Here is a 120383-nt window from a genome sequence, read left to right as displayed (position 1 = left end):
GTAGCTTTTTTAAAGCTTTAAGCATAGTTTAACTCTGTTTTAAGCTAATTTTAAAATTGGTATTTCAATCGTGTCATTTTAATCACGAGTTAATGCCACAAAGTACTATCATACCCCTCGAAGCGTTCCGAACTGACCGCAGCCACAATCAATTTTGCACTCTTTCTGCTTCTTCTTTCACTTGCGGTTTCTAATTAAGTGTTGCAGATACTCGGAAAATGCAATTTACACACACTCTCGCCCTCACAGAGGCATCCTCACCGCCAGATGGCGCTAATGAACTTCCGCTGTCAAATGAAACGCTTACCATGCAAATCGCGCCATTTTCAATAATTGAAGACGCCTGCCACCGCATTGTTATTATCATTTTCATTTTGTGCTTCCGCCACTCGACTGTTTTACTTTTCCTTGGCTCGTTCGTATATTTTTTTGTCAGTTTATTTTTTTTTTTCTGCCATGGAGTTCCGCACATGATTCACATCCGTTTAACGCCATTTTCTTCTCGATGTCCCCGGAAAGTAGGCAACAGTTTTTTTTCACTTGCGTTGACGTTCATTTGCTTCTGCTTTCAGCTGGCGCCGGCAAATTGCTCGCATTTAAATGCAAAAATTGTCGGCACGTCTAGGTGTTCATGATGTCCCACCTGCCCCAACACCTTAACCCCCCGATTTCACCTTCCCAACGCTCCCCGTTTTCGTGCCACTGAAAATTTACTGCTGCGCGTGCGTTTTCATTTGCTTTTACTGTCTTCGCTCTATCTTTCATTTTGCTCTGGCGCTTTTTTTTTGGATTTTATTTATTTGCCCAAGATTTATGTCACATGCAGGAAGACAGGCCTGTCGTAATATTTTCGCACGAACACACACGCACACACCTGTGGGTCACACACACACACACACAGTTACAGTTTGAGTGTGTGTGCGTGTCTGCGTGCGCGTTATGAATATGTATGCGTTCATTATGTGGGTAGGGGGACGGAATTTTTTACAACGGCGGAAATGTTCCCCAACTTTGGACTGGCATATGAATTATATTTTAATCATCCAGCCAGCTTCTGTCGGCATTTCCGCGTTTGCATTGTAAAGGACTAAACGAGGGACCGGAGATCTAAGTTTTCAGTTTATTGAACCCCGAGGTTAATGACACAATTTGTTTGGAGTTAGTCAAATGTTCAAGTCTAATATTTTTAATTTAGATAAACTTTATTTGTTAAAGTCTTAGTTTAAGAATATAAAAATTACAAAAAAACTTAAGCTTGTAATTGGTAACCTGGCGGGTTTTAATGAAATTGTTTTTAATATTAATATTAATATTTTCGGAAAAGAAGATTTCATAAATTGATTTATTTAAAATTTTGTTCTCTTTAAGTTGATGGGCTTAAAAAAAAATCTAACCATTTTGCACTGTTAAATATTTTCAACAAATATGCAAAGTGGCTACTTACTAAAATATTTTCAAACAAAAGGCCAAATATGAACAGCTATTTTAATTCAATGACAATTAAAAATCTTTGTAGCAATTAAAATATGGCTGATATTAAAGTATGTTAATGAATTGCAGGTAAGTAGATGCCGCGACGGGAACAATGGCAAAGTGTTATGCCATAAAATTTGGCAAATGAAATGTTAAAATTGGAAAATTTACGCCAAAATGCGCTGGCAAATTGTGAATTGCCAGCGGTCAGGGCTCAATTGGCTCGCACAGAGTGAAGTGCCATGGCCCGGGTTCATTTGGCAGTGGGCCTTGTCACATATCCAGCGCATTTCCCCTTGGTCCTGTTGTGTTCTGCGTTACAGCCGATTTAATCTGCCATCGGAGCCCTAACAACATGGCCAACAATTAAGCCGTGCGTGCAAATTCAGTGCAAATTTCCTATTTATCGGTACTACTATTGTTCGCTGACAAAAAGGCTCGTTGCTTTGGGCTCTAGTCGAACCGCAGGCTCCAATTTCAGTGCCGAAAGCGACTCCTGGGTGCTCCCTGACAACCAAGAGTACTGAATCGATACCACTCCACTCGGTTCAGTGATTAACTGCGTTGCCCTTCGATTGGCGTTGCTTTTAATTCAAAATACCAGTGTGCTAATTTGTTTCCGAAACTTTGGTGCGATGGTGTCTAATTAGGAAGTCCGACAAAGTGGCACAAAATTTGTATCTACGAGAATGTGGGTCATTGGCCCCAGACTCATCCTTAATCTCTTCCATTTCCTGATTGAAATCAAATGGCAAACGGGGGCGAACTTAATGAAATGTCAGCAGTAAACTAACAGCAAACTCGAAAAGAGCAACATGTGAGCAGGAAAAGCGCATTTAGCCAGTGAAGCAGAAGAAAAGCTACGCAAGGAAAAGCGGCAAGAAGTGCTGAATGAACCCAAGTGCAAAGCGTATTTTGTCTAAGGGCCTTTGTGCTTATGAATAGCTCAGCTTTTGTATAAATTTCCTAGCACATAGGTGGAAGGATCTTAATGATATGAACTAGTTTATTCTACCTAAGCATGCAAGGTTCAAAGTAGTAGAAAGATATATCAGTAGAATAAGCTGGGAAACCTTCAATCAAAAACAGTGAATTCAAGCCTAGATCAAATCACTATTAATCTACAAGCATAATATAAACTTTAGTTCAAGAAATTTCGCAACCGGATCTTGATAACTATCAATATTTTGGCACTTGTCATAACGGAAATTATTACCACCGAAATTTTCTTCAGCAATATATCAATTAGTTTTATTAGAGTATTGTATTTGACAGGATGAGCTGCATAAATCATTTTACTAACTACATAAAACAAATTATAAATGACTTATTGGGCTATTATGATTGATATAGAATGTAGAGCGGATACTGAAAATATTTTTATAATTGCTTTTACTATTTTACTCATCGCTAATTAACCTTTAGCTGCTCTCCAATTACCAAATAAACAAAATGTAATTAGCAAATCATTGCCATAAAAACCTGTCTTTCATTACATACACGAAAATATAACTTTGTCTAAAAAGTTTCCAAATAATTTGCATTCTCTACTTTGGGATTACAAAACAAAAACTAAACAAGGATATTTGGGGCATACTTTTTTCCACAACTCGGTGTAGTTTTCAGTTTCATATTTATTCTAATTGTAATTAGGTAATGAACCAAATGTGAGGCCATAAAATATAATTCAACAAATATGTAATGTACACATAAAAACTTTTCCTTGTGCAATTTCGTTTTGCTGGTATTACCTTTAAAGCATTGCCAATCATTTATATACTTCAGTTGAACCCTAACTAACTTCTCAACATGCTGACCTATCTGGCATCGCAAATTGCAGCTCATCGTCGTTGTTGGCCATGGCTCACTGACTTTTAAACCAATATGTAAAGGAAAGTACAAATGAAAATAAAGTAACGAAGTTGTAACAAGCAGTACAAACAAGTGAACAATAAAACCACTTAAAAAGCAAGCAGCAGAAAATTTCCCTCAACCCCGAGAGCCACAGACACCCACATATAAAAACTAACACGCAGAACAGTAAAAGCAGAAGCACCCGCAGGATCCGAAGGAGTAGTTACAGCAACAAACAGGAGTAGTCGGAGTGTCAGTCTGTCCTATATAAAAAGTAAAATAATTGGCGTGTCAGACATTTTGTTACGCCCAATTTAAGTGCTTCCTCGTTTATCCGAAAAAAAGGAATGTTCGCTTTCGAAAAGTGGGAACCTTAATTCAATCTCCTCCCTTTCATTGGTTTAAAAAGAAACATTTTACTTACTTTTATTAATAAAAGGGTATGAAACATTGTTATTTACTACTTTATTTACTATTTAATAAATACTTTTGTTAGAAAAAATCTGTTTCGGTTACGCTGCCACTTGAACTTTCGCTTTTTGCATATACAGTGGTATCCGTAGGAGGATCTTCGCTGGATTCGCCAGTATCATTTTCCGTGGATTCTGTGCAGGATTCTGTTGAAGATTCTGGAACTTCTACGAGCTTTGTAGTGGAGTCCTCAGCCTCTTCACTCTGATCAGAGACCATTTCAGAGTCCGTATCGGAATTCGTAGAAGAATCCGAAGAAGAATCCGTAGAAGAATTCATAAACGATTCCGAGGACGAACCACTTAAAGAATCCTCATAGAAATCAGAGGAATCTTCCTCGATGAAATTCGTTTCTGAATTCTTTTCTGTATCTTCTTTTTCACTATCTTCAGAAGAGCTCCAAGTCAACTTACTCTCACTCTCGGGATCGTTGCTTATATCATATATCTCATAATTTACACTTTTTGCTGATCTTGGCGTTTGTATATATTCGGGGCATATATAATCGAAAATATTACGCGATGGCTGGTATATTAAATCTTTATGTCTTTTGCTAGTGATGGTATTTTCGTCAATAATGGGCACGACCTTTCTCATCCTATACATAAAGGTTTTTCTAGACTCTTGGATTGCATCCAAATACGTGAGGAACCTGTCCACAGTAAGAATACAGGCGCCGTTCTTATCGACAATCCAATCATAGGGACATTTAGGATCCCGTATCCACACGCGGGTGTCCATCGTATTTTTCTCTGACCCAGAGAACCCCATATGTGTTTCGTGTTGGGTCTGGATTGCCCTATCGAGATAGGCACAAACCATATCAGCGAGTTCTGGCTCCATGTCTTCGAGAGTGTCGGCGCAATGAAGCAGAAATGCGGGTGGCATCATATGGAACCTAACCTTCTCTAAGATACGAGCAGTATGCTTCATTTTCTTCCGAAAGTCTGTGGATAGCCAGAGCAGAGCTGAGTAATAAATCTGTAGAGCACACCGAATTTGCTGAATAAGCTAAATGTTAATGTTTATAAAGTCCTATTCTGTTAAAAACATTTTATAGTGAATAAAATACTTGAAAAACTAAATTTTATATTTATATATAAAACAGCTTTAAAAAACAACTATCAGCTATCATGAAAAAAAATTATAAAATAAATTGAAAAATCGTTTATCTTTCTTCTGGTGTTCTTCATTATTTATAATGACAAGGCTGACTTACCTCAATCTCTGACTGCACAGCCAAGGTATTGGAGCCAAGAAGATTGCATAGGAAGTTGGCATGCATCTCCTGAAACTGATAGCTGCCCACCACGACCAGGAAGCACTTGCCCACCCGTCGCAGCATCATGTGGGCAACTTGGAAAAAGCCCCTGGATATGGCAGCCACAAAGCAATCGAAGGCTGTCAACTCGAAGAAGTTGTTATAATCGTTTAGGGCCTCGAAGACGCTTTTGCACAACAGGGGACACCTGAGAATCTCTGCGGCTTTCAGCACATCCAACAACTGTTGGCCATCGTTGGGACATAATGCCTCGTCAATGCCGGTCATCCAGGCGTAGGCCACTTCAAAGGACTCATTGGTCAGCGTATCCTTGGGAAACTGGACCACTTGATTTATTTTAAGGCAATTTGCGAATAACTCACAGAAGACGCGAAGCACGAGAACATTGCACTTGTAGACTGTATCGTTAATTATCAAATGGGCATGGCGACCGACGTTTTTCTCAAGGGCAAGTTCCAATTTTTTACTTAGCGGGCACTTTGCAAACTGCTTCCAGTTGGTGAAGCCAACGTGTGGCATCAACTCTTTCCAAGCTTCGAGCTGGAAAACAGGTTCGAATGGCGTCTCATCCTCTTTACTTTCCTCATCTACGTCTAGGTTAAATGCGTCTATATAATCCATACACAAAGTAAACTTATACTTAAAATATACAAAATATTGGAAAGAAGTTTTAAATCAAGAAGATTTGAAAGTGTTTTAAAGGAATGATTGATGCTAATCGAATGTGCAAACTGCCTTTAGCAGAAGAGAATACAATAAATAAACTTGATTAAGTGGATAATTATAATGTTAATATGATGTTAATAACTTTATTATTCAAATGAAACTATGGGGTTGTAAGACAACAATGACAGCACAAATTGAAAATGAATTGATTAAGTGGTTACCCATATTCGCATATATTTAACCATAAATATTTTAATAATGCTATTTTCAAGCCATTAATATTGATGGAACTAAAGAATTCTTACAAATTAATCAAGTGTATTCAGTTGGCATATTGACAATGTCCCCGCATTTATTCGCCCTCGCTAAATGCTGCCGTGCGGTTGCTGGTCGGTCTGAATTCATTAATTTGCCATATTAAATTTGCATTAATTAAATACAAAAACGGTCGCTTGGTGAGTTGGTGCATTTAAATGCTGATGGTCATTCAATGGGTAGTAATAATTGCAAGTCATTCGAACAACAAAACCTTAATGTAAATCAGCATTCTTGCATGCTTAATTTAATCATCGATTCAAAGGCAATCAATCTTAAATTGAAATAAAAATCTCGCACACAATGCAGAAAATACGAGTATTTATTTTTATTACCTGAGTACACAGGATTCCATTCTTGCAACCTGAACGATGTTTATTAAATGTTGAGAAACTGAAAGAGTTTCAAATATTTTCGTAAACCTTATTTAACCTCGTTCAGAAAACAAACTAGCAGCTGGCTAAGAGCCGCTTTGCATGTCTCCGCAACATTTAGCAAGCCCCGGCATATAATTAAACACACACATACGCCAACACACACGAAAACACAATATGTCGCTGCAACTCTGCGCACTTCCGCTTAAAACCTTTTACTTCCGGCTGGCAGGACTCAAAAAAAGTACACAACTAGCCCGAAATAGCCAAACTTTATCCGCACATTGCATGTGCCACGCAAATGCAAATTTTATATACCCACTAGCATTCCTTTTTGTGAGGCTCTTCACGATTTAAATTTTATAATATTAAATGCCCTGAAAGTGTGCCACACAGATACTAAAGCCGACTTTCTCGGTCGGGGATCGTGGTATTGGGGTATTATCGCCATGTAAGTTATGGCGTCAAAAAGCAATCAATTTTTAATTTTGCGTTTAATTAAAAATGCAGCCGAGGCGCAATTAAAATTATCCCCTGCATTTAACATACGGCGTTTGTCGAGAGCAAGGATAAATGTTTTATTTTTTGGCCCGGCCAACTCGAAAGTTAGTCGGCGCTTAAATGACAGTAACCAAAATCTGGTTTTGTTGCAATCAATCATGGCCGGGTCGGTGGGTTTCTGGGTTGGTGGGCTGATGAGTCCGCGGGTCGATGTGTCGTTGCTGCTCGCTCAGCATCATCGGTAATTGGAAATAGGTGGCATCGTCATCGTGATTGCGTGGTCATTCTGCCGCAGCAACATAGACACGACCTGACACTCACTTCTGATACAGCACTATTTACGATTAGGTCAAAATAGATGCACATTCAATAATAACTATTATCAGATAAAAACAATTCTTATTGTTTAATTTAAGTGATTCAGAGTTGGGTAAATTTTAAATTTCGGTTAATGTTTAACAACAATATAATAAATGTCAAGTGTAATACGTTTTATTCATTTTTTTTATAAGAATGAATGTAAACCTAATTTTTAAGGTCAAAAGATTTAAAATGAATTTTTTTTTTAATTTTAAATTAACATAAATTATATAAATTTAATTAGGTTTAATTTAATATTGATCAACTTATAGTAAGTAGCTCTATTATTACGACGAAAGCTGTGTACATCAACATTTATCACTCGTACACATGCAAACGTTGCAACTGCGTTGCGGTTGCAACCCTAAAAGTTCGCTGCGGACGTCGAACGTTCGTTTCAATGGGTTTATTAGCATGCCTCTGTGGCGTATGAGTGATATTTCAATAATGAGCATTCAATAAATTGGCAATAATTATCGCCGGACATCATATGACCAATTTGTGTCGCTTCCGAACAAACGACGATTGCCGCAGCATGGCATACTCGATAAAACAGTAAACATTGCACACGTATATATAAAAGCGTTTAAGCCAGGATAATTATGAAGATGCGAATAAAGCCGTAAATATATTCGCAATAAAGGGAATAATATACTTAAGAAGTATTCTTAAGTGGCTTATCTTTTATCATATATTACACATACGTTTCAAAATTTTTTAACAAGATGCACTTAACCAATATATACCGTATGTGTCGTGAAAGTGATGTGTTTTCGAACCTGATTACCCTGTCAAGATAAATTGAAAAGCATTATTCAATTGCTAAATAAAGCCCACCGATGACAGGCCGTCGTATTGGCGTTTAGCCAGCAGATCAAAGGTGTCGACCTAGCCTTTCTCCAAATCACTTTCCATTAATTTAGTCGGCAGGCAGTGAACAATTTGATTACCAAAAGCTGAGGGCACGTCTGCTGGCTAGAAATTACATGGACATGAAATTTAATCATTCTAATTTGTGGAATTTATAAAGTTTATTGCTTAGGCTTAATAGACACAAATGCTAACAGATTTTTTTAGGGGCAAATGGTGGCGTTCGTTTCAAGTTGGACGCGCCTGAAAGGAAACCATCCCATTATCTCAAATTTTATGACTTAATACAGAATTCGTGATACACTTTAATAAATAATATTTTAAATTAGCAATCTTTAAAAAAAATAATTATTCAGTTGTTGTTAAATACAATTTAATGAAATATTATAGAATTTTAAATCAAATCCATAAACATTAAAGAAAGGGAGTCTTATGTTTGTACGTTATATTTTTTTCCAATTTTGTCGACCAACATTATTTTCCCTCAGTCGGATTTTCTTTGGCGTTTTCCGGAGTGGCGGTTTTTTCTCTTTGCGTGGCACAAGCTTTTGTTTTCCAGCCTGTCGTTATAGAGCACATGGAGCTTAGCCTTGGTTGGCTACGTGCGGAAATGTGTCTAAATTGTGTGTAAAAATTTCGCCATCTCCTTGTTATTACATTTTTTGCGCCCTCTTCGCCGCAAGTTGGGGTGACACCATATGGCCTCAGCAGATAAGGCTAAGTAATTGATGGACAACGGACTAGCTTTTGAAAGTGGTTCACTTTAGAGGGGTAATATCATATTGAAAACGAATTTATGGTGCATGGTTTTAGGAACTGAAAGTTAAAGATTAAAATAACAACCAAAATTCAAGAACCTTTGTAAACTCCTCAGTAAAGTTTTCCCATTTGAAACCAAAACGTTTATTGCCCCCCAGTTTAAAATTCAACGAAGCATTTCCCGAAAATAGCCTCAACACAAGATTGCTGCAATCTAGTCTATAAGTTTTAAACGCTTCCTAACCAAAGCCAATTATGTCCTACCGTATCTGTGGACCACAATATCGCTGCCCCCACCAATCTTACATAAGATTTTCAATTAGCATTTAGGGGAACTTGGCCAAGACCAGGTTCCCTTTTTTCCCTACCCTCGAAACGAGGCACCCAGTTTAACTAGGAAATTGAGACATGTTGTTTGAGTACATTTTGTGGTTTTGACTCTGGCAGCCGGGCTGTGGGAATTTTCGTGTTTTGTGTATGCAATTTTAAATGCACATCGCAGCTCAGCTTAGTTTGGCCCGGTTCGGTTTGTTTTGGTTTCACCCAAACCAATTCCCAAGACCCATGTTGCTGTAACGAGCCGCCTTTGTTTGCTAAAAACTTATCAAGGCTATGGTCAGCACTTGGACTGGGGGAAACGAGTCCTGGGTAAACAAGGAGCAAATGCCTGCAATGATGATCCTGCAGCTGGAGCCATCCTCCTTTCGGCCTGGCCAATTTTTATTCAGACTGTCGATTCTGTGTGGGTGGTTGGTTGGTCGATTCCTCTATTCCTTTGGCCATTGTACTAGGGATGTGTGTACTTTAAAGGTCTCGGTAGTCACTTCCACATGATTGGGCAATTCACAATCTTTTTCATATGGCCACCCCGGCTGTTGTCTAAGCTGATGACTCAATTAACTGCCAAACGTGCTTTTGTGAGCTGTCAGCTGGAAAGGCTTAGCTCAGCTACGATGTCCGCTTGCAATTAGCCCATTTAATCATTGACACGAGAATTAGGGCCAATGTTCTTAGTTTAAAATTGAAGGTTACGAATAGATGCTTAAGATGCTTACCCTTTCCTATAAAAATTAAGGTAAAGAATCACTTTTCTGCTGTATTTTAAATTCTTTTCAGATACTAAGCTTTGTTTTGCTCCCCATTTTAAATATTAAATCTTTAAAAGAGGCAAGAAGCGGCATTAAATGGAACGTGCAAAATCCATGGTCAGCAAAAAGCTGTCATCGAAAGCAGAACAATAAATATGCGCTGCTCATGATTAATGATTTGCACGCACAAACGAACTAACCGAGGAAAAAAACAGCAACAGCAGTGTTCTTGGCCAACTTGAGAGCCAAAAAACAGGCAGCAGTGAAACAACGCCTGGGCGGGCATTCAGTTTGTTTGGCTTTGGTGGCAGCGTAGCGTGTATTAAGGGAATTAAAATGTTATTATATAAAACAAGGACAAGGGTCCCGGGCAAGATGTTGATGATGGGGAGGTGTGTCGAGAGGACACGGTGGCAATGCTGCTGCCACTGATCCAGGATAACGACGTGATAATCACACCCATCACAGACACCCAAACACCCAGACACCCAGCATATGACGGACGATGGACGAAGGGACTTGCCAGGTGACTTGTACATAATTCCGCCAATTTCTGCAAAGAACTTAATTTTACGCTCCTGCATCTCCGAAATGAAAAGTTGAAAGCTCCCCGCAACCGGGGCGCCCCAACAACCTTTGTCTGGCTTTAATAAGTTAGCTTAGTTCCAGCCAGAAAAGCACTCAAGCAGGCACTCAGTTGGCTTCCTTTCAAATATTCCTCCATTTCGTATACGAGTACCCCGAAGTTTTTGTCTTTCATGGGGTCTTAAATTGCGTTCTTCAGGGTCTTCCTTTGTTTTGCATTGTTGTGCCAAAAAAAAAATGACTGGGTCAACTCTTTGGGGTTTCTCAGATATTTAAGGAATTTTTAATTTGCCTTAGGCGCAAAATACATTTTTCCAGTTTAATATTGTATTTAGTATGCATTGCGGGTTAAAGCACCAAAAAAAAGTTGTGTTTTTTTTTTTTTTTTTGAAATGGAATTTCAAAGAAAAAAATTTTAAATATTAGTTTTTAATAACTCATATAGGTTATTTTCTACAATTAATTTTCAAATTGATTTTGCAAAGGGTAACATATGTGATAGGAAATCTATAAACTCTATTTATTGTTGATATTCTTCATAATTCTTTCCATTTTGGTCTTCTTTTTATTTTAGGGACCGCATGCAAGTAAACATTTGATATGAAAACTTCAACGTCTGTAAGGAAAGAAATTATTACAAAACTTAAAAATAAATAACAGTAAAAATTATGAAAAAACTTACATCCATATAGGTGGTTATAGATACAGATGAAAGGTTATAGGTTTTCCACATGTAAGGCTTCGAGGCTCGGATCATCAAGATGAGAATCATTTTCCTATAAGCCGGATCTCCTTCATACCAGTTGCTATAGAAAGCAGCTGGTAAAATTTTGAAACTCTGAAAAAAGAAACATAAAACGTTATATCTATTTTTTTACAGTATAGAAAACTGCAATAACAAAACGGACGACTTCCTGATATTGCACTCTTTTCTGGACCACAATTTCGTAAAAAGTAATTTCGCGAAAATTAGGCAGGTTATTTGCCAATAATGCCCCAGGAACATGCAACTGCCGTAATTGAATAGTCATGGTAGTTATAAATGTATGTTACCTCGCAAGCGGAGAAGGTTATTTTTAAATGTTAGTTTAAGTCGCATTTATGAAAATATTAACCATATAATTATTTGGAACTTTGAAAGCATTGTTGAAAACAATTTCTATTGTATAATGGTTTTAAGATTCTTTCAATGTAAAAACTATTAAAAGATGCCTGGCTGATTGACCAATAAAGTCCTTCAGCTGCATCTGGTCATCATTTATTATTGAATTCCGTAATTGGCTGGATAATCCACGATGAGAACCAGCAACTGGTTCAGTTGGGCTATAAGCTATTTTTTTAAGTCTTGTAATTTTTAATGCATGATGGGGAACAATTTTTCAAGGCTAATTCGGTCGAGTTTGTTTTTAAAAAAAAAAAAAAAATTTTAATCTTAAAATATGCGAGAATATAATTTTTTTTGGGTCGTATCTTGGGTCTTTGCTCTGTCAAAGCCTAACTTAAACATCTTTATTTAACTTACCTCAATAGTGATTTGAGTGCCAAGGTAAGAGATATAGAAATTGTAAAAAATGAAGGCTATTATACCATTGATGTACTTCATAGCAGATGCCAAATCCAGAAGCAGCACAGCCAAACTTGACATACAAAGTGCGATAGTGGAGAAAACTACGCTGCTCAGAAATATGGGATTCAAGATCTGGTTGAACTGCTCCCCAAGTCTGAGGATGCGACAATGATAGGCAATTAAATTCCTTAATTTCTGTTTGGACCCAGGACTCCGGCAGTCTAGTGAGAGAAGCTGAGTGGTCAAGGCGTCGAAATGAAATCTCAGTTGGCAAGTGAATATGCAGAGTGCATTTAGAACAATCAAGGTGTAGCAAACGCCCAGAAAGGATCCCAGTGCTTCACTTAGGTAGGCTATCCCGAATCCGATTCCAGAACCTTGAACCCTCCAAGGAAACCAAGTATTAGCTTGCATGCTGTAGCTTATGTCCTTCTTTATCGAATACTGCCACAGGAGCAATAGAAGCGGTTCCCCGTTATAGTAAAAATAAAAGACTGCGTAGAACCTAAACATCCACTTCATTGTAATCATCGCTGTATCGTAGTAATGCTGTCTCCGGTATTGATTATCTTCTGACCTCGGACTCATCGCCTGAATCTCGGCAAAAGCTTCCTCAACTCGAAGTCTGTTCCGAGTCATTGTCCATATGTTGGTTATTGCAATTAGTGTTAGCATAAGTGAACCGCATGTTTCCGCTAATTCTGCAACAAATTTTATGGCATCCTTTTCGGTTAGGCCAAACATGTACCAATACGTAATTATTCCGAAGTTCTGATAGAGCATACTTCCGGCTGCAAGAAAGAAGCTGATTCTTCTGGCCAAACTTTGCGGATCTCCTTCCATTCGTCCACCAATCCACTGAAAGCGGGCAGTGAAACCCAACCAACAGGAAATGTCCATATACTTTAAATAGTCTTGCAACTGCATTCTGCACTAAACTGTAACTGTGGTATGGAAACGCAGTACCAGGACTTTTATACCCTATCCTGCAGTCCTAATTGAGTCATTTTTAAGCAGCTCAATTAGCGCTTCTGAGAACAGACAGTTGTTCGGCTTAGTACTATGTAATGTCACAATCCAAAAATGACTTAAGGTAATAAATAAATGATCCCGAAATTCCCATACTTACTGCAGTGGTGACCTCAGTGCCCATATAGCACATAATGAAGTTGTAGAGCAGAAATGCAACCAGACCGCTGATGTACTTCAAGGCAGATGCGAAATCGAGTAGCAGAACAGCCACGCTCGTCATGCAAATGGCAATTGTGGAACCAACTAGGCTACTACCAAATATGAAGTTCAAGATATAGTTTACATGGTCTCCGATCTGTAGAATACGATAATGGTAGGCGATCAGCTGCTTCAACTGTTGAACAGCTCCAGGTTGACTGGAATCCAGATGCAGTAGTTTATTGGCCATGCCATCGTAGTGCATTTTCAGTTGGCAAGTAAATATGCAAACCAAGTCGTGGGTGGCTAAACTAAAGCCTACGCCAACAAACGAGGCCATGGCAATGCTAATTACAGCCACGCCAAAACCAATCGCTGAGCCATGAACTTTCCAGGGAAACCAGGTGTTAGTCTGCGTCCTGAAGCTCAGTTCCTCTTCATCCTGCAGGTTTTCCCAAAGGAGCAACAAAATCGGTGCACTATTATAGTACACGTAGAATACCATGTACAATATGAACTCAATTTTCATTATTCGCATGGCCTTGTCGTAATAATACTGATTGCGATAGTGCTTGTCGTTTTCCCTGGGATACAGTTCCTGCAAGTCCTCGAATATCCTTTCGATTCGACGGCGGTGCTTCGTGAGTGCATAGATATTCGAAGATCCCACCAAGGTTAGCATAAGTGAACCGCACATTTCCGAAATTTCCGTAACAAAGGTAACCGTATCCGTGGCCAACCGTCCGTAGCGATACCAATACATAAATACTCCAAAAATTTGGTAAATTGAACAAATCACACCGAGTACGAACATGGTTTTTTTCTCCAAGGAGTAGGGTTTTCTTTCTGTGGGACGCCCTGACCACTGATATCGGGGAATGCATGCCATAAAGCAAGCTCGGTCTATATACTTCGTATAGCTATGGAACTGCATCCTGCTTTCGACTGCAACCGACTTGCCAACGAATTAAACTGGTAGGCTTTCAGTGGTCAGATTTAAGAACCTAATTTAGTAATATTTAATCAATGCTTGGGAAATGCAACTGCTGGTACATATTATCAGTGATGCCAATTTGGTGTTCTATTTCAGGAAACAAAGTAACTTCTATGCAATATTTTTTATTTTAATTTAAAAAAAAGTTTGAAAGCTTAAGATTTAAGCATAAGAAATGAAAATATTTCATTATTCATAATGCAAAATAAGACTTTCAAATTATTTATTTTTCTATTTTTCCTGGATTTTTTTAGGTTTTAATGATTTTGTATAAAAATCTAGAAAACCAATTGCTAAATCGAATTCAGCTCCCACATCATTTGTTTATTTATTTATTTTATATTCGTGTCAAGCTCGTAATGATGATGCCTTTGAGCTGGTTAGCAGGCTTTTATGCGCTCGTCTATTGCTGCTGATATCAGCAGACAAGTGCCGCTCGTTCTGCACTCCATTTCCGGCGGAAGTCCACCCAAGGAGACATTTTTATGTACCGAGAAAGATACAAACATATATAGTATGCTGTGCCTGCATGTTTGAGCATGTGTATTGTACTTGGCGCTTGTTTACTTCTTTGTTTATGGGCATCCTCGTACGCCCCACACTCCTTTTGCCAGTTCGTCCAATTGCCAGCTTTTATTGTTGCCTTTATTCTGCGGTCTACTTGGTTGCGCCTCATATGCTCCATGCTCCATACTCATTGCTCCTGGGGCCCCAGGATATATAACGCTCGCCCCGTCGAGGAGCGTTTTTGTTTGCTATTGATTTATGGTTTGGTGATTTCGCTCCTTGTGCGGGATTTTCTGTTTACTGTCGACGTCTCATCAGCGTTTTGTTGCGGTAATTAAACTCTGATTGGTTTTCAATTGTTTTTATTGATTGGCACTGACTCTTCCTATTTTTTTTTTTTTCAATCGAGGTTCTGTTGATTCGCAATTAGCCACCGAATTCCCTGGGATCCGCGGGCAGACTGACTTAAATTCGGTTGAAATTCGCTTCGAAAGGAAAATTTATGAAGACAAACAAAAGCGGGGAAAACTGAAAACTTGGCAGGACTCGTGCCCGGCCAATTGCCAAAGGACTCAAATCGAGCGGCAGCTGCGCGTAATGGACAATTTGAATTATCCGTCCGTCGCCGGTGGCGAAGGAGTGTGAGTAATAGTTTTGGCAGCCGGAGCCTTTTGAATCGGAATTTATGGAGATCCACGAGCCAAGGGCCACTACATCTAGTGCCCCGTTCTTGGCAAAACGCCGCTCCAATTCATCTCCGTCGTCCGTGGACGCTGACAAGTGCAAAAGTATAGCTAAGTTATGGCCCACCAACTCAGACAACTCTCAACTGTTGGACTTATCGATCCGCCCGGTCGAGCCTTTTAAACTAATTAAGCCCCGGTAAGGGGAACAACACATGCTACTAATTTGCGAAATTAACGTGTTTGTTTTTGGCCGCCCTTCAAATAAATTACACCCACAAAAAAACCAAAAAAAAAACCGAGTAGAGAAAAGAAAATAAAGTCTGGCCGAAGGTAAGGGCAATGGCCATAAATTCGCATCGAAAGCGAGTTCTAAGCTGCAACTTTTGGTTGCCTTGTTTACTCCCACAAAAAAGGTTTGCGGAGTTGCGTTCGTATCACAATTCTATGGCCAGAAATTACAGCCAACAGCTGGAAAATTTATGTGCAGCTCCATGGAAATTAAACGCTCCGGGGCCAGTTTTAGCCCAGCTGCTCGGACTTCCGGCTTCCTGAGGCGCTATCCTATTTTGACAAGGATCTATGAAAATAGTGTGAAAAATTATTGTTTTACTTCCACGCTCGGTTGGCATTCTAAACTGCTAAATTAAGATAAATGAGCGCATTTAGCCGGAGGAATTTATTTGTTTTGATAAGCGTGAAGCGAGTCTGGTCTGATTCGTATTTTGGGTTCGTATTTGTCCAGAAGCGGATGCACCATATAAATCTTTCGTTGAAAAAACATATGTTTAAAAAGTGGAAGAGCTTAAACCACAAGAATTTCATTAATTAGAAATAACGAAAAGGAAATTCTTTTTTTGCATTTGCAAAACAATTTTTTTTAGATAAACTAAAAGCCAACCGAAATTCACCAATAAAAAGCCAAGCTCTAGTATTATGATTTGGCTACTTGGCAACTTTTTTAATATTTCCGAAAGATCAACAGCGTAAAAGGACCCGGCTCCAAATGACTTTGGCTAATAAATAAAGTTTTGCAATGTTCAGGTAAACACTCGGCATGACCCACAAAAAGTTTGTGTCCAAATAAACAGAAAGCAGCAGCAGAAGCAAAATCAGAAATAAAAAAACTTCGCAATTCGAGGAAAGTAGTTCGGTCAAAAATTGTTTGCTGATGGGGCTTAGATTTTTCCTGCAATTAGTTAACCCATAAACGGCAAGTGTTGCATATGAAATATATGGCCACAAAATGCCAACAAATTGCCCGGAGGCCACAAAACGAAAATTTATGAGGAACCAGGAAAAAATGTTGCAGACAAAACAAGTACAGTAAATGTATGGAAAACAATTTTCATTAAAATCGAGGAAAATTGAATAAAACATTACATACATGATGATGCTTTGGCAAAATCAAAACATTGCATAGTTTTCAGTTACAAATTGAATGGAATACTCGTACAGGATTTTTTTTTTTCATTAAATGCCACACAATTTCCCAACGTAATGACTTGGAAAGCCACTTAGCTGAGACACCTTTTGTGGACCCGTGTTTCGTTATTTGGAAATACATTTGCTGGCTTCTGTTAGTAGGTGGCCCACTGGCCAACATGTTTTGTCTGAAATGCCTCGGCTTAATTTATCTTGTTGTCAGCCCGTGTGGCAGCAACAAATGCAGCCGCAATAGTGGAATTACTCACACACACTCGCTCCAACTAAAACTTGGCCAGGTGAACTTCTGGTGAAAGTGAAACTGGGTCGCAAGAAAGTTTGGCTACAGCCACCCACTTGTTTTCTTTTTCTGGTAGGAGGACAACAAGATAAAATGGACACACCCAATGTGTTTTTCGTTTTTACGGGGCGAGTGTGAAATAAAGTGAAGAAAATTGCTGCCTACTTTTGGGGGCCACATATAGGAAGGATGTTCGGTTTTTCCGGGAGGGGGCCAAAGATGGCCAAGCAATTTGTTAGCAGGTCGAGCAGAGAGCGTCTCAGTGCAAATGTAATTTACTGCCCGAAGATATAAGCTGGCCCAAAGAAATATTTCGACAGGAATTTATTTGCGGCCATTTAAACAGAAATAAAACCAAATGAATTTAAAGATCACCACAAGCTTTGGTAATGTTTAAGTTAAGTTATCCCTTTACTTCCTTTTGGTTTTCCAAGCTGCATTTAATATTAAAAATATAAATAAAAATAAAAGAAATAGTTATTACAATTCACAATTATTTTTCTATTTGTTTTTGAATTTTTTTAAATTTTATCAAAATTATAAATTTTTAGTTTTTTGATACACAATAAATTATACCTTCCAAATCTAGTTCCCTGTGCTTTTTCATTCCTTTGCTTGAAAAACCATTCATCGTTTTTCGATCAGTAACGAAAACATACATTTGAAAATTATTTCGTAGAAAGATATTATCTGATTGCCTGAGAATGCTGCCTCTTCGATTATTGAGCCAAGTGACTGGAACTTCCGCAAAGGCCTTCATTTTTGGATGCGGTGTCAGTAGGCGCGGTCTCAAGGTCGCGGTTGTGGGTGCGGCGGGTGGCATCGGGCAGCCACTGTCCCTCCTCCTCAAGCAAAATCCGCACATCTCGATGCTCGCATTGCACGATTTAAAGAACACGTCCGGAGTTGTGGTCGATTTGTCGCACATTAATACCCCGGCCATGGTCTGCTCATTCGAGGGAAAGGATGGTTTGAAGAAGGCAATGGACAAGGCGGATATTGTAGTGATTCCGGCGGGCTTACCCCGCAAACCGGGAATGAAACGCGAAGATTTGGTGGACGTGAATGCGAGCGTGGCTTGCGAGGTGGCATATGCAGCCAGTGCCGTTTGCCCCGCCGCCTTTCTGGCCTTCATCACGAATCCCATCAACGTGATCGTTCCGATTGTGGCCACGATACTCAAGGCCAAGGGAACCTACGATCCGAACCGACTTTTTGGCGTCACTACCCTGGATGTGGTGCGATCCAAGACCTTCATCGGGGATATCCTGAATGTCAATCCGCAGACTGTGGAAATACCTGTGATCGGTGGCCACACAGGAACGACTATTCTTCCCATCCTTTCCCAGTGCAAGCCACCTTACAAGGGAAGCGACGAGGAGCGCGATGCCCTTATCCATCGCATCCAGGAGGCCGGAACCGAGGTGGTCAATGCTAAGAATGGCCAGGGATCGGCCACCCTATCGATGGCATATGCCGCCTCAAACTTCGTCAACTCACTGATCAAGGGCATCAAAGGCTCGGATGGCGAATGCATTGTGGAGTGCGCCTATGTGGAATCGGATGTCACCGAGGCCTGCTTTTTCGCCACCCCGCTCATTCTGGGTCCCCAGGGCATCGAGGAGAATCTGGGACTGCCGGAAATGGACGACAAGGAGCAGGAGTCCCTGGAGTGTATGCTACCAATCTTAAAGGAGAACATCAAAAAGGGGATTAAAATGGGCGAAGACATGGCCTGCAAGTCATAAGATAAATTTTATGATTTTATACTAATTGATTATGATTACTATTAATAGAGAATAAATAGTAATTTTTAAGTTGTAATTTTTATAAATAACTCAGTGATAATTATAGGACCATAAATGGTTTCGATGCTTGAGTATCTCTCATTGTAATCCTGGAAGTTTTATGGCCATTAAGCTGGTAAGTTAAGGAAGTCCTTAGTTTGTAACTTTCTTTTTTGTTGGCTAAATTTCGAGTCGGAAATATATAAGCCACAATCGCAGCTGGGGCTCGGCACCAAACTGTGGCAGATTCCCCTCACCACCATCACTGAACTCAGCGGAGCCGCAAATCTTTGCGGTCTCGTCTTAATGGCAAAGAAATTGTGATTTATGCCTCGAGATTTGTACATTTACACTGTTTGACTTATGCGTATATGCACAGCGTTCACTTTAATATTTAAGTTGATGAACATGATTTACTTTCATGTCGCACCCAAGTAGTTGGGAAAGGGTTTAAGCCGAAACATCCTGCTAACTTGGCCGAAAGTTTACTTTTGAGCCCTATCTGTGGATTCCTGCGTCGGCAGCATTCATTACTTAATTTGTCGCAATCTTATTTTCCAGCCAGCCAAAGGTGGCCAAATTAGTTTCCATGTTCAACTGAATTACATTAATTGAATTTGGGTCTCGACATCTTTTGGGTGGCGCTTCTTGGGTGCTTCGGTGGGTAGGGGACATCTTGTTGAAAAGTGTCTGAGTCGGCAGTTTCACTGCTGTCGACATGAAAACTTTACGTTTTTTTGGCTTGTAAGCCCTTAAAAGGCTTGTGATGTAATTAGATTTGTCGTCGCTATTGTTTTGGCATGGCCAGTGTTATTATTTTGTCACAGTCGCCACAAAGGTCAGAGATTTACAACTTGAGATTTGAGTGTTTAATTAATGTAAGTGGTAGGGTAAGGTCTCTGAATACACAAAAAAAAGATCCCAATCGAAATTAATATTTTAGTAAAAGCTTAAAATTACAGCAAAAACATTAACACTCCAAATTGTATTTTCTTCTCTCTATTCTTCATGTTTTAAATTACGAATTTGTATTTTTTGGCTTATATAAAATATTGTATTACCTATTGGCTAACTATTGAATAGTTATTGAATTGTATTAATTTAAAACACTTGAGCTGTCTTAAAATTAAAGCTTCAATCTGCTTAAACATTTTACCAATCCCTTTTTCTGTTTCGGCCACTTTATTGTTACTAGTTTGTTGCATAGGTAGGCAATAATTTACAGAAATTATACATTACCACTTAAGTTGTCATTAACGTTAACGACCACCGAACCAGGGAGCGGCCGAAAAGTGTGTCGAGGCATTATGAAATGCTTAACAGCCTCGTCTGCAAGTATATATAAATATGTATGTACATATAAATAGTATGCAGTTTTTGTTGGCGGCCTCCTGTCGACGGCTTTTGGCTGGAGCAGAGAGCCCCGTGGCGGTGGTCCTGCTCGGGTAATCCAAAATTAATGGCCTGTCAGTCATACTCGTGCTACAATTTTAGCCCACTTTGGGCATTGGCCGTGGCTGCAGCTCTACAGCTGCGATTCCGTCTTACAGCCGGTCGTGTGCTACATCCTTTCTTTGTGTAAATTTCCGCCTTCCGTTTTCGGCAAAGTAGACCAAGAACGGGCTTAATCGAAAACGTATGAATGCAGTCGAGATCTAAAAGGCCTGCCTAGAGATGGTGCCACGTAAAAAATTCCACTCACGAATATTAAAACAATTTAATGAAAAATAATTTACACAAAAAAAAATAAATATAAATATTGTATTTTTAACTTTCAGAGTATTCAACAAGATTCAGAAAAATGTTTTACAAATAAAAATAGGATTTCAGTTATTTAATGTTTTAACTATTACTTAGAGACACCAAACTAATTCCCATTTATTGATTTAATTGTGCAGAAAAATCAAATAACCTGATGAAAATCTCTCAAACTTTTTATGAACTTAAGCTAAGGTGATTTTCACAGATTGATGGGTTTTCTTAACCCATCTCTAGACGAAAACCACAGCACTTAAGCGCCTTTCGTGTTGCGCTTTTCGGCTCTCCTTTTGGCCAGGCCCAGACTGTGGTTAGAGCAGCCAAGTTATTACAAGCGCAAAAATATTTTCACTTAAGTAGCTGCCACCATTTTGCTCAATTTATTTCCAACATCATTGCTCTCATTCCTTTTTTTAATTTTACACACAATTTTCGTGTAATGTTTGGCTTTCAGCTCGTGTTCTTTTGAGCGCGAACATTCTGCAATCTTGGATAGAAAAAAACCGCTTGGTAATATTTAATTGAATGTTTTCTGGTAAACGTTACACAGGCATTTCTCCTCAGACTGCCGGACTTGAAAATAAATCATACATTCATCGTTGGCTTTCGTTTGTGTGCCCCAAACAGATGCATATGAAATTTCAGATTCGAAAAGCTGTGCAAATTTGCTGGACACTTGACTGCCACTCGTACATGCATTTGTTTGCTGTGGGTGGTTACACCTTTTTTCTGGCCATTTCCGGGTCAACTGAGCGGAGGTTTTCTTTTTGTCAGAGTGCCACCCAAATATGAGACCCCTGGGTATAAATTGCATTCACAACATTTTTTTGACATCGTTTTGGAAAATGCAATTCTGTGCATTTGGGCATTTAACGATGTGTAAAAACGTTTGCCATTTCGGTTAATTGAATTGTTCCTTTATGCAATTTTATGGTGTCTGTGTCAGAGTGCAGTAAACTCACTGGGGAATATTTTGACATTTAGGATGCACTTTCATAGTTTTGCGTATTTGTAATATTGGATGAATATTTATTTAATCTTCATTTGACGTTTTATGTGTGCAAACAAGTTAAGAAAGTAAAACAGTAAACATTTTTTAATTCAATAACACGGCGAATCATATAAAAATTATTAGTCTAGACTATGAAAATAAAATGAAAATCCAGCAAAATATTTTTATAAGAGGGCGAACTCATTTATTAGCACAGAAATTTTTACTTTATGGGACTAGAAAAAAAGGCTTACTTTATTTTATAATATAATTTAATATATATATATTATAATATCTATATTTTTATTTATTTATTTATTTTCTTTTATTTATCTATTTTACTTTCCGTGCAAAACTATCAGTATTTAAGTTCTTAACAACTTGTTGGCGTCGTGAGCAAACTCAAACTTTCAATGCCTGAAGGAGGAAAGTAATCAAGATCGAATACCCCGCCACCCAAGTGCCGTCAAGAGAAAGTGTTTAAGAAAAGAGCCGCCATCTACGAGCTCTGATTATCTGTAAATCAAATGTAATGAGATACAGTTTGAGCTAGAATTACACTTACACGACTCACACGACGTTCCCGTTTTCCCAGGGGAAAAAAGACACAAGGAGCGGTTATTTTTACGGCCTCAGCGGAATACGAAGTGCGAGCTTTGTTGGAAATCGGCTCACAGGACAGCCCTGGGATTTAGGGTCGACGGCGAGGCGAGTGACCCATAAAATATCACGTATACGCAGGCCAAATGGCCGCAGGAGGGCGCATGATGAACTAACACGAACATATGTTCGTGTGTGGATGCGTTTTTATGATTTGTGGCAGAGAGGGCCACCAAACAGCAGCTGATTGTAAATCTATGCGGGCTTCGTCGAGAACCGCTGGCCCGAAAAACCCCCCCGACTGCGGTTACTGGGCAAAATCGTTTAAAAGTATCTTAGGAATGGGGGCCCGGATGGATGGATTATATTCGCCGGGGTCAAATCCTCTGCGGTTTTGCAAGCTGTCGCCTTCATCTTTAAACTTTAATGGCCAGCCAGCCAAAAGTTTTTCGGCCGCGTCTAAGCTTTAGTCAACAAAGACTTGGGCACGTCGTGGCCACAGCCAGATGCTTCCGTTCCACCAGAAACCTCATCTAAACACACCCCTGTCCTCTTTCCCTGGTTAATTCCCAGTACGTGTCCTGTTAGCGAAACGTTTCCCAAATATTTATTTATTATTTACTCTTGTCCACCTTGTTGTTGGCCTTCAAGAGACCAGATAGGCGAAATAAATAAAAAAAAAAAAAAAAAAACAAACCCAAAAAAAACCGAAAATAAACTAAAAATCTTGCGGGCAAAATTTGATTTAGCTGCTCTTTGACGGCGGGTCTTAGTGGCTCTATTTATCTACGTGACGTTTTCGAGGCTCTTTAGCCAGATAACAACTGAAAGCTGTCAAACACGACGTATACTTAATATTAATTACTGTGGAGAAGAGCAAAAAACCGTCCCTGATAATCTGGCCCACACTTTTTTCACTTCTTTGTAAGTGAAAAGATCTGACCATCGATACGCTTGGTTCGAATAATGGCATTTGTGCACTGCCAAACGAATTCACTCTTACTGGGATTTCCATTTGTTAGCCATAAGCAAAGTTGAGTAATTGTCTAATTAAGTCATTAACTAAATTACTTGGGCCGCTTTTTGCTGAATAATGTTCAAATCGTACTCCAAACTAAGCTAATTACTTGTAATATGGTAAGAAATTCCTAATTGTGGGCTTTTGTTGCTGAAGTTGATTGATGTTTTAGGAGTTCGTTTTTATATTTTCCCTGTAGGATTTGACTTTAAGGGCAAAAGTTTGTAGTTTAATGCTCTCGAATGTAGATGAAATTATTTTTTTCTCCTTACTATCTTCAAAGTACTTGTAGACTTTTTTCTCGCGGTGCCAACACTTTCATTACGTGTAAGTAAAGGACCAGACAGAAGTCTTTCACATGCATTGAGAGCGTAAACCATTCCCCACCACTTGCAATTAACACTTAAATTAATTCATATTAATTAAGGCTCAGGGCTAGGGACCAAATGAGAACACACTTAATGCCCGGGGCTGTTAGCTTTTATGGGACTCAAATAGAATGAGGGCGGGGCCGCGCTCCAGACGCAGTCGAACAAATACTGACCTCAACAAGGCAAATGTAATAAATAAGGGAAAGGCACAACAAATTGGTTGGACGGGCCTGGGGGAAATGGCCAAACCCTGACCAGACATAACAACATTCATTAATAAGCACAAACGAAATTGCGGCCCAGCTGGATATGGCTAGAAACCAAAGGAAAAGAACCCCGAACCCGAAACAAAAAACCAAAAAACACAACCCCATGCCGAATAAAAGCAACAAAGCATAACGAGAGCACGCATAATATTAATGGCGTTTAATAAGTTGCTAGAATTATCAAAGGGCAGGGGAAAATGGCAAGAAAAATGATTGGGTAATTATGATGAATTTTTAAATCGTATCAAATTTAAGCCAACATATTCCACGCAGACCCGTTATGAATACACTCACAATTAAGCAAAATCCCAGCCATTAAACTAATTAACGCTAATTTAAAACATTTCTTGACCATTTAACAAGCCGAATGGTAAAAGAATCCTCGGAAATTTCTTGGTTTTGTGCCAAAAACATTAACTGTATACAATTTCACACCTTTTTTGGCGTCAACTTGTTTGGGACTTTCCCTTTATTTCCGTTGTGTCCTTGCTGACAGGTGAACAGTTGTAACTGATGTCAAGATGACATTAAGTTTTTCATAAATTTTGCCAGGAAATGGTAGAGCTGGGCAATCAGGCCAACAAAAGTAAAGGCACTAAAAGTTTCTGACATTTGAGTGAAGTAAAACACAATTTTGGAAAACACAAGCTGCAACGAAACAAATGGATGGCGACAAAAACTTTCTTAAAATCGCCTAAAAGAACCATTTAATAAATACCTATCTTAAATGCTTGAAATATCCCTAAAATCGCACTTTGAATGATTATAAATTTGAATTTTTGCAGTGGCAAACCTCTTAGGTTTAATTGATAAAAGCATTCAGAGCATTTTGAATAGTTTCCGCTCGAGTGAGCAATGCCTTAATGCTGCCCCATTCAAGGAAATTTCAAACATGGCACAGATTCACGTGGGAAACTTTCGGGCGTAAATTTCAATCAAGCAAACTAATGTGGGTGGGTGATACTTTGCCCAAACAACGCCCACACACACACCGAATTTCTATAAACACATCCTCCCACCATCGGTAATATGTAGATGTGGATATTTGGTGGTAGTTTGGAGTTTGGGGCACAGGTGTTGGCAACTACACAACGCCTGATTGCCTACTGTGAGCAGACACCCTGGAATACATTAATGTTAATGCGCCTTTTGCCGGCGGGCAGAATCGAGCATCTAACCACCAAGTGACATCATTAAACTAACTGCCAAAGTAAATCATATACGTATGAAACTTCTGGCAACAATCTGGGGTATAACAATCATATAAACTCTTGGCAAATGCGAAGATGCTAGCAACAATTTGTCTGGGTTAACATTACGCATATAATTTAGATCCAGTCAATCAAATTAGGTATAATTAGGGAGTTCAATTCTCCTAAGAAGGTTGACTGGCTATTTGAAATGTCTGCGAATTCTGTGAAATATTCCTTTACCAAAGAATAGTTAAAGATATTAATAGAGCAAATCAAAATTGTAAATCCCTTTTACTGTGTACATAACGATTCTTGAGGCTATGGTTTGATATACAAATATTTGAGATAAGCGGAAAATCATTAACTTAAAAAGAAAATATAAATGCAAATCTAAAGGGACGAAAGGTAAAATTTTTGTTATTTAACTTCAATCATTTTTATTTGGTCGTTCCTCATAAATGATGGTTTTTTTTTGGTTAACATTTTCTTCCACTTCAGACTATTTCATGGCTACAGGCGTTCATTATATATACACTTTTGCTTACGATGCACCCAAGGTCGCACTTGGCCAATTCCGATGATGAATTTTGGCATAAATGCAGAGCATCGATAAAGGAGTGCCCCACGTTATGCGGCAGCAGTAGCGAAATATTTTCACGCACAAGAAAACCCAGGGCATTGCGATACAGATTTTCCAGATTCCGCTACAATTGTGCGGGCCAAGGAATGGCAGAGTCATGAATCATGAGCCAGCCGGAACTCGAAAGAGAAGTCCGTGGAAAAGCCGAAAAAAATCACACACAAGGAAAACCTTTGCAAACGGCAGCAGAAAGCTGCCCCCCGAAGAAGAAGGTAACATTGTAAAAAAAGGCAAGAAAAAATTACTTATCTGCGAGCCAAAATGATTTATTGGCCCAAATGGCAAGCAAATAGCATTAAAAGCATGCTGGGGCCACGACCGAAGGGTTTTCCTTGCATAAATTACCCCACGAGTGAGATGGGGATTCAAAAATCTCTCGCAGTTCTCTTCGATCTTGGGCGGGCAAAAGGGGCGTGGCCGGGCGTGTCTTGACCGGGCTAGTAAACTATGCAAACAAATAGCCAACTTATTTGGGGCTCGAGTAAATTGTACAGACCAGCGCAAAATTCGTGCTGCTAGGCAACAGCTGTCGGGAAACTCAAAGTGGCTTGTAAAATATCAGGGAAATTACGCAACTCCCCGAATGCAGAGTCATCTTTTCAAATAGAAAATTTCAAAGCTATAATTAAGATGAAAAATATTATTTTATTATTATTCATTACCTTAAAAAACTCTTAGCTCTTTCAAAATAAATTATGCGGTGAAAAAATTTGACTCCTTTAGTCGTTTTCTTTATTTTTTCCTTTCCCTCGTTTTAACAGCATTAAAGCTCAACTCAACCAAAAGGAACAAAAACCATCCGCACTCTGGTATCATTTTTCCACCATTTTCAACTGGTTAGCTTCGTCCACCTCCATGCAAATAAAGCGTAATACAGTCTGGCTGGGGAGATCTCAATTAAATCCGCTTATCTAGTATTTACACTGGCCAATTTCTCGTTTTGATTCTTCTCTCCGTATTTTTTTGGCGTTTCCATACAAAACCGATTTATTGTCTGTTGTTTTAGGCGAAGGGCAAATATTTTGACTCGCACGCCAGCAAAGCGTACTATATGGCCCATATATGTATGATAGCCATGGTAATCCACTTACATAGTGAATAAAATAGTTATTTTTCCCAGGCAACATGTTGCTCATTCGTTCGGCACGGGTTTCCCGCTTTGTTGATGTTCAATCAACTGTATTCGTTAGTTCGTTAAAAAACAATAGTTTTCAGTTCAGCAAAGGCCAGGACCGAGTATCGTAAATATTAAAACAAGACAAACAAGGGGCCCTTATCGAACATTTTTTGGGTATATTGAAACTCAATGAAATGAAATACCTTTTGTAGAAAATAAATTAAAATGCGTGCAAGGCCAGGCATGAAAAATTTGTGATATTAGTTTGATCACGATAAAAAAAGTAAACAATGAAGAAATAAATATGATATGACTTCTTGCAAAATGTTAAAAATATTTTCAAACATTTTTGTTTAGCATTTTTGGAAGCCATAGAAAATAAACTTTAACGAAAATAAAAATATGGCTTTAACCTTATTTACTTACAGCTTACAAATACTTGATGCATTTTTAAAATTTAACAAAGCATTTATCCACTTTGAAATTTTATAAGACCACTACAATTACATAATTTAATGGAATGATTTGCCCCAATTTTTAGTTCAATAGAATGCAAGGGCTCCATTTGGATTTTACAAAATTCCTCCGTTGTCAGAACATTGCAATTAATTAAATGTACGTTATTTGTTTAACACAACAAAAAAAGGTAATAATATATGGCAACATGAAAATATGCAAAAATCACAGTGAAAATGGGTGTAACCAGTGAAAATGGGAAAAAGTCGCGGATAATAAATAAAATGTTGAGTTTAAATGTATTTCTGCAATTTTAATAAAATGAAATGCATGTGGGCTCATCGGGGGAAAATGTGAATGGACCGCCAGACATGCACACTACCTTCAGCTTTTGTTTGCCTGAGGGTGTGTGTATGTACTGCTCCTTTTACTTGTCAACGCGTGTGTGTGTGTGTGTGTAGGAGTCTGAGTTGAGTGTGTTTAAATGCAAATTACATTTCATTTCATTACAGAGCGCGGCATTTTCACGCTGGGCTTGGAAATACAAGAATGCGCAAAGCAACGCAGCAGGAAAAAAAACACCGAGCTCTGCATGCGAAACGAGTTAAAAATAGCAAACGTTAACGTCGGCACTCTGTGAATTAAGCCTTGAGGTGTATGCATTAGAGCCCGGCTGCCAGTTGAACCCTCTAAAGTCCTCCCCCACAGCCCCACCATCCGAAGCTATTCCTCACAGACATCGGGGGCCAGACAACGGCTATGAACATTTACGCTAATGCGTTGTGAATGCTGCTGGCAATTTTGATGCCCATCAAAGGGAATGGGTATATAGGAACTACACCCAGAATTGAACTTATACTTATACTCTTTTACTTAAATTCAATAGATAAGATTTTATTTAGCATTAAAAAATCATTACAAAACAACACAGTTTTTTCTTAGTTTTATATAATTTAATTTAAGAAGTAAGAGCCACATTTAATTTCTATTAATATATTTTTATATTATATCTTTTTATAAATATATATCTTTTTTTATTATACAGGTATAACTAAAATTTGTTTAGCTATACATTTGCTTTACATTTTTCTATGAACGTAAGAAGACTATAATCTGAACAAATTTTTTTTTATTTGTTCCAGAAGATGTTCTAGTCTATCGACATTCTAGATTGCTTTTTCATTTTATATGTAAATTCCTGCTAGCAAGTGTTGCACTCCTGCTGATGCAACCGTCGTTGTTGTTGTTGTTGCTGGTAATATGCAGCCCCGTCTGGGTTTAGTCTCCATCGTTTTTAACCCCCTTCTTTGCTTTTAACCCCTCTGTGTCACAATCTGGGACTTCATGGCTGCCACACAGGTGCATTGCCCGTTTTTCCGTTCTTTTTCATCCTTGCAGTCTCTGCATTGTATTGGAAATTAAATTAAGTTTAAGATTTAAGCAGCAGTTGGCTCTAATTACTATTAGTCGTTCTGCGCAGCAAAATATAATGAATTGTTATCAAATTGCTGCTGACAATTAACTACTCAAGTTTGTTAAAGGAACTGACTGAAATGTTACTTAAGGTAAGGAAGTAAAAGTGATTTAAGTTTAAAACTAAGAAGGTACAGTAAATAATTAAACCTAGAAGCGTTCAAATTATCCCATTTTTAATGACAATCAAAAAACCACTTATAGATGAACTTAAGCATCATAGAAATTCCCATCAAATACCATTTCAAAAAGAACTACATTATGTTTTAATTTGTAAAAGCCAAAGTATTGATTGTATAGATTTGACCCACTTGCAATTCACACCAAAAACTGTTAAAGTAGTGAAGACTCCGAAATGCACAAGGCTTTCAGTAAAATTACGTATACGCACAGTATTGCAAATGGAATCTGCTCTCGCCCCGGCTAATTTACAAGCATTCACACACATATACACTTTGATATACCCCGCCCCCTCCCCCCTAAAATATGGCATATAAAAACTTTTAGTGCTGCTAACCCAACAAGGCACGAAGTGCATATTTCGTTAGAAAATCCTTGTAAGCCACAAAGACTTGAAAAATTTGTGCAGAACCACAAATTTCATGGGAATAAAAATGCAACGCAATAAACAGAGGAGAAACGAGCGAAAACAGAGACAGAAGGGGGGTTGTTGGTTTTGGAGGTTGGTTGGTGGACCAGTAAGGAAAAAACATCAAAAGAGCACCAAAAAAATTTTCGAAGTAAAAAGCTCTTAAAAATCAACGCCAACATCCAAAATCGACCGCCACTCAATGTGGAGGGCCGGAGAGTGTGGCAGAGAATCGATTCGCCATTGCGTACTAGTTTCCAATTAAAAGTTTACTAATTATTTCTAAACTTTTGTACAGTGTGCGATCAATGAGCGGAGAGCATGCAATGCCAGCCACCAACTTTCTATGAAAACTCAGCCACAAAAATTGGTTACGATTGCGAAAATGTGAGGTTCCCTGGGCTTGTGCGTACGTACATCCCTTACAAATTGTAGATAGCTGCCGATGCGGAGACTATTGGTGTTGTTTGTCTGCCGCAACTGCAACTGCACTTAGAAAAAATTAAAGTTAAATTTTTGTACTTCCTTTAACATATATAGTTTTATTTGTTTCCAAATTTATTAATTTGTTTTCACTTCGGAACATTTGTTCAAAAATTAATACAGATTACTCAACTTGTTTGTTTTATACAAAAAAAAAAAAATAACATCAAAGCAATAATATATATGTATCTATACAAAATTTTGGTTAACCACATAGATAAATATCTTTACTATTACTATCTTTAGTATATATTTAAAAATATATAATTTTTTTGAGTTTTTCTAAGTGGTAAACTGCCGCAGAATCGGCCAACGGAATTTTCGTTAATTCCGTCATGCGCAAGAACATGCCAGTGTTTGTGTCCTCTTACCAGGAGTTCTGACTCAATCAGACAAGCAAACTATGCCTGCAAATGATTTGGGCAGCCGGAGAATGCCCGGCATGTTTGCGAATTAACAGCCATTTGCGAGACCAAGTCCCACAGCTCTTATGTTGATTGTGTTCCTATTCCAAAGATCGTTAGCCATCCATATCAATTATTAAAATGTTGGAAAACTTAGCCGAAACTCAACCAAAGTTCCCTCTTAAGCTTTCTGTAATGGGGGAGGGTTGACTTTTTCCAACCACTCATCGAGGGTGACAATGACTTTGGGTAAATATCGAGGAAAATTGAAATTGTGCCAGCAACCAATATTTGTTATTGCATTGGTAATGTTGGTTGAGGTTCTGCACCGCCCATGCATTTGTCACTGATTTGTTGGCGTCATTATGTCGCAGCCATGGAGACATTTCCCCTAGTCCCCCGATGACGCACTTAACGTTTTCGATTTTGCAAACTCTGGTGCAACATACGTGGCGTATACGTAATGTTAGGTAAATATTGCCAGCGGGGCAGTCAAACGGGCGAGAAAGAAAACTAGGGGGAAAATTTAAATTCAAAGCAAGCCAAAATGGATCTCATTTGTTTTCCAAACTTGTTTATTTTTCGACCGCTTAATTATTTTGTTCCCCGCGTTTGAATTATAATATTTTGGCACTGCGGGGGAATGAGACAGAAAAGCAGTAAACAAGCACAAAATAATGCAAATTCATGTTAAAGGTAAAATATTCCGCAAAATGCATAATTTTAATCAACGAATTTTATGTAAATCAACCTTTCAATTGCGATTAATTAAACCACAAGTTTTCTAGGACACGACTTTTTTACCCTTCACAGAAATTACTAAATTAAGTATCTAAAATCATACAACTTTTTCGATGTTATCAACTAACTATAAATATTTAAGTGCTTACAGAATTAAGTGCAAATTAACCTCGGCTACCTCAATAGCTTTTTTATTGGTTCTTCAATCATCCTTCACATAAATATTTTAGAATTTCACTGGCGTCGTAATTGGCAAAAAGACTTGAGGGTAAATTATATTAATCTGGAAATGCAAAAAAAGTGCAACATAAAATAATTAGAGCAGGCACACAAAAAAATAAACTTTTGCATAAGTGAACGTGTTTATTTGAATGTTGATTGTTTAATTGTGCAAATTATTACCAGCATAATTCATTGGACAAATATGCGCCAGAAAGGGAAGCAAAGGGTGGTAAATGTAAATACGAAACTAATTATTCTGTCAAAATGTTGGGAAATTAACACAAAAATGTTTATTTAAAATAATCTATTGATGAGTAAAATCTTTGACAGCTCAAAATTGCATAATTTTTTATTAAAATATTTGCTGCAGGATATAAAATTCTAAATTCCTTCCAAAAAATGTTGATTTTTTCTTTAAAGGGAGACCAACCAATCGCCGATTTTCAACCAACGCCCAAGCGATAAAGAAACAACACGTACGAAATGCACAAATAAATCCATTTTTATGATTTGCATTGCAAAATGATTTTTTACCCCTGCCCTTTTCACCAGCTCGATTCGCTTTGGCCCTGTATTTTTGTATTTACGGCTTCACACATGCCCATGTCCCTGTTAACTTGTTCTTACACTTTAGCCACATTGTTGCCGCTGGATTGTAACAAAGTTGCTGTCACTGCGGCGGCTTTGTTTGTGTTTAGACATTTTTACACTCGCCGTCAGAGCGACAGTTACTGTTGCCTATATAAAACCTCACAAACTGCACAGCACGTGATCGCCGGAATAATATAGATATACACAGGAAGACACATATGTCTATACAGCTGGAAGTGCGCAACGTCCCACTCTTGTTGGTATAAAAATCATATACACACGTTTCTGGTTGTGGCATTTTATCGGCAGCGGTTTTATTTGCAACGCGTGAGACGCACAACAAAATGTTTTGTTTCCACGCTTTGTATTTTTTATTTATTATAGTATAAAATAAAAAAGAGAGAGAGAAAAATGTATTACAGAAAGCCAGGCAGTTTCATCCAGTTTTGTAGTATAAAATATAGTAAGAAATTAAGTAATGAAAAGAAGCGAAACTTCTGGCAGTTTTCTTTTTATATCAATGCAATATTCAATTATCATGGTATTTTGTTAAGTTAACCGAATAATTTATTTCTCTTCCAAATAAAAACGAACATTTAAAAGATTTAATATTGAGTCAAAACTAGTTTGCCTACGAATGGCGAATGATATTAATGGTTTTTATCCAATTAGCAGGCTTTCACAAAATGCAAAGCGTTTTAAAATGCACTCTGAAATTCTCTGCCACATCTCTTGATTCATAAATAGAGCCCGAAAGCCGGTGAATAATTTTTGCTATTCATAAACGTTTGCGGGGTTGTGGCCAACACGAATATGGTATTTCGGGAAGCTTATACGAATTTTATTTACTCATAAAACTGAGAGAATAAGTGGGTAATAAATGTGAAATGTCAATTGGTTCGCCAGCGAGAGTATCGCAGAAATTTAATAAATAAATAACGAGGAAAATGTGCGAGTCCCAGTCCCCTTCGTCACTGAACAAACTGCACATGAGTGCAGCGAGGGCGTCTCGATTTATTTCAATCGTAGTGCAAAAATTGCGCATACGCCCCGTCAGACAGGGAAATGCACCGAGGACCGGCAGATAAAATCATTAAAGTAAGAGAGCCAAGTCAACGCTAAAACACATATCGACATGCTGCTTGACAGTTCGACTATTTGACTTAAGTATGCCCGGATGCCAGCAGACAGAGCCGTTTTCCCTTCCATTCTCCCCGTTTACGATGCTCCACTGAGATCTGGAGCACGGCTTTCCCCGGAAAATGCGGGGTCCAAGGATGCTGATACAGATGCTGTTGCCGTTCCTGAATAAACTTGTAGACGATGAAAATCACAAGCATGCAGTTTTTCCCATTCCAATTCAGCCCTCCGCAGCACTTTTGCCATAGCCACAGGGCCTGGCAAAAACTTTCGCATCTCGATGTGTGTGAGCAAATAAAATTTGTTTAGTGCTGAGGCGCAAACTACAGTCGTGTTGACGTGATGCATTGTCGTTTGTTTACCCAGCCAGGGCGTTACAACAAAGGCAGAAACCGGATCAGAAAGTGTGGGGCCCAGTTAAAGCGGAAACCATAAAGTTTGCATTAAATAAAAGATGTCATCGCACAAACTTTAGCTGCAGAGAAAAATAATCTTGTCGAGGCTGACCATCGCATAATGACAAAAAAAATCATGGACTACAAAAACAAATTTTAAATATGAATGAGGTACTTTTTAAAGTTTTACGTATGCACGAAATATTTTTATACTGCTTATATGACTCAAAGCAATTGCGTATTAAATATTACAAAGATTTTTATAAATTATGAAAAATATAGTACATTTTTGTACAAACACACAAATTTGTGATAGCTTTACTTTTATGTTGACTATATTTTAATAGCACTTTTAATAGCAACAATAACAATAAATATTTTTAAATTTCTATAAAATTAGTTGTCAGTCAGCATAGTTTTCATACAAAACGTTTTCTTTCTTTTAAAGAGAAACTATCTATACCCTCTTTTTTCCCCGTATTTCCAGTTGACTGATCTTTAAGAAAGCAAACCATTCCATTGTCTTCAACTCTGACAGACTTCGGCGCTTGATTAATTACTGCTTGTTAACGCCTTGGCTGAATGCTTAAGGGTTAACCGGCATCAGCATCAGCATCCGTCCGTCAAGGATTCGCTTTAATTTCACAGTTTACTTCCCGCAATCCCGGTGCCACGATGCTACTTTCAGCCAGTCAAGGCCAACCCAGCGCTGGAATTGAAATGCATTTTTAATTAATTGAGATAAAGTAAAAACTCTGCAGTGAAATGTTTGACCTTTCGAAGGCTGTAACCAGTATTCACAACTCGTCAAGGCTAACCACGAGAAAAAAAAGTTAAGCCAATTGAGTTGTACTGGATTTATTTCAGTAAACTTACCTTTCGTCATTGAAGGTATCAAAAAGGTTAAGTGGTTAAAGTATTTATTTGATTTAAAGTTCGACCAATAAGTGCATTTAAATATGGTGAATTAAAATAGTACTTAATTTAAATATCAAAATAAAGTAAAACACAAAAACCTGCTAAGGACAACCAATACCAAGATATAGAAACACTTCCAAGTAGCTTCCAAATGAGCTGAAAAATAGCAAGCATAACAGTTCCGTTTCGTGCATTTTTGTTTCGAACTTTGAACTGGCACAAAATTGTCAAGCTTCTTGTTCAGAAGCCAAATGAAACTGAAAGCGGCAGAAGTCGAATAAAAATTGGACTCAGAAATCGTGGACACTCTGCGCTGATTTTCAGCTATAATATTCGTTGGAGGAGAAGAGAGGTGAGCTGGCAAGCAATTTGGGGGAAAAGTTTTGAACTGCGTCCAAGTACTTCAATTTAAACTTTTTAGCCAGCCCACAAGTTAATTTTTTGTTCTCCTCTTTGGCTGCTTTTATTTGGCTTCAAGGACACTGGAGATTCGGCATTAAGTGAAGAAGGAAAATCTGTAAGGTTTTTGGATTAAGGCACGTCAGAAAAGGGTTGCAGCTGAAACTAAATGAATTGCTAATTAAGTTGGACCAATCCAGGCTAAGTCGAGCTAAGCCTGGCAAATTGTTCATAATCCCGGTAGCATTTTTACTTCACCTTCAAAATGAATTTGCCTTCTTTAACTTTGCCTACTTGGTCAGCGACGCGTGTCGAACTTCAATTTGATATGGGTCCAGGTCACTGACATAGCAATTTGACCACAAAAGCTTTCAGACAAAAGGCCGAGCCCAAGTTGGCCGCAAAATTCAATTTGGCGACATGAGACGAAGATGAAAAATTCTCAAAAATATTTCACTTGCCAATAGTTTTGCGGAATGCCTGCAACTTTTATTTGTAACTGAGATCAAAAGGTGAACGTCTGGTGAGAAACTCAAAGTGCAAAGGATTCCGAATGGCTTGGAAAATGGCAATTTCAATTCATGTCCATTTCAACTGATAAAATAGCTTTCAGGCATTTGCTGATGAAAAAGTTGCCTTCAGAAATATTTTTATTGACACCCGACAAAAGAAAGGAAAGACTTTTGATTTATGCAATACAAAAATGCCGCTAAAAAGCGCCTTTGTTTTTGAAATGTTAAAGCATAATTTATTCTCAATATTTTTTTTTCCATAAGCAATACAAAGATATGTTGTCAGCAAATGTTAAATTGTATAATAAATAACGTACAGATACATTTTATTAACAATATTGTCTATCACTTTCATCAGTGTATTTTTTTCGGAGTTGTATTGAGCTTGCTAAATATTGGTCTGAACTTCTCATATTGGTCTCCCTTGGAAATATTTGTGAGATTTCAGCTTAAATTAGCATTCTGTTCAGTGAACTATGAGCACTCAAATCATCCGACTGCGATTGCAAATTATGTGAACTATTTGGAGAGTGACTGCAAGTGCCCCTGGAAATGAGAGCACTCGTCATGAGTCAGTAACCCAATCACAAGTTCACAAAATCCGGCAAAACTTCATCAGCTTTGAAGAGCTAATTGGTCGATGAGTTGGTTGTACTTTTGTCCTCAATGCGCTTTTCAAAATAGCACTCATCCGGCTGTCAGAGCAGAGGTTTTCGTTGTTTTTGCTGACACAATGATATGATATGTCAATCAATCATATTCGTCCGATCGATCTCAGTGGGCGTTAGTCGTGTAGTTTGTCAAATCGAGAAAGTTCAACTAGCTGCTATGCTTTCTCACTGGGGACACATAAAAATAGACCTTCAGCAAAAGTCCGACCTGAAGAAAATTTTAATGAGTACATTTTCTCTTCTCGTTGAGAACTTAAATCGAAATCTCATCGAAATCCGTGACCTTAATTGGAAGTGAACTGAAATATGCTCCATCACGGTGCTTCACTTCATCCTTAACGCACATTGGCCCGGATCCACTCGAGGGCAAACACATGTTGGCAATCGATGATAAATGATTACTTATAATGCCGTTAACGCATAAGGCACGAGATCCTTGGACTGGAAAAAAGGAAGCAAATCAACTGGCCATAAAACCTCGAGGAATTTATGTCTATATCGATGACGTCGTTCAAGGCATAAAAATTCCACTCAGCCTTCGTACGTTTTTTCCCATTTGCATTATATTATTTGTTATTGATTTTATGACCGAACATTCTCTATGTGCTCCTTTTATGGGGTTCCTCTTTAAATCGGAGGCAATTTAACTGTCGGCGTTGTTAATTTTTGCCCATAAACGCGCTTAATTGGCCAAATTATGTGTGCAAGCAAAGTAAAGGGGAAAAAATGCCGAGCAAAAAGTAAGCCACAAAGCAATAAAGCCAGTTGAAAAAACTGAACGGAAATACGAGTTTTTTTCCACTTAAAACATAATAAAACTTTGAACACACTTCGCCAAACGAAGATCCTTTGTGTGTTTTAATTTATATTCCATAGGGTTTGGAAAATCAAAATAAAAATTAAACAAAATTTTTAATAATATCATGCATTCAAATCTTGTTTTAATTATAATGTCAAATAAACTCTTGCTTGTCGAAACTGTGTGGTTTAAGGTATATTGCAGTCATTTTATTGCTGTTCATTATGTTTTATTAATTGGAGTACGAACACGAGTATTTTAATTTGACTGTCCTCTACCACATTTTTAAAGGACTCTTCTCAGCCAAAGTATGCAACAGAAGAGCGCCACCAAAAAAGGAGGGGCCAACAAAACTGCTGCCAATTGCAGTTGGCTTGTGGCTGGAATACGGTGGTTCTATGTTGGTTTGCTAGCGGTGACGTTTAATTTAAAACGAAATACATCATACTGGCCAATTATTTGAGCAATTTGGCAAATTAGTGGGCCAAGTCTTTTCGGCTAGCCCAGAAAGGCGGCAATTACCAGACAGTATGCAGCTGTTCCTACTGCGGCCAGGCAAATTATCGTAGCCCACTTTCCAGCAGTTGCTGGTGCTAATTACCGAACAAAAGACAATTGGATATATAGAGAGCGAAAGTCTGGGTGCAAAGTGCACAAATGTCGACTCCTCTTGGCAAGGTTAACCAGCTTGACTTTTGTCAACGCCGTCTCAAGTGCGCCCCCCTCAACAATATCGCACGCATACAGAGCACCCCGGGTGCCATGGGCCAAGTTAAAACGCATTTCTGCCAAAACAATGGAGCCAGCAAACGAAGGGTGAAATCTGAATGGGATTTAGACACAAGGAGAACGAGCAAAAAAAAAAATATGCAACAAGGGAAAATAACAGAAACAGTCAAAGCGGGCCACACAATGAAATTTTAATTAAGTCTGAGCTGAAGCTCGCTTTGTGCTGATGCAGCCGAATGAAATGCCACTGATTATGTTTGTATGCCGGCTACCTATTCATTTAATCAGTAAAGTGGGGTATGCAAGGCTATCAGAACATGGAAAAGGTCATTATTAGAATTAACATCTAAACAAGATGTAATTTGAAACCGTTTTATTCCATGTACGATAACATAAAAGCTTAAACATTATTAAAAAATTTATAAATAAAGTGATCCTAAAATTAAAAAAAAATATATACAAGTATAAATCTTAATCTATGAAAACATTATGATTGAAAAATTATTACCTGAGAGAAGCACTTTAAAAATATTAAAATCCTCAGATAAAATTATTTTTTTAATTATTTAAGGTTACGAAGTACAAACATGTCTACTTATAAGAACCATCCTGCTTGAATGGCTCTTAAACTGCTGAAATGCTGGCACACACACATATTTGTTTGCAATTTTTCTGTGTGAATAGTATGCATTTACTTTTCTACTTTTACTTTCCCCCCACCTACCGCCATTTTCCCTCCCCTCCCCACACCTCCCCTTCCTCTTCTCTCCCTTTCCTATCTCGCCATGCAGTCGTTTGTTGCTTTTGTTTTGCGTCTGAATGGCTACACAAACACAAAACGTCTGCACATTGTATCTTGTTTAGTATGAAACATAAATGCATTTGTGTAATTACACAACATACATAACTGTATCTAGAGAGCCTTGTTTTAGGATGTCTGCTGGTCTTAGCCCACTGGGAAGAATCGAGCGAGAGGGACGGAGACAGCGAGTGAAAGGGACGGAATGAGCGCGATGCAAGGCTTCTCACTAATTGAAGTAAATGTGCTAAAGGCTTGCCAAAGTTATTCGCAATGGGAGTGTTCTTTGGCTAATGATTGTTAATGGATTCATTAGGATTCTCTATTTTTAAGTTCAACTTAATGGGGTAATATAATATTAAAGGGTTCCTTGAAAGCAGTAAGCTGTAAACAGAATCTTATTAAAGTTATGTTTAAATATTCCATCTATATGTTCATATATCTAAATGCATTTCAAATTTTAAATCCACATCGCTCAGCCTTCATAGATCAGCTCTCCCACAAGCATCATTTTATCCTTTCTCTGCACTTAACAGCCCAATCAACTCGGTAACAACTAATTGCAACAATTGCCATCGAAATCGAATAGTTAATTATGCCCAGCATGCAACAGGGCAAGTCAAACGCTGTGGCCTCCGCTCTCATTTAGTTTTCATTACGAATTTTGGCTAAGCACGTGATGGGCATGGCTAAATGAAGATAAATAACTCTTTCGTTCGTATTCAACGTAGCCAAACCTTTCGATTTGTATGCATAGACTAACCACAAAAATGTAATACAATGGAAAAATTACTTGCTTGTCTCCGGATTGCTGCGTTCAACTCCCTGCTTCCTATTTAATTAAGCACTTAATTATTTAATGCGCTGATTGTGCAATATTTCAAAGGACCACACCAGTACTTAGCTTTGCTGAGCTCAGCTTAGCCAAAGTCCTTTGAGAGTATACAATAGGGTGGACCTTAATAGTCTGACTTACATAATCTTAAATAATAAAAGCAAGAAATATATTATCTTTTAAGTAACATAATTTTACTGCAACATCATGTATACTTCTTTATTTTGTATTTTGTGTATGTAGGGTCCACTCTAAATGATATGTGTGTGGAGGATGTGAGTGCGTTGAGGTGTCATAATTATCGTACTGGGTAGCTGAAATTTAATCAGACCACCGAACCATAGGTCAAGTCAAGGTGTGGCTCCGGGTTTCCATTTGATTGCGTTTCTCTAAACCGAAATTTAATGAAGCGGGTAATGAATTACACACAGCAAAACTACACTGAAATAAGTTTGGCCTTTAATTAACTCTTTAATTCTTAGGCAACTCATTACAAATGGTCGAAGCTTTATTTTCATTAAAACAACTATTATTTGACTGCAGCGGTTAAGCTTGCTTGCCCGTAGAATTTCATGTTTTTCAGCTTTTTAATTAAATCTGGTATTTAAGCAAACGACCCCTTCGCACTTGGCTCGAATATTTCTTTGACAGCACATGGAATTAAATGCCTCATATAATTTTCATAAGGTCCACCATTGACTCCGAAGCAGTTGCATTTCATTTCCATATGCTGGCTCTGTCAAGCGCCTGTCTCTCTAATTAAACTTTATGGAAAAGTCCACATTTGTTCCTTGCCAACGCCTTATTAAGCATTTTCATTATTCAGCAGTTGACCAGCTCGGTCTCTTTTAATAATGTTCACATTTTCAGTTTTCAGCTTAAACGAATGAAAATACAATAGAGCAGAAAATGGAGTATGAGTGCACATAATTAAATTACAAAATCTCGAAACGCTTTTATTTGTTTTCAGAGGGGAGCGAGTTAAATGTATTTAGAAATGCAAAACTAAAAAATCAATAAAGTGCAACTGATGTGTTTATTGTTTTTAGTCACATTGCCTATTTACATTAATCCTGGGCCTGTCCTTGCATTTATTATTCAGTCAGCAGTTTTCAATTAATGGCTAAGACAACATGCCCCGCTCACGGAATCCCAATTCCATTAAAACACGAATCAATTTCATAGAGTTCTCGGACCTGCTCCCAAACAGCCATTCTCTAGAGATAAAGCAAATATTGGCCCTCCTCGCGATGCATGTGTATAGAGGCACAACAAAACAAAAAATCAGAAGAAACAAAATCAATCGAAAATGTTTGCTGCACTCAAATTAAAAACACAAACAGAGCAATGCTAGTGTAAGAGTGAATGTAAACAAAATGGCAAATAAATTTGATTTGCACGCAACAAACGAGTGCAGAGCGAAACAAATACACTGAAAGTCGGGTCGGAAGAATTTATGCGTTTTATGCATTTAAAATTGTAAAACAAGCAGGCACACACACTCACTCACTCACATTCACGCTCCTTTTGACCATGGCACATATTTTCAGCCTTGTTGTGCGGCAGAAAATTTGCGCTATTAATATTTGCATTCAACTGGCAACAGCCCAAGCAACCAGGCAACCAAGCAGCCAAGCACCATCGCAATCCCTTGGTGCAACTCCTCCTCGCCCTCTCAACACTCCTTGAAACTATCAACACATCTGCCAGCGGCATTGTCAGTTGACAATGGTCCTTTGGGTTGACGGAGGAGGGACGCGGGACGCAGGACGCAGGACGCAGGATGCTGGGGGAACAGCGCCCGGCAATGGTGCGTATTATGGCTGCAGCTATGCGAGGGTATTCGTGCAACCGTATAGGGGCTTTCTCTATATATTTAAAAAGGCTCAAGCGGCACTTAACTTCTGCTCGAAGCACGTCCTACCAGCAAAGGGTACTGTGGAATTGTTGCAATGAAAAGTGATAGCAAAAGTGGTCATATGAAAAACATACAAATTGTTTTTCTTTTTTTTTTAACAGTCCCCTTCTTTGATAAGACTTTTGATGCAAATATATCTAAGGTCACTTATTAAATTAAATCTTTACTTAATAGTGGTCAAAAACCGCAAGTAGATGATTATAGGTTCATCATATAATATATAATATTATATATTTTAAGCATAAAATCCTTAAGAATTTGTTGTTGGTTTTTTGGAAACATTTTTAAGTATTTAATTAGGACTCAAAGATAACTAAGTCAATTAACACTTAGAAATGTGGATTCTATTGGAAACGTTTTTACCCAAAATAACAGACACTTCCTTTAAAAGCATTACAAGTAAGAGATAAATAACAAGATGTGGCCTTAAAAATAATATCACCAAAAATAATTGAAATTTTTTACGCTTCTTGGTATTGGTTTCTTAATACCTAAGTTATTATTTTTCTTCGACCTATCTTTCAAATGAAATTCCTGAGTGATATTTTTCGTGCAGCAAAATCAAATGTCGTAGACGGAGTTAGTCAGGCATGGCCATCGGCGTACCAGTCAAGTTTCTCCCGTAGACTACGGATGCCTGAACAACTCGAGCCAAGTTACTTGGATGAGCCGGAGTCACTCTCCGTTTGGCGATTAGTCTTCAAGATAATCAAGATTGGTGTGCTGCTCATGGTTTGGGGCTTTTTCACCTACGTTCTGGTTCGGATGGCGACCAAGCCCAATAGCACCGCGGTGAGGACCATGTTTCCCAACGAGACCCTGCTGCGCAAGGTGCGTCTTAACAGCGATAAAGTCGCTGTAACTCTGCGGGGACCCATCGATCTGAAAATGATGAAGGATGGTAGCGGGGACAAGAACGTTTCCTCGGTGGGTGTGCGTATGGAATGGCGGGATACCCAACTGAACAACACACTAAAGCATTCCAGCATGTGGAATGTCTACCTCCTCGAGAAGGACGATGAATTCCTAGAAGCCGAGCAAGACTTCAAGGTCTTGCCGCCGGAAAAAACCGAGGCGAAGGCGGTGATTTCGCTAAAAGCTGATGTGGAGCAGCCCGTATCCCTGCTAGTGGTGGTCGAGTTTTCTCCTCTGTCCACCGACCATGGTGTCTGGTATGCCGCCCTGCTGCTCATAGGTCTGTACATCCTAGTTGTCTTCGAGCTCACGGATCGCACGTTCGCAGCTCTTTTGATGGCCACCACTGGCGTTGCGATCCTCACGGCGCTCGGGAATCGACCCACCCTGACGGACATCATCTCCTGGGTGGACTTCGAGACACTGATGCTGCTGCTCGGCATGATGATAATGGTGGCCATAATGTCGGAGACGGGCATCTTCGATTGGATGGCCGTGCTGGCCTACAGGATCTCGATGGGTCACCCCTGGCCGCTGATCATCCTGCTGGCCACATTCACGAGCCTCTTATCCTGTGTCCTCGACAACGTGACCATGCTGCTGCTGATGGCGCCCATTGCCATCCGATTGTGCGAGGCCATCGAAGTGCAGACGCCGCTCGTCCTGATGGTGATCGTCATGTACGCCAATATCGGTGGCACCCTCACGCCGGTCGGCGATCCGCCCAATGTGATCATAGCCACCAATCCGGTTGTGACCAAGGACGGCGTTGACTTTATCATCTTCACAATGCACATGCTGCCCGGTGTCATGTTGGCGCTCCTAATTGGCTTCGCAGTTGTGTATCTGACAATGCGAAAGACTCTGTTCAAACTGTCGGATCGACAAATCGAATTGGCGGCGGAGAGGGAGGCCAACAGGAGACGCCTGAGTGCGGACATCTCGGTGCGGGCCAATCAAATGCGGGCAAACCAATCGGGACGTCAGTGCCTGAAGCCATCGGCAAACTATTTCGAGACTCTGGCCCACTTGGAGGCACATCATCGGATCCAGGATAAGACGCTGCTGATCAAGTGCCTGGTGACGCTTGTTTTCGTCGTCGCTTGCTTTCTCATGCACTCGCTGCCCTTCATGAAGGGTGCCACCTTGGGCTGGGTGGCCATCCTGGCCGCCTTCCTGCTCCTCATTCTGGCCAAGATGGACGACATCGAGGCGATACTCGACCAGGTTGAGTGGTCGGCCCTGCTCTTCTTGGCCGCATTATTTGTGCTCGCCGAGGCGGTGGATAGACTGGGTTTCATTGAATGGCTGGGTGAGAAGGCGATCACGGTGATCCGAAGTGTTGACGAGCGTTACCAGACCACCGTGGCCCTTCTTCTCATCCTTTGGTTATCGGCCATTTTGTCCGCGTTCGTGGGAAATGTCCCTGTGACCACGATGATCCTGCGGCTGAACATCCAGTTGTTCGAAAACGATGCGATTAGGGTCCCATTATCACCACTACTTTGGGCGTTGTCTTACGGCGCCTGCTTTGGTGGTAATGGCACCTTAATTGGCGCTTCGGCCAATGTCATTGCAGCGGCAGTCGCCCATCAGTATGGCTACAAGATCTCCTTCATTCAGTTCTTCATCTACTGCTTTCCCATGATGCTGGCCACCATTACCATAGCTATGGTTTACCTCCTGATCGCCCACTCAGTATTCGCTTGGCACAAGACATAGCTATAATGGATTCAGCCGCAAATGAAGACCTCTCCTTGCGATCCAGATAAACTCTAATGGACTGTCCATCAACGTGCTGGAGTCGAGATATGGATTTACAAACCTTGACCTTCAAAACTCTATAGTCTTCTCTATCTTTCTTTGTAAAGTAAAAAGTGAACCTCCTTATAAATGTCCCCTATTAAAAATATTCTTTTTATTTAATTTACTATGGTTTTTACAATAAAAACAATTAACAATTGAATTACTGATAACAAAACTAATTAATGTTACAAAAGATTAAATAAATTGCAGTTTAGTGAATTTCTAATTCTTAAGACAATTAAATTAAATACAAATTTTAAAATGTGTTCAATTAAACTATTTGTTAATAATAATTATAATATTATTAATATAGTTCATTTTTACGGGTCACTTTTGCGGTTATGCCCACTGTAATACTTTATATAGCATACATTTGTGCGCAACGACCCCAACAACTCCGCTGCAATGACAATGCGTAGCTTGGCTAAATTCTTCCGCTTAATCGCGCAATAATAGCTCAAGGGTGTTAAATATGCATAAACAGCAGCAGCGAAGGCAGCAACTGCGATTACAACAGACTAGTTCTGTGTGCAGCAACAACTTAACCACATTTGCTCCAGGGTCCTTGTGGCAAAATATAAATATAAGTACTTGAGTAATCAGGACATGAGATATTTTAAATGTTGCAAAATAATTGGTAGCAATTACATTAAAGTTAATTGAGAAAGCTAAATAAAATGCGTTTGCCAACCGAAGTCCTTGAGCCGAGAAAAGCGCCCAATTAAAGCCACTTGAATGTTAAGCATACACGTGTGCACATTGTATAAGAATTCACTCGTGGCAATCAGAGAAATTCTTGGGAAAAACGCGAAAAACAATTGCGCCGCAAGGGAAAACAACGGCAGGGCAAAAACAACAGCACATGCAATCCGCCAATAAATCAACTAATTAAATATACCAATTCGTAGCCAAAATGTTTGATTTTGGAAAATTTAACAACACAACAAGGATCCAATCGGAAGAGCAACCCCAGTACTTTTCATTTTGACTCTTATTTGATGTGGTGTCGCGACTTGATTCAACAGCAGTAAATAAAAGCAGCAACAGATATGGAAACACGCTACGCCATGAAAAACGAGTGAAATAATATCGAATGAAATAAAAAGAAATGTCTGATTGCGTTGGCGTTTCGCCTGTTTGAGGTAATGGCAAACATGAAAGCGGCTTTGCATGTGAGCGGCACACCAAACATAAAAATGAAAAAGAAAATGCAAAAGAAAAAATTAAACCAAAGCAACAATATGTGGCAACAACAGCCATCGGGCCAAAAGCAATGGCAACGTAACACTAATTACCGTAATTGTGCAGGGCGTGTAGAAACACTTGATGAAGGCGACGAGGACAAAACTTTAACTTGGCCTCTAGCCTCAAGCCTCTAGCCTCTAACCTCACTTGGCCGGAAGTCTGTAACCGGGACAGAGATGATTGCGTGATGGAAGTTTTGTTGAAAAAATAAAAAACAAGTACTTAATAAACCTGAAAAAACTTGGTTAACTTAAGCTTGCCTTAAAGCGCATACTGAATTCTCAATTTTAACTTAATTTACTTATTTTTGCTGATCTAAGCAGCCACTTTTTTGGGATTTAAATTTGTTTAAGAAGTTATTAAACTTTTATTCACAATTGTTTGCTTTAAAATATTCAAAACAAGTATTTTTGATGCTCGTTAATCGTTCATCTATATTATTTTGTTAGTTTAAAAAAGTGAAAACAAATCAGTAGGCTTATCTTTTAAAATAGTTAGCATCTAATAATTTAAAAAAAATTATAAATGCAGTTATCCTATTTTTGTTGTTGTTAAATAGGTTGATGTTAAATATTTATGAAAATAATAATTAAAAAAATATGTTTAACAATCTAAAACCTTGGTAAAAAATGAGAAAGATTTTTGAAACCAAAAAATCGTTAGAAAGGCTTTCCTGTTCTTTTTAACGCTTATAAAATTCCTTGTGATGTTCCAGAATGCATAACTTCCGAGAAGAAAAATTAAATTTTAAAACATATGATACTTTTCCATGATCACCGTGCCAACTCTGTTTGGGGAAAAATAGCTCGTTACCCGGCAACGCGAAAGCGTCACGTTGGCATCGCGTGCCATGTAACGTGTGTTGGGCAATATAACGTATACGTATACGTATGAGGCAGCCAAATGTGTAGAAATAAAACATTAAATTACATCGGATTCCCTTGGTCTTTTACCCCTTATTTCTGCTGGCCGGCTGGTGGCCCATTGTCTCTCTCAGTTGTGACTCCCCTTTTTGGGTCAGGTGTGGTTTGCACGTAGATCGCGCACGTAGCTGAAATTTTAAGCACTCCGCAGGAGAAAGAAGCATAGTCAGACAGACCGCCGGCGGTTTTGTCCTGAAGTGGGCTTTAATAGTTGGCTGTCTGCAGCTGCCGCAGTCGGAAAATCGGAAAAGTGGCAGAGCAACAGAGCAGCGGGCTGCGGCATATGAATGTGGCGTGCTGGCGAACCAGAGTGCTGTTTAATAAAAAGCGGCGAGGAAAAGAGAACAGAACCCGTGGCACTACTGCAGCACGAACCGAAAGTGCAATTATGCAGATGTTTGAGGATCAGCCACAACAATGATTTATGTATGTCTTCTGGCACCAGGCGAACACAAAATGTCGACCCTAATTACATCTGCAGCGAAAGGAACACCGAAGAACGCATAGAATTAACCTGGCTTACACATGAAAAGCCCGAGAAAATCGGCTTTCACCTGGACAATCATGAATTAAATCAGAAATCCCGGGCTTGAGGACACAAAAGTAATTAACTCGACCTCGGTTGTATGCCCAAGGCCGTCATCAATTTCCCGAGTTGTCACTCTCCGCTGGGAGTTGGTGTTAACTCTCGTCTAATTTGTAATTCACCTGTCCACCCACATGAGCAATTAAAAATCCTTTAGGCAGACACCTACATAAAAATGACATTAAATCTGGCAGTGATTATCCCTGTTTTGTGAATGTCCAAATTGATGAATGCGTGGGGAGGTGGCAAGCTTAGTTTCATGAGATTGATTGAATTAGCTATAAATAACTTAGATAAATTTATATATACATACGTGTTTTTATAAACTTTAATGGATTTTCTTATTTAAAAATTAAAAAAAAAAATTAAAAAACACAATAGTGAAAATTACTAAATACTTAAGAAATTTCTGAAAATGGGTTTGCTGAAAATTGACCAAAATTCACAATTTCTAAATCCATAACTTTTCAAATTTTAATCAGATTTTAAAGTGACATACCTGTAACATAATATTGTTTTGAAATAAAAAAATAATTGAAAATAATTTCATGAAAATCGGAAGACTTTAACATATAGCTGTCATTGGAACAATCGGTGAAAATATGGAGAAATAAATGGAAAAATCGTTATTATTATTAAGATGCAGTTTAGTTTTTATGAATTCATAAAAAAAACAATAGCAATAACAATTTTTCATAAAAAAAAAACAATAAATTCACTACAGCTTACCAACGATTCTTGTTTCCGAAACTTGAACTAATCTCTCCAATTATTATAAATATTTGTCTTGAAACTCAGCCTTTACCGCAATACCAGCACGATGCCATCTTCAGTACCGGACCCAAATATCCTTTGGGCACGCACACTAATGTCCGGACATAGTTTTCCGGACTAATACACAGGCGATGGGGGACGGGTCATGAACATATCTTAACCGAGTTGTCCTTGGTGTTATTGTTATTTTGATAGTCCCATTGCATTTTTTACATAGCTCTCCGAGGCTGGCGTACATTGTTTACTGATGGTCATAATGATTACTTATTTCGAGGATTACTTTCTCGCTCCCGCTCGCTCCACCGAGTGCTGCCTCATTTTATTGGCATTGTTAATATTTGCTTTGTTGGCATCCTTGGTTTATTTGCTCAGGATTTGCAAGAATACCAGAGTGTGCTTCGTACGCCCACTCCACATCGTAGATACACGCTCATTTAGTTTTATTGCGCATTTTGGATTGTGGCATTCGGGAATTTTAGCTGGTTGCTTTAGTATTTTAAAGATGCTTCCTGCCGACTTCCGAAAAATGCCAGCTATTTGTTTCCGCTTATTTACTTGAGGTTTGCCCACCGAAAGAGGCAATTAAAATTTTGGTGCTTTGTGCTGAGATTCCTGAGTGGTTTCTCAGAAAATATTTTATAAAATGCGTCATTAAAATTGCTCATCAAAATAAAATCGAGTGTTAAATAATAATTAAATTGCTTGCAAAATTACGAGCATGAAAATTGTGATAAAGCCACATAATAAATTGCAAAGGTAAAATATCATAAAAAAAATTGTTTCACCATAATTCAAGCACCGCAAAATTATTTTTCACTTTTGATTAATGGGGCGGAGAAAGACAAAATGAAGGCCGAATAGTCCGCCCAGGAAAGTCCGTTGGAAGAAACTTCCTTAAATGACAACGGAGGTTATTCATAAATCAAAGAGAGGTTCATTAATTCGCCGCTTGACAATTGGTCAATGTTCGCGATTTAAAATGCATTAAGAATACGGGCCACACACAAAAAAGCCGTGCAAAATTATAACACACAAAAAAAAACACGAAAAGTAGTACTCAACTGCCTGTCGCGGCGGCAGAAATGATTAATGACAAATTTTTTTTTATGAGGCCAGGAAAAATCATGGGGCAAAGGCAGATTCTGTACATCGTATTAAATGTATTTAAATTATTGTTTCACAACCGTAACGAAATGAAAAGTAAGAAGGAGGATGAGAGGCCATTTGATGTGCTGCTCAAATAAGAAAAGCAAATAAATCATGAATATTAAGTTGCCTGGCGGAGAACAAAAGTCAATTGGCCAAGGATGATTGGGTAAGAGGAGTGCGGAAAGGACTCGAAATTCCTAGGCCACTTGAGAGCTCAACGGCTTAGAAAATACCTTTTCACTCCCCCTTGAATCTCATATTGCCTTCTATTTGATTAGACGTCTGTCGTCCAGTGGCCTCAAACTCCAAACTTCCCCTAAGGCAGAAAAATGTTTATGCAATTGGATTCAATTTTTCGATCCAATACCAACATTTGAATGATGCCAGTCGAACACACTCACACTCACACACTTCCTTTCCAAGGATAAATCGATTAGTGTGTATGTGTGGGCTGGAAAACCTACTCCGAGGGCATTTTTGGTTTTTGTTTATTAAGTTCTGACCTAGCTGAAAGATTCTGCCAATGCAGCAAACGGAATTTACTGTAGCTTTCATATTTTCCTGGCGCACATTCTGAATTCCAATTTCTTTTTCCTGTATGTGTGAAATTGCCTGGGCATTTCAATTAAATAGTGGAATTTTTGCGATAGCGCTGAAATCAGTTCGTTCTTTATTTTAGCTAACTAACTTTCATGTTAATTTGGAATTAAAAGGTTTAAGGTTTACTCCAAAAACATTATTTAATTTTAAATAATTTTAAATTTAAACCGGTTTTCACAAACCCATGCCAGTTTTTAAAACCTGCGCATCTAAATTACAAAAAAATACATTTATCACAAAGCAAATTTATTTCACTAAGAGCCGGCTTATATGATTCTGAAAGTAAGACCCTCTTGATTCCACCTGTTTGTCAAGTAAATGCAACGAAAATCTTATGGTTAGCATAAAACACACAATCCCCAAGCCGCAAATGAAAGGCACAAAATCCGGGCAATACAAGGGCTCAGCCGAAAAGCGGGAAAAGTGGGGAAAAATAAGAAGCAAAGGGAAAATGTGTTGGTGTCTGGGCGGCGGGGAGGATGGGGCAAATGACGGAGAGGCGACTCAAGCAACGTAATTTCGACCAAGTGGGTGAAACAAATGTTGAGATTGCAGGCCCGAAAATTCCGCAAAGGAAAACCCGAAAGACATTCTCCCACCCATTTCTTCCACACCCCTTGACCCACTGCGACTTTTTCATATTTTCCTGCTTCAGACGAAGTCGAGTGGGGCTTCGAAAACCGAAGAAGAAAAGCGAGAAAAGAAGCAAGCAAATGACAAGCCATAAAAATTGAGTATACGCATTGGTTGCTTAAAGGATCAAAGGATGCGCAGACACACTCACATTTGTATTTGCGTTGTTGTGTATGCTTGAGTTTGATGGCATTCGATTGGCATTTTCAATGTATGTAAGTGGCTGCGTGCGGAGGGAAAAGTTATTGCATCATAATTTCCCCCACTAAGCATTTATATTGCACATAATTACATGCCCAACGATGCCGTCTATAAAAAGGATAGCGGATATAGGATATCGCACGCACACGCAAACAATGCAAATTGTGAGCAACATAAATGTAAAGAGATTTTTTCCTGCATAAATGGACGGAAATTTCTCGAGTATCTCAGATGGAATCTGTCCAAAAATGTGCAGCATGTTTAGAGCTTAAAAAAGTTATTTTTTGAAGCCAAACGATTGTTGTAAAAAAAATCTTCGGTTCTCAGAATAAAAATAATGAAAGAGTATTAAATATATTTGCTCATATACTGGAAATGAATATAGTTAAGATAACAACAAGCATATCAGTATAACCTCAAAAATATATTTAAGCTTTTCAAAATTGGTAAAAATAAAAAATTGAATGGGTAATGAAACTTTTGCTAAATTTTGATATAAAAAACGTATTAAAAATTTTTTTTTCGAAAAATAGAACTCGCCAATCGCAAACAGATTTTATCCGCTTAACAAAGTATTCTCTGCCTTATTGCGGCAATACCAAACGAAATCGAATTTTTAATGGCGGTGGTTCCCCTCAGAAGGGCATTCAAATAGCATTCTAGACGCAATTCGCGGCTGCCAGAGGTGCGGCGATAAAAATGTCTGTTAATGTTTATGCCGCCGGCAAGCGGCCAGGACAATGGTCCTGCGGGGAGCCAAGCCGAGCTTATGGCCAAAACCATTATGGACAACTGCAATGGCGACAATAACGCGTCGTTGATACTTCGCACCTGAGACCCATGCCAGATCCTTTCCCACTTTCTGCCTTACAGGTGGTTGGCGCTTCGCCCAAAAGTATGCCATTAAACAGGAAAAAATTTAACTTTCCCACAGGAGCTCCACTGTAGGTAGGGCTGCCAAAAAAAAAAAAAAAAATTATAATAACCCCAACATGTGCGACTGGCAAAGGGGTATAACAATTCGCTGACACAGCGGCCTGCAAATGTAACACAAATTTTGCGGTTTTGCGGGCATCCCATTTAAGCAGCCAGCCAACAAAAGCAATAATAGTAACTGGTAAGCTTGTTAGGTGTGAAATATGCTTTTGGCTGAGCCTACTTTTTTTATTTTGTTGTTCTGCTACATATTTTATTAATAGTATTTTCCGGAGTAGGAAAAATCGATGGTGGCAAAAGGATTGCATTGCAGATATTTGCATTTATTGTCTGAATTTAAAGTAATACAATATTTTGTAAGTCAATTTTTTAGCAAGTTTGTATACATGATTATTATTGTCTTGAAAATGTAAATTTTTTTACAGATTTTATGTACATACATGTACATTTTTAACGCACCAACAAATTTTATATCTCTCCCATCCTGTGTTTCATTTATTTTTTCATTGTACAGTAGAATCCGCTTATAGCGACTTTCAAGGGACCGACGATTTTTCGTCGTTATACCCGGAAGACGCACTAAGCAGAAGGATTTAAGTGTATAAGTCTGTCTGGGGACCAATCAAGCCATCGAATTTTCGTCGCAATACACGGACGGACACTATAAGCGGAGTCGTTATAACAGGATTCTACTGTAATTCTATTTCAGTTTAAAATAACTCTACAGAAATATTATTATTATATTTAAATATATATTTTCCTTAATTACAAGGAAGGTATCATCCAGTGGTTGGACATCCACCGCTAATTGTTAAGCTTATGACCCAAAGGCATTTCAAAAATTAAATTGAGCATAAATCAAAACAAATGCCATACTTCGATTTGGCAGCCTTGGGCCAAGTTTAATTAAAAGCGTGAAAATGTTGGAATTTTAATCGTTTAATTGAAAAACTTTGACCGTTTAACAAATTAAGGAAGAAATTGTGAAATGGATTGGCATGTCCTAAAAAATAAAGATTCAATGGAATTAGCCGACTTAATAACATCTTTCCTAAAATAAAATTAATTAAATTTTGTTATTTGTTTATTAAAAAGATTTGCATTAAACTTTGATAATGTGAAAACACATTTTGTTGAAAGAAATAAAATTCAAATCCGGATAACTGGTCTATGACGAAAAACCACAGAATAATCCAACTTTTGCACTTCCAAAAAACTTGGCGTAAAAACTCTAAAAACTTTGACGAAAAATCATCAAACGGATTTTTGAGCGACAGTTTTTATGGACCGGGTTTTGGTTGCTTTGTGGCGAATGCGAAACACGCTGAGCCATGAGAAATTGCGACAGCCGATAGTTGACAGGCATCGCTCATACGCACCGTGTGCTTGCTGCCTCTGCCGAACGTCAAAGTGAATGGTTTTTCCGGTTGCGTTTCGCTGGTCCGGGTAACATTAATTGACACGTGATAATTTAATTAACGTGGCAACCCACGAGCCTGGCAACTAGAAAGATCCAAAAGCGTGTACATCGAACGAAGATTCGGAGGAAGGATGGAGACCTGCTCGACTAATTGGGTCAGCTTCGGGCTTGGAAAGGGGAGAACTCGGGGCCAGCGTGTGTTCCTCCATTGTTTTCCCATCGGCCCGGGGCCATCGTCCCGTGAGCCCGGTATGGAGTGGAGTGTCTCTTAATTACAGCGTGCGCGTGTTGGCATAGAGGGATTTTCCTGTTAGCCGCTAACACCAAAGACCCCCAGAAACCTCGAGCACCGCCCTCATTAACCACTTTTCATTGTTCGCCGCAAAGTATGCAACAATAATTGACAGCGCGCAAAGCGGAAACAAAACGCAAACTAAACGAAAAGGGAGCTTTGAACCTGAGTCCTGGTTATTTGCCTTATTATTCAATATACAATTACTGCTTATGGCATTAATTAGGAGCTGAAAGGTGTCTCCTTATTTTTCTTTGTTTTGTAATTCAATACGATACCGATAACCATCATGTTATTAAAAGCATAATAGCATAATTAGTAATATCCAAAACTAACATTTTATTAAGGGGTTATCCTACCCCTGACCTTTTAAAAAATTCATTTTTTTTCAAAATTTTTTATATAATAGTAAAAAGTGTAAGGAATGCTGTCCGAAAATTTCAAGTCGATCGGAGAAAAACTGTAGGAATGGGGGAAATTTAAAGCGCCGTTTTTCCAGAGTGTTTCAGAGGGTTTGAAACTTTGAACGCATTTTTCTCGAAACGTCTTTTTCAAAGTCGGTAGTCAAATTTTCTCGAAAACTATTGCACCGATCGACTTCTCCTTTTGCACACTTCTTTTAGACATGTTTTTCTCGTATTTGAACGAAGGATTTTTTTTTTGGTCAAATAGAACTTATTTTATAGGACGAAATATGGTCAAAATATATGCAAAAAATGTCATTTTTTATAAAAAACGTTGTAAAAAATGCAATTTTTAATTTTAAAAAAAATCCTTCGTTCAAACACGAGTCAGACACATACACTTAAAGAAAAATTTTGGATTTTTGATTTTAGATGAAAATTGGCGGAGAAAATTTGACTACCGCCAGGGCACTATTTTTGATGGGGTCAAATTTCAGGCATTCTCACTCGCTCATTTTTTAATATTTTCTTTTCAAAATTTTACAGATTGTAGTTGAAGCATTATATATTCATATTCAATAAACAAAAATTGTAAGAATATCCCAGGAGCTTTGAAAAAAATTCACGAAAATAGGCCTTTTTTTGTGCCTCCAGGGTAGGATAACCCCTTAAGCGGATCCTCTTCTTTTTGGTTTGATACTGTATATAGATTTTATTTATTAGTCCTAATCAGAATTTTAATTGAATCAGACGAATTTTATTACAATCCGAACATAATTATATGTATAAACAGATGAAAGTATTTTATTAAAATAATTTTTTTTTACCCTTTAGTTCCATGATTTATTTATAAATACAAAACTGATTCCAAAGTTATCAGCCAGCCCAATGAATTTTGACAACGACTAAGCCCGCAATCCAATTTATTTTCAATTTCAACAGCCAAAATAAGATGATCAAATGCGATATATTTGGTACACTCAATTTACTTAGCAAGGGCATTAAAATTAAACCTGATTTGCCCTTTGAACGGCTCAATTTTGTGATGTTGCAGTTGGCTGCCTTGGCCGGGATTTAATTACAAGGGCCAAGCGGCTCCTGCAGTGCCAATGGCAATAGAAATGGCAATGGCAATGGCGACGGTGACGGCGATGGCGATGGCGATGGCGAAAGCGGATCGTTTGGCCCGCATCTAAGCGCATTAAGTATGCGCCGCGTGCGCCAATTAGGTTGAGTCAGCTGCCTGGACTTACTGCCAGTATTGTGTGCACACTTCCTTCGCCTTTCATTTTTTTCCCTTTCCCTCCAATGCGCTTACAAACCAATTAACCTTTTGCAGTGTAATCGCTTCGGGTTTCATTATTAGCCGGGGCGAAAGGTGCGGATTTGCGAAGCACTTATTTGTCTCATTTTGCGTGCTGAAAGCCCTAGTCCCGGCATCGCCTTGAGCTGGCCATTAGCAAATCGATCAGGCCCTGACAAATCTTCGGGCATCTACGTTGATTAACTTGCGGTCAAATCAAATGCGAATCAATATCCTAGCAACTCATCTGCCTTCCTTCTCAACATGCTCAAGATGCGGTAAGTACAGGGGCTCCATTTAATTTCGCTGAACACTGGGCGGTGGTTACGCGGTTAAGGACCCCCAGTTGTCGGTAGTTATTACTCACATTAATGATAATTTCATAGGCTTTTGCCAATACTTTGTCATAACGATATAATAAATGTGGGATTAAAAATTTATATTTCCAGCCACTACTTGCAATTTTAATGCCCTTCATTAAATTATGGTATTTGTTAATGGAAATCGTGATATTAATATCAAAGAACTTTTTTGAAGTATCATAATACAATAATATTAAAAATGGAAAATGTTGTAGCCCGTGTCTCTTTCAAAAAATTTTATTAAAAAATACACTTTGCACTTTTCAAAAGTAATACAATTTTAAAGTCCGCATAGCTTATGAATAAAAAAAAATACAGTACAAGAAAGATTCTTGCGCTACATTTTTCAACATTTTTAAATCGCTATTATTCACAAAATTAATTTTACGAGAGCCATCTATAGGTATTTTACAGAACCCTTAATTTTTTCAAATATTTTCTTTCATCTGTTGATTACTTTACCAATACATCGATTTGATATTGTTTGGTTTTACACGAATGTAATCGATATTCATCGTTTATAAATAAACATTGTTTTGATTCCACCTCTATTGCGTCCTTTCTTGCTCAAAAAGCTTAGGTTAGTGTATACATTAAAATAGGACTTAAATCAGCTCTTTGTTAAATAAACAAATAATTGTTTTTTTGAACTAGAAGAAACATGAGCGAGAGCGATGGAAATGACAGTTTCAGCTCAGCGGTGGAAACGATACCGGCAAACATAACCTTTCCATTGAGCAAAACCGAGATTGAAAGTTTGGAAAGAAAATTGAATCGAATAGTAGTCATTCAGCAGGCTGACTCGAACTACCACAAGGCACTGGGAGACATTAAGGATCAAGCGAGTATATCCCTTGTTGTGGAGCCAAGTTTCTATGGTCGGCATCAGCCCACGTCCATTTTGGCAGTGGCCACATCCAGCGAAAGTTATGTTTTCGACATTAAGGCTCTCGGCTCCATTTTTCCCGAAATGGCCAGGATTCTGGAGGCGGATAAGCCCCGCAAGGTGGTGCATTATAGCCACCGAATAGCCGATCATCTAATTCACAAACATGGTATCTCCTTGGGCGGGATTTGTGACTCTTTTGTGGCGCTCTGCTTGGCCCGTCAGGATAAAACCCCGTGCTCCCTACCTAAGGCAATATCCCTGGTTTTCGCACTACCAATGGAGGATATCCTATGCGGGGAGGTGATCGGAGCCAGTGAATCGCGGAGAAACTTTACCGCACGCCCACTGACCAGCTCTCAACTGAGGTACTTGGCCAGGATGGTACAACTGCAGCACACAATGCTCGATCGCTTGATTTATGGCAGCATCTGCGCTGAGGTTCAACGCATGTCGATGGAATTCAGCCAGAACTTTTTGACAAACCGGTCTTCCGATGTGGCTATGAAAATGGCTCCCGGCAGTCGCTTTGGATTCCACCTGATAGATCCCTGCTGCGAAATAGCCAATGAGGGAATATCTCTACCCACTCCCAAGGAGATAGAACGCCATGAGACGGAGCACCAAAAGGGTCGCAAGTGAATCGGTCTCAACATAGAAGAGCGCCTTATGAATGAAAGTTCCTTATGGAAATACAAGCATGCTTTCGTATGCTGGTAGACAAAAATCCTTAAACTACATTTTACATAACTTTTTATAAATAGCTTAAATTCCACTAAGTGTTTAATATGCCGTATTTAAGGATAGATTAACACGCATTTATTAAAATTTATTGAACTGTCAAGATAAGAACCGTTTTTTTACAAATACAGTAGAATCCTGTTATAACGACTCCGACTTTGGTTTTTCGTTTGAAGTTTAAATAGTACCGGTGCCTTGGTACGGCATCGATCATCGATCAATATCAGCTGCCTGGTCACCCTAAAAACTCATCTAAATCAGCTGGAAGGCAATAACAAAACCAGACAGCCGAATCGCTAAAATCATAAGCGTTAAAGAAATCACAAGATATTACAAACAGGACGCATACAAAGATGGGAAGGATACGTAGAAAAACCGTGCCCAGAAAACCAAAAATGATTAACATTAAAAGTGAATCGAACCCTGAGAAATCGACACAGGAAATTGAAAAATATATAAAGCAAGAAAGTGACCAATCTTCAAGATTAATTAAAACTGAGAATTCCTGTATAGAAACATATCCGCAGACTGAGTTTTATGAGGGTAAGCTGCTTAGTGGAGAACCGCAATTAAAATTATAATTTTTTTATTATAGTGGGTGTGCTAGGTGCGGGAAACTCGATTACAGAAGAGTATCCCTTGGAGGATGAAGATAACGTCAAGTTGGAGCATAAGGATCAAGAAGGGGAGGATGAGATTAGCTATTACTTGGCGGGTCCACCAAAAGTCTGTTCAAAATGCTTCGAGGCTTTTCCTGTCGATGATTTTCCCACCCACAATTGCAAAGACATTAATGCCGACAAATACCCCTGCAAAATATGTCCTCGGAAGTTCCGTTACAAATCCATGCTGATAATACACCTTAAGTGAGTTGAAACCGTAAGGTGTGGTATTTAATATAGAGGAAAATTCACAAGATTCACAAGATGAAATCGATAAACATAGAAAACTAATTAAATGTAATTTCTTCCATGATCAACAGAAGCCACCTCAGACTACGAAAAGGAGAAAGAATGCCGGAGTTGGAGGCAGCTAAACTGCAAAAGCCCAAGACCAAAAATATCTTCGAGAACAAGTACTCCCCCACTCCAAAGTGGAAGTTATCCCGTCGAAGAGCTGGATTGTTGCACAACAAAATGCGTGTCCAAGAAGAACGACTGTGCCACTATTGCCCCATAGCATTCTCCAATGAAGCTCATCTCGAAAAACACCTAAGGGATCACCATGCCGAGCTGATAAATAAAATTGAGTTAATCCTCCCTGATCCGGAGTACAACGTCACAGAACAGGTCCATGTCAAGTTAGAGAGTGAAGAATCAGGATAAGAAATAATTGTAAGATGAAAATGTAACATCGCCCCACCGGCAGCTGACGGTCGCCGAGCAGTATTTCTCGAAAACCTTAGCTGTTGACTTAATCAGTTAATTTAACATGGTTTTAAATATATAAATATATTTATTATTATTTGTAAAAACTATATTTATAGTTAGGAAACGTATCGGTACTCGTTGTTCCCAAAACGTTCAAAATCCGGATTGTCCTTTTCAAGTAAAGCATCAATTCTATCTTTAATGAACACTATCTTTGGAGTAAAGAGGTTTTTCAGCTCCTCAATAACTAATTCAATTAGCTGCGAGTGCGCAAGAGTCTTATACTTTTTCATTAACCGAACAACTGCCGCATCCGTTTGGAATTTCCGCTTTTCTGCCAAATCATCTTCCTTCTTATCGACCTTTCTTGATTTAGTCGGAACCGTGTTTAAATTATGTCTTCGCTTGCGACTTGAAAAATTCATGTTCACCTCCACGAATTCACCATTAGTAATCAGCAGCTTCTTTTTTGTCCATAAATCCAGTACCTAATTGCAATCAAAAAACAAAACTTTAACCACTGCTGATAATTGAATTTAGGTTAAAAGCTCACCGGTTGCACGGCCTCGATTGTTGAGCCGGTCCTGTCCACCAAGTCGTTGACCGTAAACCTATCCTGATGGTTGAACAATAGCAGAATCGCCATTTGCAAAGTGCTTACCTCAAAGATAAGGGTCGACTGACCCAAATTACAGAGTATCTCTCCTGAGGAGATTTCAAGATTGAATACAATTTTTCTGAGGCTATGACTCTTTCGAAAAAATGAACGAAACTCCTCCACAGTTCCCTGCAATTCCCATGGCAAAGTAAGCTTAAAGTTGTCAGTACGTTCTCTGTTTTCAAAAAGCTTGAGGCGAAAATCGAATCCCAGTTTTATGCCCTTACTATTCAAGTGATTTTGGAAGTCTTGGCTTACGTCCCTGGACTTATCCATTTCCTCCAAAAGTTTCCTTAGTCTCTCAGTAGCGACGAACCCAAACTTTGCGATCATCAGTGAAATCATGGTGGTTTCATTGCCGTCTGAGGCAGATGTTTCTTTGATCTGCCGAATCCTTAGCATTCTACCATAATGATAGATAAATTTATCCTTGTCGTCTAGGAAATACGCCACCTCGATGATTCGTTTGAACTCATCGTTAATTGCCTTCTCGGACAGATTATTTTTGATCATGAGTTCGTTGCAGTATATGTTAAGCAATGCGATCGGATCCCTTTGCTGGTTTGTTCCGTTTATTGCCTTAGTGCACACCTGGTCTATCACAGCCAGCAGTTTCTTGTGATTTCTTAATGCCCGCTCCAGTGGACCACGACGCATATTCATAAAAGCTTGGATGTACTCTTTGCCACTCAATGATTTTTTTATAGCTTGCTCCAACTCCATATCCAGGTTGTCCTTTAGAAAGCTAATAAACTCACCTTCTTTCTCTATTTCTGGCATAGCCAAGCACGCATACTTAAGAAAATGCTTGAAATCGCTGTAAGCTTTGGAGTAAACGATTGTTTGGAATTCCGACAGGGTCTCCGACTTGTAGAAACGCACAACATCTGCAGTGAACACGTTTTCTATTTTTTTTGGTACCGGAACGTGTTGATTGTGATCGTTGGCGTAGAGCTCCACAATGGATTGAAGGGCCTGGTACAACACGGACCTCCTAACGTTGTTCTTCAACAACAGTGTAATGGCGGTGACCAGGCCACTGTCAATAGGACTGAAGACTAGCTCCTTCCAGCGGATCATAGCCATACGGTAGACTTCGTGGATATGGGCATGGCCCTCGAACTGCTCCCGTTTCACCCAGTTGCGGTTGAGGTAGCCACATGCTCGGTCCAGTTCTTCACATGCTTTCCAAAACTCCCTCCAATAACAAACGTATACGGTGACCAACTCCTCATCGTTCGTAAATGTCTCCAATTCATTTGAAATATGCCGTAGCCGAGAGTTAATGTACACTGTGAGGCTTTCGTGTAGATGTCGCCCGGGGTCCTGCGATCGCACAGAAGGATTACCAACCAAACTAGAGCAATGGAGGTAAACGAAATGGTTAAACTTCATTAAGTCATTGACATCAAGAGAATTGCGCTTGTGAAAGATCTCCTCCAAAAATATTGACTCTTTTCTCCAGAGGTCCTCCAAAGTCTCTATGTGATCACGGCGCCTCTCGAAGTGGTTCATTTCTGGCAAAAAAAATATTAGTGTTGTCCAGACAAAGGGGGAATCACAGAAATTTCAATTAGCTTACCCGATCTGTATTAATTACAAATCCTTGCGAAATACCAACTTTAATTCCTTCTTCGTAAGATTATTTTAAGTATTTTTGGTAAATTGTAAATGATAAATTTAACCAACAAATTTAGCTAAAATTTGTTCAGCCGGTGAGTAACAAGGCATAAAAAGAATATTATATACCTACCAATTATCAGTTTAGAGATGTCAAAAGTTTCACAATTCTACATCATAAAATGTTGATATCGATTGATAGGGAAACAATACTTACATATTAAAAAAATGAAGATATTGGTGTTATTAAATATAACATAGCTCTATACATTTTTTACGAAACAATTTTGAATCCTGAAGAATCTTTTTTTAGCCGTGAGAATACTCAGTTCGGAAAGCTATCGATAAAATATGTTGGCTATCGCTATAACGAACTTTATCTACTAAACCATCAATGACTTTAAGCAACAAATATTTTTTGTAATTTATTGAAATGCTCATCTATAGCAATAGAAAAACTTAATAGATTACAAATTAACACAAATAAAATTTCTCACATCTTTAAAAAGAACAAGTTTCTTTTCTCTTTTCCTTATTCCAGTGCTGGTGTGGTTTCAAAATCGTCGACGACCTTATCGAAGTCTGATTTCTTTCCTTTGTTATGAATAATATAATGAAGTGTGATTGTCAAACAATTGGAGTCGTTAATATTTCCATTTATTCATTATATTCCGAGAGCTTTCGTAGCGTCCTTTTACATTTCCATTGCAAGTGTTACCTTATATTTAAATCTTAAGTACATCAAAGTAGTGCTACGCTTACGAACAATAAATTGTCGTTCAAAACTGTTCAAAACTTCTCCACATTAGAATTCTCCTAAACACGTCTTCTTTCTCTATTTCTGGCATAGCCAAGCAGGCATACTTAAGAAAATGCTTGAATTCGCTGTAAGCATTAAAACCCGCAATCCTTTGCAATTCCGCCCGGGTCTCCGACTTGTAGAAACGCACAACATCCGCAGTGAACACGTTTTCTAGTTTTTTTGGTACCGGAACGTCTTGATTCGGATCGTTGGCGTAAAGCTCCACAATGGATTGAAGGGCCTGGTACAACACGGATCTCCTAACGTTTTGCCTCAACAACAGTGTAATGGCGGTGACCAGGCCACTGTCAATAGGACTGAAGACCAGCTCCTTCCAGCGGATCATGGCCATACGGTAGACTTTGTGGACATGGTCATGGCCCTCGGACTGCTCCCGTTTCACCCAGTTGCGATTGAGATAGCCACATGCTCGGTCCAGTTGCTCACATCCTTTCGAAAAATCCCGCCAATAACAAACGTACTCGATGACCAACTGCTCGTCGTTCGTAAATGTCTCCAATTCATTTGAAATATCCCGAAGCCGAGAGTCAATGTATAGTGTGAGGCTTTCGTATAGATGTCGCCCGGGGTCCTGCGATCGCACAGACGGATTACCAACCAAACTAGAGCAGTGGAGGTAAGCGACATGTTCAAATTGCATCAACTCAATCTCATAGAGGGGAATGCGCTTGTCAAAGATCTTCTCCAAAAATACTGATTCTTTTCTCCAGAAGTCTTCCAAAGTCTCTATGTAATCACGGCGCCTATTAGTGCGGTTCATTTCTGGCGAAAACAATATATTAGTGTTGTTCAGACAAAGGACTTTATCTTTTCAGAGGGAATCACAGAAATTTCAATTAGCTTACCCGAGCTGTATTAATTAAAAATCGTTGCGAAATACCAACTTTAACCGAATTCCTTCTTCGTAAATTCTAAACGATAAATAAAACCAACAATGTTGGCTAAAATTTTTTCAGCCGGTGAGTAGTAAGGCATAAAAAGAATATTATATACGCATTATCAGTTTAGAGATGTCAAAAGTTTCAAAATTCTACATAATAAAATGTTAAAAAGCTATCGATAAAATAGGTTGGCTATCGTTACAACGAACTTTATACACTAACCGTCAAAAAATGTATGGCAACAAATACTTTTTGTTTAGGTCAAGCTTTAATATATAGTTTAACACTTTTGAAGTAATACCAATTCATTATTTGTAATTTTTAAATGTGGATAAAAAAGACAACAATTTGTTTTTAAAAAAACGCATACATGTCTCGTAATTTATTGAAATGCTCATCTATGGCAATAGAAAAACTTAATAGGTTACAAATTTACATAAATAAAATAATATTGTTCGACGCATACAAAATTGTTTCTAAAACTCCTCACATCTTTAAAAAGAACAAGTTTCTCTTCTTCTTTCCTTTTTCCAATGCTGGCGTGGTTTCAGACTCGTCGACGTCCTTATCGAGGTCTGATTTCTTTCCTTTGCCCAATTTACTTTCTTCTTTAAGTTTCTTTCGTTCCTTTTTGGATAATTTTTTGGACAGCTTGTCTGCGCCTTTTGCAACTGCCGGTTCCTCGCGCTCAGAATTGTAAATGTGCAGTCTGTTCTTAATGCTCATGTCTTCCCGAGCCTCACGAACTCGATCAGTCTCAAGACTATCAATTACTTCGTTCCGCATTTCAACAACCTTAACAAGGCGGTTGATTAATACTTCCTCGTGGGCCTTGTCAGAGTCGGTTTTGTTGTGCTCCGGTTGGCCCATTAATACTCGAATTTCATGTTCAATGTCAGCTTGTTCCTGCTCCAATCGGTGCTGCCGTCGCAGATACATTAACTCAGCTTGCCTCCGGAACAACTCGTTCTTTTCGTTTACCAGCTCGAATAGTTGCAATATTAAATCTTCTACTTCCTTGGAATTAGTTATCTCGGAGCCATCGGTGCTTGAAGTACCGGCTCCCTCGTTTGTATTTTCCACGGCATCGAAGGAGCGCTCGCATCGGTCCCTTATCATTTTCTCGAGAATAACTCCCTGTTTCTCGAGACCCAGCTGCTGTACTGCAATAATTTCAAACTCGTGACGTATTTCTTGCAGCGGAAGGCGTTGCAAAACTTTTCGCGGTGGTATAGGAACCGCAGGAGCTGGTCCCTTGCGCCGTTTCCACTTTCCGTGGGTAGACTTGTTGTACCCCAAGGGACTGACGGTTCGATTGAAGTCGTTGTAAACGATCGGTGTCTTTTGATCCTCCTTATCGGGCTGAGTCGGTGGCACCAAAACACGACGATATACGATGTTTCCCTCTTCCTCTGCATTTGAAGTGTTGAAGCTGTCTTCATAGTTACTGGATTCTGTTGTTCCATCAGAAAGCAGGCTCTGGTCAAGTGGGATTAACCTTCTGGTTGAGTCACTTTGATTTGGGGTCTTGTGCTGATTGTGCAACAAAGCCTTTTGCTCGTCCGATAATTTCGAAAATCCTGGTTGACTCTCAATTTCGGCTTGTTTTGGAGGCAAAGGTGCTTGACGCTTCTTCCTCGTCGGTGAAGTAATAGAACTGAGGCTTGATGCGGGACTTACGTCCTCGCTTCGTAATGGAGTCCCTGCTGAGGCACGAAGTGGCTTGCGAGGGGCATTGCCCGATGGCAAGGAGATACTTGAACCACGGTCATCTCCACCGCGATCGAAAGTTGTCGAAGTATCCAAGTGCTCCGTTGATGAGGAGGGCACATTAAAATTATTTTTCTGGTCGCGATGACTTATTAATTTTGCAGGAGTCTGCGGTTTCGATATAGATACCCTAGGTGTAGGCATCGGCATTTTTTTCCCCTGCGATAGTGTGGGGCTGGAATGTTGATCTTGCGACGGTTTAGATACGGCTAGGCCTATTTTGGGTGGAGGTGGACGGGGCGGCACGACTTTGTCTCTTTTCGGGGTAGAGTCCATGATCTTTTTATGTGGAATGGTTTTTAGAAGCTCGACTTCATCGTCGGAGCTGTCGAAAGGATTAGCACCCTTGATTTCATCATCATCTTTGAAAGGATTTAAGTCTTCTGGATAGTGAGTTTCAGCTATTTTCGCCTCAAGTGTTTTCTCCTTGGGAGTCTCGAGATCTATTTGTTTTACGTTATCATCTTCCTGCTTAGAGCAGCTTTCCGTTTTTGAGAAAATTTCATTTTCTGTATTGCTGCTTATTTTACTTTCAGTATTATTGTCTTCTTGTGTGTTGTTTTCTGGAATTACTGCTTCCTGTGTTTCTGGAATGATTGGTTCTGAAGTATTGCTTGAGCTAATAACTTCTTTTTCTTCTTCGATTAGCTCATTCGAAGGAGTGGCTTCCACAAGATGAATACCATCTTCTTCGTCTAGAGGAACAGTCGTCGTTTTATGTTCCTCCTCTAAAGCTGGCTTTATAGGATCAATAGTAAGTTCTTCGGTTTGTTCAGTATTTTTCGGCTTATCATCTTCACTTTGTTCAGTACTTATAGGTTTATCCTTTTCAGTTGGCTTATCTACGTTGGACGGAGTTTCAGCGATTTCGCTGTTCGATGGCTTTTCAGTTGTACTGATAGTGGTTTCATTATTGTCATCCTGAACTTCGTTGTGACTTTCATCATTTGAAGGATCAGGACTTTCGGCCAATAGTCTTTGACCAATAGTAATATCAATATTGTTGGTGTTCGGTTTAACAATGTCTGATTCGGTTTCACTTTCTTCATCGGGGCAAGTCTCGCAACAGTACGTATTGTTGACCTCGGTTTCATAAAAACTCCCGGGAGTGAGTAATGAGTTACAACGTGCACATTTCAGGCAAGTGCGATGATAAGCCCGTTTCCCGACTAGGACTCTTTCGGCCAGAAAAACCGGGAGCTCACATTTTTGACACTTATCCCGTCTGGGTATTCCCACAATATGCATCATCTTCTGAGGGGGCTCACTACTTTCTTCAGGAAATGTTTCTTCCGCCTTCGGGTGTTTAAGGCTTTTCCCGAGCACCTTGTAAAACTGGGACAAATAGGTTAGAATGGATAGTCGGTCAGGTACTTCATAAGAAACCATATCGGCTGCATCGAGTAATGCAGGAATTCCTAAATATTTCTCAGCTGTGGTAAAGGCCAAATCGTTGTTTTCGTAAATATCAGTAGCCTTTAGCTTATCGAAGTCTATAAGATCCGGACGAAAGTGATGTATAATGGCGCAGAAGGCCAGTCCGTTGCGCCAGGAAGTGGTCATGTTCTCCACCTTAACTCCATTATATCCTTGGGTTATAACTCTTGTCCAGTGTTCCAGAGCCTTCGTGCCACGACGTTCAGACATTTTGATGTGTTAATTATACTCTTATCAAACAAGTTACTGTAAGCGATCACAATTCAAGCAATTGTCAGACTCTTGGTAGGCAACAAAAACAAACACATCATGCCCTTTGAGTTTCAAATAAAATCAATTAAGGTCTATCTCGTTAAAATTACATTAAATGTAAACAAGGCAAAACGGTGACTCAAATAATCTCAAGACAAACGCAGCTTCGGTAATGGGAGTGCACATCGATACATCGATAACTCTTATGCTAACGTTTATTTACCTTATATATCGCATTTAAATAAATATAAAAAAGTTTGTTATAAGGACAACTGGTTTTTAAATAAATTTTAGGGTTAAGTGAGCTTACAGCTCATATTTCCAAAACAACTTGTTAGACTTATAGGAGCATTGAAATATGAAAATTTAGGGTGTACAATTAAGAAACTGCTTAACAATAACTTTAAATAATTTTAGAGTTAAAATATCTTTTTTTAATGTACAGTCATTTTAATAACTTTTTAAGGTTAGAATTGTGTGTTTTTAAAGTTATTTTACTCCTGATGTGATTAAGGGTATTTTTTTCAGTGTATCAGAATAAAATCGTTTTCACAGCAAGACCGACTGGTCACACAGACGATAAGCAGTTCTCATCTATCGAAGTTACGCCGGCACGGCACGTGTAGCTAAGTAAAAAGTTTATTCTTTAGATTCTCTCAAGCTCTCCAGTTTGCATTTAAGAACAAAAATGGTAAGTTAAAAGTGACCTAATAACGATGCCTTAATAAATGTAAATGGAAATCGGGTTTGTGTGAGTAATTCGAGAAGCTTCCACAACTCTGGGGTCCATCTCTCTTTTGCCGGGCTGTTGTGTAATCAATGAGAGAAACATAAAACATGGGTTAATGGTTGGGTGTTCATTTATCTTATATCTTTAAGGCCGCCGCTATCAAGAAGATCATCCCCATGCTGGACCGCATTCTGATCCAGAGGGCCGAAGCGCTGACCAAGACGAAAGGCGGTATCGTTCTACCAGAGAAATCGGTGGGCAAAGTGCTTGAGGGCACCGTTCTGGCCGTCGGCCCTGGCACCCGCAACGCCGTGAGTATTTCGCCATTATCTCTAGTTGGGAAATCATCTTATTTGACTTTTCTATTCAAACCTTAGACCACTGGCAATCACATTCCCATCGGAGTCAAGGAGGGCGATCGCGTTCTGCTACCCGAGTTCGGAGGCACTAAGGTTAACCTGGAGGGTGACCAGAAGGAGCTGTTCCTCTTCCGCGAATCCGACATCCTGGCCAAGCTAGAGTAGATCTCGCCGCCGGATCACGTCTCACAATTCTATGAATTCTATGTTTTCTATTAGTACGTAACACACCCACAAACCACAACTACAATAAACGCTGATGCAATATTATTGTTTGCATTGCGCATGGACCGTCATTGAATAAACTTTCGAGTTACTTGTTAAAATGTGTTCAGTGAAATTTTTAATGCTTCCCAAAGTTCGGTATCTTAAATAGTGGTGGATATCTTATTCTTTGCTTTCGATTTAATAAAGGAGTTAGAAAATAAAGAACTCTTAAGATATTAATTAATTGTGAAGCCGACATTCATTTTGTGGCAAATAAAGGCATTCAATAAATCTTCTAACAAATGCTTGTGATATTCTTAGAGTATCATTTATGAAAGCAAATCTTTTAAAATGTAAGTACATAAAAGTAAATAAGAACAAGGAAATTTCAATTATGGATTTTTTTAACAAACTAAAGAGATTTTTCTTGGTCGGAAGCAGACGGTTATATAAGTGTTTTCCGAAACAAAAAGTATGCAGTAAAGTTCCAACATTCCATTCTCCCCAAATATAAAACCGAAAGTTGTAAAAAGATTTTAAAGCCAAAAAAAGGAAACATATTTTTGTTAAAATATACAAATATCTATATTTGAACATCTACTTAGGGCTAAGTTAATCCAACTTCAGGTTGCTCAGACCATAAACCTGGTTGAACGCCGATCTCCGCTTGATGTCCGGCAATCCTTCAACGGCGGCCCGTTCTCGAGAGATCTTGACCAGTGCTTCAAAAGAACGCGGTTCCCAAATGGCCAAATCAGACAGCGTTTTTCTGGAGGGCAAATTGGTTAGTTAATAGGTCGTGGAAACATTGGAGTAAGCTACTTGTTGAGTAAAATATCAGATCGAGCCAAGCCCTCCTTAAAGGTTTCTAGACCCACGCCGTACTGCTGACATCCCGCCTCCACTCGTGTTGTCCACAATTGCGCCATGTCCAGTTTCTTCAGCTTTCGTCCTTTGGTGGCGTACGCCAATGCCCTGTGAACGCTTCTAATCGCGAAGGAGTAGACATTGCGGGTGCGACTTCTATAATGCTAAAGGAAACATGTGTATTTGCGGATTTGTTATTATTATGAATGAAAGATTTGGAAACATACCGCTGCCAGTTTAAAAATGCGCCTCTTTCGCCAGAATTCGTCGGGCCCACGAGCTCGTACCAAAAGGGGCAGGTTAAGGAACACCATGGCTAGATAATAATAACAGTTTTAGCTGTGCTTCTAACTTTTTAATTGATTTCAGCAAATTTTACTTTTTATTTTACATAACCTGCACGGCGGTTAACAGGCTCGCCAGGTTATCGATAAGATATCGATGAGCGATATGTTCGAACTAAATGTTAAATAAAAAGGCAGGCCCTTTAAGATAACATTCGGATGTTGCATACTTAAAGAAAAATTCTTTGTTCATTTTACAAAAAAAAACTTTGGTGTAAAGTTTTTAAAAATCGATAGTCTTACCTTAATGAAGAACTATCGGTTCTAGTTAAAGTAAGTACTGTTTAAAAGATATTTTTATTAACTATTATTACAAAACTATTCGAATGGTAAAATAAACACATTATATAGGATTAGATTGATAATATTTATTTTTTTATGAAAACAATTTCACGCAGAGAGAAATAACTACATAATTACCAAAGACCACTTTTTCTTTTAGCAGGAGTCCACTTTACTTCCTATCGGTATCGGAAGCTTGCCGGTTTATTTACATTTCGGAGCATCGAACCGAGCAAATGTTTTGAAAAACCTTGTTTTCCGTGTTTTGGCGCACACCAGCAGCACAAATAGAGTCCCGATTTCTCGAACATGTGTGCAAATAGCCCCCGCGTCCCCTCTCCCGGAACTGGAGGATCTCTGTGTTCCGAGGGTCGCCTGAGTTTATATTGCTTTGTGATCACCGCCGCCCTAATCCTGATCCCCTCGGTGCCGCAGATCTATTATGGGATGGTGCCCCAGGTGTGGGGCGCTGTGCTTTGGGGTCCTGTTTTGTATTACGCCCTGATCAACATGATAATACGATTCGTTCTGCGAAACCATGACTACCAGGTGAGTCACTTTCAAAGTAAAAAGCCTTATCAGTAACGTTTACCATCTGCAATCCACAGGTGGCCATTAGAGCGTCCTTTCTGGGATTCACAATAGCCGTAAGTGTCCTGGTTATTTGCTTTGCACCCTCCGAATGGCAGCAATTCGGCGTCTATGGCAGCTTCATGTCCTTTTTCCACTACTCTGAGTTCCTGGTTATCGCCTGGGCCAATCCGCGCACACTCAGCTTAGATTCTTTCATGCTGAACCACTCGGTGCACTATGGACTGGCTGCTGCAGCCAGCTGGATCGAGTTCTCGCTAGAGGTCTACTTCCTGCCACAGTTCAAGAGATTCGGGTACATTTGGCTGGGTGGCGTAGTCCTGTGCTTTTTGGGCGAAGTCATTCGAAAAGCGGCCATCATCACAGCCGGCCGGAGTTTTACACATTTGGTAAGCTAAATAGTCTCTTAAAAGGACATAAATAAAGCAAATTTTTTTACAGGTACAGGATGAAAAGCACTCGGACCACAAACTGATAACGAGCGGGATATACGGTGTCTGTCGGCACCCGTCTTATGTTGGGTGGTTTTGGTGGTCCATCGGCACCCAGATTATACTGATGAACCCCATCTGCATTTGCATTTACACCCTGGTCAGTTGGCTGTTCTTCCACGACCGCGTATACGTCGAGGAATACTCCCTGCTCAACTTCTTCCAGTCGGACTATGTGCGCTATCAAAAACGGGTGCCAACGGGCCTGCCCTTCATCCGGGGCTATCGGATCGACTAGTGCCACGGATCTTGGGTTCAATGTCACAAACAAGTCCCGATGGCAAACAAACAAGTTCTATTTAGACTTAGGTAAAAAACCAACGTACACAACAATCGTCTTTTGCATAGCCAAAAAAAAAAAAAATTGCAAAAGCACATTATATTTTTGAAAATAGGATTTTCTAATATTTAGCATGTTGTTTTGTATTCATAAACTAGTCAAAGCATGTTGCTGATAATCTAATCTGCTGATGCGCTAATGAATTCTTTATTTATGAGGGTTATTACGTACAAAGTTTAACAGCTGTGGTTTTAGCTGCACTCCAGTGACAAAAGGTTGTCTGATACTCAGCACTTTGTGTTCTGGCAACACATGAGGCCTAAAAATCAGCAGGTTTGTTTCTGATAATCCTATCTGCTGATGACATCAACTATTTTGGACATTCATTGAAGCTCGTTGCTAATCTTATCTAAAATGTATAACTTATTACAAGTTTATGACACTTGTTCCCCAAATTGATGCACCTGTCTTTCCTTTGATTACTTTAAAAATGTTGACATCAGCAGTCAGCTAGATAGTATATCATTTCAATCACAATCTGATAAGATCCGACTATATGAAATCATGAAACAATGAACAACCTTTTTGATGATCACACCCTTTTCTAGATGACAAAACAAAGATTTAAAGTTGTGCAAACTGTTGACTTTTGTGTTTCGCTCGCGTGTGTCACTTTTGTTTTATTATCAATTTAAATTCGAATATTGCTCTATCTATAAGACACAAGCCTCACTCTCGCTATTTGTTCATGTCATTCCACATGTGTGTATGCTTTAGTATGTGTCTGAGTGTGTGGGTTATATGTACAAACAATTATCAGTGTTAACAAAATGTCTTAGTCACTCTCATTTACTTAATTAACAATTGCAAATCTTGCTGCGCTGTAAGGTTTCTCTGTAGCTTCCGCATCCTGATTTACTCGACGAACTCCGGCTCGCCGGAGTATGTGCATCCCGGATTCTTGATGATGTGCCCGGCCGCATAGTTGCCACACCGAATGCAGACGTCCAGCGACTTGCCCTGCACAAACTGCGACAGGAAACCTCCAACGAATGCATCCCCAGCGCCATTGGTATCGACAATCTCATGCACCGCCAATTTTGTGACCGGGAACTCCTGCACCGAATCCTGCTGGATGAGCAGGACGGGATCGCAGCCCTGCGTGAGTATGGCAATGCGCGGCCGCGCCGGATTCAGTTTGTCCATCGCCACCAGTCGCTTGCCAATCTCGCGCAGATCCCCGCTGGGCCAATTCTGTTTCTCGGCGAAGGCCTGGGCCTCAGCCTCATTGCCGAAGATGATGTCCACATAGGGCAGGACGGCCAGCAGCGGTGCCATGTAGAATTGTGATATAAATGGTGCGCTGAGGTTCATTAGGAAAGGTCGCTGCTTGGCATGGGCGGTGGCCGCCACCTGCATGATGCTCGGTGGGTTCACGGTGAGGAAAAAGCCCTGCGGAAATGGATTAGATAAAGCGTTATTAATTAGAGCTTTAGATTTGTAAAGATATTATTTTAAATAAGTTTTAAGGGTAACAATTTAGTTCTATACAAATTTAAGATTAACACATTAGTTAGGATAATACTTTTTTTTTTTTAAATAGACATACGAATTAGGGGGATTACTTCGTCTGAATTTATTATTTTACACATTTAGGGTGAATCATTCTAAAAAGATTAGTTTCATTACGGACGTATAATTGCTCACTTATTTCTTGACTCATAAAATGTCGATTTTCATAATCCCCTAATCGTTTTGGTATACAGCTATTAAATCTTTATTTCCGTTGGGTTATATTGTTATTATTTCCGCCATCGATTTCACGTTTTATCTTAAAACAAAGCCACTGCACTCACCGAAATATAGTAGTACTGGGCATTCTCCACAAGAGCCTTGTTGCCAGGATCTTCCAGGTGATCGATGGTGAAGTTATTGGCCGCCGCCAAATTAGCGCAGAGCGATCGATGGGTGCCGGTGATCAGGACGGCACAGGTGCCCGTGGGCACGTCCCTTTTCACCTGGTAGTGGACATCCAGTCCGGCGGCACTGGCCTTCTCCTTTAGTATATCAGCGTACTTATCCTCACCAACGCAGCCGAAGAAGACAGCCACCTTGGGTTGTTTCAGGATCCACTGGGCGATCCTCAGCGAGTTCTGCACGGATCCGCCAGCCAGGAATTCCGCCCGGAAGCCTTCAACCAGCTCCCCGTAAATGGGCATGTGTCGGTCCTCGGCCAGGATCGCATCGTCCTCGTTCATCGAGTATCTCTGCAGAAAGTCCAGCGGAACGACGGCGGAGATGTCCAGCAGCGGATTGCCGCAACCGACCAGGATTCCTTCTCTGAGGAGAAGAATATATATAAATTACTAGCATTATCTCTGTTAATTTAGATGGGTGTACAGAGGCCCCGAACCTAACGTTGCTGCTGATACGATCGCACATGTTTCTCGTCTGAGGGCCCGATGCTAATGCGCCCAATTAACGATTCCATTCAACATCGAGTGCGGTCAGAGCTTTCGGCGCAATCAGCTGGCGATGAACCTCAAAGATAGCCCTACCCCCAGTGAAAAGAAGACTAGACAGCCAGAATAAAAAGCATACACCCGTCGTGGGCTACACAGAAAATATTGAAAGGGATTTTTACAATCCGTAAAACCACAAATGCTCGCTAAGAATTCTGTTTAAGCTTTTTTCTTTCCTGGTCTTAGAAAATGTAGATACAATTTAAATATAAACTTTAAATATAAAGTTTGAGATGCGTATCGATTTCAGAATTTACAACTCCTTTGGTTTTATAGTTGGAGAAAGATAATCTAGCTTAAATTGAATTTATTTTCTTATCACAAACCAATAAGCCCTAATCACCGTAACAACGTTCATAGGTGTAGAATCAATATTTGAGACGTTAGTGTGCTCTTGTTTACGATTGGGCATTGTAGTTGTTGGCAAGAATTCGGCCTCCTTATCAGCCGCATAATTCGGATTATAGAGCTTGTGGCGCCGAAGAAGTCGCCCGGATATATATATTAATTCATTCATATGCCGCCCGGCACACTTCCACACCCCCACTGCCCAATGTATCTTACGGGTCAACATTTTAAGAATCTAGATTGTAGATTCTAAATTCCAGATAACGAAAGCAAACACGCGCACACAGACAAGCGAAGCACACGATTTTCACATGCCGCTGTAAATTTTCGGCAATTATGTAGTTTTGTGTGTTGGCATGTGCGACACGAGAATCGGGAGCACATGTTGGGTTTTTTTTCTATTTTTTGTTAATAATAAACCCCCACTACAGACACAACTTACTGTAGCGTGCTCGACATTCTTCTAGTTGTTGTTGTTCTTGTTGGCTTTAGCTGCCTTCTTATGTAAACATAAACAAGTTATTGCACTTCAAATCTCCAACGTTCGCCTTCAACTCAATGAAATCTCTCTCCGGGGGATAAATATATATAGTCGCGATTATTTATAGTCAATTTGGTATCGTGGTTATAGTCGGAAGCGCGAGTTGCGGGCGTTTGGGAATTCGGGATTGTTTATCTCAGTGTTACCAGGTGCCATGGGTCAGGTTCTCTTCAACTAACGCGTGGACCCACTGATAGCGGCGATTCTCCTTATACACTGAGACTAATAACTTCAATAAATTTGCAAAAAACTAAAGAACGCGTTTGAATTATTTCTGATTCTTTTCACAACATCACCAGTTGAAAACAACTGCGAGTTATATAATATAAGTGATACTAAATATGTAAAACTGTAGACGTTAGCCATTCATATAACGAATTTTACTGAACTTGAGTAAAGTTGGTAGTTAAAAAAAAAACAAAGCGAGTAAAAATAAAAATTTTACTAAGAAAAGCCGATAGCCTAAAAGCTTTTACTCCCAATACTTAAAAATTCTCTTCAATCCTCGCAGAAAACTTTATTCCCTTATTTTTAAAAAACATTATGCGGCGTACATATGTGACTTTAAATTCTATAGTAATTTTATTTATTCTGGTTTTCTTTATTTCTATACACGGCTAAGAAATATATAGGAACTACCCAACTATATTTATCCAAACATCTTACAAAATTGGTTTTCCAACACCTATCGGTTAACTTCAAATGCGGCTCTGCAGCTCCTATCGATAGTTAGAAACTGACATCACCACGGACCACGCGTCTCTGGTCTCTTTCTTTCCGGTTGTCAAAAGGTACAGATGTGAAAAATATTAATGCGTGAGTTCCCGGCTAATACTTACTTTTAAATTCTCATTTTCAGTGCAGTGCATCCTCTACCGCTAAACAATGGCCGACGTTGATGTGTAAGTCGATGTTTCATAGACAAAAACTAAATTTTTGCCTTGCTTGGCAATCGCTTGTTGATGAAATTAATTGGTCCGTGTTTATGAATTTCCATTGATTATAAATTCTCCAATTACTGAACAAGCAAGCATAAATGAAGTTTTTGTGATGTCTAATCAATGTTTTGCGATGTATGTATGCTAATTTTGAATTTCACAATTTAGTGATGTTCCCTCCGCCGCCCCCGTCATCGATGGCGCCATGGACATTAATACCGCCCTGCAGGAGGTCCTGAAGAAGTCCCTGATCGCCGATGGACTCGTCCATGGCATCCACCAGGCCTGCAAGGCCCTGGACAAGTAAGTATTCCAATAATCAACAGATTAGGGTGGTAATTCATTTCCTAAAGATTTACATGTATCTGCAAAAGCCTAAATATTTTAAATATATGGTTAGAAAGAGCTAAATCTGTAGTTCCGAGAACCTCAATGCCATTGATAAATTTTAACACCACGTTTTCGAAAATGGAAATACGGTTCTACATAACCTAGTTTAATGAAATTCGTCTTCTTGGCTATCATTGTTCTTTCCAAATGTATTTATCCACATTCCAATTTAATTTCGATGTAAATTAAATGTTAATAGTGTAGTTAACCACCTTAAATTATTGGCTTTTGCTGACTTGCCTATGATGAAATTAATTGGTCCGTGTTTATGAATTTTACATTGATTAAAAACCTTCCAATTACTGAGCAAGTTTCAGCCAACCAAACTACATAAAAATAATGAACCATAAACAACCGAAATTTAATAAACTATCTTTTTCTAACAGGCGTCAGGCTGTCCTGTGCATTCTGGCCGAATCCTTCGACGAGCCCAACTACAAGAAACTGGTCACCGCCCTGTGCAACGAGCACCAGATCCCCCTGATCCGCGTGGACTCGCACAAGAAGCTGGGCGAGTGGTCCGGTCTGTGCAAGATCGACAAGGAGGGCAAGCCCCGCAAGGTGTGCGGCTGCTCCGTCGTCGTGATCAAGGATTTCGGTGAGGAGACACAAGCTTTGGACGTGGTTAAGGACCATCTCAGGCAGAACAGCTAAACTGTATTGCTGTCCCCTGTCTGCTGAATGAGAGACTACGTGAAAGTTTTTTTTAAGCTTATTGCTAATTGAAAATAAAACGTAAATCACCTGAATTCAGATGAAAATAAAAGAAAGTTGACCTTTTTACATTTTTGGAATGTTCTTTTCTTATTAAGCGATTGTATTGAATTTATTAAATTGGGTATAAATTAGTCCTTAAGGCAGACGGCCTTGTGTTGTGGCCAATCCTTCAGCTGGCAGTCACTAAAAATATAAATATGTAGCTCATATAAAAAATGAAAAGGTTGTGCAATTAAAAGTATGTGGACAACTTACCGAGAGCAGTAATGGACTTGCTTGCAACTGGCGCACTTCTTTTTGGCCTTTCCCTGGCAAGTGGCGCAGCTGTGGCCAACTTCTCCATCGCCACCAGCTCCGGCATCCTTCTGCGGTTCGTCCACCTTGAGTTCCTCCATAGTCTGCTCCAGCTCACAAAGTAAATCGGTGCCATAGGCTTTGCTTAGGCGACTGGCCAAGGCGCAGATGTCTTCCTTGTTCCTGCTGAGGAACACCGGGTCCTGTTCCTGGGCTATTTGGTAAAAACCACCGCATCGCTCCACCTCCTTCATTAGCTCCTCCTGGATCTGCGGAATGTCCTCCAGCAACAGCGTCTGCGACTTTGCTGTATTTCCGCTGAGAGTCAGACGGCTGAGGAACATCTTCAGTTCAATCAGAGGTGGCAGTTGGTCAAGAAGAGTCTCATGCATCAGTCCCAAAAGCTAAAGGATATGTAAAAAAGAACTCAAGGTAAGTCTGATGGAGAAAAATATCTTGACTAACCTTGCTCAACTGCTTGCAGCGTGCTTCATTAAACACATAGTTCTCCATGATCTGGGTATTTAGGAGAAGCTGGCGCACACAAAACCAAGCCTGAGCCTCCGGCTTGACAATTTTGGCGACATCGTCCACATTGGTCCACTTCTCCTCGATGAACTTCTGTATTCCCTTGCTGGTCTTCCTTTGCCAGGGGCTGAAATCAGAAAAGATTAGTTTTGTAAAAAAAATAATGGATAAATGCTTACCGGAAGCACAAGACATCCACCATGAGCCAGGGAATGTCATGGGTCACCAGCAAACGCCTGGCAGCGCTCAAATGGAACAAATTAACATTATCAGCCAGGTAATTCAGTACAGAGATGCAACGCAATCCAATCTTATAGATAAAGTCACGTTTCTGGCGCTCCAGCTCCGTGAGCACCGCCTCATCCACATCCAGCTTCGACTCGTTCTCGTGATAACCCATGCTAACGAGTCCAACAACCTGGGAAATCGCCTGGGCGCAATAGTCAATCAAATCGAGCACCGATTCCTGCAGCGTCTCACAGCCACTGGGATGGTAAAGGCAAACGTCCAGTAGGGACACCAAAGCAGCCTCGTGATACAGCACCGTGTAGATGAGAAATGTTGCCTGCGGATTGGGATCGATCTCCAGCAGATGCGGCAGCACTCGTGTCTTCCACAGAGTTACGCAATAGGCTTCGTGGATTAGCAAGCGAAGCTTGTCCCGCGAGATTAGGAACTCCTTCACCTCCTCCTCGCGATGTTGGGCCAGCTCCAAGGACGCCTGCTGGCTCAACTTGATGATCATCTCGTGCACCTCTAGCCACTTGGCGCTTCCCACATCACTCACTTCGAATGGGCGAATGCTCTCCACAAAAAGATATAGTTCTTCCGGATACACAAAGTTAACCATTTTTCTTTTTGGACAAATCTATTTTCAAAGGAAGTTATTATTTTTTATGTTGGTTTTGTTATTGACAATTCAAGAGTGGGGAAAGATGTTAAAATAAATATTTTTGGTTGCCATGGCAGGCAGTGGTTGCTAGGATTGTGATGGAGATGTATAAGGGGGTGCATAAATAAAATATACCAATCAAAAATGTTAGTTTAATCATTTTCAGAATGGTTAAAGAAATTATTATATATAAAATTGAGTTGTCATTTATTTCACACCACAATTCATTTGGTTAATCAAGATTGATATCTTTGATATATTTGGCATCTAAAATAAAAATTCCCATTTTAAAAACTAATATTAAATACATCTTGTAGCTCCTTTAGTTGTACATATTTTCTTTTTCTACTAAGCTAGTAAATTAACCAATCAAAAATGTTAGTTTCATTATTTCCAAAATGGTTAAAAAAAATTATATAAAATCTAATCTATTTGGTTAATAAAAATGAATACATATATAATAAAATAGAAATTCCCATTCTAAAAATTAAAAATAAATAAATCTTGTAGCTCCTTTAGTTGTACACATTTTCTTTTTATACTTTGCTAGTAAACTATGAACATTACAATTGAAAAGTTAAGTCTAGACGCAGACATCAGGTTTGTTACCTTTTAGAAAAGAAATGTCGTTTCTCGAAGCTGTCGGTCTGCAGGCATTTCGTTTTCATTTGTTTTGGCAACTATTACGCGAGGCCAGTTAATTGTGGGCCTCTAATAAATGAGTTTGGATCGTTCGTTCGTTGGCCGTGCACAATTGGAACTCGTTCAGTCACTTTCGCTGAAAAGTTGCGTTGACACTGCGCATGCGTGTCGTGTCATTCAGAAAGAAATGGGAGTGGTGGGGGGGCTCTCATGTTTCATTTCGGACAATGTTTCTTTCGCTTTATTGTGGGGCACTGCGTTTGTTTCAATTGTTACTATGTATTAATTTTATTTTATTTATACACCACCAGTCGAGCACTTTTTCTGCACGACGCGACGACAATTGACTTCAAATGTCGAGCCGAGGGGAAAAGTTACAACAACTATGAAAGTTTTTGTGGCCTTTCGGCGTTTTCTTCACTTTTCGATAATAACCAAAGCGAATTGCAACTAATATAGCTTGATAACTTTCCCAAAAGAAAATGAAAAGCGCCTTTTAATAGTCGCAGACGGAGAAATATATGGAGAGACGAGCATTTACAGAATATGCGATTGCATAATGCCATAATCGATGACCAATTAACGAAAGCCTGGCAGCAGATAAGTTTGTTTGCCATGCTTTCGGATTCGTTTGAAGGTAAAACCCTTTCCCGCCACTATTATCATAAGTGAATAACGTAATTTAAAGATCAGTAATAACTATGTATATGAAATAATAATGATATAAACCATAACATTTTAAAAACATTCAAGTTTTATATTTATATTTTAAATTCCCTTCTTAATTTATCAATAAAATTTAGCTAACAAACATAAATAAATAAAATGTGCCTAGTTAGTCACGAATTATTTGTCAATTTATAACAGGGTTTAACTTTTTTGAAAATTAATTCATCTAAAAATACAAGAACATGACATTCTGTTGTTAAAATATCCCTTCAGATCAATTTAACAAGATTGAACTAACTTTGCTAACACAACATTTATTTTAGAATCCCTCTTGCTTCACTGGGATTTCTGCAACTCCAGTTGTCGAAATTCCAGCTTCAAAATACATTTTTTAAAATGTTAAGAGGCATAGCGTTTATTTTGCTTCCCATCTTAATGATTACCTTGTGTATTTGTTGCTGCGGTATCTGCCTTTGCCTTATTTTTTGCGGATGCTGCGCACTAATAATGCGAGCCCTTCATCTTGGACCGCCTCTGCCGGAAGAAGGCCAACAACAGCAACGTCAACGGATAGTGGAAAGGACATCGCCCTTAAGTTCACAAGCAGTAATAAATATAGATGATAATCCGGCGCCAAATAGGGATGTTAACTCACAAGCAATTCCTGCTAAAATTTCATATGTGTAGTATATTTAAAGATGTACATTTTATAAATATATTAATTCGTATCGCAGCCTCCTTGAATTTTTGTTGCTTGTTCAAAATAATATGAAAAGTTTAAATGACTTGCTAACGCATTTATTTCTAAACATGTATTTTAAAATATTGTGACTGAAACAGAACAAATAATGGGGGGATCTAAAGCTTTCTTTTAATCCAATTTCCAAATAATAAATCGAAAACTTCCCAAAAGTAAAAGAAACTAAGGTGCTCTGCTTTCTAATAGATAATCAATGTCGCAAAGGCATAACTGATTAATCCCTCGATAGGAATGCACTTGTCAGCACTTGTCAAAGTGAAATTTAAAGCATTCTCGGTAGAATGAGTTTGGTTCTGACGATAATCCTAGCAGTTCTGATCGGAGTTGTGCTGTTCGTGTGCCTCGGCTGTATTCTGGTGTTCCTGGCTTGCTTTTGCATCGACTGTTTCATGCGGAGCATTCACATGTATCCAGATCGGCACCCACAATGCGATCGGGCCATCCAAATCCGATCTGCAGCAGCAACATCGACGGCAGCAGCGGCAGCAACAGCAGCAGCAGCAGCAGCGGCGGCAACATCTGCAGCAGCAACACTTGGCACGACGGCAGCAGCAGCAACAACAGGTTACGAGTGCGATATTGCCGAAGATCCCATTAGCGGCGGCGACACACCAAGTGCTTAAGGAATGGTAAACGTTACCTGGTCCGTCAGTTCAGGTTGAGCGCTCGAGTTGGTCGGTTGTTGTCAGAAGCGCGGTTGTTGCCATCGAGTCGAGAGTTGAAGAGGGGCTTCCAGTGAAATCAGCGACCTGCGTTGTGTGATATGCTCTCATCGTTTTCGTGAAGTGTAGTGAAAAGCCAATTCGAATCGGACAAGTCGCAGACAGAAGACACGATATACGAGACGTTCGAACAGAACACCTCGAGTGCCCAAGTACAGCAGTACACAGCCAATATAATCCAGCCGACAACAATCAACCATATATTCCAGCAGCCAGCCAACACACGCAGCTACAAAATGGAATACCGGTGCTTAAGTAGAAGTTCTGTCAAAGTAAGTGACCCCAATAAGCACAAAAAAAATACAAAAAAAAAAAAAAAAAAAATAAAGACACTAAAGTCGTAGCGCCCACCAGGAGAGGCAGCTGCAAGATCTCTTACACTTCTCTCCGTTTTTACACTTCGTTTTTTATACCCTTGCAGAGCAAAAGGGTATTATAATTTCAGTCAGAAGTTTGCAACGCAGTGAAGGAGACACCTCAGACCCCATAAAGTATATATATTCTTGATCAGCATCACCGTCTGAATCAAAATATGTATGTACGTCTGTCCGTCTGTCCGTCTGTCCGTCGGTCCGTCGGTCCGTCTGTCCGTCTGTCCGTCTGTCTGTTTCTATGTAAACTAGTCTCTCAGTTTTAAAGCTATCTTGCTGAAACTTTCCCAAAAGTTGTGTAGCTATTGCACGCAGTATATAAGTCGGATCGGGCCGGATCGGCCGACTATATCGGATAGCTCCAATACAAGAGAATGAAATAAAAAAATCTTACGCCGTTGTTTTTTATCAGACCGACTTGATTTCTTCCACATGGCATTTGCTAACTACTATTGAATTTCGGTTTAAATTTTACCAAAATCGGACAACTGTATCATATAGCTGCCATAGGAGAGATCGAAAAATATATATAGAATTAATGGAAATAAATTTATAACAACGTTGTTTTTTATCCCACGAGCATGATTTTTTCAATATCAAGTTTTTTAACAACTCTTATATTGAGAAAAAAGTTTCATAAAAATCGGACAACTATGTATATCTTATAGCTGTTATAGGAAAGATCGAAAAATCTATATAGAAATAACGGAAATAAAATTATAACATCGTTGTTTTTCATCAGATAAGCATGATTTTTGGATAATAATGTTTTCTAACGACTCTTGAATTACGAATTAAATTTGATCAAAATCGGACGACTATATCATATAGCTCCCATATGATCTATAGTCGAAAATGTTGAAAATGAATAGAAAAATCGTCTTAGCTTCAATGTTGTTTAGCCTTTATGCATTTTGTTTGACATATTTTATGACTGCAAGGGTATATAAGCTTCGGCATGCCGAAGCTAGCTTCCTTTCTTGTTTTTTTTTTTTTTTTATATTTTGCCTGAACTTGGCATTGTTCTCGTCTCCGTCGTCTTCCTTTTGGAAACCAGTATGGGTATGGGTATGGATGGCATAAAGAACACATATAATATGGTTATATGTGCGGCTATATGTGCATATATGCAGCCCACAACAGCCAGGCAACACCTTCGGTGGTCCACTAAGTGCCTCTCGAGGAGTAATGGCTTTATGGGTTGGGTTGGGTTCGGTTCGGATGGGCTGGCGGAGTTCTTCCAGCTCTGGGCTCCGGCGTCTCGCCCACTTCGACCCATTTCTCTTGGCCCGATCGGCCGATGGCATGAATTAGCACCTTTCTTGGACTTTCTTTTTGGCCCGGTCTTGACGAATTCATAATGAATTTGCTTTGGCCAAATAACTTTTACTAGGTTGCGCGTTACCCCCTAAAATGCGTGTGTGTATATCGCCGTGGCTAGATGGTTTGTCAGTCGTATCACGTTCCAAAGGCCCTGGCACTCGAATTGGCAACAGCAGCAGTATTGTGTGGCTTAGAGAGCGGTCGCGGTTATGGTTACAAGTGATATATGGCTCTGTCAGGAGTTCGAGGAATGCGGCAGGAGATTTGACCCTGCGATTGGGCACGGTGGTTGCGGAAGGCAGCCAGCTGCATTGCCGCATTCCTGCGGGAACAGCGGCTTGACTCTAGGTTTCTGCGATTTGAAAATAATAAATTTATGAACGAAGAACCCTTCTGGGCAACAAGAAACCTCTCTGTGAACTTGACCGACTTAAAAAATGTTAATCAAGCGGCTAGCGAGAAAGCAAAAACACGCCCACGCTCAAATCGGTTAGTCAACGATTTCCCTTGAATGGAGGTTTGGATTTCGTTCGGCAATTCGATTCGGTCGGTCGTTTTCTCTGGTGGTTCAGCAGATCTCCGGAATTCAAACATCTCAACCGGTAATCCACACAGAAAACATTTAATTATTTAAATGCTACTGTTGACTGATTCAATCTTAAAAACTCAAATACATTTTTTTGCCGTGGTTATTGCCTTTTGTTTAATTAATTGTTTCAATCAGGGAACTCTTTTGCTTGTTTTCCAGGGGGTTTGTATTCCGCTTGGCAATTCGATTCGGTCGGTTGTTTTCTCTGGTGGTTCAGCAGATCTACAGAGTTTAAACAACTCAACCGGTAATCCACACAGAAAACATTTAATTATTTAAAGGCTACTGTTTACCGACTCTTCCTTTTATTTTATGAATTAGTTTTTATCAGGAAATGTTGTTGCCTGCTTTCAATTGACGATACATTTGCCATGGCTACTAAAGTCATTATATTGGTAATAATTTGTTGATTAGTTTTTTGAATAAAAACTACGTAATCTTCTTTCGAAGAACCCAAGTGTTTCGCCAGTGTAACGATGATTCAAAGCGGTTTCCCAAAGCGTCGCCTAAATGCTGGAGTGCCAAGCGTGCCGCGGGCAAAAGCGAAATAAAATTTTTTATAAAAAGTAGGCTAAACATATTCATACTTTGATTTTATGGGTTGCGGCCGCCTGTCTCTGAGTCTGCCCTACAGGTAGAAGATTCTCATTCAATCGTCTTTTACGTTGGCATTCTTCCTCTCGGTAGACGAACCTTAAAGGTGCGTATGGCTTTTTGCAAAACGGAGTTGGAGCCATAAACTGTTAGCCACAACGGCGTTACGGGTCAAATATTTCCAACATCTTGGTTCGCATTCTGATTGGCAGAGAACATTGTCATATACTATTTGTGTTAATTGTCGGCTTTAATGTAGCGCCAAAAGGTAACAGTACTTACCTGCCCGGAAAATAATGATGCAAATTATCTAGTGAAACTTCTGCCCAGAGATATGGATCTAGATTGTGGCATAAAAACCGGGAGCGTAATGAGTAAAAGTGTTGCTGGCAGGCAGGCAGGTCTCTCGATCTCCATTGTCATTAAAATACCTCGGTTCTAGTTTCGGTCAGCTGTGTCCCACTCTTAGCCCCGTTTCCACGGATTCTTCGGATTCGGATTTGGATTCGATTCGGATCCCACCATCTGGACAATGGTCCAAAAATGAAAGCGCCGCTGTCGTCGGCTGAAGTGCGGGGGAGGGAAAGGGGCGGCGATAGCCAAAGGCCAAATAAGCCAGGTCCATTGCACCTGTCTCGCTCTAGCTCTGTGGTCTGGGTCTGGGAAAACGTGATCTGCATAGCGGCTGCTTCTTCGGGGAAAAAACCCATTGAAAGTTTTGTCGCTTCGGGGTTATCACGGCATCGAGCTTTGTTGTCTGTCGCGGAACGAAAAAGAAATAATGAAAAACACAACATAAACCAACGGTCTAATGCGCAACGGTGCTGAGAACTAGCAAAAAAAAATCAGAAAACATGGCCAGAATTGCGTTGTGTCGATATTACTGATCGATAAATTGAAATTGCAACTCCTTGTAGTGACTATCATTCAAGTTTGCAAATTTGATTCAATAAGAGTCAAAACGTACACACAAATCTTGTAAAAAGAAAAATTATCTAATATCTGTCAAAAATAAAGAAAAGTTCTATAAAATCAACTAAAGCACGAAATTTTAGCTTAGCCTTCCAACAATTTCAAGACCGAATTTCTATTTACCACCTATTTTTAACAGTTCTCCGACACACCCTGTGTTGACAGCTTCTCCAAACAATTGGCCTTTGCTTTTCATTGGCTTTTCCTGACCAACTGATCCACAATCGACGAACAAAAGCCTTTGGGAAATTGTGTCAGTCAAGCGAAGCCAACGGCCAAGCACAATTCTCTCTCGATTCGTTTCAATCACAATGCATTATCACTGACATCCATTGAGAATGTGGAACTCCAGAGTGCGAAAGATGGGGACGGGGGCTTTGTCTTCAGAGGGGAACACCCGAGGCTATAGGCTACGCTTATCAATAAACCAGTTCCTAGCAACATTGCGTGCAACAACAGTCTCAATCGAAATCACAGTCAAAGTCGCAGCCAAAGTCACTGTCACTGGCGGCTATTTGTAAGCTGTCAATAATCTGTCGACATTGCCATGCTTTCCCGAAACCAATTTTCACCCATGCAGCTGAGCTGTTAGAATTTAATATCATTTGTTATTAAACGCCAATGTTTGTTTATGCTAGCGGGACAGAGGGAGAGCAAGGGAGAGAGAGATAGATGGAATGAGAGGGAGATGGTGATGTGGGTCGTTAACCTCGTTATAACGGCACCTGATCCACGAACAGAGCCGCTGCTCTTGACAGTTTTTCTCGTCGCTTTGTCTCTTTTTGCCGTTTGTTGCTGTTGTTGCCGTGTCTCTTTGCCTTTGGTTCTTTCTAGAGATGGCCAAGGCACGTGATAATTCTCTTCACGAATTCGTGCTTAATTTAATGTTTTAATTTGTAATTTATGTGGTAATTTTGAAAATTATGTTTTTAATTTAAAACTAAATAATAAATAAATTAGCAAATGAATAGTGAGACCGATAGTTTTGTATAGGTATTATTACTAGAAAGACGTTTAAAACATGTTAAGCTCATTCAAAAGTAAAAGCCTGCATATTTTGTGTCGAAAATACATTCTCAATTAATATTCATAATTTTCTAATAAAAGCCTTTTAGGTTCATTGTTAATATTTCGTGTTCCGCGAAGCAAACATCAATCACGCTCTCATCTCCAAGCTCGTCTTAGCCTGGCTTAGTTTCGCGGTCTCTTTCCCTCGCGGGCAATTACAAAGCGAACCATAGAAAAATCATGTAGTGCACTTTGTTGTTGTTGTTTTTGTTATGTAAGCCTAATGACGGTGCAAACTAAAATTGTCAACGGATCGTCAATGGGTTTTTGATTAATGCGTGATTTGCCGATTTCCAATGCCCAATTATGTGTGTGCTGGCGGCTTGAAATTATTTGCATTCGGTACAGTCATGCCGCAAACACTACAATGAACCCTCTCGCGGACCTAAGAAAGTCGCCTCATTAGGAGACGAAGGCCCAATCAAGTCGGCAATTACCAGGTAGAAATACATCTTGTGACAGGTTCAAATGGCAATGGCTTCTCCGGGTCCCAGGGGTCCGTCCCGTCTGCTTTAATGTCGAATTAAGAGGGGACCGCGAGCATTTATTAAACGAAATTGCTGAAGAGTCATAAAAACGGAAAGTCGGACCAACGAAATGACAATGCCAAGAAAAGCGCGTTTAATGAGCCAGAAGAATTTGACAAAAGGCACGGTGAGAGTGGTCAAGCCATCGTTGCACTATCAAATTTGAGCCCGGTCTGCACGTGTGTAACCGCCTTTCCCCGCTCCCACATTAAATTCGTGTAATGAATGTGAAAAGAATTAAATAATAGAATTTCGCTTTCGTTTTTTTTCCCATCAGCGCAGCGCACACGCAATGACCATTATGGCCCCTTCCGTTTTTCCTTTTTTTCTTTTAAACGTCTAACTGAAAAGAAAGTTGACTAACAAACTTACCAAATGTGCGAACCAAATGCCGACAAACAAAACAATAATAGCAGAAAAAAAATATTTATATCAATTAAGAAATATTTGCAGTATTCCGCCATTGACAATTGGACAAAGGCTGCAAGTAACGCTACGATTATCGCCTCGCATGTTTGTACGTGCAGCGATTTTCTCAGCAGAAAGTCAAATGCGATGAAAAGAAATAAAAAGTGGCAAATTTTGTGCTGCAATTTTAATTCAATCGAAACTGGTTTTTTGACTCGGGCACTTGATCAGCAGCCAAATCTGCACAGAGAAAGTGAAAGAAAATACATGCGAGCGGATAAATAAAACCGCGAGAAGAGGCAATAAAAAGTTCAGACCATATTAGAAGTCAGCTTTGCATGCCATGCCGCTCAAAAATGTTGTATCTCTGTACTATGTTTGTTTGTTTGTTTGTATGTATTAACATTTTTTTTTTCTCAATGTGGGTTTCTTCTCTGTTTTTACTTTCACGTGCGATGCCCCGCGAGATGGTTATTTATGAGCTTAATTAATTTGTTTATGGATTTCGGGGCTAAGCGGGTCAAGTATGTGAAAATAGAAACTTTTCATCGGTTGGGCCCTCGAAAAAAATCTCTTGTAAGTAACCATCGTCTGCCGTGGCGTACTTTTAGGCCTTTTCCCAGAACTCTGTAGAGTCCCCAGCCGAATGCTAGACATTTACCCAAGGGCCATGGTCAGGGTCAGCGGTTCAACGACAGGCCATAAAAAACGTTACAACTCTTACGGAACAGCACTGCGAGTGCTGACCAACCAAGTCCAGTTGGCTTTTCCGGCATGGCTCAGACATTTCCCTCGATCGCGGCTTAAAGCTATGAGTATGTACATACATAAACAAAATACAACAATTGTTTACATATAAAGTCTATGGTATATAAAGTGAATGATCAAAAGTCTTATTACCCAGTTTAAACATTAGTATCGCCAGCACTAAAATTTCAACAAAATAATTCCAATGACATCTTTCCAACTTAATTAATTTGTAAACAAATACATTTTTTCTGGCACTTTAAATGTTTGTTATAGTTCATTTCTTATAATTATGCCATGGATTTAATCATCGACTACATTATAATCGGTGAAATTTTAACAAAGCTCTTATCGCAGTAATATTCAAAGGCATCAAAGAAGCATATTGTACGCAGTTTATAAAAAACGATACAATCTGGATAGTTATACGTCATTTGTGACTCATTTTATGTTTCGGAATCGTAATTACATAAATCATTTGAAAGAAATTTTGGTTGTCTTGGACATCGCCGAAAGTAATACAAACTAAATAGAAAGCAGAGAAGAAATTATCAAACCAGCTATAAAATCTTTTTGGGATTGAGTCATTTTCTGGGTATGTCGTTTGTCGTAGGACTTGTAAAACTTTCTGTTACTTTGCGAGAGCTTTTCTGAATTAAAACCCGACTGCACGAATAATTAAAACAATCATTTCGTTTGGTATGTTTAAATAGATAGGCTTTCCTCCTTGGATCTGAGATAATGTTTGCTGATTGTGTGTATGTATTTGCAGAAAACCAAATTACATACATGATGTTAAGCACTTTCTTTATTTTAATTAATATACGCTTTGTATTAAAGCAAACAATTTGCCATCCTTGCGCTCGAATTAAAAATCCGTTAGCCTTATGAGTAATCATTTCCAACCGTTTCGTAACCCATATCCGCCTCACATCTGCTTGCAGCACCTAACGGCTCTCTGCGTCATCAGCATCGCACTCACATTCACCTGCGCAAGCGCGGCATTGTGGCCGAGTTATAGTAGCGATGATGCGCCCCCAAGTCGCTGCGCCGGTGGGCGTGGCCTGAAGTACCTGTCCGGCGATGCGCTCACGGACTCACCCGACTGCATGGGACCGAATAATGCGCCATATCCGAGGTGAGTCGAATATGCGAGGTGGGGGAGACCGCGTGGCCAGTGGTCAGTAACTTTCTTTTCTAACGCCCCACAACCCCCTAATTGGAATCTCTGCAGCGCGGCCGTGGCGCGCACATTCTCCAACTGGAACGGAAACTCGCGACGTGGCCGCCAGAGCAAATTGCCCAGCACACTGGATCCCGCCATAACCACCAGTGCTCTTTTGAGGGCCTACGACGAGGTGAACAACGAGGCCGTCGGAAGCAGTCGCTACGGTAAGTCGGTCACTAACCACTGCCTGATTGACCTAATGATCGATTGATCGCCGTTCGATCGATCGATTGATTGATTGATTGATTGACTGACTGACTGATTAACCTCATCACAGGTCGATCGCTGAAGAACGCCACGCCGGCGCAACAGTGCAAGAGCGAAACGCCAGCGAGGCTCTGCAAGACCCGCTACAACACCACGGCGCCCATGTACGGGGTTAGTCTAACCTCCGGACAGCCGGTGACCATCGTCCAGAAGTTCCCCGATCTCCTCCAGCAGGTGGTCTTCGAAGTGTGCGAGTAAGTAGGAAACATACAAATTCATAAATATAAAAACCATTATTTTTATGAAGCTTATTTAATAAACTATTTCTTAATCTCTTCCAGATCTTCGGAGTGCGATGTGGTCCGGGGCGAGTGTACGCAAACCTATGTGCCCTATCTCTTCCTGGTCATTCCCCTCGGACCGGTGACGCTGACTGGCCAGGATTACGTGCTGGTGGAGAGCGGATGTGTCTGCAAGCCCAAATACTCGACGGGTGCCGCCCAGGAGCCCAATATGATACCATAGGATACGAAGGAGGAGTCGGTAACCACCAGGAACACCAACAGCAACCAAAAGAACTGAGCGAGTTTTGGGTCGGAGCGGAGTGGAGCTGGTCTGAACTGGCTGGCTGGCTAAATTAATGTGTACTTAAAAAGAGGAATTATTTTTTGTAGCGAAATCAATTTTGCAATGTTATTTAATGTTTTCCCCATCTCTCATTCTCCTTTCATCCCCTTCAGCTGTATAAAATTGAAATGCAATTTTGCTCAAAAAATAATCAAATCCTTATGTTAAGTCTAAATTTAAACGAAATTGAATTAATGCCACCGTGCATTTGTAGTGTGTATTTATTAGAACCCCTAATTATGGCATTCAAAAATGCAAAATAAAAACATTCGTTTCGAAATGTGAATAGACTTGTTTTATTCTGGGATTAATTAATACTTTGATCCCCTTTAACTTTAATTTTTAGAAGTTTTTATTTTAATTTTAAGCTAGACGCCTAATTTTATCCTTTGACGGATAATAATAGAGTAAAGTGTTTGGTTTATAAATTTATTTTGCCAATAAGAAAAAAACCTACTTTTAACGGTCGCACTCAAAATGAAAGGGGTAATGCCATCCAATATGCAATGCGCGCCAGGCCTTGCCAGACCAATACCGATACATGCACTATCGATAGCTTTCTTTGCCGATTACTCGTGTTTTGGGCCGCTGCTGCCATCGCTGGCGCAGACCGTTTTCACGAATATATTTTTTATTTTGCGAAAGAAAAGTGCAGGGAAATTGCGCGATTCGTGGTCAGAAAAGGTGTTTGCAACGGTGACAGGTGCAAGAGACCGATAAACGTGATAGCAGAGAGTCAAGAAACAAGTTTAAACAGGGGAAAAGCAACCGCATCCCCGGTCATCACACATACACACGGCCAAAGAGACGCTGCGAAGGAGTGTGTGTGCGCCCATAGACAATCGACTTGCGTGGTGCCGGGTTACATATATTTTTATTGGACTTTTTACGGAATTTCGTGCTCCTAAAAAACAAATGTGCCTGGCCTAAAAGTTGTGCCACAAATTGGCGGCAGTGCATCCATAATTCCCGCAGGAGACTCACAGCGATAAGGCATCCAAAATGATGTTCACGGTAAGCAAAAAAAAAAAACACCCCCCCGCAAACCAATCGATAAATGGTTTCCCTCACATCATACATTCTCTTTTTTTTCTTGACACATCCTGCAAATGTTTTACGTCCTTTTTCCCCCCAAAATAAATAGGGCACCAACCAGCAGCAGGACACCCGCTTCAGCGACAAGGAGAAGAAGCTAATGAAGCAAATGAAGTTTGGGGATTGCCTGAACAAAAGGGTGGATATGTCCAAAGTAAAACTGGATGTACTGCGTCCCTGGATCAGCAAGAAGATCACCGACATTTTGCACATCGAGGACGACGTCGTGGTGGAGTTTGTCTACAATCAGCTGGAGGAGGAGAAGTATCCATGTCCCAAGAAGATGCAGATCAACATGACTGGTTTTCTTAATGGCCGAAATGCCCGCCAGTTTATGGGTGAATTGTGGGCGCTGCTTTTGTCCGCCCAGGAAAGCGACTCGGGCATTCCGGCAGAGTTTATTCAGCAGAAGAAGGACGAGATACTCAAGCGGGAGGAAGAGCAGCGGCAGCGGGACCGCTCGCGATCCCATTCTCGTTCCCGCTCCCAGCGCGCCAGCTCGCGGAGGGATCGTCAGCGTGACCGCTCCAAATCCAAGTCCCGCTCAACATCAAGATCTCCAAAACTGGCCAATAACAACGGTTCAGTGCCCAGTGCCGCTCGAGAAGCGGCCGCCAATGCCGCGGCTCGAATCCGCAAGCGTGGAGGCTCCTCCTCGGCCGCACGTCCTGCCTCCCGGGAGCGACGCACCAGCCGGCGGCCACGCTCGCGTTCTCCCCAGCGTTCCCACTCAAGAGGCTCTGGGAAGAAGGCTTCAGGCTCTGTAGAGCCCGCACCCGCCAAGACTGTCAACGGCCGCCACTCGGTGGACAAGTCGCCTCCGCCGGCGGCTAAGGGCAAATCGCGGTCGCGATCCCGGTCGCATCGAAGCCGCTCCCGTTCGGCCAGCCCAAAAAGATCGCGATCCCGCAGCTCCTCACGTCGCAGTCGCCGGCGAGGACGCTCCAGCAGCATCTCCTTGTCGCCGGAACGCAATCAGGACCACTTTGAGCATCGGAGGAACAAGAACAGTGTGCAGAACAAGCGGCAGTACCGCAACAATCGCGGTGATTCGGTCAGCTCAATGGAGCGTGGCAACGACCGGGGCAGACAATTTGGCGGCGGTGGAGGAGGAGGCGGTCGGCGGGGTGGTCGTCGGTTTTCGCCACGAGGACGCAGCCCAATGCGACAGGACAATGGCGGAGGCGGCGGCAACCGCTTCCAGCGTTCCAATTCGCGTCGCAGGTCGAGATCTCGACGTCTATCCCGCTCGCCCATGCGATATTCTCGCTCCCCAAGACGGTTAGTGTTTTCAATAACTAATAATCTACACTTAAACTAATTTTACCTCCCCAATTAGCTTCAACAATCGTCGCCGTTCGCCCATGATGAACTTTAGAGGCGGGGGTCGTGGTGGTGGACGAGGCGGCGGAGGGCATCGGCAGATGTGGCAGCATCGTGGCGGATCGCCCAACTTCCGCGGTGGCGGCCGCATCCACTGGCAGGCCAGGCACAGTCCTGGCGGCGGTGGACGTGGTGGCGGCGGTGGTGGCATGGGTCGCTTCGACAGACGCCAATCGCCGCAGCAGAATCGCTATAACCGCGACCACCGCCAATCGCCGATGCAACAGAACCAGCCGTTCCGCAAGCAATTCTCACCACATCCGGGACCGGGACGACGCTTCAACTCGCCGCAGCAGAGGCGAAACTCGCGGGATAGACGACCAAACTCGAGGGAGAGGCGAAGTTCGCCGGGCGGCGGTCACATGAATCGGTGGGACAACCCACCGCCTGTCAGAAACCGGCGTTCGTCGTCTGGCAGCTCGGCTGGTGGCCGTCAGCAGCGACAGCGCAGCCCTAGTCCGCCGGAGAAGCGCGGACGCAGCCGCAGTCGCAGCCAGAGTCGCCAGCGAAGCCGCAGTCGCTCCAGCTCGCGGCGCAGTCGCAAGCGGGACAGTCCAGTTGGTGAGTAATTAACAAAAAGGGTTGCTTAAAAAAGGATATTAAAGGGGTATTCTATTTAGGGCGCTCCTCGGTTGAGTACACTGGTCCGGCAGTCAACACCATCGATCTCTGTCGTGAGGAGCAGCAGCGTAAGGCCAAGCCGGAAACTATTATTGTGCTGGACGAGGCTCCAGTGGTGCGCAGTGGCTTCGCCAGTCTGTCGCGCACGCCCTCTCCGTTCCTTAAGCCCCACGAACGACAAGCCGCAAAGGCAGCAGCGGCGGCGGCACCAAAGAAAACCCGCGATCAGAGCCAGAGCAGCAGCTCCGACAGCAGCGCGGACAGCGATGATAGCGAGGATCAGCCGCGCCGCAAGAAGCAGCAACCCAATGTGGAGCCGAATAAGGGCAAGTCGAAGGAGAAGGCGCGCCGCAGCTCAGAGAGCTCGACCAGCAGCGAACAGAGCGACGAAGAGGACAACTCCAGTGGGGACGAGAGGCTCAAGAAGAAGCTGCAGCACCAGAAGGGAAAGGAAAAGGAGGCGGCGGCCCTTAAGGAAAAGGAGAAGGGCAGGGAAAGGGAGAAAGAAAAGGACAAGCGGCGTGCGGACAAAAAACCCAAGCGAGGCGTCACATCCAGTGGGGATGAGGAGTCGACGAGCAGCCGCAAGCGCAGTCACAAGAAGTCGCGAAGGGTCGAGGACGTGGAGGCTGGCAACGGCAATAGCGATTCCGAGGACGAGCATGTGCCCAAGAAGAAGCGCAAGAAGGCCAAGAAGGTGGTGGAATCGAGCGACAGCGATTCTGACGCCTCCTCCAAGCGCAAGAAGCATAAGAAACACAAGAAGCATAGTAAGAAGAGCAAGAAACACAAGAAGCACAAGCGGAAGAGCAGTGCTGGCAAATCGCGGGCGGACAGCAGTTCCCAAGGCAGCAGCGACGAGGAGGAGCATCCATCGTCAGGTGCTGCAAAGCGAAATGGAAACACAGGCAAAATGCCGCTGCTGCTGCCTGGTGGCTCCGGACCCGGAATCATCAACGAGGACCTCGAGAAGCAGCTGCGGGAACGGGCCCTCAAATCAATGAAGAAGCTGGACTGAACGACGACAGACTATGTGCGAGAATGATTGCCCCCAGAATCCACTCTCAAATCCACTGACCCCCAAAACTCATTTCCTCATCGTGAATCGCTCGCCCTCACAGACAGACGTACGTAGCCATTAAAATAGAAATTTAACTTTAAACCAACTATACATTCATTAACTGCATACATTGTATTTCTTAAAATGTATTTCACATACCGTTAAGTTCTTTCGCCTAAACAAAAAAAAACAGTAGCGACTAAAATTAGCGAGCCAACATTAAGCAAATGAATACACTTTGTATTATGTACAAAAACGATTAACTGAATTATCCATATAACTATTTAGCCCCATGTGGTTTTAAAAGCATAAATTCCCATATAAAAAGATTTAAAAAACACAAAAACAAAGTAAAAATACACATTAACATGCGTAAATCAGTTGGGCAAATTGTATTGTTGCCGCAGTTTAATTTATAAGTAGGTTTTACAGAATGTAATTAATAATGCCTAATGCGCGAATTGTGTGTTTGAGGGGCATTAACTAAATGAGAAAATAAACACGATTGTAAAATTACCAAAAATACAAATGATTTTTAAAGTTCGATAACTCGATTGTCAATTGAATATTGGCGCGCAATGCAAATTTGCGAAATCTGGTATTTTTCTATTTATGTAAGAATCGAGACTAAAATTTATCGTTTCTGCATTCCCTTATTAAGGGCTTTCTAATTTTATTCCTATTTCCACAGTTGATGGAAAATATTAGACGCTAATATTAATTTTAACCTAAATTTCGTTAAGTAAAGGCATAGATTCTGAAGTCCAAAATTTGTATATGAAAGATATTTATTATATTTATTTATGCTCCGTGATGTGAGGAAACGTTTATGTTTTATTATTAAGATGTAACAATAAAAAAAAAAAAACAAAACAAAAAAATTTGGGCTCTAGTCCTTTTTTAAATTGTTATTTTGTCGAATGTTGGATTAGGGGTTTATACCAGATTGCTCAAATGTTGCAACCAGTTTTACATTGTTTTAAACTTTGTAGTAAAACTAATTTTGTAGCAATTTTGAACTTGAAAGCCTTATCGCAAAACTATACTTTCTTAGGTTAATTGTAGAATCTTGACTTCTTACATTTAGCCATATAAAAAACAATGTATGAGCAGAACAGGCTTTTTTAGCACCTGGTAACACTTACATGGAAATACATTGATGATTGTGGACTTCGATGCTTTCGATATTTTGAAAGCAATACAAACTAAGTTTTACCTAATTTTCTATAATATGTTATATCATGTACATGGATGAGGAAATTATTAAAAAGTTAAATTCCAAAGACTTGAATGTCTAAAATATGTTATTACAGCGAATAACTCAAATTTGCAGCATGATTTTTCCGTAAACTTTTTGCGACATCGATAGTCGCCCTAAAATATCGATAATTCCAAAATATTGTAAATCACTAATATCGATGTTTCCATTGATGTTTTCCCACCTCTAACTTACTTCCTTTTCCTGTTGTATTTCTCGACGGACGGTACGTGTAATTTTTTGACCGTTTAAAATAATGGACATCAGCGTTTGTTATTGTCCAACAACTGTAAACATGAGCACCCGACGAGCCGTAAAAAGCAATACTTGTGTTATTTTCGTGAGATTTTCTGTGATTGGGGCGGCTTTTTGCGGTGTCGCCGGAATGTTTACGAAAAACTAAAACTGCCGATTCAACTAACATTAGTTGTATTTTCTTTTATTCCGCAGTGATCGCCCGTACAATAAAGTGAATCAAACATGGTGAGTAGTTTTCAAGCGGCGTTTTGCTAGCCAGACAAGTAGAAATACTAGTTGTTTGGATTTTCCGCTACTGCATCTCGTGATTTTGGATGTAGTGAATACCCAACTAAAGCCGAATTATTTTTTAGGCCCGTGGTCCCAAGAAGCATTTGAAGCGCTTAGCCGCCCCCAAGGCATGGATGTTGGACAAGCTGGGAGGTGTCTTCGCCCCTCGTCCCTCGACCGGTCCACACAAGCTGCGTGAATCGCTGCCCCTGCTGATCTTCTTGAGAAACCGCTTGAAGTACGCCCTGAACGGAGCTGAGGTCACCAAGATCGTCATGCAGCGTTTGGTGAAGGTTGACGGAAAGGTCCGCACCGACCCCACCTACCCCGCTGGCTTCATGGGTGAGTTCTCTACGATATGATTGAGGAGTTGAGCCGAAAATAACGTTTGTGCAAACCTATTTTAGATGTCATCACCCTCGAGAAGACCGGTGAGTTCTTCCGTCTGGTCTACGACGTGAAGGGCCGCTTCACCATCCACCGCATCTCCGCTGAGGAGGCCAAGGTAAGTTATCAATCCCGCTAAAAGAAATGAGAAATGGGCTTTGTCGAAGACCGCTTTACGTTTCTACTAGAGCGTCAATTGGTTCAAAACGAAGCCCAAAGCAATTTTTGATACGACGGTCTCTGATTTGACAAACCACAGTTATCTCAGTAACTTTTACGTGCAATTACAAATTAATCAAAGCGGACCTAAAATTTGGATCCATTTAGTATACAAACAATTAGAATAACCTATTTGCTCAGTGATCTTCAGAAATGGGCTTCGTCGAAGACCGATTTGCAACTTTCGCAATGTGTTAATTGGTTCAAATCGAAGCCCAAAGCAATTTTTGATACGACGGTCTCTGATTTGACAGCTCACAGTCATTTTAGTAACTTTTACGTGCAATAACAAAAGAATTAGAAATAGAGCGTTTCTGTTAGACTCCTTTTGATTTAGTAACTTCTAATCGTAAATATATATAACAATTAACGAACATTTCATATTCTTCTTTGCAGTACAAGCTGTGCAAGGTCAAGAAGAACCAGCTGGGCGCCAAGGGAGTTCCATTCCTGGTCACACACGACGGCCGCACCATCCGCTACCCGGATCCCCTGATCCACGCCAACGACACCGTGCAGGTGGACATTGCCTCTGGCAAGATCACCGACTACATCAAGTTCGATTCCGGTAAGGAAAAGTACCTATTTAAAGCGATTTTTATTGGCTATTTCGAAGACCACAAAACGTTCTTCAAAGTTGAGTGGTTCAAAAATACAAGAAGCCAAAAGCAATTTTTGTCACGACGGTCTCTGATCCGCCATTCCGCAGACGTTTCAGTAACTTTTACGTGCAATGACAGTCGCTTTAAAAAGTTATCTAAATTGATTGGAACTAATTTTGTATATTTTTGATCCATAGGCAACCTCTGCATGATCACCGGAGGCAGGAATTTGGGACGTGTCGGCACCGTTGTCAACCGCGAGCGTCACCCCGGATCCTTCGACATTGTGCACATTAAGGATTCCCAGGGCCATGTGTTCGCCACTCGTTTGACCAACGTGTTCATCATTGGCAAGGGCAACAAGCCCTACATCTCCCTGCCCAAGGGCAAGGGTGTCAAGCTGAGCATCTCGGAGGAGCGCGACAAGCGTCTGGCCGCCAAGACCCACTAAGAAGCAGGAGTTTAAGGATTTTTACCTTTTAGCATAACACTCTGTACGTTAAGCTACGGAATTACAAGCCAAGAACGTATCAAATGTGTTTTCTTTAGAAAAGGCAATGTGAATCGATGGGATAACAGTGAAAAGGTAACACACGTGTTTATGCAGTTTGAAATCTTTACAAAGGAAGTGCAAATTTGTTTACATAATTTTGTTTTACTACTAATATTGTATATACCGCAGAGTTCTCTAAATTAAATTTTACAATTTGTGTTTGTAAGGAGTTTTTTAACCTCGAATACTATTCAAATCTGACCTAAAGATGGAGGGCTTCAAGTTTATAAAAGCATAGTAAACTGTGACAAACATTGGTAATTTAACGCTATTGTTTTTTTTTCATTAATTAATTTCCATATCTATAAAGGTATTTAGTTTATTAAATATTACTCCACGGGTTAAATTGTACTTTATTTTGCTGAGGCTAAAGTTGGCGCCCAAATAATCGATAAAACTATTCCGTTATCGATAGAAAAGCTCCGGTCACACTTGTTCAGTGGCCAAAAATGGGAGTCATACAGAAACAGTTATTGATATAAATGCCTAGGTATTCAAACATTAACATAAGTAACAAATTCTGCAAAATCGTATACCATTTATTTTTCTTAAAAGCTAGATACACTTCCTAAAGAAAGAAAGTTGAAAATATTACCAATAACATGTTCTTGGAAATACATTTTCACTTCAAGAAAAGGTTCATTTAAAAACAATCGATCATCGGAGGGAAAACTTTAAGGTTGCGAATATCGATATCGAAGTCACATCGATTTTTGTTCCAGCTCTAATTATCATTGTATTTTTTGTGGTGAAAGGCTTTGTGCGCTGACATTGTGCTTGCACGGAATATAACTCGCTTCAAAGTAAGTACTAGGTAATCCCGAATTCCCAGTTTGAAGCCGTACAAGAACCCCCGCCCCCAAAAGCAAATCATATGCGAAGAGGAAAACACGTAAATGTTGCCCCACCAACACACCGATGCAGCGATACACCGACACAAGCACACGCACGCACACAGGCAAACATCATATGTTGATAAGTTGGCGACAACAACAAAAACAACAGTGAATCATTTGTAGGGATTTGTCTGTTTGCTTGGCGAGTGGTATTAAATGTCGGCCTATTTTTTTCAAGACCCATGCTTTGAACTCACACAGATAGTATGAACTTCCAGATATGTCGCAGGCCTTGAACAATCCAGGAGGAACGGGAGCGGGCGGTGGCGGAGGAGGCGGTGGCCCCCATCGGGATTATGGAGCCATGGCGGAGTCCACACCCGAAGTGAGTTTTGCTGCCGCTGGAGGATCGTCGGGCTTTAGTCCCACGGAATTCATGTCGCTCAGCGAGGATATCGGGCACAACATCACTTCGATTCACAGTAGCACCAAGCAATTGGAGAAGCAACTAAAGCTCATTGGAACGCCAAAGGACCTACCGACTCTGAGGGAGAAGGTGCACTCAATAAACACTAAGTGCAATGCCCGGGTGCAGACCACAAGTCAGGATTTGCAAAGGCTTCAGGCGGTTGTGCGACATGGAGATCGACAGCAGAAGCTTCAATTGGAGAAGCTCACAAGGGAATTCCACGGAGTGGTAGAGAAGTACTCCAATCTGCAGCGACGCATCTCGTCGGCCATGCGACAGACCCTTCAGCAGGCCCAGCACTTTGCCGACCAGGATGTGGAGGCCAATGCCCGAGCTGAGCTCCTGCAGCAGCAGCGTTTGGAGCAGGCCAATCTGCAGCAGGAGCACGACCTTCTCGAGGAGCGACGGCGACAGGTCGAGCAGATCGAGTCGGACGTTATCGATGTCAATCAGATCATGACCCGGTTGAGTGGACTGGTGCATGAACAGGGACAGCAGATGGGTGAGTTGGCCCCTTTGGCCACAAATACATTTGGGAACTCGCATTTAGTCGGGACTCATTAAACCGCAAATTGCCAAACCGCAAACCGTAATTAGGGCTCTCACTTTACGACATTCTATACAGGTTTATGGTTCAAAGGCTGATCAAATTCTTAAATTCGAGAGGATTTTTACACAGAAAAATAAATTTTAGACCAGCATTGTTAATGCTTATTTTTATAAGTTTTATTTTGTATAATCTTTTCTGAGCTTATTCACTGATTGATTTTAGCATGCATTACCACGATATATGGATGATATAAAAATTGCTGACACATTTTAGTTAATCTGTCAATGCCCTTATCGAATCATTAGGTGTGGTCGGTCAGCTGGTTATTTGCAATTTTTTGAAATTAGTAATTGCTTCTTTGTTCTTGAATATACATATATCAGAAGTATTTGTTGAGTAACTAAGTCAATAGACTGATAAACATTATTGATATAAGATAGGATTTTAAATATGTGAAAACGATGAAGCATTTGAACGTTGTTCTTAAAACAATTTTGCCTATCTTTCACAGACTTCATCGAGAACAGTATTGAGCAGACGGCCGCCAACGTGGAGGATGGCACCTCGCAGCTGGCCAAGGCGGCCAGGAGTCGCCAGAGTTACAGGCGCAAGATTTTGATACTCCTGGTGATCGCTGTGATAATAGGTTTAGTCGTAACTGGCGTTATTGTTGCCAAACTGAACAGTTAATTGTTTTATTTGTACACCCATATTCAAACACACGCGAACATCACACGCAAACACACACACCCACATATGCATAGATTTTTGTAAAACGACTTTTATAAGAAACAAAATATTCGATCGTTGATAACTCTGTTTAATCACCAAGTGAGCAAAGACAACAAGAATGTAGAGGAAAAGCTAAAAAATAAACAAAAACAATATTTATAAATATATATATACATACGTAAATAAGGATACTGAATCCCACTTAACTTGCATATAAACAATATTCAGCGCTTTTAAATGTTAATGATTTCTTGTTAAAACGATTATCGCGAACAATTTAAGTTTTGCATTCAATGTGAAATTTTTGTGTTTAGTTTAAAGCAAGCGAACAAGGATCCCCATAAACTTATTTGATTAAGGGAATTCCTTAAATATATGTTAAATAATTCAAGTTAAAATAAGTGAGCCAGCAATCGAAAATAAAGATAAACCGAACAAAACAATTTGATTTCGTTAAGCCCGCCAAATATGGGAAGGGACTTGGAATAGGTTGGCAGCTCCCGAAAACCGATAGGCGAGATGTCGATGGGTGTTATCAAATTAGGGTCACACTGGGTAAAAACCAAAACAACGTGCTGCGGAATTAAATTTGAAGTCTTCTGCTTTTCTGTTTGTTAAGAGCTTTTAAAAATGCCCCAGGGAAAATTTAAAAAGGCAAAGCTGCCGGCATCTATCCAGAAAAAGAAGAACCAAAAACAGGCTGCCTTTACCCGCCGTTCAAGTAAGTATCAACAGGTTTGCTGGTTTTACCATTATTTAAGATTTGTATTGTTTACCACAGATGCCCCAATTCAGGCGAAAAAGGCTAAGTTCAATGAAACCCAGAAGATCAAGTCAGTCATCTCGAAGTCGGTCAACAAAAGTGTGGAGAGCGAACTCCGATCTCGTGCCCACGAAGGATACATCCAGTTGAGCAAGGCGCAGGAAGCAGTGGCCAAACACCACGCCTCCCAGGCTAAAGCAGCCGCGGCGGCCAGTACTTCCAAATCCACAGAATAGTTAAGAACCCTTAGACCTAAATAGATTGTTGAAAACCTAATCACTTGTTTATTTTGTAGTAAAAGTTTTAGAAATTATCACCTTAGTTTTCGGATTATCAGGGTCCACAAATAAGGTCCACAAAGTTGCAGTTTACATTTTTGTAACAAATATTAGTGCTCCATTCTATATAAAAAGTCTGAACAGGACTCAGAGCTTACTAGAATTTTTGAGGAAACCTTTTGTTTTCGCTCAAAGCATTCAAAACTTATTGAAAACGTAAAAACTCTTTAAAACTCTATGTAAATTTTATAAAGTTAAGTTTTCTTGTTGTATACTTTGAATTTGTCCTTGCGTTGTCTCAAGGGCTTGTTTAACAAGTCCTAGAGTGCTAACTTTGACGTTTGCCCAATTTATGACCGGACCTTTGGACCTGCTCTTGGAATAACTTTTTTCTTCATGTTCCTACTTATCACAATCAGTTTGTTTAATTATAAAAATAGTTGGCGAACAAAGTTTGTTCCGCTGACATTTATTGGACGATTCGCTGCGGCTCCGTCCGTCCGCCCAGAATTCCGTAATTCCGCTCCTTTAACGACAGCTATTCATGAGAAACTTTTTCGGCATTGGCAGCTTTGACAAAGTGAAATGGAAAAAGTGCAACTAACAATTTCTATTTAATTTTCGCAACGTTTCGTTTCGTTTGCTATGCAAATTCTGCCCGCTTTTGATGCGCTTTTAATTAGCCAGCATCCCGCACTCACATGCAGCCGGAAAAATCCACAGCCAATTGGTTGTTTTTGTTTATTCCTTTCTTTTCCTTTTTTCGTATCAAGCACTTTGATTCCGCGCTTTTCAATCGCATGCAAATGAGCCACGCCCCCCGCCCACTCATCTGAAGAACAGGTGACAGGTGCTCGTTAGTCGTTTTTTGAGCGTTTTGCGTTTTTAGTTTAGCGCCAGAATTGAAGTGCTCCCAGCATGCAAATGCGTTTTTGCACTCAACCTACAATTGGGGGGGATAGACCTTTTTGGCTATTCAGTTCTGGTGCTGAAAAGGACTAGTTGATAACAGGCATTCGGAAGTTTTCGACACCTATCCGCAAACACTCCTCAAAGTTTGGGGAGTTTTGAATTTATCATAAAGGTTGTCTTTTCGAAATAGTTTCCAAAAAATATATTCTAATATAATATATTCTTCTTTAAAATTAATCATTTTTGTAACCCAAGCTGTTGTGAATTTATTTTTAAAAGGACAGTGGTTTCTTTTTGTTGTCTATTATCCACATGTGCCTAAAAGTATGCAATGATAAATGCTAATTATAAAGCCTAAACAAATTTGATATCAATCTTTTTTAGAAATTATATTTCCGAAAGCAAACTGTTTCTAATTGACAACAAAATAATACCATATTAAATCTTATGTGAAGTGCCTTAATTTTTCTCACAAAAATATTCTTTACGATCTAAGAGTATCCCTCATGCTAACTCCGTTCTTTGAAAAAAACCCTAGAAGTTTTTGGGGCTTTTAGTCTGACGTTACACTTAATTAACAGTCAATCTTTTGGCACTCTCCAATTAGGGAACAAATTGCAGAGACACTTGGAAATTTATACCATCCGAAAAGCTTTTAAAATCGCAGCCAATTCAACTTTAAGCCTGCGTTGGAATCCCTGTTTCCCACATCAAAGTGATTGTTTTTTGTACCCTCGTTGGCATTCGTTTTATGGCTTATTTAATTGAGCATTGCATTTTGACCGCATTTGGCAGGAATTGATTGATTTGCCTCCGCACTCATCGATCCCACATATCAACGCCCTGCCCACGGGGCTTAACTCAGTCCATTTAATTAAAATATTTCGAACAAAAGGAGCGGACACCTTTCACGCACTCCCGCACTCACTCACAAAGGATAAAAATCAGTGTCCAGAGCGGAAATCACACGGCCCAGCATCCTTTTTGCATTTTCCATCCTTTAAATGATGCGTTGCTGTTTGCCTTTGCCATTGCGTTTGCATTTGCCGGCTGCCTTCAGTCGGTCGGCGACCTATTTGAATAGCGACGTGTGTCCCACTGTCGGACATTCCAGGTAAGCAGCCACTGAATGGCCCGGCAGCGCTTCTATACACAGAAAAAAATGCTGTATTTTTTAACAAAATTGTTTCTTATTTAGGAGAAAAATTTCTTATGATAAATTAAGCTTTTAGATAAATTATATTTTTGTTCAAATTAGCAATAAAAATTTTTATTTAAATAAATAAATTAAAATACATTTAGTGATATATATTCTCAAGATTATTTTGTGATCGTATAAATGTTGGTATATGCTTATGAATTTTTTGTAATTTAAAACCAAATATTAATGTTGTTTATGTAATAATAAAGCTTATGTTTAATTGACACCCTAAGATAATTTTATTGTAATTATTATAATATTTTCCTTTTTTTCAGTGCATTGAGCCTGGACCATGGCTACCTGGTTACCTGGCCGGGTCAGCCGCCGTCTCATTGTGTGCGAGGCGCGCATGTAAATTTGTCCAATTGCAAAGGCAACACTTGAAAAGCGAGCGACAGAGTTCCATTGCCAGCGGCCACCTGCGGCATTCCCCGCCAAACCACGGCCAAAAACCATAAGAACCCATTCCACTCCATTCGATTCTATTTTCAATACTCTTTTTTTTTTTTTTTTTTGCATACAATCGAACGCTTCGGTTCCTGGTTCGAGTTGTATGTCCTGTCCGTCCGTGTGCGAATTCTGATTTATATGATGAATGACAATGAGTTGGGTTTGTGTATTATTTCGTTTCGGGTATTAAGTTTTCCGCTTTTCGGTTTTTTACACCTTTCATAGAGGGATTATTTTTGATTTAAATAGTGACAGATTAGGGGAAGAATTGGTTATATTTTGCTGTTCTTAATCCAGTGGGAAGTTTCATTGTATTTGGCTTACCAGAAATATTTAATCAAATCGATAAAACCGGCATAGTACTGAACTTAGTTTAACTAGAACCACGACTAATGGAAATTTATAAGTAATTCGCTTTGGGAAAGGATTTCATTCATTGCTCCATTGTTAATATCGTTACTACAAATTCTTTACACATACCTGTTCCCTCAATATCGCACTGTATTGATAATGAACAACTTCAATACCTAAACTAAATTATACACCACTGCCCTTGAGAGAAACTGGAAGAGAAGGGACGACCACGAAAAATTCACCTGTCCACACGGATTTCTAACTTTTAATACATAAATTAAGGTTTAAAGCCGAAATGTGGAAAAAAACGAGAGAGAGAGAGAGGAAGAAAAACACAAAGCAATCCAAGGCATTAAAAAGATAAAGACCTGCCCGGGCATTGAGATATTCCATATTCCACCTGCAGTCGCGTCGCATATCCCCAGTCCCAGATCAACAACATATAATAATCCCATCAGCATTTTTGGATACGCTTTGCAAATGAATTGTAGAGCGGCATTCCCAACGAAAAAAAACCGGACTCTTCGACTGGGAGCGTGGATAATAATAATGTGGAACCGAAAATGAGCTCCGATCGCTGACGACGACGACTGTCGACTGGTCAGCGAAGGTTCTGCATTTGCACCTGCATCGCATCGCATCGCCTCGCATCGGGACTTTGATGGGCCTGGCTTGGCTTATAATTAAATTGGACTTGTGGATACAATTGGATATCCGCGCCGATGTGCTCCATAAAGCATGCGAGCGCACGAAGATTACATAATGGTTTCGTTATTAAATGACTTACATTTACATTTTGAAAGGTGCGGCAAGGGGGTCGAGCGGTGAGAATTTCTCCATCAAGAACAGCAATTCCCTCAAAATTACCCTAACGAGATCATAGTAAGTCCCGACTATCTAACTTTTATGGTGGAAATATGCGTGTTGATCGGGTAGTTAAACGCGCATTTTTTATGCTTTGTGATTATACTGGGTTAAGTAGGACTTTGTTTTAAAATAATTAAAAGGAAGTGTATTCTGATAAAAAATAAATTTTTTGAGCCTTATCTAAATAACCTTTTTACAACTCCTTTTAATTTCGAGATTAAATTGTAACGTATTTTTTTATGAACCGCAATTTAGAGCTAAAACCCAGTAATAATGTTTTAACTAAGGGCATATTTCATACATAGTATCCATAACAATTTAATTCACAACTAAAACATTTATCATTTAAGTTACTTATAATTTCAATTGACATTTTTTGGTTATTGGGTGTTGTTAACTTAATAAAAAGTTCACACAATGAATTTTTAATTGAATAATTGAATTACAACTGACCTACCGTTTTTATTAATCGACCTATCAAAATTTTTTGCACCCAATTCAAAATTCAGTTATGATTTCCCCAAATCATTTCCCCCGAACATTATTTGCTAAACTAAAAAATTAAAGCACCGGGAAGCATTTCACTTCCGGCTGGTGCAAATATAAAAAGAATATTCGTCAAAAAAAAAAGACAAAATGAAAAACCAAAACATGAAGAAAAGACAGCCAGAAAAAGCAAAGCGAAAAAATCTGTTGTTAAAAGGCGCGCACAACAAGCGGATGTAAATGCGCCCAGCTGCATGCCAAAAACTGCAATTGTCATCAATACGGGAAGGGATTCGGATTCGGGGCGGCATACACGGCCAATTCATAAAACAAAGGCAAGAGCGAAAAGTGAATTTCAATAACGGATGTAAATAAACCACATGAGATCGATTACCTCCCCAGCGTGCGGGTGAGGTGAGTCCTGCTGTCAGGATAACAGATGCAGGAAAAGGCACCGACTGCGACTGCAGGTACAGCATAAAGCATCCACAATATCAGTATCAGTATATCCTCAGAGCGGGAGGATGGCACAAAAAAAAAATCATAGCGCTCAAAAAAAGCACAAGCCAGAAACATCTGTCCTTTCCCTCAAGAAGTCGGAAAAAATCAAGCAGGTTTAAAATTTATTTAAGTCAACACGAGACGAAGGCGACTGCGAAAAAGCTACAGAGGCAAAAAATGGTAGGGAAATATACCTTTTTATCCAAGAAAATATAACAAGATTCAGCTTTCCTGAATTTTTAATTTAGATACGCACGTTTAGTATTAAATTCAAAGGATTTTATTGACAAGTTGTGTGGACTGATATTTATTTTAATTTTTGAAATGTTTTAATAACAGATATATAAAAATATTATTATATATAAATGGATTTTTAAAAATTAATGATCTTTGTTTTAATTCTTAGCTGCCTAGTTGCTTTTAAATGTGTATTTATATTTCATCTCTATTCGTACAATGACTTCATTAACTTCATAGTTTTAAAGACCATTGTAATATTACTATTTATACTATCCGATTCCAGTGAAACGAAATACAAGCTGTCGTTATGCAAAAACATCTGTCCGCGGAATAAGAAAAAAATCCGACGAGCTTAAAATACACTTAAGTCAGCAGCGAAGAAGGAGGCTCATACAGATACAAGGAGCGAAACGCAGATACATTTGCGATCAGGAAGGAGCCGCAGGCATGGGTCATCAGAAAACAAAAGCCCATTAAGGTATAGCACCTGGACCCAAGATCACCTCGGTTGGACCCTCGAGGGAGTAATGCGATTTTTTGGACGGGAGTGGTGGAGCTGCGTGGAGAGTTCCATAAATGTGTCGATATTATTACGGTAAACAGACTGATGCATTTTAAATTCAATTTTAAACTCATCTTGCACTCTCTAATTGGGCCCTTTGCGAAAGCGGATCCCCGGCGAATAATGAGGCTTGTCATCAGGCCAAAGTGATTCCCTCCGACTGAATGGGGCTTATTGAAAATCCATTATAATTTTAAATCTCCTTTTTTAAGGGTTAAGTGCTTAAACAGTTGCTTATTACAGGGTAGGCATCGCTGACCCACAAAGTGTCCAATATTACTAAACAAATATTTCGGGGTTGGGGTAGGGATTAAATATGAAAATCCATTAAGAAAAGGAAAGTAAGGAAAACGCTTAACGGCTTTGATCAAGGTTTAATAAGACGGAAAAAAAAATAAAATCTGTGGGAAAAAGTTAAAGATAAAATGACTTTTACCTAATATTCAAGGTAGTTGATATAGTACAATTTAAAAAAAAAAAGTATCAAACATTTTACCAAAACATTTATTCAATTGTAAAGATTAGATGACTATAAAATTTTCTTAAGGAAAATCTAAAAACCATTGCTACAAAGAACCTCAAGGATAAGAATAGTCCAATCAAAATAAGTCCTTGGATCACTTCTTTGAATCACTGCAAACCAATTTCAGCTGCTGGCAAACAAACAATTCCAAAGTCATCCGAGGGTCGTTGTATGAGAATTAGGGAATACCAAAGAGTTCGCCGCCTCAAAAGGTGTAAAGAAAAGGTGCTGACCCAAGGACAAAGGATCAGAAAGGAGCCCAACGCCTTCAGAGTCACAATGTATCAATAGAAACAGACAAGGAATTTTGCCAGAAATTGTTTTCCAATGGGGAGGACGAACATTAATCATCAAGGACCAATGCCAAGGCCAATCAGTCGACCAACAAAAAGCCAGAATTCTGTGTAGATCAAGGCCATAAATGTCGCTGCAGTTTTAATAGAGCAAGATGATTTTTACAGGATCTATCCGCACACTTGCAGCTGGTAAAACCACAGGAGTCTGGTCAACAATGACCAAGGCGGCAGGGATAAAGGTCCAAGAGTCATTTGAGATTCGTTAAAGAAAAATTACATGAAGTTTTTGCGGAGCAATTACCAGGTGTAAGAAGTGTAAGAACTCCAGAACTCGGGGGCGTGGACTAATTGTTCGACTGTTCGACTGTTGGCCCGCTTGCGAAACGCTCATGACAAATGCATTGGCCAACACCCCGGCTCTTTGCATTCCTCACCCGGGCCATCGAAAGTGCGCTGTAATTTCGACCTCCTTTTGTTGGCCAATTGTTCCACCGGCCTTTGTCGGCACCCAAATGGGGCAACTTTTATTGAAAAGCATTCGATGCTGGTCCTGTGGGTATTGGTATTGGGTACGAGTATACGCACACGGCACCCAGGACTATTGTCGGCGCTCCACTGAGGTGTAATTAATGTCCACTGTCCACCGCTAACGGAGTTTGATTTGTGAGCTCCTTTCCTTTCGAGAAATGTTAATACTTGGAAGTGCTGGTCGATTTGAAGAGCTTTACTGGGAAAACAAATTGGTTCTGGCATTAAGAAAAATTGGGCAAAAAAGTGATACAAATTGTATTGGTTTGACAGGCTCTAAAGATAAGATACAAAACCATATATTATTTTTTTTTGTAATCTAAAGGTTTTATAAAAAATAAATTTTTAATATATAGTCGAACTTTTTTTTGAAAGTTAAAGATTTTTAAACTGTTAATATGTGTTTGAATATTTAAGTATAAGATTTAAAAGAAGATAATAAGAAATTAAAGTACTAAATCAATTTTCTTTAAGATATGAGAATGTTTCTTCTTACAGAAAGTGCAGATCAATCTTTACTTAACGTTTCGGTTAAACCGCTTTGTTCGCCCAATTTACGTTATGGCTTCAGAAAAATTGTATCTGCAGCTTGAACTTATCGGTAATCCATCGCCATCGGAGCACTTAACATACTTCATATCTATCGGATCGATCTGGCCGCATTTCCTCTCCGCCGAGTTTTGTCTTGGTTCCTGTTCAGACCGCCACTTCCTTGACATTGTGGTGGAGTCCTTTTTTTTTTGGCAAACTTCTCGGGTGTCAGGGAGGAAGTAGGTGTACATGTTGTGGTTGATTCGGAGTATACCTGTTTCTATAGAGGGATGCTGCCTGAAACCCGAATTCAGTGTCCTGAAAATCGATACGAGGACAGGGAGTGTGCGTTGCCGGTTTGGCATTTGTCTAAAATGCGGTTTTCGCCGGCATTTAATTTCTATTTCAACATTGCATTCGTAATTCGAGCCCTTTCACAGGTGTGTGGGCCGGGGAATTGGAATTGGAGCAGGTTGGCAATCTAACCGACTGTATGCCTTAGCGTTCGAGTCCATCGTTTATATATTCATGTTACCTTGGAGAGCATTTTCCCTGCTCCCTGCTTTTTTTTTTTTGTTTGGCTTTCCCTTCAAATTGTGCGTGCTAAAAACAGTTGACATATCCATGGGCGAGGCACACCGTCTGGGGGCTTTTAACGTGGCAGCTTACCGGAGCTGCTCTACCTGCTCGGCAACTCACTTGGCGCTCCTTAAAATGTCAAATGTTCTCGGGGACCAACCATCCATCCATCCATCCAACCAACCGTCGTCCGTGCCCACATATGAGATGTTCCCATACCATTTCCATAGCTAGCTGCTAATGGAAATTGCGGTTGGCGGAGGCGTTTGGCGACGACTTCCTGTCGTGCTCTCTGCCTGGAGAAATTTATGCTAAAAGGTTGCCCGTTTTGACTTGGGGACGAGCTGCGCTTTCTCCCAGAAATATCTAGTAAATAAAAGGCTTTCTTCGTCGGGTTATCTATCAGGATATGAGGTACATATTTGTGTGTCGGCGGCGGTCGCAGCAAAAACGAATTTCACTCATTCATATTCCGAAGCAATTTGCCTGTACGGCTAACCAGGCCCATCCTTATTGTCCATCCAGGATTGGAGGAGGACCCTTCCTCTTTCCAAAGTCCTGTGTCCTTTGTCCGTGAGTGCGTGCGGCGCCTGGAAAAGCATTTTGTATAAATGCGGCGCAAACAAGCTCGAGACTAATTACGACAGGGAGATAACAGCAAGCAGAGCCAGCCACGCCAGGATTCAGGATAATAATCTAAGCAAATTTATCAACACGGACACATATGAAAAAAATATGAAGGGGAAAAAACAACAGACAGCGAGGGATACGCACCAAACAAGCCAGTGAAAAAAGCGATGCGGACTCCAGCAGGCACATGGAAAACACAGAGCAAATTGGGAGCAGGAAGGGTGCCAGGAATGTCGAGAATTCTGTACAAGGGGTCCTGTCTAGAAATGCCTGTCTAGCTATTTCAGGTCCTTTTGAAACTTTCTTGGAATTTATAGTTTGCATTGCCCCCCAGATGTCTTAATAACTGAAGAGTTTTGTGTCAGATATAATCAAAAAATTAAATGTTAATTATAACATAAAAAATAATACATTCTATTTGATTTGTATTTTATGTAAGAAATCATAAGTTTTTGATTCCGGTTTTGATTTATTTTAATATTCTGATAAGTCAAGATAACCTTACAAGATTATTTAAATAAAAATTATTTTTAAAACTAGTCATCACTGGTTTTAACTGACATGTAAACTGAAAACCAAAAAAAAGCGCGCCACGTGCTTACGCCCAAATAAAAAACACCAATAAATAAAGCGAAGCAGATAAGGCCTAAAAGAAGGACTCAGCTCAGCCAGGAGGACTAGGCAAACAAAAGGATGTTTGGGTGAGCCGCCTACTTTCCCAGAAACTGGAAAATCTGATTTCCTTTCTGGCAAAGATCATTAGGGGAACACCGCCTACAAACAAGGCCCCGTGCAAATATTTGCCACGGCATAACAACTAAATCTGCGCTTGGGAGAAGATGTTGCAACATGGCCTAATCCCAGATCGTAATGTCCTAAGCCGGCTCCGGATTAAATTGGCTTAAATGGGACCTAGAGCACAAAGGTGAAATGTATACAGTTCATCAAGGATTGATCCTTCGCATAATTTTGCGTAGTCTGTGGCTGGCGGGAAAACCCCAGAAAAGAAAAATGCGAGCCGGAAAACGGAACTTTCCTCCGCCGGAGGCGACCATCAATCATCGTCAGGCTCCGGGGCACATTAGCATTTATGAACTTTTGGCCAAGTTGATTTTTTCCCCGACTTGCCAAGGGCCAGGATGGGTTGACTTTAATAGGATTTTCCATAATTTCATGCGCTTGTGCATATTTGGCAGTCAATTAATGTCAAACTAGTTTCAGCTCTTGCCAGCAATCGATCAAATTTTAAATGCAACCACCTCAGGGTTGGTGCAATGAAATAATTTGACATTATTCATATGACCCGAATGAGTTTATGAGCGATGACAATGAGGTAACCTTATTAAAACGGAGCATAGGGAAAGGCACGTTTGAGGTGTTGATTTGGTCCGATAAAGAAGTTGTGGGAACACCTTTTGCCAGCCGTTAATGATGCAGTTTTTATTACAGTCCTCATCAATTTGATATGGTTTTTAGGATACAGTGGTTCAGCCGGTTGAAACTAATCTAGAAATTCATGGGAGAACTTCTTAAGATGTTGCCCCTGAGAAGTTCTTAATTAAGATTTCGGTTTTGATAAGAACAGGGAAATTGAAGTCTTCATGCTCGGGAAAAGTTGAATCGTTTTTATAACAAAAATCAGTCAGTCAGGTGGAGAATATTTTGTAAATAGGTATAATAAGTGTAAAATAAATAAATAAATACATTATATAAAAAGTTAAAAAAGTAATTATTAAAGCTGTTAATCCTTTTTTTTCAAGTTGAAGAAATTTAAAATCATGTCCAGATTAACAATAATTAATCCGCTTCGTAATTGTGCCAAATCCACTTTACCCAGTCCAAGTTTCTTCTGCTATAAACATTTTTAAACCTCACAAAGAGCATTTCATTAAGTTAATTAAAACAAACCGAAAATCCCCAACCAGTCAAATGCAATTTTGCAACTTCGTTTCCCAGATTTTTTGCGCTTTGCCATTATTAAAAGCGGTGTATTAAATGCCATTTTGCATTGTGAATTTAATCCAATTGTTGGTTTGGTGGTGGTTAAAAAAGTAAGGACGGCTGCAAAAAACACAGAAATAACAACCAAATAGTACGGTAATTAGTTAATTTATAAATATCATATCAACTGCTCATTTATGAATTCAATTAATGTTCGCAGACGCGTGACCGAAGTGGATTAAACTCTAATTTAATAACCCATTCGGTGGGTGGCAAAAAAAAACACGCTGAAACACAAAGTGTTCGAACTTATTAAATGGAAACCTCAAAGCGGTTGACAGTTGCTGCGCAATGATTTACACCGCAGAACTGCCAATGGGATACGGATAGGATATGGTCGAGCAGTTGCCGACACATGTCGGTGGGTTCGGTTGTCCACAATCCAGCAATCCAGGATTCCTGCCCACAGATGCGTTTACAACTCACCAGAACGCCCTTTTGGAAATTCCGCATATGTCATGGATAGATGACTACTTAACCCTTTCATGCCCACTGTTGCCTACAGGCAACATTGACTTTTTGAAGTTTAAATCGGTTACGATTCAAAATTTTTGTGGATTTTTTTTTATAGGCGATTCCCCTTATTAATGTTGTTTAATTTTTGGTAATTTTGGCGAATGCAGCTGCAGCGTGTGCTGAGTTATCACTTATGATTCGAAGCGACCACAGCTGCCGAAAAATTTTACCAAAAAGTGTCCGTGCAAATAGTGCGATTAACTAAAATTAGTGACAAATACTAATAAAATAAGTACGTACATATCTTTAAAACAGGTAAGACTATGATAAAAGTATAAAGTTGGGCTTGAAAATTGTTTTATAAAGAGTGTGGATCTTTTCAAAGGCCTAAATGCAACCTTGCAGTAAGGACATACCAAAGGACTTAGAGTATCGAAAATCGATATGAACGTTACTTGGGGTTCCTATTAATCATTTATGGCGTTAAAAATTTTCTATGTGTCCCCAGATTAATTTGGGCATGAAAGGGTTAAGGGAGCTGTCAATTGCCTAGGATAATGTTTTGCCCTTGTTGTAATTTATGCATATACCGATCTCAAGTGGATCTGCTTCTCGAAACGCGTCTGCTCACATCTGTGTAACCCTAGATCCCACAACGCCCCCCAGCTCCCGATGCTCCTCCTCCTTCCCCCGGTTTACTTATATCCCTTGTGGTTAGGCCCATGCCAAATCCCGGTATAATCACATTGTTGACTGCAACTGCAACTAATTACAAATCAATTCGAACCAGCCCCCAAAGGCAAATGAATTCCGGGGAGAGCTGCTTTGGGCTAACCGCAACAGGAAGCGGGATCGCTGGGAGAACCTCCTTTAACACCTGCCTGCACCCCATTAAAATGTTATATGGCCAGTGTCAATGCCAAGTTTAAAAACACGGCATACAAAAATAAATTGACATCCCAGGCTGGCCGTAAATCAAAGGAGACAACTTAGACATTCAGCCATGTTGAAGTGACGAAATAAGCAGCAGAGTAAGTCATAAAAAGTCTGGAATCTAGAGGAGATGGATCACATTTGATGGTTGTCTTTTACGATCCCACAATTGAGATATAAGGAAGATGGAGATATGAAAGGTCTGTGGAGGGCATTGTAGATTTGAGAAGAGATACATTTAAGGAGGAAAAGATGGATCACTAATGATGGATGTTATTTTAAGTCATTCGAGATGGGTGACTAGGATATTATATGTTGTTGAGGGCTGAAAAGAATCTTTTAAAATCTTAAAAAAAATATTTGACTTTATATTTGATATATATAATAATAATAAATCACATAGTTATTTTTTTCACAATATTAAAACATTCGTGAAAGAACACAAATAATTGGATAGGTAATAAAAGAACCATATTTATACAAACAATTAAGGAACCTCTTGGCAAATATATTTTTGGGATTTAACCTACCCAGTTCACGATTCTTTTTGTACTCAAACTCCAACTCTTTCCACACATCGTCTAAGCTTATTAGTACTCAAGTTTCTGAACCTTTCTCAAACAGTGGCGTATATAAGCACTTCAGCTTCGATGCCTGACCATTGTTCGAGGATCTCGAGGAGAACAGAAGAATCATTTGTCTTCTAATTATGATTTCAATGGCTTGGCAAAATCAAAGAAGGCGTAATTCGCTCTCACCATTCGCCGGGATTCGTTTCGGGGGGCTCCTTTAAGGCGGCAAATCGAATCAAAGAAATAGCAAACAAACAAACAAAAAACACTCAGAACAACGGAAAAGGAGACTCCTCTATGGCATTGTTGACAGGCCGCCGAAAAGAAGGATACCGCAGAACACACACACACTCAGACAAAAGGACGAGAAGCAGGGGCAACTTCATTTGCACAAAAGGAGCGGAAAAAGCGATCAAAGAGCCAACAAAAAGCGAATGAAAGAACTCAAGAACATAAAGCCGGGGCATCATCACATGTCCGACGTGAGGTAAACCCATCCGAAAAACCCCTAAGCAAGCCAAAATCCAAACCAGATCCATGCGGCCAGCTTAGGACTCCTTTTTTTTTAATTTTTTTGGCATCATCTGCTTTGTTGCCACCACATTGCGATGTCGTCGTTAAGCGCTTTAAGCGAAATTAAAACATTTCACGCCGCAGCAGGAGGTGGCTTCAAAATTCCGAGGCACTCAAAGCAGTTGAGGTGGAATTTCAATATATCCATTAAATCAAAACTGCGCAGTATTTGCAACGCAAAAAAAGGGTGTACTTTCATCCTTACAATTTGCCCCGTAAAACGAAAACATATCATCGCTTGATATTATTTTACAAAATTAGAAAAAATCGCGAACTGAAAAAGTGGTTATTTTTATTGTATTTAAAAAAATTGAAAATATTTTCTTATGGATCAAAATATTGATTAAAAATTATTTTACTCTTTAAAGTGGAGTAATCATAATGTTAATACAAATACAATATGTACCATAAATGGTCAAGCTAAGATAAAAATGACTGTACTAACCATTTAAATGTTATTATCAAAGGGCAAAAACTAATTCTTTTCCTGTGGCTGAGTTCGAGATTTAAATGAAATTTTTTAATTTTCCAACTTTACTATTCAGAGCACAATGCTTATCAGGTCCAGGGCACTATGTTCGCAGTGGGCCACGTATTCGGAGCAACCATGGCCATGCGTGCCCGCATCGGAGGCCTCGTACAATCCGTCCACGTGCTGCAGTTCCCACTCCGCTGAACTTGTCGTCGGCCTGCAAGGAGATCGGGGCAAAGGAGGCCATAATTAGTGGCGACCTGCGACCCCTTCAGATGCGGGGAGACTCACATGAATAGAATCTGAAACAGGCTGCCCAGTAACCCGTTTCGGGCATCCAGGGGCGATTCGCTGACCTCGCAGATAGTTCGCAGTAGGCAGGCCGAGCCATTGAATCCGTAGTGGGTCAGGAAGTTTATAATACTGCGGTAGAAGTCGTGGCGCCTGAAGGGAGGTGGACTTCCCACCGAGCGACGCCTCACCTCGTTGTCCTCGTCCTCGGGAAACTCTCCTGCATCCTGGCGAGCATTTATCGGTGTCACATTGCCGCCAACGCCCATAAAGTGATTGTCCAAGTCCCACTAAAGTTTGGGTATAAAGATACAAAGGTACAGAAAATTAAAAAAAATATTTAACTAAACTAATAAAACAAAAGTTAATATAGGTCTTCATTTATTGTTCACATCCAATCTTACCCTATCAATCCACTGATTGTAGGAGTCATTCGAAGGCAGTGCATAATTGGACTCAAAGTTGAAGGCCATGTAAACATTTTTGGGTCCAAGTTCCAGCGGAATTGCCACGGCAGCCAGTAACTAAAAATTGTTAAAAGATTAGTTACCAATAAGGAGGAGCTCCCCAATAATACTCACACCAAAGGATCCCTGACGTGGGAAAACCAGAAAACAATTTGCTAATCCCAAACCCAAAACCAAAGCCACACCCAAGTAAAACCCCCAGTGAAAGGTAACCATCTTGGCCAAAGCTCTAAGCCAACTAAATGCAGTTTGCAAAAATTGCAGGCTGCACAAACGATGGGCGTCAGAATTGGCATCTCCAATAATAAACGGGTGAGAAGTGGCTTACGGTACTACGGAACTGTTGGCAAGACAAGAAAACCGGAATATGCAAGATTTACACGGTTACCACTTGACCCCGTCTCCATCCAAATTCTGTTGTCTATTCCCGAGGTGCTAATTGCCAGAATGTGTAACATTCTCGGGCGAGAAAGTCTTCTTGGCTCGATTGACGGAGCCGTTTTTATTGAGAAATTAAAAATTAAAAATTCGTGAGCCAGAAAAAGAACACCCAGAACATGGTTTAGTATCTTTAGGTTTGAGCTGGCATAAACACGCACCGAGATTCGCTCGGGCGTAGATAAAAAAAAAAACAAAACACAGAAAAATGAAATTTAGAATAGTAATAATACTGGGAAGTTGCCTGATTTACCAGGTGATGGCCAACCTGGGAAGTCTATCCAAGCATCAGAGGAGTAAAAGAGCTCCCATACCGTGGCTTATATTCCCAACCACATCACCCACACGTGTTATGGTAAACATATAGAATAAATAGTGATATATCTACTAATGAAACCTATAATTCTTTTTTCAGTTCATTGGCGGCATAGGTATTCCACTGGAGGACCTCAACTACGAAGCAGTGACCACAGGATATGTCTTGAAAGTGGAGTATTGGCTGCCCATCACTCCAGATGATCTCAGGACTCCCACATCTATGCCCCTGAATCAAGTGGCCACACCTGGAATCACAGGAGCCAGAAAGCGAAACAAACCCATGTTTGAGAATTTCCTGGTTGGAGTGGATGAGCTGGGAAAAAGCACCAGGAAGCTGCTGACCAGAACCAACAAGGTTTTGAGCAGCTATCGATGGACAGTCTACAAGGGACTGGAGGGATTGGCCGATCGATTGGGTTACCAGGGAAGGATTTGTGTTCTAAAGAGCATCTGCGAGGCGGCTGAAGAACCCTTTCACTACACAAATGGGTTGTTTGCAGACCTTTTGCATATACTACTAACGTAAGTGTAAACAAAATGAATCCTTCAAGAGGAAAACCATCTTATAATAACTATTTCTAACCCACAGACCCTCCTCTTCAGTGGACAAATTGTCAGAACATGCTGACAATGAGTATTACTATGCCGAAAAGGTGGGACAATCAGGTGCTGGTTGTGATCGAGTCTTCAAGGAGTGTCGACTAAGTCTACTGCAACACTTTAGCCAGCTCCATCACAATCTGGATAAGATATTGTTTTAAGGGAATAAAGGAAGACTAACATGATACCAAAACCTTTCGCTCAGTGTTCTTTGTGGCAACGGGTTTTTTGGTGAAAGAAACAAATGTCGGTCTGCATTGTCGAGTGTTAATTGAAAGAACGTGAAGTGCTAGTAGAGCTAAAAAGCTCACAGTGCCTTTTAAAATAATGGACCCAGTTCCGATCGTGACTAAAGTGTGCCATATTTCCTGCAGTTAATGACACTTTCGGTTTTCGTATTGAAGAAAGTAAGAATCGGATTCTGCTGGTTATTAAAGTTGTATCTTTTTGGCGTTTGCTAATTTAGTCATGAGTCTTCATTGGAGCTGTGAAGTTATTGTGAATTAAAGAATATTTTTAAGGATTTTATCATGAGTTTAATACTTTCATCACTGATTTTATTTATTGCCTTTGCATGTGTTTTTGGAAATAACGATTTTAATGATAATCTGATTAACAGTGATCGTGATATTTTGGTGAGAAAAGCTCGATGGCTTCCATTAATTTATCCTAGAGCAAATCCTACCCGATTACAGGTTAGTACACAAAAGTTCAAAACGAAAATTTATTATTAAAAATGAAGAAAGGTGTTCGTATAAATCACTTAATAACTATTAAAAAATGTTTGAAAATTAAGGGATGCTGAATGCATTGAAATTTTTTAATTAATTGTAATTATTTTTAATTTTTTAACTTATAAAATTTCAGATGATTGCTGGCTTTGGTATTCCGGCTGAGGATCTCAAGCTAGAATCTGTGATTACGGGTTATGTTCTTAAGGCCCAATACTACTTGCCATATTCCGTGAAGCAATTAAGGACCAAGGATGTGCACGAAATCTCAGAGCGAAGGCTGCCGGGGAATGCCACAATCTTTGATAAAGTGATGCAGATGTCTGAACAAAAACTGGGAATGGATCCCAATATCCTGCAGGAGGATCTCCAGGCCCTTGGCAGTTATCGATGGTCAGTCTACGAGGCTTTCACGGCATTGGCCTTTCGAATGAAGCTCAATGGCAGAGTCTGTGTCCTGAAGAGCATCTGCGAAAGTGCAGCGGCTCCCTTCGACGATCGAAATGGTTTGCTGGGCGAGGTGCTTCACATCCTGCTCACGTGAGTTTACGATCGTGGGATCCACTCCGACTTTATAACCCTTTCACCGCCTTTTCAGACCTTCTAGTTCGGTGGATCCCCTTTCGGAGCACTCGGACAACGACTACCTGCAGGCTGAGCGACTGGGAGCAGCTGGTGGCGATTGTGATCAGGTGTATCCGAGGTGTCCCAAGTCCCTGCTGGAGCACTTCAGCGATGTCCATCACCTGGGCAGCGAGTTCCTCAGCATGTTGGGCTGAAAAAGTTCTTAAATTGAGGCAATTGATTGTGATATTTATATAAATTAGTTGATTGGTAAATACAAATGTTTAACTAGTGAAAATTTTAATAAATATAAAACATTATAAAGTGCAATTTATCGGTTACCAATTTCATGTGAATAAAAACCAAAGGGTTTTGTTTGTTAAGTACAACCAAAGACTATAGAATATCAAGATGTTGCATGACCTCAAAAAAATCGTTCTATGGTGGGTCTTGATATGGAGACCCACATGACTTTGCACTTTTAAAGGCAGCTAAGACCATATACTCAATTAGTTCGCCGCGCTTCATGAAGCCCGGTGGTGTTGTGGTAGATGCTATGCCTCGTGTACATGAAGGCCCGGGTTCGTATCCCCGCCGAGCCCCCAGCCATATCATAAATTGTTTTTTTTTTTTTTTTTTTTGTGTAAATTAATTAATTATTTTATTTTTACATTTTTTTTCAATTTTTTGCTTTTATAATTTTTTTGCGTTCATGCAAGTGGTGAACAGCCTGATACAATTATACAAGGTAGTCCACTCGGCAAAATCCATAGTCCCCTTATTTAACTTTGTCAAGTAAGTGTGAGTGAAACGGCTACATTGTGCTTCAGTTTGACAAGCAGGCACGCACTGAAAATAAGGGACAAAAACCGAACGACTTCGGCAAGCCGAGTGGACTACCTTGTATAATTGTATCATGGTGAGCAGCAAAATACCCTAACACGCGTATGTACATTCGCATGTGTGAAAATTTAACGACACAATTATCTGAATAAGGAACATTATTAATATTGCACCAAAGAATTCTTTAATTTAATTATTATAAACGAAAAATTATGATTTAAATGAAAATTAAAGAAAATAAAATATTAATGCTTTACAAATCTGATATACCCTTCTACTATTGTAAAGTGTATAAAGCCCGATAAACTGAAAATTGTCAGCTATGAACAAATTCCCACTTTGGGAACACGACGAATATTAAAAACGAAGACGAAAGCCGAAAGCAGCAGTTCGTCGTGTTTCTATTTTTAGATTTTCCCTTTTCACCCCGACCGACCGCATCATGAAGCTCGAAACAGAAACGAAAAATTTTTTGTATGGGATGCAACATCTTGATATTCTATAGTCTTTGGTACAACTTTCTTAATTAATTTTATTATAATAGATAGAAAAGTTTACAAAACTAAACTAATTTTCTTAATATTAAGGAAATCATTCTTATTTGCTTAAATAACCAACAAGAGCTTATTAATATTAAAATTCTTACTTAAGCTTTCAAAACATTATTTAACTTTAAATATAAAACAAAATTTTGAAATTAATTTTTTGTAATTAGTTGTTTTGATTTCTATCTCCACATGGGTTTATTAGAAGATTGTCGGTTTCCGTATAGGCCCTTTCTGAACTCTGAGAACACCCAAGGCCCATGGCACTTCCTCTCCGGTTGATTTCACCGGCAGGGCGTGAAATTTATGCAAATATCCACATAATAACTCTTTTTGTTCTCCTGTCCTGGCCTCATCATCATCTTCGGATATTTCTCCACGCTCGGGTGGTCTTTTCTCCTCTCCGGCTATCAAAGTGTACGCATCTGCCAGGCAGCCCGACTGCTGCCTCTTTAGGGCCTATTGTCTTCTAATTCAATAATTACAGCCCGAGCTTTGGCTACCGGGGAATGTTTGGGGACCCACCACCGTCTTGGGATCTGTGGGTCTTTCGTCTTTAGTTTGTTTGCCCGTGGTACCTGGGACAAATAGGCGTTTAAATGCAAATGTCTGCGCTGTAATTAATACGCATAATACGCGTATTATGCTAATGCCAATGTCATAATGACTCGAGGAAACCCGAAAAGAAAGACCAAAAAATATGCATTTCACACTCGACTCGGGGTTTTCGGGCTCAGTCATATATTCATCACTGGCGGAGCTGCATGGTTAATGCCCCTACGTACTAATTAGCTTTGACAAAATACACAACCGAAAACAAAGCCACTAAAAATTAGTAGCCCAGTGGCTCGACGGGCAGGGGACTTTCTCTAACGAAGTCCCAGTTCCCAGACAGAGGCACTTGTCCGCGATGACAAACTCGCGATAAGCGAGCTGGAATATATATATTTTGACAGGAGCTCTGACTCCAGTCATCTGGGGTCCAGACTTAGATCGGGATCATGGGGATCCAAAACATAAACTAGAGCCCAGATGCACCTTTCACAATTTTCATGTTGTGTTGTGATTACCTTTAACCCCTTTACATTTCCCCTATATATATATTTTTTTTTTCTAGTGTGGGGGAGAAGGGCAATAATTTTCATTTTCATTGCCTTTCTTTGGAAACAATTTGTAGGAACATGCAACTTAACGAAGTAATCAGGGGAGATGGGGATGGGGAGATGCTTATCCGATGCCAGAGAGCCAGAAAGCCAGCCATCCAGCAAGCGACAACTATTTTATGGCCTTATGTGAGGAGGATGCCGGCACTCGGTCTTCTTTATATGGCTGGGATTGCTATTTTTGGTAACCCTTTTGGCTGCCTCCGGGCACGAAAGTGGGTTACAGTCATCGTCTCCCCCGCACAGAGCCTGGAATTTATGCTGCGTAATAATTCTTGGTCCACAACTAAGTTGGTAAAAACAATGTTACAAATTGTTGTGCTCGTACCTGGCGGAGAGCTGCGTATGCAAATTTTCCCGACTACAAATGCCAACTATGTGGCGGTTTGCCCAAATGGGGTGGTCACCCATTGGTGACCCCGACCCCGTGCGCCACTAACTAACCCACTGCCACCCATTAATTTCCCATCAACGGGTTTTTACCGTCGCTTTATCGCTCTATTCGAAATGACTTTTGATGGCATTTCCACTTGATCTATATCGCTACTCGAGTTTAACGTTTACCAAGTTCCCTCCAAAATGGGGCCCATAAAATTACACAGATCTTATCGGAGATTTCGTATATTTCATGCTAATTAAAACGCCCAGATATTTGTTTAGCGATAAACAATAATTAATTGTGCTTATTTCTTTTCTCTTCCCCCAGACATCCATTCACCTGTTTCCTGATTGAGTTGTATCTATGTGGAATCAGTTTCAGTTGGTTTCGGGCGCAATAAACCAAATCAAACCGTGGGATGGAGCCCTTTGGCTGTGGCTGCTCCCCCACCGCCACCATGACGTATGCACATTGTCATCATAACTCTGGCCATTGTGTCTGATTCCGACTCCCAGATGCATATATATATTTTTTCTTTGGTTTGCATAATGCCGTCTGGGGGATGAGTGAGTTTCTGCGGGGGCGTGTGTGTGAACTGCAGTTTATTATTTAAACAACGTGACTAAATTTACGAAGTGCCAAAGGAGAACGAGTCTCAGGGAGAGAAAAACACCCGCAGGTGGTAAAACAATAATAGTAAACGTTGCCACAATGGAACAAGCCATAATGGGGCTGGCGAAAATAATGGAGGTTGCAAATTAAATTTTAGGTGGCAAAAATGGTTGCCTATGGAAATAAATGAGAACATGACTAATTACGAAAGCATTAAATATTTGCACTAGAAATTAGTAAAGTTTTTTCAGAAAGTAAAAATATTTTAAAGTTTTTCTGAGGATTGTAGAGGATTATAAATACTTTTCTACTCGGTGTTTTCTTTTAAGAAATACCAGTATGAACTACCAAATATTTTATATTTTGCAAAATTACATAATTTTTTTTTTGGTCTTTCTAATAGTTTTTTTTTTTTTTTTTTTGTTTCGCACTAATTATTTTTAATTTATTATTATTAAGTTCCATGAACCTAAGAGTTAGTTAGAATCGCTGTCCAAATTGCATGGCATATTTTATTTATTTAAGTTCTATATTTTGAGCTCCGTTTTTCAGAGTTTTTCGCGTGGCTTTATTTAAAGTGCTTCCCCAACAAATATGTCTTGCACCACT

At 39.9% G+C, this 120383-nt stretch overlaps 23 protein-coding genes, 2 long non-coding RNA genes and 5 other non-coding genes across 37 annotated transcripts; 20 read left to right on the top strand and 10 right to left on the bottom strand.

The window, feature by feature from the left end:
- Positions 1-3777: 3777 nt before the first annotated feature.
- LOC108089330 lies at positions 3778-5759 on the bottom strand. Of its 2 annotated transcripts, none has more exons than XM_017187508.1 (2): positions 5018-5759; positions 3778-4779 (listed from the first exon to the last, which is right to left on the bottom strand). In XM_017187508.1, the coding sequence occupies exons 1-2, from the start codon at positions 5699-5701 to the stop codon at positions 3820-3822; spliced, it is 1644 nt and encodes a 547-aa protein (XP_017042997.1). In that variant the 5' UTR covers positions 5702-5759; the 3' UTR covers positions 3778-3819. The 2 variants fall into 2 exon arrangements, with proteins under 2 accessions (XP_017042997.1, XP_017042998.1); XM_017187509.1 differs by having other exon boundaries at positions 4664-4745.
- Positions 5760-11163: 5404 nt separating this feature from the next.
- Positions 11164-14269, bottom strand: LOC108095400 (putative odorant receptor 69a). Its single transcript, XM_017196483.1, has 4 exons — positions 13295-14269; positions 12121-13098; positions 11281-11436; positions 11164-11214 (listed from the first exon to the last, which is right to left on the bottom strand). Exons 1-4 carry the CDS (start codon positions 14267-14269, stop codon positions 11164-11166), a joined length of 2160 nt encoding a protein of 719 aa, XP_017051972.1.
- Positions 14270-17856: 3587 nt separating this feature from the next.
- LOC108095404 (probable malate dehydrogenase, mitochondrial) lies at positions 17857-19069 on the top strand. The gene has a single exon (XM_017196488.2). It carries the CDS (start codon positions 17950-17952, stop codon positions 18991-18993), a length of 1044 nt encoding a protein of 347 aa, XP_017051977.1. The 5' UTR covers positions 17857-17949; the 3' UTR covers positions 18994-19069.
- Positions 19070-41573: 22504 nt separating this feature from the next.
- On the top strand, positions 41574-43887 carry LOC108095474 (P protein). Of its 2 annotated transcripts, XM_017196589.1 has the most exons (2): positions 41586-42255; positions 42304-43887. In XM_017196589.1, exons 1-2 carry the CDS (start codon positions 41586-41588, stop codon positions 43695-43697), a joined length of 2064 nt encoding a protein of 687 aa, XP_017052078.1. In that variant the 3' UTR covers positions 43698-43887. The 2 variants fall into 2 exon arrangements, with proteins under 2 accessions (XP_017052077.1, XP_017052078.1); XM_017196588.2 differs by having other exon boundaries at positions 41574-43887.
- Positions 43888-55150: 11263 nt separating this feature from the next.
- LOC108095468 (protein Exd1 homolog) lies at positions 55151-56344 on the top strand. 2 transcript variants are annotated; one of them, XM_017196584.2, is made up of 2 exons: positions 55151-55189; positions 55264-56344. In XM_017196584.2, exon 2 carries the CDS (start codon positions 55271-55273, stop codon positions 56135-56137), a length of 867 nt encoding a protein of 288 aa, XP_017052073.1. In that variant the 5' UTR covers positions 55151-55189; positions 55264-55270; the 3' UTR covers positions 56138-56344. The 2 variants fall into 2 exon arrangements, with proteins under 2 accessions (XP_017052073.1, XP_017052074.1); XM_017196585.2 differs by having other exon boundaries at positions 55168-55189; positions 55267-56344.
- A 137-nt stretch (positions 56345-56481) lies between these two features.
- Positions 56482-57602, top strand: LOC108095469 (zinc finger protein 234). Its single transcript, XM_017196586.2, has 3 exons — positions 56482-56779; positions 56832-57102; positions 57219-57602. The coding sequence occupies exons 1-3, from the start codon at positions 56590-56592 to the stop codon at positions 57559-57561; spliced, it is 804 nt and encodes a 267-aa protein (XP_017052075.1). The 5' UTR covers positions 56482-56589; the 3' UTR covers positions 57562-57602.
- Positions 57603-57689: 87 nt separating this feature from the next.
- On the bottom strand, positions 57690-59971 carry LOC108095405 (cullin-1-like). Of its 2 annotated transcripts, XM_043207737.1 has the most exons (3): positions 59847-59971; positions 58160-59781; positions 57690-58094 (listed from the first exon to the last, which is right to left on the bottom strand). In XM_043207737.1, exons 2-3 carry the CDS (start codon positions 59777-59779, stop codon positions 57723-57725), a joined length of 1992 nt encoding a protein of 663 aa, XP_043063672.1. In that variant the 5' UTR covers positions 59780-59781; positions 59847-59971; the 3' UTR covers positions 57690-57722. The 2 variants fall into 2 exon arrangements, with proteins under 2 accessions (XP_043063672.1, XP_017051978.2); XM_017196489.2 differs by lacking the exon at positions 59847-59971 and having other exon boundaries at positions 58160-59794.
- A 548-nt stretch (positions 59972-60519) lies between these two features.
- On the bottom strand, positions 60520-61663 carry LOC108095431 (cullin homolog 1). Its single transcript, XM_017196540.2, has 2 exons — positions 61553-61663; positions 60520-61469 (listed from the first exon to the last, which is right to left on the bottom strand). The coding sequence occupies exon 2, from the start codon at positions 61465-61467 to the stop codon at positions 60664-60666; it is 804 nt and encodes a 267-aa protein (XP_017052029.1). The 5' UTR covers positions 61468-61469; positions 61553-61663; the 3' UTR covers positions 60520-60663.
- Positions 61224-61596, top strand: LOC108095434. Its single transcript, XR_001771656.1, has 2 exons — positions 61224-61323; positions 61418-61596. It is a non-coding gene; the product is annotated as an uncharacterized LOC108095434 (long non-coding RNA).
- Positions 61664-61936: 273 nt separating the features above from the next.
- Positions 61937-65234, bottom strand: LOC108095426 (MICAL-like protein 2). The gene has a single exon (XM_017196535.2). It carries the CDS (start codon positions 65003-65005, stop codon positions 62075-62077), a length of 2931 nt encoding a protein of 976 aa, XP_017052024.1. The 5' UTR covers positions 65006-65234; the 3' UTR covers positions 61937-62074.
- Positions 65235-65604: 370 nt separating this feature from the next.
- LOC108095433 (10 kDa heat shock protein, mitochondrial) lies at positions 65605-66462 on the top strand. The gene is made up of 3 exons (XM_017196543.2): positions 65605-65738; positions 65927-66088; positions 66155-66462. Exons 1-3 carry the CDS (start codon positions 65736-65738, stop codon positions 66299-66301), a joined length of 312 nt encoding a protein of 103 aa, XP_017052032.1. The 5' UTR covers positions 65605-65735; the 3' UTR covers positions 66302-66462.
- Positions 66463-66903: 441 nt separating this feature from the next.
- Positions 66904-67673, bottom strand: LOC108095432 (39S ribosomal protein L20, mitochondrial). Of its 2 annotated transcripts, XM_017196542.1 has the most exons (4): positions 67590-67673; positions 67438-67526; positions 67166-67374; positions 66904-67112 (listed from the first exon to the last, which is right to left on the bottom strand). In XM_017196542.1, the coding sequence occupies exons 2-4, from the start codon at positions 67522-67524 to the stop codon at positions 66956-66958; spliced, it is 453 nt and encodes a 150-aa protein (XP_017052031.1). In that variant the 5' UTR covers positions 67525-67526; positions 67590-67673; the 3' UTR covers positions 66904-66955. The 2 variants fall into 2 exon arrangements, with proteins under 2 accessions (XP_017052031.1, XP_017052030.1); XM_017196541.2 differs by having other exon boundaries at positions 67438-67642.
- Positions 67674-67721: 48 nt separating this feature from the next.
- LOC108095429 (protein-S-isoprenylcysteine O-methyltransferase) lies at positions 67722-69381 on the top strand. Its single transcript, XM_017196538.2, has 4 exons — positions 67722-67827; positions 67997-68385; positions 68445-68816; positions 68869-69381. Exons 2-4 carry the CDS (start codon positions 68146-68148, stop codon positions 69154-69156), a joined length of 900 nt encoding a protein of 299 aa, XP_017052027.1. The 5' UTR covers positions 67722-67827; positions 67997-68145; the 3' UTR covers positions 69157-69381.
- A 440-nt stretch (positions 69382-69821) lies between these two features.
- LOC108095428 (adenosine kinase) lies at positions 69822-72763 on the bottom strand. 2 transcript variants are annotated; one of them, XM_017196537.2, is made up of 3 exons: positions 72511-72763; positions 71055-71538; positions 69822-70650 (listed from the first exon to the last, which is right to left on the bottom strand). In XM_017196537.2, exons 1-3 carry the CDS (start codon positions 72525-72527, stop codon positions 70114-70116), a joined length of 1038 nt encoding a protein of 345 aa, XP_017052026.1. In that variant the 5' UTR covers positions 72528-72763; the 3' UTR covers positions 69822-70113. The 2 variants fall into 2 exon arrangements, with proteins under 2 accessions (XP_017052026.1, XP_017052025.1); XM_017196536.1 differs by lacking the exon at positions 72511-72763 and adding an exon at positions 71612-71726.
- A 608-nt stretch (positions 72764-73371) lies between these two features.
- LOC108095441 (40S ribosomal protein S12) lies at positions 73372-74720 on the top strand. Its single transcript, XM_017196551.1, has 4 exons — positions 73372-73400; positions 73469-73511; positions 73716-73850; positions 74324-74720. Exons 2-4 carry the CDS (start codon positions 73495-73497, stop codon positions 74589-74591), a joined length of 420 nt encoding a protein of 139 aa, XP_017052040.1. The 5' UTR covers positions 73372-73400; positions 73469-73494; the 3' UTR covers positions 74592-74720.
- On the top strand, positions 73566-73636 carry LOC122319935. The gene has a single exon (XR_006245403.1). It is a non-coding gene; the product is annotated as a small nucleolar RNA U18 (small nucleolar RNA).
- LOC122319934 lies at positions 74177-74248 on the top strand. Its single transcript, XR_006245402.1, has one exon. It is a non-coding gene; the product is annotated as a small nucleolar RNA U18 (small nucleolar RNA).
- Positions 74715-76447, bottom strand: LOC108095439 (zinc finger MYND domain-containing protein 10 homolog). Its single transcript, XM_017196548.2, has 4 exons — positions 75656-76447; positions 75414-75603; positions 74910-75352; positions 74715-74837 (listed from the first exon to the last, which is right to left on the bottom strand). The coding sequence occupies exons 1-4, from the start codon at positions 76324-76326 to the stop codon at positions 74783-74785; spliced, it is 1359 nt and encodes a 452-aa protein (XP_017052037.1). The 5' UTR covers positions 76327-76447; the 3' UTR covers positions 74715-74782.
- Positions 76448-77849: 1402 nt separating this feature from the next.
- LOC108095442 lies at positions 77850-78442 on the bottom strand. Its single transcript, XR_001771657.2, has 2 exons — positions 78335-78442; positions 77850-78269 (listed from the first exon to the last, which is right to left on the bottom strand). It is a non-coding gene; the product is annotated as an uncharacterized LOC108095442 (long non-coding RNA).
- A 642-nt stretch (positions 78443-79084) lies between these two features.
- On the top strand, positions 79085-88108 carry LOC108095440. The gene is made up of 5 exons (XM_017196549.2): positions 79085-79433; positions 86705-86898; positions 86995-87152; positions 87266-87449; positions 87537-88108. The coding sequence occupies exons 1-5, from the start codon at positions 79398-79400 to the stop codon at positions 87718-87720; spliced, it is 756 nt and encodes a 251-aa protein (XP_017052038.1). The 5' UTR covers positions 79085-79397; the 3' UTR covers positions 87721-88108.
- A 291-nt stretch (positions 88109-88399) lies between these two features.
- On the top strand, positions 88400-92497 carry LOC108095449 (serine/arginine repetitive matrix protein 1). Its single transcript, XM_017196558.1, has 4 exons — positions 88400-88836; positions 88967-90198; positions 90257-90861; positions 90921-92497. Exons 1-4 carry the CDS (start codon positions 88825-88827, stop codon positions 91937-91939), a joined length of 2868 nt encoding a protein of 955 aa, XP_017052047.1. The 5' UTR covers positions 88400-88824; the 3' UTR covers positions 91940-92497.
- Positions 92498-93394: 897 nt separating this feature from the next.
- LOC108095444 (40S ribosomal protein S4) lies at positions 93395-95505 on the top strand. The gene is made up of 6 exons (XM_017196554.1): positions 93395-93465; positions 93690-93722; positions 93851-94109; positions 94175-94272; positions 94770-94941; positions 95173-95505. The coding sequence occupies exons 2-6, from the start codon at positions 93720-93722 to the stop codon at positions 95424-95426; spliced, it is 786 nt and encodes a 261-aa protein (XP_017052043.1). The 5' UTR covers positions 93395-93465; positions 93690-93719; the 3' UTR covers positions 95427-95505.
- Positions 94304-94446, top strand: LOC122319931. The gene has a single exon (XR_006245399.1). It is a non-coding gene; the product is annotated as a small nucleolar RNA psi28S-3327 (small nucleolar RNA).
- Positions 94525-94667, top strand: LOC122319930. Its single transcript, XR_006245398.1, has one exon. It is a non-coding gene; the product is annotated as a small nucleolar RNA psi28S-3327 (small nucleolar RNA).
- Positions 94972-95115, top strand: LOC122319932. Its single transcript, XR_006245400.1, has one exon. It is a non-coding gene; the product is annotated as a small nucleolar RNA psi28S-3327 (small nucleolar RNA).
- Positions 95506-96200: 695 nt separating the features above from the next.
- Positions 96201-98558, top strand: LOC108095443 (syntaxin-12). Of its 2 annotated transcripts, XM_017196552.1 has the most exons (3): positions 96201-96331; positions 96643-97335; positions 97895-98558. In XM_017196552.1, the coding sequence occupies exons 2-3, from the start codon at positions 96645-96647 to the stop codon at positions 98071-98073; spliced, it is 870 nt and encodes a 289-aa protein (XP_017052041.1). In that variant the 5' UTR covers positions 96201-96331; positions 96643-96644; the 3' UTR covers positions 98074-98558. The 2 variants fall into 2 exon arrangements, with proteins under 2 accessions (XP_017052041.1, XP_017052042.1); XM_017196553.1 differs by lacking the exon at positions 96201-96331 and having other exon boundaries at positions 96626-97335.
- An 84-nt stretch (positions 98559-98642) lies between these two features.
- On the top strand, positions 98643-99191 carry LOC108095445. The gene is made up of 2 exons (XM_017196555.2): positions 98643-98836; positions 98897-99191. The coding sequence occupies exons 1-2, from the start codon at positions 98746-98748 to the stop codon at positions 99112-99114; spliced, it is 309 nt and encodes a 102-aa protein (XP_017052044.1). The 5' UTR covers positions 98643-98745; the 3' UTR covers positions 99115-99191.
- A 13701-nt stretch (positions 99192-112892) lies between these two features.
- On the bottom strand, positions 112893-113797 carry LOC108095418. The gene is made up of 4 exons (XM_017196524.1): positions 113696-113797; positions 113519-113638; positions 113115-113404; positions 112893-113040 (listed from the first exon to the last, which is right to left on the bottom strand). The coding sequence occupies exons 1-4, from the start codon at positions 113795-113797 to the stop codon at positions 112893-112895; spliced, it is 660 nt and encodes a 219-aa protein (XP_017052013.1).
- Positions 113798-114061: 264 nt separating this feature from the next.
- On the top strand, positions 114062-115102 carry LOC108095417. Its single transcript, XM_017196523.2, has 3 exons — positions 114062-114374; positions 114435-114859; positions 114927-115102. Exons 1-3 carry the CDS (start codon positions 114228-114230, stop codon positions 115096-115098), a joined length of 744 nt encoding a protein of 247 aa, XP_017052012.1. The 5' UTR covers positions 114062-114227; the 3' UTR covers positions 115099-115102.
- Positions 115103-115467: 365 nt separating this feature from the next.
- On the top strand, positions 115468-116447 carry LOC108095399. The gene is made up of 3 exons (XM_017196482.1): positions 115468-115632; positions 115805-116208; positions 116267-116447. Exons 1-3 carry the CDS (start codon positions 115468-115470, stop codon positions 116445-116447), a joined length of 750 nt encoding a protein of 249 aa, XP_017051971.1.
- Positions 116448-120383: the final 3936 nt, after the last annotated feature.

This window comes from Drosophila ficusphila, unplaced genomic scaffold, assembly GCF_018152265.1.
Source record: "Drosophila ficusphila isolate 14025-0441.05 unplaced genomic scaffold, ASM1815226v1 contig_286, whole genome shotgun sequence".
NCBI classification, from domain to species: domain Eukaryota; kingdom Metazoa; phylum Arthropoda; class Insecta; order Diptera; family Drosophilidae; genus Drosophila; species Drosophila ficusphila.
Note: the sequence above shows the minus strand (reverse complement) of the source record. Positions and strands in the feature narration are given on the sequence as shown.

Bases quoted from the DNA above. Each gene is read 5' to 3' on its own strand.
- LOC108089330 (XM_017187508.1), bottom strand. From the start codon at position 5,701: ATGGATTATATAGACGCATTTAACCTAGACGTAGATGAGGAAAGTAAA. The intron at 4,780-5,017 runs GTAAGTCAGCCT...TGTGCTCTACAG, and splicing joins CTGTGCAGTCAGAGATTGAG to ATTTATTACTCAGCTCTGCT.
- LOC108095400 (XM_017196483.1), bottom strand. From the start codon at position 14,269: ATGCAGTTCCATAGCTATACGAAGTATATAGACCGAGCTTGCTTTATG. The intron at 11,437-12,120 runs GTAAGTTAAATA...TTCTTTTTTCAG, and splicing joins GCACTCAAATCACTATTGAG to AGTTTCAAAATTTTACCAGC. The intron at 11,215-11,280 runs GTAAGTTTTTTC...CTTTCCTTACAG, and splicing joins CTATAACCACCTATATGGAT to ACGTTGAAGTTTTCATATCA.
- LOC108095404 (XM_017196488.2), top strand. From the start codon at position 17,950: ATGCTGCCTCTTCGATTATTGAGCCAAGTGACTGGAACTTCCGCAAAG.
- LOC108095474 (XM_017196588.2), top strand. From the start codon at position 41,586: ATGAAATTCCTGAGTGATATTTTTCGTGCAGCAAAATCAAATGTCGTA.
- LOC108095468 (XM_017196584.2), top strand. From the start codon at position 55,271: ATGAGCGAGAGCGATGGAAATGACAGTTTCAGCTCAGCGGTGGAAACG.
- LOC108095469 (XM_017196586.2), top strand. From the start codon at position 56,590: ATGGGAAGGATACGTAGAAAAACCGTGCCCAGAAAACCAAAAATGATT. The intron at 56,780-56,831 runs GTAAGCTGCTTA...TTTTTATTATAG, and splicing joins GCAGACTGAGTTTTATGAGG to TGGGTGTGCTAGGTGCGGGA. The intron at 57,103-57,218 runs GTGAGTTGAAAC...CATGATCAACAG, and splicing joins ATGCTGATAATACACCTTAA to AAGCCACCTCAGACTACGAA.
- LOC108095405 (XM_043207737.1), bottom strand. From the start codon at position 59,779: ATGAACCACTTCGAGAGGCGCCGTGATCACATAGAGACTTTGGAGGAC. The intron at 58,095-58,159 runs GTGAGCTTTTAA...GATTGCAATTAG, and splicing joins CAATCGAGGCCGTGCAACCG to GTACTGGATTTATGGACAAA.
- LOC108095431 (XM_017196540.2), bottom strand. From the start codon at position 61,467: ATGAACCGCACTAATAGGCGCCGTGATTACATAGAGACTTTGGAAGAC.
- LOC108095426 (XM_017196535.2), bottom strand. From the start codon at position 65,005: ATGTCTGAACGTCGTGGCACGAAGGCTCTGGAACACTGGACAAGAGTT.
- LOC108095433 (XM_017196543.2), top strand. The intron at 66,089-66,154 runs GTGAGTATTTCG...TTCAAACCTTAG, and splicing joins GCCCTGGCACCCGCAACGCC to ACCACTGGCAATCACATTCC.
- LOC108095432 (XM_017196542.1), bottom strand. From the start codon at position 67,524: ATGGTGTTCCTTAACCTGCCCCTTTTGGTACGAGCTCGTGGGCCCGAC. The intron at 67,375-67,437 runs GTATGTTTCCAA...TGTTTCCTTTAG, and splicing joins GCATTTTTAAACTGGCAGCG to CATTATAGAAGTCGCACCCG. The intron at 67,113-67,165 runs GTAGCTTACTCC...TTTGCCCTCCAG, and splicing joins TCTGATATTTTACTCAACAA to AAAAACGCTGTCTGATTTGG.
- LOC108095429 (XM_017196538.2), top strand. From the start codon at position 68,146: ATGTGTGCAAATAGCCCCCGCGTCCCCTCTCCCGGAACTGGAGGATCT. The intron at 68,386-68,444 runs GTGAGTCACTTT...TGCAATCCACAG, and splicing joins TGCGAAACCATGACTACCAG to GTGGCCATTAGAGCGTCCTT. The intron at 68,817-68,868 runs GTAAGCTAAATA...ATTTTTTTACAG, and splicing joins GCCGGAGTTTTACACATTTG to GTACAGGATGAAAAGCACTC.
- LOC108095428 (XM_017196536.1), bottom strand. From the start codon at position 71,640: ATGTGCGATCGTATCAGCAGCAACGTTAG. The intron at 71,539-71,611 runs GTTCGGGGCCTC...TCTTCTCCTCAG, and splicing joins CGTATCAGCAGCAACGTTAG to AGAAGGAATCCTGGTCGGTT. The intron at 70,651-71,054 runs GTGAGTGCAGTG...CCATTTCCGCAG, and splicing joins CCCAGTACTACTATATTTCG to GGCTTTTTCCTCACCGTGAA.
- LOC108095441 (XM_017196551.1), top strand. The intron at 73,851-74,323 runs GTAAGTATTCCA...TTTTTCTAACAG, and splicing joins GCCTGCAAGGCCCTGGACAA to GCGTCAGGCTGTCCTGTGCA.
- LOC108095439 (XM_017196548.2), bottom strand. From the start codon at position 76,326: ATGGTTAACTTTGTGTATCCGGAAGAACTATATCTTTTTGTGGAGAGC. The intron at 75,604-75,655 runs GTAAGCATTTAT...TTCTGATTTCAG, and splicing joins GTGGATGTCTTGTGCTTCCG to CCCCTGGCAAAGGAAGACCA. The intron at 75,353-75,413 runs GTTAGTCAAGAT...CATATCCTTTAG, and splicing joins GCTGCAAGCAGTTGAGCAAG to CTTTTGGGACTGATGCATGA.
- LOC108095440 (XM_017196549.2), top strand. From the start codon at position 79,398: ATGGAATACCGGTGCTTAAGTAGAAGTTCTGTCAAA. The intron at 86,899-86,994 runs GTGAGTCGAATA...GAATCTCTGCAG, and splicing joins AATAATGCGCCATATCCGAG to CGCGGCCGTGGCGCGCACAT. The intron at 87,153-87,265 runs GTAAGTCGGTCA...ACCTCATCACAG, and splicing joins CGTCGGAAGCAGTCGCTACG to GTCGATCGCTGAAGAACGCC.
- LOC108095449 (XM_017196558.1), top strand. The intron at 90,199-90,256 runs GTTAGTGTTTTC...CTCCCCAATTAG, and splicing joins TATTCTCGCTCCCCAAGACG to CTTCAACAATCGTCGCCGTT. The intron at 90,862-90,920 runs GTGAGTAATTAA...TATTCTATTTAG, and splicing joins CAAGCGGGACAGTCCAGTTG to GGCGCTCCTCGGTTGAGTAC.
- LOC108095444 (XM_017196554.1), top strand. The intron at 94,110-94,174 runs GTGAGTTCTCTA...AACCTATTTTAG, and splicing joins CTACCCCGCTGGCTTCATGG to ATGTCATCACCCTCGAGAAG. The intron at 94,273-94,769 runs GTAAGTTATCAA...TCTTCTTTGCAG, and splicing joins TCTCCGCTGAGGAGGCCAAG to TACAAGCTGTGCAAGGTCAA.
- LOC108095443 (XM_017196552.1), top strand. From the start codon at position 96,645: ATGTCGCAGGCCTTGAACAATCCAGGAGGAACGGGAGCGGGCGGTGGC. The intron at 97,336-97,894 runs GTGAGTTGGCCC...TATCTTTCACAG, and splicing joins TGAACAGGGACAGCAGATGG to ACTTCATCGAGAACAGTATT.
- LOC108095445 (XM_017196555.2), top strand. From the start codon at position 98,746: ATGCCCCAGGGAAAATTTAAAAAGGCAAAGCTGCCGGCATCTATCCAG. The intron at 98,837-98,896 runs GTAAGTATCAAC...TGTTTACCACAG, and splicing joins TGCCTTTACCCGCCGTTCAA to ATGCCCCAATTCAGGCGAAA.
- LOC108095418 (XM_017196524.1), bottom strand. From the start codon at position 113,797: ATGGTTACCTTTCACTGGGGGTTTTACTTGGGTGTGGCTTTGGTTTTG. The intron at 113,639-113,695 runs GTGAGTATTATT...AACAATTTTTAG, and splicing joins CACGTCAGGGATCCTTTGGT to TTACTGGCTGCCGTGGCAAT. The intron at 113,041-113,114 runs GTGAGTCTCCCC...ATCTCCTTGCAG, and splicing joins CTGTTTCAGATTCTATTCAT to GCCGACGACAAGTTCAGCGG.
- LOC108095417 (XM_017196523.2), top strand. From the start codon at position 114,228: ATGAAATTTAGAATAGTAATAATACTGGGAAGTTGCCTGATTTACCAG. The intron at 114,375-114,434 runs GTAAACATATAG...TTCTTTTTTCAG, and splicing joins CATCACCCACACGTGTTATG to TTCATTGGCGGCATAGGTAT. The intron at 114,860-114,926 runs GTAAGTGTAAAC...TCTAACCCACAG, and splicing joins CTTTTGCATATACTACTAAC to ACCCTCCTCTTCAGTGGACA.
- LOC108095399 (XM_017196482.1), top strand. From the start codon at position 115,468: ATGAGTTTAATACTTTCATCACTGATTTTATTTATTGCCTTTGCATGT. The intron at 115,633-115,804 runs GTTAGTACACAA...ATAAAATTTCAG, and splicing joins CAAATCCTACCCGATTACAG to ATGATTGCTGGCTTTGGTAT. The intron at 116,209-116,266 runs GTGAGTTTACGA...CCGCCTTTTCAG, and splicing joins GTGCTTCACATCCTGCTCAC to ACCTTCTAGTTCGGTGGATC.